A 144,179-nucleotide genomic window follows, 5' to 3' on the forward strand; every position below is an offset into this window, starting at 1 on the left:
CTATTTCACAATGAATGACAGATTTACTGAGACGTTCAGTGGGAATTGGCCTGTATCCAAGATGGTTATTTTAAGCAGGCTAAAGGCTTTAGCTAATGTGGTGGCATTGCTTCAACATGCATCTTTATATCATGTAATATATGATAAACTTAATGCATGCAGTGCTTTATAAACAACAAGAGACATAGAGAATGTAACTTCCTGTAGTGTGTTTTATAGGCTTTGTGCATGTAAAAGTTCTGCAAAGGCTAAAATCCCAAAGTTTACACCAGAGGGAGTTTTTCTCCCACACACTCCCCCCTGCCTGAAACGCCTCGAATGTAGTCCTTTGTTTACTTCTGTAACATAGTGATTTCACACTCGCTGTTCTATTGGCTAGCGCTCCAACATATTATACGAGATAGGCTAAGGGGCAGGACATCTCTAAGCACTTGACCAATGACAACAGAGTAGGCCAGCTAATCAATCAGAGCAGACTGGGCTCTGGTTTCGGAAAGAGGGTGGAAAAAGGTGCTGCACAGGCAGGAGGAGAAAAACAAAGCATATTTTAACATTAAAGCATGTAAACATGGCACAGAAGAGGCACAACATACAAATATGAACCTGGAAATAAGCATAGTAGGGCCCCTTTAATTGAAAAGTTGTAGAAATAGAGATTGGAAATGCAGAAAACTAATAAAAGGAGGATAAACATACTGCCTGTCTTTATGTTGTGGTCTTAAAGTTGGACTTTGCAGTGGTCTGAAGGACCCTGCCCAGCCTTCGATTGATCAGTAGAATCAGTTAAAACTAACATCCTGCCTTGCTCTGTAATGCCTGTTCAAACAAGGAGCCTCCTACACATACATGAAAAAACACTACGCAAATGCATGGTGCATCGTTTTAAACAATGGGAGCACACATGTACTCAAAGAAACAAGCCAGACAGAAAAGTACAGAACATGCAGTTTCTTAGACCTCATCACCCTTCTCATATTACAGTGGCTGCGTTCCCTTTGAGACTCATGCCCCCTAGCGACTGTAGGATGAAAGTGTTTTCAGCCAAATAAATTTCACAGGAGTGGCATGATGTGGTCACATGTTGTCATCACTGTATCTCATTGACTATGATCTTATCTGCTGCATGAAACTTGATCCAGTCTATAGGAAGTTGCTTTGTCACCCACACTAGGGGTATGACTCTCCACTTTGGGCTGGCCAGGAAATGAGTTACGAGCATAGTCCCGTGGATGACTACCATTTACTGATTGTGTTGACCGATCATTGTTTCTTGTAGGGACTCCGTGAGATTGACATTTGTGATGAGTGTCATATTTGGACAACTATTAGATGGATTTCTGTAAGTTTGTTACAGTTATTTAAAAAAAAAAAATGAAAAATGTTTTCTTTGGAATTTAATTCAATATTTTTGCACTTAAGATATGACATTCTGTATGGATCAGACATAGGCTTCATGGAAGATTCAGTCTAATGGGTCATTTATACCCAGTTATTGTTGGGGGGACCAACATGTGATGAAAAGTGAAATATATTCATTTGTAGATACTTCATTATTAATTATATGCCAATAATACATCAATGTAATGCTTTGTAGTCACACAAATTATATTGAATAACAATTAGAAAATACAAAATTTGCTCGATTTTAGAAAACTACCTGAATCAGAAACTGCCCACTTCTGGTTTTTTAATCTAATGACATTTCATAGACATATAGGACAATGACGTCTGTGTACATATTTACTCCTTAGCATCAGCCTGTTAGCTTTGTCATTCCGAGCATGTTAGCATGCCGATGTTACCTCAAAGTAATAAAGTAAATAATTTAACAAACAGTTTTACTTCCTTAGATTAAACTTCTACGGACTGTAATTTGTGCCCATGTGAGAAATGTAGTCAGCTATAGGTGACTTTCCAATGTAGTATTTCTTACTCACTGCACCTTTTAGGCCTTCCTGTGAAATGTCTTTGCGCTAGAAATGGACATGGCATACTATGGAGAAAATGTCTCTTAGTCGACACATTTCACTAATCTCTGATGTGTGACCCCTACACTTTGATGACAATCCTGGCCATAAAACTGCAATAAAGTTATACATTAACAAGATAAACAAACTGCCTATTTGATGCCTATTAAACATGTTGGTGCCAGTCAAGTGAGCGATCAAGATAAAAAGGGGATGATGTAAGAAAGTCTCCGTGCAAGAGTGTGGCACACTCACATGCATGCATCCCTTCCTGCAGCTGTAAGGGTGTCCACAATCATATGCATAAATATGCATATGCATATATGCAAATTTATGTTTTTGACTTTGTATATAAGCATGTTAGAGCTCACATGTTGCACTGCAGTTGTGCCAAAGGAGACCAAAGAAAAAGGGAGGGGAGTAAAGTTAATTTGCGGCTGCTCTAAACTGAGTCGAAATCTGAGAAGTATTGTGAAGCCCATAAACTGAAGTTGTAGTTTCCAGGTTCCTGCTGTGTTACAATGACTCATAGACTCCAACTCTTTTCCGCTGCTCTTTTCCCAACTTATCGGGGAAAGAAGGGTGCAATCCATATCAGATTCTTGCATGTGGAAAATCTATTCTAAGGAATAATTACTCATAAACAAAAAATGATATAAAGAGTTATGTGAAGACTTGGTGTGCACAAGTATTGATCTACTGATATATTGTTTATATATTTTCCAACATGCCTGTTGCATGAATCACAAAGAACTATATTCTTATGTCCTAGCTATGAGGCAGAGCAAACAGCTAAGTCGAAAAAATGTCACTCTCAATCTTCTGGGTGGAGTTTTCTCAGTGAAGATTAGCCCGGTTGTTCTGCTTCCTGGGGATGGCTACTGTAAGCTATTCTGTTGACTTGCCTGTTAGCTCTCCGGAGAAGCACAGATGCTGTGTATGTCAATGACTTTCATTGTGAGGGAGAGAAATGAATGTAATTATGAAGCAGGGCTAACAGTGAAACGCCAGTGGTGTCATTCTAAAGTAATTAAATTGTGCATTCCCATTTACTTCATAATGATGAGATGAAGTATGTGCAGGGAAATGTGCCACACGTATCCAATATACTAGCTAAGTTCATTAAAACTGTCGGTCAAGGTACATCCCTGTTTCTAATTTCTTTTTTTCTGTCCTGGTGGGCAAGGCAACTTCGTTGCCAACACAGATTCAAACAAACAGGACAGCGGCGACACTAGTCATGAGTTATGAGTCATGCTGATTTAATTCATGGTTCCTCTTTATGCCTCTCCCCTGGTCTCAGTTTAGAGTCATTTGACTCCTTTGCTTTTTTGTTGCTTTAACTCCCTATTTGCAGTTTTATTTTTCCTTTTATTGAGTGCTGCTTTAAGAAAAGAACAGTGAGGGGCTGCTGTAAAGTGTGAGAAACACTGAAACTTGATCAACCATGAATGTGAAGTAACACCAGGAAAGAAAAGAACTGGGTTGTATGAGGCTCAGGAGGGTGTTTGAGCCTCTGCAAGTTTCCCCTGGGGTGGTTCGTTGGTTTTGTTATCCATGTTCTCTGGGGCCTAGCGAGAAAATCCTCTCTGACCACAACTTTAGCCCTGGTTAAACTGGCATACACTTTGCCATGGTCCTCCAAGAACATTTTTTATTACAGCTTTGTTTTTTAGGAAAATCATCCAGTTTCTTTCCTTCTTTTTTGTTGAATAGTGTTTTGCAGTTTCCTGCCTATTGTATTCTAGTTCCCCTATGGGGACCCCTAGTGCCTAGGCACTATGGCATTTAGTCACTAAAATGCACAATAAAACTCACATAATTGTTATTTATGACAAGTAAAATGAACAGTATCCTGTTTAGAAGAGGAACACAGGCTTTGAGATTTAATTTTTGTTTTCCTGGTGTCAGAAAGGATTAGTGACAAGAGAGAGCTGTTCATACTGAGATATCAAACGTATACAGTTTACACACCTCACCAGATAAGGCTTCAAACTATATTGTTCAAAATCCTCATCAGAGCTGATTTGAACAGATAATCGCCTCTGAAAGATGAATGAGGGCAGCCTTTCTTTCTTTCTTATTGCATTCTGAACAATGTGCTATCGGCTTACTTTCGTTCTTTAGGCTTATCCCCCCCTTCTCAGGTCTTCTGGGTGTGTTTGAAGCTTGTGTGTCCATATGTTTCCTTTTACAGTATGGAATATTCGATGGTAATAATGTCCCCCCTATTGTCTGTTGAAATGTGATTTTAATGTCAATTTACAGATTGGTAAGGGCTTCCTGATTGTTCTAATAAACAATTAACTTTCATGCATGAATTATGAAAGCCTCAGTCAGGATTTTTTTACCAAGTGTTATTATTGCTCTTGGTGCATGAAAAACAAGATTTGAACTTTTTTTTTTTTAATCTAGTTTTTTCAAAGAGATTTGTATATGTCCACTCAGGTGAACAGTATGCGTTCAGGGTTTGAACTGAAGAGATGTACATTTTGAAAAAATGATAAATAAAGATGTGCAAACTTAAAATTACATTATAATAACACAAGTATATTGATTTACGGCCCAAAAAGATATTGCAGATGAAGTATTTTCAAGAATAACCAGGGCCAGGGGCCAATTTGAGGCCCCATGCACAGTTATTTGATGAGTGCTAGTGGAGCCTCGCAGCGGCGAAACCGTGCCACCCTAATTGCGCCACATAAGCGCATAGGTGCGCCTCAGATGAGGCCCCCCTCCGCAAGGTGTGGCCCCACACAGTCTGCATGATCTGCCTGTAGGGAGGGACGACCCTGGGAACAACAGCAGCAGTACCAGCGGGGCCGTATCCAGGATTTCCGAAATACCGAGGTCCAAACATGTTAGGGGGGTTCGGGGGACACCTCCCTGAGATTTTTGGGATTTTCATGATCTAGTTAGGTGCTTTTGAAGTCCTGTGGGGGGTCACATATTGGATAATATATTGATTTCAAACCATGTCAGTGGGCTGACAATGTCAGCATCAATTATTTATGAAAGTGTAATACATAAGAATCAGTTGATTATTACTATTAATGATCTGGACATGCAGAAGAGGCTAACATGATCACAACACATTGTCAACATTTATTTTCCATGTCTCTCTCCTTTCCATAACCTGCAGCCTCTCTTCCATCTTCTTTAGTCTCTCTGTCCTCTACTCTTTCTCTTTGTTCAATCTCTCCCTCGTTGTTCACTGTTTGCTCCTCCTCACTTGTCGCTCCTGCCAGTGAATTAAAAGCAATTCAGCAGTTTAGTTCCATTTCAACTTGTTTTGCATTCTTTTTTTTAATTTACATCTGTTTGTTTTGATTCTCAAAAGAGAACAAAGATGTAAGCAAATTGTGTTTTATACAATTGTATGTTACTATGACATCAATAACTGCAATAGATGTATATGTTTGTTTACAATTATGCCTATTTGGCTATAAATGAAGACTATTGTTATAGATAATATAGATAGATAAATAGATGGGCCTACAACTGTACACTGACAGTTGATCAATGAACTAATAGCGGAGAGAGCGAGAGAGGCAGAGAGAAGGAGAGAGGAGAGAGGAGAGAGAGGGAGAGAGAGAGAGGAGAGGGAGAGAGAAGAGAGAGGAGAGATGAGATAGCGACGATGAGCGAGATAGAGAGTATGCGAGATAATATAGATAACTCGTCTCTATATCTCTCTAATTGCTCTACGTTCTCGACTCTCTATCTCTCGTCTCTCTCTCTCTCTCTCTCTCTCTCTCTCTCTCTCTCTCTCTCTCTCTCTCTCTCTCTCTCTCTCTCTAAGCTGAGCATCGGCTGACGTAGTCTTTTCATTATATCTGAGTCAGTGTAAAAAGAAAACAACACAATGTTATATCTTCAATGTTTTACTCAAATTGAAATGAAAGAAAAGCATTACAACGTTTGTTAAAAGGTAATCCTTCTGACATTGGATGAATGTAATTCACGTTTATTCACGGAATTTAAACCAAAGTGTAGCCTATAGCTGCAATATAAGTTAGTGTGCATGTTGTCGGACGTCCACTGACTAAAGGCCCTGACACACCAGGCCGATTTCGGCTGTTTTCGTAAGTCGGGAGACGAAGCGTGTCCTGTCGCCCAAACTCAATTTGGTGTGTCCCGCACCGTCGACCGTGACACGCCTTATTTGGACTGCCTGTCCCGATGCATGGCCGATTCAACATGTTGAATCGGCCATGCATCGGGTCTGGCAGTCGGACCAAACAATCACTCTGATTGGCTGTTCAGCTAGCGAATCAGTGCATGAGAAGCGAAACGGAAGTGAGGGACGTAAACAAACGATTTGAGAAGGCACACACAGACTGATATTCATTTTCATCTCATCATGGCGATCTGGAATGACGAAAACGAAGACCTGCTCATCACATTGATCCAGGAGAGGCCAGCTCTGTACGACATCACAGAGAAAAGGTACTCGAACCGAGTAGTGAAAACAGGACTCTGGCGAGAGATTGACACGCAACTTGGTTTCTCGGGTAAGATTATCTTTTTCATCAATTGAGCTCTTTAGCAGATATTGTTGGCTTTGTATTGTTTGCCAGCGTACAGTGACGTTAACGTGAAATGTACTTTGTTATTTCAATCTTGTGTTTTGTTGTTATCTTGTTGCTAGCTGTGCAGTTTGGCACTGCATATAGATATTAATTGGACATGCCAACTAGCCACAATGGTTACATCGTTTATTTGTGTGCTTCAGAGAAAGAGCTGAGGAAGAAGTGGGATTCTCTGTGAACCCAGTACACCCGGTACAGGAGACTTGCCCCTTCGGGTAGTTGTGGAGCACCAAAGGCGGGCAGACAGCAGTGGATCATAACCAGGCTGCAGTTTGCACACGCTATTTGTTGTTGTTTATATCACGCAGTCTGTTCTTCTTCTCTGTCTTCCGGTTGTTGCCTATTTTTAATGACGAATACACACTACCGCCGCCTGCTGGTAAGGAGAGTTTTTGCCACTCACGCACTGAAGTCTTTGCGGTGTGTTCCCGTGCGACACATGGCCAAGACGCAGGAGAACACCGCGACGCAACAGCCGACGTCGGCGTCGGCGAGTCCTCTGGTGACTGCTTGGTGTGTCAGGGCCTTAACGTAGAGCGTTCACACAGGATCTGCTGGTCATATGATGTCCTGAGGAACAGAAACACAAGAAGCCCGCTGGACTCAGATCTCTAGATACCTCATCACTCCTCCGCTGCTCCGGTACAAGCATGGATTGTAGGGTACAAATCCGAGCTGTGGTGGTTTGTTGATAATTGTCGTCTTCTTCTGTTTGCTTTAACCGAGGCTGCGTAGTTATGCAGCGCCCCCATCGTCAGTAAATGGAAGTACTACAAAGAACCCCGTTTAGTGCAATTATTTCACAAGTTTTGTAAACACAGCTCGACAAATATTACCGAGGTCCGGACCTCGGTGACCTCAATGGTGGATACGGCCATGAGTACCAGTATGAATTGTAGTTGAAATATAGCCAGTGATGCATGACGTCCACTGTAGTGGACAGGTGGTTAATCATGATTTCCTGCAAACATAACATCAATACTTTGATAATTTATTAATTATATGATTCCTTAGTTGTTACTTGATGTCACCACATTTTTTATACCTGCAGGGGACGCTTTCCATAAAAGGATTGGCAGGATATAGATGGGTGACTTGGTCCATGTGGCTTTCTGTCGTCCATCTTGGTTTAGAGACATGTATCATGCACTTACACTGACTTGGCACTGAGTGGCAGTGTATGGGATGATGCAATAGGGTCCTATGTCGTGGCTGATGGTGCAACTATGCAAACAAAAACAATGTATATACAAGAAAACACCTTTTGAATAGCTGTCCACTGTAGTGACCTCTATGCATGAAAGGGTTAAATGCCACTGGATAATCTTGCCCTTTTTCAGTGTATAAAAAAGTAAAGAAATATGACACTATGGATGCTGATGACCTCATAGTAGCTATAATCTCAGATTTCTTTATGTAGTTTTATACATAAAGTTTATACATCCCCCTCCCCATCTTGTTGTAGCTGCAACTAAAAGAAGCAATGCTGCAGCTGCTATCTTACTTTCAGTTTAGTCTAGATAGGAAGGTCGAAATGTGCTTATTTTGTGGCATGGCTGACCTCAAACTTAGAAACCATGCAGAAACTGGTAGGGATTATGCCTTTTATGGGCAAACCAAAGGAATTTGGGGGGGGGTGCTTACAGAGTAGACCTAAAACTTTTATTTTTGATTCTATTCCACTTTACCTTCGACAATATGTCTAGAACAGCTTTCTTTCATTTCTTATGAACTGTTTTATATGTAATCTTGAGAGTTGGGTAAAATACATTTGCTGCTTAAATCTGAATGTGTTTTAAGTGTTTTCACAACAGACAAATTCCTCACACATTTCCTTGGAGACGGAAAACATTGTCGGTTAAAAAAAAGGGAACATGTGGGTGAATGAGAGCACGAGAGAGCAGGGAGGGGGAGCAGGAAGAGAAGACTGGGCCATGTTGAAGTGGGCAGGGTCTGAAAGACCAGCTGTGATTGAAGGAGAGAAGCAGGAGTATAAGTTTCCAACTCTCCGCTGCCAGACTCACTTTCCAAGCCGACCAGCAGCTCCACATCTCATTTTTCACTTCATTGTCTGTGGTGCCTAAACTTCTCAAAATGAGCTACAGAAGATCCAACATGCAGCCGATGTCTTCATCCCACATCTCCATGAGCCGCTCTACACCCCAGTATTCTGCCAGCATTTATGGCGGTGCTGGTGGGAAGGGGGCCCGCATGTCTTCATCCTCCACATCTTCCCTGCGGTCTGGGGCCCCAATGACCTCTTCTTCCTCTGCCTTCAAGCTGAGCAGTGGAATGGGGGGTGGTATGGGCTCAGGTTTTGGTGGTGCCGGTTCTTCCATGGCGTCTGGTGGTGGTGCCGGTAGTTCTGGCATCATGGGCAACGAGAAGGGAGCCATGCAGAACCTCAATGACCGTCTGGCCAACTACCTGGAGACGGTGAGGAACCTGGAACAGGCCAACAAGGAGCTGGAGATGAAGATCATGGAGGCTCTTGAGAAGGGAGGGCCCAGCATGAAAGACTACAGCAAGTATGAACCCATCATTGAAGACCTACGCAGAAAGGTAAGCATAACAATAAATAATGATTATGAAAATTAAAAAAGGGGAAGTTTGGTGTAAAACGTTGAAAACTAGGAAGTTGTCTTTGATACAGCAAGGTGAAACGGACAATGATGGATAAGAGTGTTTAAATACTTAACAAATGCTTTCGCACTCATCGTCACGCACAATATGTAGAAAATGTATCGATCTAACGATCTACCTGTGTCAGTAAGTTTTATCAGTGTATTTCATGCCTCGAGAACACTGGTGCTGAGACGGCCAGCATTTCCTTTGTGGGTTATCACATTTCTGGTTAGAGAATGAAGGGTGTGGTTGCTCAACTCTAACCCTCCCCCGTAAATCTAGTTTATGCCACAAAATGTCCAGAACTTCCCCTGATGAATCATCACCACGCGCTCAGCATCATGAGAGATGGCTTGTAGAGAACAAACTTAAACCAGACAAAAGCATTTCCAAATGGTCCTGCTTGCAAATTGAGATTCTACACCACGCATACTCTGGTATACGAGGGCCTCAATGTGAAACAGATGTGTGGTAATGACACACACACAAAGGATCTGGGGCTGCCAGCGTGAATGAGTGTGTATCTGTGTGTGTGTCCACAGAGATGCGTGTGAGTGCACTGGTTGTATAACAATCAGCTCCAGTCTGCAGAGTCAAATGTCACATTCTTCTACAGTCTACAGATCTTCAATGTGTCACACTGATGGTCCCACTTTGTCTCTCTCAACACATGAAGTCGCAAAGTTTCCCCCCTTTTGACTTTAGGCAGTTTGCCATGGACACATAAGAGTATAAACTCACAAACACACATACGCACCAAAGAATGTTGCAGTCTTTGAATACATAAACACATACAGTTGTATATGCACAGAAAATGACTGACAGAGATAGTGCAGCTGTGTGAGAATTGGAGAGAAAAAAAACTCCCTGTGTGAGTTAGTCAGACAGGAAATCAATTATCCAACAATGCTAAAACAAACCAGATTTAGTTTTGGTACAGGAACATTGTATTTTCCTTTACTTCAGTTTGTGGTTCCTCTTTTTACTGACTGTAACAATGGATTCAATAATGTTGTGGCCCTGGTGTGTAATCTGAATCCGGGGCCTCTTTTGTTAAAGAAGGGAACTAGAGATTCAAATCATATGTTCTCTTCTTAGGCTATGTTATACTTCACTATGTCATAATGATTTGAATATTGAATGAAAAGGCTTCTTGTTAAACAATTGTGTTCGTTCTAGCCAGCTAAAACACTTATTTTGTGTTCAATCGTTTTTTCTTTCCAGATCTTCGAAGAGATTTTGGACAATGCTCGTTATGTACTCCAGATCGACAATGCCCGTCTTGCTGCTGACGACTTCAAAGTGAAGTATGTTGAATACAAAGAAGAAGTTAAATGTATTTGTTTTTTGTACTGTGCATGAGGCTTAAAATCTAAATTATCTTTAGAATATGATTTCAGCAGAGAGCAGATTTGTCTTTGAAACACTTCATCCATATTGAGGTTACGTACCATTATACATCACAGCACTACTTGAATAACAGCTTATCACTTAGTGTTGCTTGGTTTTATCTTTGTAGCATATGAATTTATGCATATGATAGATGCACTGTTCTGAGTGCAAGTAGAAAACGCTCAATTACAACACCAGTCCACAGGATGCTTTTAAAAAGAATAACAGAGTTTGTGTCTTTGCACTCCAACAGGTTTGACAATGAGATGGCAATCCGCCAGTCTGTGGAGGCCGACATCGCTGGGCTGAAGAGAGTCATAGATGACACTAACATGACCAGAATGAACATCGAGAGCGAGATTGAAAATGTTAGGGATGAGCTTGCCTTCCTGAAGAAGAACCATGAGGAGGTGAGTTCACACTTCATCGAGATTAACCATCACAGTTTGGAGGCGTCCCTCACAAGTCTGTAATGCTTTTGTGAAATGTTCTCTTTCTGTCTGTCTAATAGGAGGTGATGGAGATAAGGAATCAGATCTCAAATTCAGCAGTGCAAGTGGATGTTGACGCTCCTAAAGGTCAGGACCTGGCTCAGATAATGCAAGATGTGAGGAGCAATTATGAGAAGCTTGCAGTGAAGAATGCGCAAGACCTCAAACAGTGGCATGAAAATCAGGTAATGTTAAGCAAAAGGGAAATTCGACCGAATATACTTACAGAAACTATCTTGTTAGTTGGCAAACACCTTTTCCCTTTCCCCCTTTCAGATTGCAGATGTGCAGGTGGAGGTATCGCAGAACACAGAAGCTCTCCAGGGAGCCCAAATGGAGAGGGGCGACTTATCCAGACAGATACAGACCCTGGAAATTGAACTTGCATCCCAACAGAGCTTAGTAAGCATGCATGTTTTTATATTCTGTTCTTGTTCATCTTAATTGTATTCACAAGCATAACATAATTAAAACCTCTCATAAAATTATATATTCTTGTTGCAATATTTGAGACTTTTATTTATTTTAAAAACATGATGCATAACATAAGATTTCTATGTTTTGGCTTACCAACATATTTGGCACACTTTTAACTCCTCCTCTTCAAATCCTTCATCAGAGATCATCCCTAGAAGACACATTACGCAACACAGAGCAAAGAAACAATATGGAAATGGAGAAGTACAACAACCTTCTTATCCGTCTGGAGGAGGAGCTGACCCACCTGCGTGCAAACATCCAGAATCAGACCCAAGAGTATGAGACGCTGCTCAGCATGAAGATGAAATTGGAGGCCGAGATTGGCACTTACAGGAGTCTGCTGGATGGTGAAGACTTCAAGTAAGAGAGTTAGGTGGAGGAGAAAAATCAGATCCAAGCAAAGTGTTGATGGTGGTGGAGGTGAATACTAAAAGTACTTATCATGGTTTGCATGGTACTAGTTACTGTAATGAGGCAGGATCCGAGTCAGTTTGAGAAAGCATTACGACATAAATACTTTGAAAGTCAAATGGGTCTTCTGTGTCTTGTACAGGCTCCAGGATGCAATAGATGAGCTGGCGATGCTGAACTAATTTGGAACCAAGAATCCGGGACCAGCCCAACAATTAAAGCAGAACAACCCTCAACTATCAATCATGGGAAAAAACACGCTGGTCCAAACAAACAAAGTCTAATTTGAACACAGACTACATTCCATGTAAACAATAAATGATTTAGGCAATTACCAATGAAGGCATTCAATGTAAGGCGGGGCTTTTTAAAAAACAACTAGTGCCTGACCTAAAGCAAAATGAAAATGAATAAAACCACTTGTTGACCCAGTCATGACTCTTGTGCATGTGTTTTTGTTTGATGATGTAAGATTGTGCTTGTTTTATGTTGTTGTCATATTGATTTATTAAATGCGCTATCAGAACCCTTGTTGATCCAGTCCAACAGAATTCCATAATTGTAATTGAGAAATAACGATGTAATTTAATTTCATTCTACACCTCAAAAAACGAAAGATATATTCTGACTTAATTATGAAAAGCAATGCTAGTTCTGTTTTTTGCTTACTCCTCCATACACCCATTCAGGATGCTTAAAGCTGCTGAAATTGAGGTTTGGCCCCTCGGAAAAATGTAAGACAAGCCAGGAGACAAACCTCATACATCTGTTTGGTTTTAAAGTGCTAGCCAACAGAGTGCAATAATAACTTTCGATTAGAGACAACTCCTTGATTGAATGAAAAATGTAGGCTCAAAAGATCTGACTGGAATTTCAGATCTGGTTTTGCTTCAATCAAGCGGCAACTTCATGCTAAAGCCTTTAGCAAAAAAGATGGCAACAGAAAAAATAGATCTTCTTGAAAATGCCGAACTTGACAAGTAGCCATAACTGCAATGGGTTGGGTTCGGAACAGATTTTATGGGGAACGTCGTGTAGTGAAATGTGTAGTCGGAAAGACTGAATCTTGATCCTCCAGGCTTCAAAATGGAATTCCCCAAACCAATGGGTGACTCCACGGTGACAACATCAACATATATATGGTTTGAATCAAGTCCTTACGTTTGCAGTAGGTTTATAATGTGAAGAATGCATTTCAAAATACAGTGAAAACCTGGATATATTTGATAACTCCACATATAAAAAAAATCTGTTGAAATCAACTTAAGCATTACTCAAATGTTCAGGAACATATACTTGAGTTCATTATTAATGCTTTTTTACACTTCATTTATAGGAAGAATTGTATATGTTTAACTCTTTAATTTGATCCCTTTTACTAGTTTCCAGATATGTTACATTACAAAAAACTGCGCTATTTAATTTATGGAATTGAAATGGAGCAGTGTGGGGGATTATTCCTGGCACTGTTCGAAAAAAAATTCTCTTTCCATATGGACTTTTTATTTGAAATGTGTTGTTGGTTCAAATGCTTTTTTTAAACATAAAATTACACATACTTTCACAAACTAGTTTAGGGAGCCAGTTCTGCCTGTTAGTTATATTTATTTACCTGGTCTTTTTCATTTGCTGTAATGTTTATTTATTTGCAATTAGGCTATACCTACATTGAGAGCTATTAAAACAAGCCGGTTCATTTATTTCCTTGGGCAATACACACTTTTTAAAGCTGCATAGAAATGTTTGGTCGAAGGATTTAGAGAAAATGTAACGTTAGTTCAGTTACAAGGATATTAAGGTCCAATGTACATGAGCAGATGTGGTTAAATAGAAGTACGCCAAGTTCTCTTTCAACATCTTTTAAGTTTGGAGAAGGCAAACAAGGGAGGAGACATGCCCGTGAACGGCGATGCGCGCTCCCGATAATAAACCTCTGACGCCTTCATCCGGGAACTACTACGAACTCGTTCTCCAACATGGCGGCGTCAGGTGAGGTTTATGAGGTTGAACGATCTGGGTCGGTTGGAGGGATTTTAAGCGGTATTTACAGCAAAAATAATTACAAATATTATGTTCTAGTATTGTTAATGTATCGTAATTGATTGGCGTCGTTGTCCCGCGTGTATAAATCGGTTCGTTGGTTGTTTTTGGCCCAGTAAAGACCTTGCTGCTTGAAGAAGGCGAATGAACGAAGCTACGACTTGCACAAGCTGAGCATTTTAACCTACAGGTTACATGCGGTCTTTTCCTATGAAAAACGTTAGAGTGGTGTTAGTGTTTTCAGCTTATCGGGGCTTCACAGTAATACATGCATTAGACTGTGTGGGACATGTTGTGAAATGTTGCTAACTGCGTGCACACAGCTCGCACATTGTATGCCCGTGGCGGAGCTCGCCGTGGCGCTCAGAGCAGATAATCATCGGGCGCAAGCGCGTTTCGGGGAGGAGGGGTTGGGCCGACCAGTCCCGGCTGAGGCGCCCCACGTGTGCAGCCTGGCGCCCGGGTATCGGTGTTTGATGAAACGAGGCAGCTGGGCCTGTTGGGTCGTTTCATAAACACTTCACTTGCAGCTTCATAACTTCGAGCCGTCCCATCCGGTGGGCTTAGTCCTGCTCCGATGATGGCGCACTTGGATTCTGGCGCTGCGACGTGTGCTAGGCCCTAAAACCTAGCCTGCTAAGCAGGGACTCTTCCCCCGTCAGCACTCCTTTGCTGACTAAGCCCGCATAGGCATAAAGACAAAAGCAATCTGCATACTCGCAAACAAACAACCTGTGCAGAAACACTTGGGTTGTGTTTATTTTATTGTAGCTTTAGCTGTACTGCCAAAAGTTAACGTTGCGAAGCTACTAGCTTGCTACATGAGTGCGGTGCGCTAAGAAAGCTATTAGGCAGTCAGAATAATTTGACTGTTTTATAAAGAATAAGGACTCGACGCCCTTAAGGCCTGTTGCTTGTAAACAATGACTTAGCATTGTGCACTGGGAAAGAGTTTACAGTTACAGTCTCTGTTGCTCTGCATGTGTGCAGGTTTTGTAACGATGTATGAAAAGAATGTCCTGACAACTGGGATTTTCACAATTAAGCTCATAGCCTACGTTGTGGCTCCCCTTTTTTTGCCTCGCACCAAAACAGACCAGACCTGCTCTATGAGCTGTGAAGCCCCTATGTGTAACTGGCAATGTTTGCCTTTTTTAAATGTACACTTGCAGGAATGTTTTGCAATGGATATGTGAACCATTCATTCGATCTCCAATGTATGTTCCCTAAATAAAGCAGCAGACATGCAGTCTAGTGGTTTGAACACGTTACATGCATTGCACCTTGCATTGCATTATTGGGGATGAATGCAAAACCTTTTCTGACCTATTGGACTTGCAGACCACTCCCTGTGGTGTTTATTGAAATAATGCCCGGGATCTTTTTGTTATCACTCAGACACTGCAGTCCTATCACTGCAGGCTGGGATGTTGACAACATATCACACTATTATACTGTTTGTCTTCTCGGCAGTGCAGCTGTCCACGAGAGAAAAACACACAAAACCCCAGACTGTTGTTGTGTTGGTGCTTAAAGAATGATTATCTCCGTTGTGCAGCATTTCACTGCTTTACTCACTATATTTTGTAATATTTCCCTGAGTTGTTCAAAAAAAGAATTGTAATCTATTACATGCCGGAAAAGCAATCTGACGTCATTGTTTGAATAATGTAAATATAAAAAAAAGGAAACAATGGGTTGTCTTTTTAACATTTTAAAGCCCATGTGGCTTGCAATGGTAAACATGCATACACCGTAGCAAGGTTGAATGTGTAATCAATCATCCCCAATAGTCTGATATATTTAAATAAGCATGTAACTAATGGGGAACCTTGTTTTATAACATCTTATTTGGCTGATCAAAGGATCTAATTACTGAAGGTCCGCAACATTAGTTAATTTTCGATCACTCAAACATTTTGCCGCCGTAGAATAAATTACAAAATCCATCAAATTGACCCCACTTGATAAAAAAGCTTGACTATTATTAATACTTTGTCTAACATTTAGCATTCGCTTTTCTATGCAAAAGTTTTGATCAGGGAATTGAAGTGATGTATTAAAACGACATAGCTATGCCAATGGCTTCATACTTTTTAGGTATATAACCTATACAATCAGATCCCATATTACACAATTAACAGCCAATTATGTATTAGCCTTCCCAGGGGGCTTTAAAGACATCCATTTGGACAACTAAACGATGTCCTGGCACATCTCTTACTCTGTCCACTGTGTTTATTTCCCCCCTAGCTAAGAAGAAGAATAAGAAGGGGAAGACCCTCACCCTGACTGACTTCCTGGCAGACGACAAGGGAACCAGTAGCAACGCTCCCCCTAGCTACCCAGTAAAGTCCACTAGCTGGGCCGATGAGACCGATGACCTGGACGGTGATGGTGAGTACAATAAGGAAATGCACACATAAAGTATTTAACTTGCCTACCTGTCTTTCAGTTTTCCATTTAATGATAGTGAGATCAATATCAATGCGCTTGTGATCGGGTTGTCCCTTAGTTGAGAGGGTATAAAGGAAAATGCCTTGGCGAATGCAGTCAGTGAATGTTAAATATATATATGTTGTTCCTGAGGGTTAATGGTCTCTTCATTCCAAGTGTTATCAATGTAAGAAAAGATCAGGCCAATTAATAAACCACGTAGATGGTTTGGATTCAGTTTCTGTGTTTTTACTACCTTGAGTATCTGCTGATATGAGGGTGATCCATCCCTTAAAAGGCATAGGATAGCCATCTAACCATGATATAAAAGTAATTAAATAAAGTCATGAAATTCTTCTAGATTAAAACATGACTCGTATTGCAAAACTGCTATTCAATGAAAACCTTGAATCTTCACTTTTCTTTCAGATTAAGTGATGACAGTGAAACTGATCACTGCAATTGTTTTATTGAATGGAGTTTGTATAGTGTGGTTTATATCACACATACATATCGTATAACATATCAAGCTACACATCACAGGATCACATGTTGTTAGGGTCATGTGATGTATAGCAAGTTATTTTACAAAGAACATATCAAAGGTGCAGTACATGTACTTGCTTCACATTTCTGCATAAGCATTTTGATACTAAATGTGTATTTGTTTTGTTATATCTGGAGTTTTTGGCTCGCATAAATTATAATTCAAGACATGGACATTTACTTTTTTGTCTACCTGCCACTGTGGCTAGTGGATTTAAAAATCTTCCTGCCACTCAATAGATTACCATTGTTTTTTTTTAGTCTGGTGACTAAAGCAAATCTACCAAGCACTGTTTTTTCTGCTAGTGGCTGGTAGTATTAAGGGCTTTACATTCAGCTGTATCTATTGTCAAACTGAGTATTTTCTTTTTAAATAAGTTTTGCATTCGCTGTAGTGTCTCTTGAATGTTTGTGTGACTGATACATATACTTTTCAATTAACATTCATTTTTGTTGAGTCCAAGTTGCCAAATGCTTTATTTGCATTTCCAACTGCAGTTCGATAACTGACACTACGTTTTTAGTTTTTAAATGTTCTCTCATCCCATCCTTCCAGTCTCGACCTCTTGGCACGTGGAGGAGGATTATTCCCGGGCATCGAACATTGACCGGTCCGTCCTTCCGACAGCACCTCGCTCAGCGCGTGAACCCGATGTGGACCGCTCCCGATTGCCCCGCAGCCCGCCTTACACGGCCTTCCTGGGCAACCTGCCCTATGATGTCTCTGAGGAATCGATCAAAGACTTCTTTCGTGGCTTGGCCGTAAGTGTAGCAAGCGCGCATGCAGTGTAGGCCATAAAGCACATGGCACTTAGGTGTTACAGCTACTGCTACTCTTTGTTATGTAAGCAAACGCAAACAGTGAAACTCTCCTGAACATCTTGACAAGCTAGTCAGTAGGGATGGGTATCGAGAACTGGTACTAAGTCAGTACCGGTACCTGATTGGACGCTATTGGTATACCGTTAAGCCGCTGGACAAATGGTGCTGCTATCGGTATATGAATTACGCTACTTCCTTAGTTTGAACAATTGTGGTTGGTTGGGAACCCTCATCCCGTGTGACGTATCCAGTTTGAGTACCACTCTGATTGGCCACTGTGAATGCCACTCGTCATCTCTCCTAACAGCGCTCTTATTATTGAGACTCCCGGGGGCAGCCCCAGCATCTTGCTAGAAACAGCGTCTCAAGGCTTCTTAACATTTAATACCCACTTAACGGGAAGAACCTCAGCTAACAGATGATATTAACCATTTTACCTACACGAAACAGAAGTCCAACACCAAGTCTAAATCAACACTTAGCAAAACGGGCTAACGTGGCTAACGGCTACTTTAGCTCATAACTGGCAAAAGCGATCTTTTCTTTTGTTCTTTTCTTTTTACAAGTCTTTTTATTTCATTATAGTGTACAGTAATCGATGCCATTTAATTTATATTGTAATATCACATTACACTCCCCCCTCCCTCCCTCCACCCGCACCCACACAGACGAAACCAAAAAATGCTTATCAATATAACTTAAACAACAGAGCCATGAAAATAAACATAAAACGGAAAAGGAAAAAAACCACATCAAAGTAAAACAAACAAATAATTATACAATACAGCGACAATGTAGACAATGACAACACCACAACGAGTGTTTCCGGCCGTCAGGAAAAATAGCCACAGAATGCACCATTCCATCACTGGTCATATCTCGGATATATTTTCCAAATAAGAAAACAATGGCAACCACAGAGCTTGAAAGATATGTCCACGATTATATTTTTCCAATGTCATTTTCTCCAGAGGTAAAAAATGTGTTCTCTGATCAATGAAAAGTTTAAATGTTGGGGGGCGTTCATTCTTCCAGAGTAAAAGTATACATTTCTTGGCAAAATGTTATTGTGATTAGTATTCTGTAATGTTTGGGATTCAGTTTAAAGTTTGGCATGTCATTTGACAGGAAAAAGCATGGATTTAGGCTCATTTCGATGCCTAAAACGGCTTTTGTGAGAGCATGAATTGAATCCCAGAAATGTTTCAAGAGATCACAGTCCCAAAACAGATGCATAAATGTTCCTTCTTTTATTTTACATCTCGGACTTTTTGGAGAGTTTTCTTTGGAAATTGTATGCATCTTTATGGGTGTGAGGTAACATTTGTTGATACATTTAAAGTTTGCTTCTTTGATTTTATTGCTTGTGAATGGAAAATGTGTTCTTTCACAAATATTCAGCCAAGTAGTTTCATCTATCTGTATCCCTAAGTCCTTTCCCCAGATCTTTTTTAAAGTTAGAAAGGATGACTGAGCTCTTTTAGAAAAAACTGCATTAAATTCACTCATTTTACCTTTGATCGTGCTCGATGACATCAATATCTCCTCTTCTTCTAACAATCCCGATCTCAATTTATTGCTTTTAATAATTGATTGGATCACGTTCCTAATTTGCAGGTATCTGAAAAAATCCTTATTTGAAATGTCATATTCTGCTCTTAAATCATTAAATTATTTCAATGTTATATCTTTGTGAAACAAATATTTCAATTGCTTTATACCTGATTTCGTCCATTTGTTTATATTGATTGACAACAAATATTTGCTAAGATCAGGATTGTTCAAAATAGGAGAAAATTATTGAAATACCAGAGTTAACATGAACTTTTGTTTGTACAGTCCCTCCAGGCTAAAAGTGTATTGACCACTGTAAAACATTTGTCCATATTTTTCACCTTATTTAAATCTTTTAACAAATATAGGAGTTTCCACTGGCAACGGGTCAAAGATATTGGCTTCTATCTGAACCCATAGTGAATCCTTTCTTCCCAGAGACCAAGATAGTACTTTTCTTAATTGAGCTGACCATAGAAAAAGCTGAGAAAAGCGATCTTTTCTAAGTCATTTTATCTGCACAAACAACATATCACATGAAAGCTGAGATTCCACAGATTCCATTGGTATAAGTCTCATCACTGTACGACTAAAACCCACTGAACTAGCAGCCAGGAAAGAGCAAGAAAACAACTTCACTTTACGTAGCCATGATGATAATTATGTCTTACCTTTGCTGTTTTGTGTTCAAGGGCATAAAAACGGTCTCTGTGTAACTTTAAAATGTTTACTGATAATCCATCATTACAATTATAAATAATAAACGGATTATAATGGTTAGCCGACCGGAGCTTCCGGTTTAGGAGGTGCGCACACAGCGTCTCGTTTTAACTGAATAATGGTCATGTTTACATGGATTTATGAACTGCCCCTAATCACCACCCCCCCTTCCAGAGACACACTCATACCTTCTTGGTATGACATTGAAAAAGTTATTAAATAATAAATACAAATAAATTACAATAAAATGACTTTTTAATCTTGTAATCATGTCTATAATTTTGAGCACCAAATTATTGAAAAGTATCGAAAAATACCGGTATCGATAAGCGGTATCGATAAATCCTAACGGTACCCAGCTCTACTAGTCAGTCATCCATATTCAATTAAATCTGTAACTTTATTTTCATCTCTGTAGTATAAGCTCCCAGACACACTGCTCTTGGAACTGCTTTAGTTTTCACACTGCTCTACCAGTCAATTTGTTTATTTATAAAGAACAGGCCAAACAGGCTAGCCTTGTTTGTTCAATAGACACTCAATTCTTCTATATTTGTTTTTTCCAAAATGTGTGTTTGTACGGGTGCACTGGTACATTGCTGGGCCCAGTTTAGTGCATTTGGTTTTATGTTAATCTCTTACTTTATTCCTCCCCAGATCAGTGCAGTGCGTCTGCCCCGGGAGCCCAGTAACCCTGAGAGGCTGAAGGGCTTTGGTTATGCCGAATTTGACGATGTGGACTCCCTTCTGAGGGCCTTGAGTCTCAATGAGGAGGTGAGAGGCTGCAACAAGAACTTGGTTTAACATTTTAATCTGAAACCATGGATCTAAACTAAGTGAACTACATTCCCCGTAGCAGTATTGCACAATTAATCTGAAGTTAAAATGTATTTAATGGCCTCCATGCACAAAATAAAGATTTAAGTTATACAATGAATGAAAGTGGGTTTCTATCTCTGATTTAAAAAAAAAAAAAAAATGTTCACAGAAGAATGACTAACTCTGTTTGTTCAACAGAACCTGGGAAACCGAAGGATCCGTGTAGATATTGCTGACCAGTCTAATGATAAAGGTACAATGCTACCCTTTTTTTTTTTTTTGCTGTTACCATTTCTGGCCTCTTTGACTAGATGTCATTTAGCAAGTGGGAATACGTCCCTAAAACCTAATATCCTATCATTTAAACCTAAAATCTATTTTTCTTTACTCCTCAGAGAGAGACAATGGGTCTATGGGAGGCCGGGACAGGGGCGGCCGGATGTCGGACCTGGGTCCTGACAAGACTGACAGTGACTGGAGGGCTCCTCGCGGCAGCACAGAGGCTGATGATGCACCTCCCAAGAGAGAAGAGGCCTTTGGAGGAAGTGAGTCAGAATTGGCTTCGTTCCTGCTTTGAACAATCATTGTTATTTCACTCTTTAAGCCAGGACAATTGTGATCGAGGATAATTGTCTTAGAAGTTTTGGACAGAAGGGACCGATTTCCTAGCATCAATGATGTCAGTCACAATTTGACTATGATAAAGCTGATGGCACTTTAACAACCTGGCATAATATTAGTTAAAACAATTTGTAAAACTTAACTAACTTTGTTGTCCCTACATTTATTAACATGTTTTCAGGTGTAAAACATGCTTAAGTGCAATTTATATATTTATCCAAAATGTTGACTTTACTGCTAAAAAACAATGCGTGATTATCTCCCAGGCTCTGTTTAATGTTCAATCCAAACCCTAACAGTTCATTAGAAGAGGAATTCCCTATGTTAAACGGCATTTTTGTTTTTGCGTGTGCTGGTACTGATGCTGCAGGATCACGGGACCGCTACGAGCCGGACCGCTTCAGAGACGGGCCGCGGCGGGACAACGACCGCTATGATGGAGGAAGAGACCGCTTCCGCGATCGCTATGATGACCGGGACCGTAGAGACTTCGATAGAGGAGGTGTGTCTTCGTGCTTGTTCAGATCCTCTTGCCTGTATGAGCTTCATGATCATAATCAGGGTTTCCGCTAGGATATTTGTTTTTGCCGGTCAAATGTCCGGAAATAATTAATTTTACCGGACAAATTCGAAACTTACCAGTCATGTTTCAATAATAATAAGAATTGTGTAGCAGAGTTTCTGTTGGCAGGTAATTACCGCACTATGACCGGATATGCTGATGTTTAAAACTCAGTTAACCTGTTAAGCCCCAAAGACCCCGCCGGCGGGGCTTTCTTTTCACGACACTGTCTCAGGGCTTCTTAATATTTAAAAAACTATGAATGGTTCATACCATCCTAACGGGAAGAAACTCAAGCTAACTGATGATACGAAAAATGTTACCGAAACAAAACGCAAGTCTCACAAGAAATGAAATTTACAGTTTTTTAAAATACATTTTACCAGCTAAAAACCGGTAATTACCGGCTAACGGAAACCCTGATCATAATATCCCTCAAATGTTCTTTAACTATCCCATCTCAATCAAGTCGTTGGCAAACACGTCTCCCTGTTCTCCATGCATGCACTAGTTCTTCCATTTTGATATCTCACCTGTTTTCTACCCTGCCATCCTTCCAGGTTTTGACTCTCGTGGTGGTGGAGCAGGAGGAAGTAGTCGTCGTGCCTTTGGCACTGGCTTCCGCCGCGATGATGACTTTCGGGGTAGCAGTGATAGTTACGGTCAACGGGAGCGTTACGGGGGCAGCGAGGACCGGTTCGAGAGGAAGGAGGAGAGGCGTGAAGAGAGAAGTGATGGTGAGAGTTGTTATTGCATCACATTAAATAATATGTATTAACTGATCTCATGAAGTAGGGTTATTTTAGTGTTGCAATTTGTACAAGTGTTATTTGACGAAGACTTTAATCCTCTGCACCCTATAGACTGAAAATAATTGTTAATATAAATGGTACAACAAAATGAAGCCAACCCAACTACATTTAAAAACAAATGTATTCATCATTTTGTATAATCTGTCAAGTTTCAACAGGAGGAATATAATGATTTCTTGTTCTCACAGCCGGTTCCACACAGAGACCCAAGTTGAACCTTAAGCCCCGTAGCATGCCCGCGGAGGAGGGAGGCAGTGCTGGAGGCGGTGGTGGCAGCGGTGGTGGCGGTGGCGGAGGTGGTGGTGGTGGTGGCGGTGGCGGAGGTGGTGGTGGTGGCGGGGGAGGTCCCTCCCCAGCTGTAGCTGCACCTCCGAGCTCCGGCAGCAGGGCTTCCTCCATCTTTGGTTCAGCCAAGCCGGTTGACACAGCAGCTAAGGAGAGGGAGGTGGAGGAGAGGCTGAAGAAACAGGAAGAGAGACTGCAGAGGCAGCTGGAGGAGGACAAAGGACGAGGACCTGACAGAAAGATTCGAGACAGGTCAGGGGTCCACATCTTCATGTCATTGTTTGAACATGCGACAACTCAATTGGTTATTTATGTTATATGGACACTCTATTGGGGGAAGCTCATTGTATCCATCCATACAAATATATTTTAGGAAGATTTAAAAAACGTAACTCTTGTAAATGTATAAACTTATTTTCTTTTTTGTTTTCAGGGACCCAAGCTGGCGCAATGAAGAAAGTCATCCTTCGAGGTCTCGCACAGGAAGTGAGTCTTCACAGCAAGGAAGTACTTCTGGAAGAGGTGAGATATGTCCGTGTTTGATTTTGTTAAGGATTGCCTTCAGGAATCCGGCTGTGTATCTTATTTTTGTGTCTGTTTCTTAACATGGCACTTTCAGCCAACACAGAATAATACAATAATATATATGTCATCAAATCAGCCTAATCTGTTGGACATTCATATAAAGATTTAATTTTGAGAACCTTTTTAAGACTTTTTGTTTAAAAAAAATAAAAATTATTCTGTACTATCAGTAATATACAATGTTGATAACAATATGTGCAATGTACTTTGTATAAAAAAAACAACATAACAAACGCTGTTCTTTTTCATCCTAAAGGCTCCAGGTGTCGAGATGGTGAGCGCTCTGGGGAGAATGAGGTTTTCAGTGCGAGAGATAGTGAGCCCTCCTCCCCTGGGACCTCCCCGCTGCCCCCCTCCACCAACTCCCCCAAGGAGCTGCTGAAGGTGGTGCCAGCGCCTCCTCCCAAGGAGAATGTCTGGGCCAAGAGAAGTGCAGCCAGCACAGGCTCTAGTGAGGGCGACGGACGACCTCCGGTCTCTCCCGTCTCCCCCGGTGGGTCGACTCCTCCCAAGCTCAGGTGAGACATGCTGCATTATGGGAAGCCTTTCCCCAGCACACTGCTCAGAAACTGCCATTTCAAAAAATGTCACTCGTAGAACTAGTTATCAAAAGTTATTGGAAAAGTGAAACTGTCGGTGTTCAAGTGTTTTGTGTACAAACTCCTGACTATTCTTACTTTCTCTTTAGCTCCCCAAATTCTGCGGATGAAAGAGAATCTGAAAAAGGTAAGGCCTGCTGATGTGTGGGGAATGTTTACCCAAACCCCAGTGTAGACCTCGATTACCATAAAACAAATAATTTAAACTAAACAAAATCAACAAGCATGTATTAGACGCCAACTCGCATGATCTGCTACGCGGTCTTGTTATTGTTTTGACCAAGAGCCCGTTAGTGGCAAAAAAATAGATCTTGTAAGATTAACTGTAACTGCAAGGATTTCTCTTAGTTATTTTGCAGACTCGAAAGTCCATAAAGAGGAACATTTGTTTGAAAATGAAAATTAGAATCTGGTGTTTTCAGTTAATTCTGTTAAGTTAGATGTCAACTTTCACTAAGCAGACAGGAAGTACATTTCTTATGTACGTAGTCCGTGTAATAACATAAGTCTGATATGAAGTAAGGCTGCTCAATTAATCGCAATTACGATTTTGGCTTGCAACGATTATGAAAACAACATAATCGAAATAAAACGATTATTTTATTTTTATTTTTATTTTTTATTGGTTTTTCAGTTGAATTATACTTAAAGTTCAGGGTAATCAACTGTTAAAAACATACTGTTCACATTTCTTTCCCCAATAAATGGATGTTTTCAAAGTAAATGGATAATTGTTTATAATAATCGTGATATCAATTATTGACCCAAATAATCAAGATTATTATTTTTGCCATAATCGAGCAGCCCTAATATGACGCTCCAGTATTTTTCATCGAGGCAAGAACAGCTGTTATTCCTTCTTTTCACACTTTGTTTCTGCATCATACTGGAAAGAAAACATCTCTCACTCATCTTTCTGCAGAGACTGAATTCATTACAAGGGGAGCACTGACATGTCTCGATTAGTGTGCCTTGTTGCAGAATAATATGCGCATGCACCACAATTCTGACTTAAATGTTATAAATGTATATTTTAGGTTCAGACTCAGCAAACTGGCCAAATGTGGAAACAGTGCTGTATAAGAATACAACATTAAAGCCAATTTAACATGAAACTAATTGAGTTGCACCGTTTAAGCTCAGCTTGCATGCAGGCAGACGTGAACCCTCATTTGGCCCGGCATCAGCGACTAACACTTTTCGAATCCAACCCAGAGGCTTTTCATGCTGCAATGTGTTGTGAGTGTAGTCTCCTTTACAAAGTCCAACAACCTCCCTTCCTTCACTCAACTGTCTGGCTTCTTTAAGATGAGAACAAGGCTGACGTTATGCGTCGTGACCGGGGGCCCCCACGAGCACGAGGGGGTTCTGCAGGGCATGGAGCAGGGCGGGGCCGAGGAGAAGGTCCCAACAGAGACCGAAGAAAGGAGGCAGACAGGTCAGCCACCCTAAGCTAGGCTCTGCAGGAGGAGAGTTAGTGGGCATCTGTAAAGAATGGCCTTTGCTCAGTTACACAGCTCATGATGCATTTAATGCTCTACCTTTTACTTCTATCAGTTTGAGTGCTAAAACTTCAGTACAACATCAATTGGACATGAAACTCAGAACTGTTCGAACTGTATTGTGAAGCTTTTCTTCTAAATATAAGTAAATATAAACTGAGCACACCAATCAGCTTGTAGATGTACATTTTCAGATAATGAATTTGTGCTCCTTTTTAGTTGTGTGTGTGTGTTTTGAGGATTCACAGCAAGGGTCAACTTTGCAGCACTGAGGTCCACCGATAGATCTTAACCTCAGTGTTCGCTCTGATTGTAGAAAGGATATCAGAAGAGACCGAGACTCCAGACCACCCCCAGAGCCAAAGAAATTCCACGAAATCCCAACCCCTGTAAGTCTTTCACTGCCCAGGATTAGTCCAGTCTGACATCCCCTCAAATAAGTTTCATTAAAGAGTTCCCCTTAAAGCCTTCAGTAGTTGTATCAGTGCTCCCCCGCTCATTATAGGTTTGAAACCTTGTCCCTAATATGTTTTCATCCTCCTTTCTTTTTCTAACATCCAAAGCTTACTGTACTGATCCAGGTTCTTTTTTGTTTTGCCTTTGTAGAAGTTCAGCTCAGCGAGTAAGTACGCCGCTCTGCTAATGGACGGAGACGACGCAGAGGACGTAGAATAGAGAGAAAATAACGAGAAGAGGCCCGACAGCGCAATACGAGGAGAAAAAAGACGACCGCTGAAAAAAATTATCTCACATAGCTTATGAAAAAAACTCCTCACGTGGAAGAGGCTCCCGGGAGGACATCACTCCCTCCTTCCTTTCCTCCTGCAAACCTGTCCTTTACTTTAAAAACACCCCCCCATCCTCCCTCTCCCGCCTTCAGGACTATTCAGCTTCTTAAGAATAGTCGCATACTGGACTTGTTTTAAATGGGAAAAAAGGAGTAGCTGACACATTGAAAAGTGATGGATGACCTTGAATTAATTGTAATAAATAAATGGAAAAAGTGGGGAAAAAATGAATTTGTATATTTGTGGATCTACAGTGGGGGGAGGTTGGATGATATGACCGGAGATACATTTAACCAACCTGATTTTATTCATTCTAATCAACTTTTGACCTATCTATCTTGGTAATGCCCAACATGAATGCAGAACTATTAATTATATGCCCTTTTTATTCCCCTATATTCATAATTAAGTCGGTTATTACAAATCTATTGATTCTTTTTTTTATGAAACTTGATGAAGAATATCCTGTCCTCCAATACTCTGACATGATTGTTGATGCTGGTTACTAGTAATTAAAAAAGAAAAGGCCAGCAACAAAATGTTGAATTGATGCTAAACTGAATGATGGTATTGCAAGATAGTATGATGACTTGTATGTTGAAAGAACATGGCTGAAGAACCAATTAAGTCCTACTGCTATTATCCCCAATCATTGTACTGATGTGTCTCTATTACTACACACCTGATGAAAAAAAACAACATCAGTTAAAGGCTTGTAATGCACGTTCCCAGCAGTCATAAAGATTCTCCACAGCTGTCTCAATCATTCACTCTTCCTGAAGTGAGGAATACAAATATTTGGGCGAAGTCTGGAGTTGCCTTTAGCAGGATGTGAGTACTTCCACAAGATTACATGAACCTGTCATCCAATTTTCAATAAATTGGGGTCATTATGTGCATTCATATAGTATGTGGTCATTTTTTGTATGCATTAGTGGAGGGATTTGAGCTGACTGCTTGTTTCAAGTCATTTAGTGTATTATGCCGCGTTTCCACTGCAGCGGGTAGCTCGCTTTAAGCGTGCCGAGCCGTGCGGGGCCCGTTTTTGGTTGCGCTTCCAATTGGCCTAGTTTTGGCCCGGGGCTACTTTTTCACCTTTTTTCTGGCCCGACTAAATCGTGGTTCTAGGGCCAGGAACAACCAGGCTGAGTCGGGCTGAGTATGCTAAACTAGAGAGAATCGGTGGCCTGGGGGCTACAACTACAACAAGATGAACATATTTGACCGTCATTTAATTGTAATACACGTTTCAAAATGATGCCGAAGCAGGGGCGGCGCCAGGGGGGAGCTAGGGGGTGCTGAAGCACCCCCCAGGATTGCCAAAGCACCCCCTAAGCACCCCCAAGAAATATGTGTTTTTTTTTTCTTTCCGAAAATTATTATTATTTTTATTAAATTAAATTAGAAATATTATTGATTACATCAATGCATATGTGAAACAAACACATTTTTGACCAAAAACATAAAGCCAACACAGGTGATATGATTAGGCCAATGGTCAGCACCCATTCGATTTTTGACCTACCCATAGGCTAAATTACTTTGTGACACTTGATTGACTTCCTGTTAGCTAGAGCGCCAAATGATTTGCTAACAGCAAAGTGAAAAATTGATCGTTTTTTAGTCCTTAAACGACCACGTGTGGACACTCAATCAAAACCAACTGAAAGCGAGAGGGATTCTGCACATAATAGGCCTCGTGAGTACAAGTAGTTTACTTCTGGGTCTCTGTGTTTCATTCAAGCCCTGCTCTCTGTGTGTGTGTGTGTGTGTGTGTGTGTGTGTGTGTGTGTGTGTGTGTGTGTGTGTGTGTGTGTGACGAGCCATTTTGTGCGCGAGCGAGCGAGAGAGCTCGCCTCGCGCACCAGTGGGTATCTACCGGAGATCGTTGTGGTTAGCATCTGGTGCTAGCTAGCCAAGCTAATGGATATAAGGAGCTTTTTCAACAACAAGGTGGAGGGAGAACTCTCTCCTGTCAGACGGAGAGTCTCAGGTAACCTCAACTCAGGTGAAATAAAGGACTCTCTCAGTGTTTAGATAGTTAACTTTAGTCTAGTTATCTCTGGGTCTCAAACGGTTTGTTTTAAAAGGGGAGTGATTTGTAAAATATCTATAAAGAAATAGAAAATCTGTTGACAGTTCTGTTTCGTATGGGTGTTGAGATGTATCCATAGATCTCTTAATGTTGCTCTCAAAGTGCACCAGATTGATGCTTTTAACTTAAATATGTAACAAAAAATCGTCCCGGGGGAGCTATCCCCCGGACCCCCCTAGAGGAGGTGAGGACCCTCCTAGAGGAGGTGAGGTCCGCTCCCCACTTGTAAAAATAGCACTTTACCCCTGCCTATATGCCGTGAGCTGATTATCGAGCCTTCGTTGTAACAGTCGCGGGTGCACTGTATGTGTGTGCGTGGGGGGAACAAATTCAACTGTAGCGCTGGTGCATTAATGGGAAACCCTAAATGTTTGAGCACCCTCTATGAAACGTCAAGCTACCCCACAGCACCCCCTAGAGAAAATCTCTGGCGCCGCCACTGTGCCGAAGTAACAACATACTGATACCGGTTAGTAAAAACCATGAATTAATGCTTTGACAAGTCTGCAGACAGACGGCAGGCGAAAAACCCTTTTTAAAATGCGTGTTTTCTAAAGGGAGCTTGGCTAAGCTAACGTTATGCTCCGACCGTCCACACTCACAGGGTCACAGCAACAGCCTATACAGACATACATAAACCAGCGACTGTATTCGCCATGACACAGGCAATCTGTGGTTTGTACTTGTTTAACTTTTGTCTAGTTTCTGAACAGATATGAAGAGCTCTGAGTGCTAAGAGCTAACGGCTGTGTTGTTTTTTGGGGCGCTCATTGAAGATGACGTCACGGCTCCGCCTACACTGCGTTACTATAGTAACTAGCCCAGTTACTAAACTGTAATGGAAGCGCAGCATTAAAGTGAGCCGGGCCAAATAAGGCCGAACCAAACCGAGCGAGGCCTGCAGTGGAAACGCGCCATGTGTGTAAGGCAGGGGTGCCCAATCTTTTTTTTAACCGAGAGCTACTTTTAAAGTTGCCAGTCTGCCGAGATCTACCAGTCCAAATAGAGAGACGTAGCCATTACTGACAGCCTACTACCAGGTAAATACACACTTCTACTTGTATAAAACTGACCTTTGTACGATTAATACTTCATAAAATACTGCAGATCCTTTATCTTACCTCTTTCTAATCTACACACAGGGCCGCTCCTGGCCAACTTGAGGCCCCAAGCGAGATTGTGTGATGGGGCCCCCCCCCCCCCCAAAAAAAGAATTTTGGGACACCAAGTAGTTTGGATTCAAAAAGATGTTGGGAGACTAAGTAGTTTTCACATTTTTTTTATCATTAACAACACAGTAACATATTCATACAGTCAGGTCAATGTGCATGTATGTCTTTCAGTATGCATTTACAAGTAAACACGTCTGCATTTCCTGGATGCAAAGTCATCAACAAGGTCATCGTATGACAACTGCTATGCCAACTGTGCGTTGATGCTTATGATAGCCAGGCCACCTAAGCGTTCTTGTGCCATTGACGACCGGAGGTATGTCTTCATAAGCTTGAGTTTTGAAAAGCTTCTCTCAGCAGACGCAACTGTAACAGGAAGAGTTACTGCAATGCGGAGGGCAATCCAAAGATTTGGGTACAGTTCCTGTAACTCTTTTTCATGGAGAAATGACAACATCTCCAGAGCAGATTTTGGTAGTGGCAGCTTTGGGAGGTTGATGATCTCCTGGACCATCTCTGCACCATCAATATCAGACTCTCCTGCTGCAGTCAGTGTCTTCTCTACCTTGCTGCAGTGTTTCTGCAAGTCCCCCCTGGGCATTCCTTGAAGCTGGCTGAAATTAAGCAGCACTCCAAATTTCTCCTTGACCTGACTAAGTGTCTCAAATCTCTCTTGCAGTGATTTGAGAGCAGAGTCAACAACAGTGTTAAAAAATGTCACCTCAAGCTTCTTCAGAGCATCACTGAAGGGCTCATCTGCAGTTTCATACCCAAACTGCCTTTTTGTACTCCTAAGCCTCTTCACCTTGAGTTCTGGCTCTATGTTGAGGATCTCACAGATTTCCTTGGCAGTTGACTGAGCATCAGTAAACCCGGACTGTCTGTACGCTGCAAGAGAGGATTTTGCAGTTTCAATGAGTCTGACAGCAATGTCAAGTTGCATTGAACTGGACTGCAGCAGCTTATTCACCTGGTTTATGGTGGTGAGAATGTCAAACCATACCACTGTGCATATCAAAAACCTGTATGAAGCCACTTCTTCTGCCAGAGCCTGAGCTTCTACTTTGGCAATTGGGTCATTCACAGTTTGCCTTGCCTCAATGAGAGCTTCTCTGATTTATTTTGTCTGATGTCTGACAGCGGCAATACTCTGAAGTCTGCTCTCCCATCTCACATCACTCCAGGACTTCAGTGTCACATTGACATGTTTGGTCAAGATGCTCCATCGATGTGTTGCTCCTGAAAAGAAATTGAACAGCTTCTGCACATATCCAAAATAGCCTACAGCATCTTTAGATGACTTGGCTGAATCTGCTATTACAAGATTCATGGTATGGGCTCCACAAGGTATACCAAACAGGGCTCTTGGGTTTTTGTTGAGCAGTCTTGCTTGTACACCTTGGTTCTTCCCTTTCATGTTTGCCCCATTGTCGTAGGCCTGTCCCCTGCAATTGTCAAATGGAATCTGCAGCTCTACAAGTTTGTCCAGTATCACATTTGACAGGTTCAGACCAGTAGTTTCCTCCACAACCACAAATCCAAGGAAATACTCCTTAACCTGTTCCTTGTGACTCACATCTGGGGTGCAGTCGAGGATAATAGAATAATATTTGGCCTCTTGCACACAGGAGACAATAGTTTCCTGGACTCTGTCACCAATGATCTGAATCAGTTCATTTTTTATTCTCTGTCCAAGATAGTGAGTGCGGGTGTTCTCATCTTTTATTTTTGCAAGGTGATTTTCCATGACAGGATCAAACAGGATCAAACACACTTACCTCCTTTTCCCCTCTCTCTCCAAGTGAGGTTCTTACCCTCATTACCTCTGCCCTCCCTACCACCTGTCCTCTGGACCCTATCCCTTCAAACCTCCTTCAGACTATCGCTCCTGATATTCTACCGTTTCTCACCCATTTCATCAACACTTCTCTAACTTCTGGTCACTTTCCAAACAGTCTCAAGGAGGCAAGAGTAAACCCTCTCCTAAAGAAACCCACTCTCAACCCGTCTGATGTTATAAACTACAGGCCTGTCTCTCTCCTCCCATTCCTGTCTAAATCACTTGAACGCGCTGTCTTTAAACAACTCTCCTGTTATCTCAATCAGAACAACCTTCTGGATCCGCACCAGTCTGGTTTCAAGGCAGGTCACTCCACAGAAACTGCTCTCATTGCTGTCACGGAGGAACTGCACACTGCCAAAACTGTATCCCTCTCCTCTGTCATCATCCTATTGGACCTGTCTGCTGCATTTGACACGGTGAATCATCAGATCCTCCTTCGCACTCTCCAAGAACTTGGAGTTTCAGGCTCTGCACTTTCCCTCCTCACCTCATACCTGAAAGACCGTACCTACAGGGTGACTTGGAGAGGGTCTGAGTCCGACCCTTGTCAATTAACTACGGGGGTCCCTCAGGGCTCTGTTCTTGGTCCCCTCCTCTTCTCCCTGTACACAAACTCGCTCGGATCAGTCATTAGCCCGCATGGTTTTTCTTACCACTGCTACGCTGATGACACCCAATTAATTCTGTCCTTTCCCCGCTCAGAGACCCAGGTCGTTGCACGCATCTCTGCTTGTCTAGCTGACATCTCTCAGTGGATGTCTGCTCACCACCTCAAGCTCAACCTTGACAAGACTGAGCTGCTCTTCCTCCCGGGAAAAGATTGTCCCACTCTTGACCTAACAATCAACATCGGCACCTCAGTTGTTTCCCCGACTCAGACTGCAAGGAATCTGGGTGTGACCCTAGATAACAACCTGTCCTTCACTGCAAACATCGCTGCTACAACCCGTTGCTGCAGATACACGCTTTACAACATCAGGAAGATACGTCCCCAGCTGACTCAGAAAGCGACTCAGGTTCTGGTCCAGGCTCTCGTCATCTCACGCCTAGACTACTGCAACTCCCTCCTGGCTGGTCTACCTGCATGTGCCATCCGACCTCTGCAGCTCATCCAGAATGCAGCGGCTCGTCTGGTCTTCAACCTTCCTAAATTCTCCCACACCACTCCGCTCCTCCGCTCCCTTCACTGGCTTCCGGTAACTGCTAGAATCCACTTCAAGACACTGGTACTTGCTTACCATGCTGCGAATGGATCTGGCCCTTCCTACATCCAGGACATGGTTAAACCGTACACCCCAGCGCGTGCACTACGCTCTGCATCAGCCAAACGACTCGTTGCGCCCTCGCTGCGAGGGGGACCCAAGTTCCAATCGGCGAAAACACGTGGGTTTGCTGTCCTGGCTCCAAGATGGTGGAATGAGCTCCCCATTGACATCAGGACGGCAGATAGCTTGCACATCTTCCGGCACAAACTGAAAACTCATCTCTTTCGACTCCACTTCGAGCGTTAGAACTATTAACGAAGCACTTTTACACTAATAAAGGACTGGCTTACCTAAAGCCAGTTCAGTAGCACTTGAAATGTTTGGCTCTATGAAACCTGATGTACTTATATGATTCTGTTTTCTTCAAGGTTGTGTCTTCCTGGTCGAATGTACTTATTGTAAGTCGCTTTGGATAAAAGCGTCAGCTAAATGCAATGTAATGTAATGTAATGTAATTTTCCATGACAGGATCAAACATAGCCAGCAGCTCAACTTCCTTCAAAAAGTTGCCGTTATCTAGCTCGTAAAGCTGTTGTGAAGAGCCCCTGAAAGCCAGATTTCTGGAGGCAAATGACAGTGTGATGCCAATGAGACGTGTGAGGACGTTTCGCCATCTTCTCCTCTCTCTCTCTAGCAGAGTCAGCTCCTGCTGGTCAATTGTCTTGCTCTTTCTGAGACGTGTCTCAAGTTCCCTCCATTTTAGCATTGACTTTGTGTGATGTGGGTTGTTGTCATGACTCTTGAGAGCAGAGCTAATATTTGACCAATCACCAAAGCCCTCTGTAGTCAGCTTTACGTCTTTACCACTAAAAAGCTTGCAAGCAAAACAAAACACAGAGTTGTTCTGCTTTGAATAAACAAGCCAACTTCTTGTCACCTTCTCTCCATTGGCAAGTGAACGATAGGACAGACCATGGTGAAAGCCTCTTCCATCGTTTTTAGGGTAAATGAAATTTGACCCAACTTTAAAAGGCCCACGGCGCACAAATTCTATCCGTTCAGTGTCTGAGAAGTGTGCTGGCCAAAGAGCAGGATCAACTGGTTGTGCACTAGTGACGGTGCTTGATACCTCACTGATTGATGGATCTTGTAATGTACTGGGTGCTGCTGCGTATGCAACTGTTGAGCCGCTGGTTGACGGGCCTGGTAGAGTATTGGTGGGTGCTACTGGGTCTGTACCTGAGCCGCTGGTTGACGGGCCTGGCGGAGTGTTGGTGGGTGCTACTGGGTCTGTACCTGAGCCGCTGGTTGACGGGCCTGGAGGAGTGTTGGTTGCTGCTGGGTCTGTACCTGAGCCGCTGGTTGACGGGCCTGGCGGAGTGTTGGTTGCTGCTGGGTCTGAGGTGATGCTGGTTGATGGTGGGGTACTGGGTGCTTCCTTTGTGCCTCCCTTTTTCATACATTTCAGCAATGACCCTGGAAATGCAGACAATAAATCCATCATTCAAGCAGACTTAAGATATGTTTTGATCTTAATAGTGCACTACAGAATGAATATAGTGAAAATACTAGCCTCAAAAAGATTAAAATATAATTAATGCAAATAAACTACTTCTACTACTAATAATAATAATCCTAATCCTAATCAATTCAATCATGTAAATACTATATTATTATAATATCGTTTTAATATAGTCAAGACAAAACATGCTTATTACATGCTCAAAAACTGATATTTCTTAAATCTGTATTCAAATGTAGCAATGTATCAACAACTACACAGATACAAACACATTTATATCAGTGTTTCTCTGTGTTTTGGTTGACATGATGATGACTGTTAGGAGTTAAGGGGAGAGGCTGAGCATCACCATGAAATGTGCAAATTGACATAAAAATAAAATAAAAGGGGGAAAATGCTCCATGTTTTTTAGGCTGTAAACTTTAACTGTTATGTAAGCCAACTAGACAGACAGTTTATCACTCTTCCTCCTCCACATTAGCATCACATACTTGAATGAATGGTAAATAAAGAATGCTGGAAATAACTGCATCTCCATTAGCCTATTATGCTCTGCAGAGACTGCCTTCTTCATGTCGTGAATTGTAGCTGATGTGTTTAATATGACAAAAGTTTGAAATTTGACTCATAATACAACATTAGCAAGTTTGGAAATAACCCACCTTCGAGTGATGCTCTAGTTTCTTCATGTTTAGTCTTTTTTTTTCTTTTGTTTGCGCCGGAATCATACTGTCTTTTTGCCGACATCTCTTCACCTGCTGCAATGATGATGGCGATTAATTGCAACGGTGTCGGGTTACAGACAGGCTCCCCTGTCACCCACGCGTCCGCGCGTAAACTGGGGTGGTGCGCGCAGTTGCCGACTTGCTCGTGGAGCCGCGGGGCCGCGGGGCCGCGGGACCGCGGAGCGGCTGAACTGTGCGGAAATCTCGGAGAGAGAGGCGAAGTCCCTCCCCTTCCGAAAGCCTCCATGGGACCCCGGAAGCGGAAAATTATACATTGAAGTCAATGGAGAGAGAAAGGTTATCTTTTGATCCCGTTTGAATTGTGCCACGAATGACACATATGATGTTTGTCAATTTAAAAGAACATTTTGCAAGTCAAAAAATAAAAATGTGTCGTAAAACTGTGAAGTTACACATTTTTTCGTGTGAAACCGCTCAGTGAACTACAGGTCTCTCGTCTCGCACAATACGCGTCACCAACATAAAGATGGCCGTCACGTTAGCACATTTCACCACATTCTTTCAGAATGAGAATAAAAGTATTTTACGAGGTGAAAATCACTACAAGTCTGGGCACGTTGAGAGCTGTACCTATATGAAAGGGGAGTTAGTCGGTTCTGTAAGAGCAGCGGGACCGGCTTTACAAGGTTTCGGTGAGTAATATGAGTGCAATGTGTAACGTTAATGTCAGCTAGCTAACATTAGCTAACAAGGTACACTAACGTGTTTTGTTTTAGTAACTAGTTTTCTCCTTAAGAAATTCGTGGTCTCTGTGTATGCTGTGGATAACATTAGTGTTCACAAGAACAAGGTACACTCCCGTGTTTTGTTTTAGTTGCTCTTCAGATTGAAGCGGACAGTTTTATATCGACTATACTATATGTGTGATCTCCTTTTTCTCGTTGTGTCATTTGAGTTTATTTGCTGTGTGTAGATTCAAGGATTTTGGTTATCTAGGCACAGCTGTGTGTGACTCCCTCTGGTACACTAGTATGTGTTTTCCTAATGTAGAGAGCATTGATTAATTAATAAACTACACACTGAGTCTAGATCCTGACCAAATCCTTTTTTATTGTTGATCAAATGTTTTTCAAAAATGTATTCATACACATTTAGAAAAATACAATGTACAATCACAACCAATACAACACAAATTACAAAAAATACAGAAAAAACAAACAATAACAATAATCAGACAAGAGGACAAAACTATGGGAAAATAAACCCTCCCACCCCCAGATCCGGACCATACTTGTATTATTGCTCATTCAATCTATTATAGCATGCTAACAAATGGTACTTACTTTATTTTTACAGATCTGCATGGGAGACGATGGCGCGATGCAGAGCGCTGTCTGTGATTGTGCACAGGAGATGTACAAATGCAGCCACGCTGCAGCATTGGCAATATTTGCCATGTGGCAGATCAGCTCCACAGATGTGAGTGCCAGTGGAGGAAGCCTGGCACTTAAAAAGTAGTCCAGTCGGTGTCTCAACTTTACCAACAGCGAGAGGAGACATACAACCCACTGGCCAGAGACATCGCCAACTGTCAACTGGGGGGTTGTAAACGAAGCCGAAGGGGTGAAGGCTTAGAATCGAGTCTGGTCTCTTTGTGAGTGAGTCGGGTGTTTTGGGAGCATCACCCGATGGACTTGTGCAGCCATCTGCCCTGCTGGAGGTGAAGTGTCCACACAGCCAGAGGAACATGACCATCGCGGAGGCAGTCCAGTTACCATCCTTCTGTCTTCGTGAGGAGGGTGGGTCATATATTCTCAAGGAGAATCACCCATACTGGCACCAGTCAGCAGGCACCAGGCAGCTGCATATCACAGACCGGAGTCTCTGCTACTTTGTTGTGTGGACCACGAAGGAGGTGATCATCATCCCCATCCCCAAAGACCCTGCATGGCATGGAAATCTCCTCCTCCTGGAAAAATTCTACACCCAGCATATGCTCCCTGTGTTGGCCAGTAGAGGTAGATGGTGGTGGAGACGCTGAGCAGTTATTTAATTGTTGCATGTAATTATTATTATTCTGCGTGCTTCTTAGTTATTCCATCTTTTGCTGTAACATGGATCTGTATGTAACTCTATTTTTACTTGTTATCTACCACACTTCCTTCTACATCATACACCATCATTATACATGATGGTGTATATAGGATATATATATTTGTATACATATCTGTAAATTGTATAATTTTATTTAAACATCTTTTTGATCTCTCAAACTGAGTAAAATTGACAATAAAGTTGACTTTGAAAAATATATATATTCTTTATGAAAATAGTTGACTGTTGTCAAATGAATCCAAATGAAACGTTGGACTGAACTACAACTACGCCTTTAAATCTCTACGGACTGTTTTTCAGTGGGATGGCAAGTTCCTATCTTTAAACATTTATTAGTTTTTTCTCAGAACAGATTTGATTTTCTGAAGTTAATTTAACTTTGCCGACCATGTAAGGTCATCATTAAAAGGTACAATCAATTTGTTTAGGGTTGACTAAAATAATGAAAAACATTTAATTTGGATAATTTACTGACAGAATAAGAAACTCAATGATGCTCTACTCACCTGTTCCTTTTTTATAAAGTGAAACAGTTGAAACGATAGATTTTAGTAAACTTAAAAACAACCTTCTCCAAAAGCTATCAAGGAATATACCGAATACTTACAATACAATACCTGTTACTCATATATTAATGTCTTTGTAACTTCAGTAAAACCACTACCTCACTCATTTCTTTCATTCATCACGGTTCAGTAAACTAAGTGATACATGAACCAGTTTAATCATTATAATAACGTAGGATGGCAACTCTTTGAAACTGTAGGTGGCTCTTAAAAGAGCCGTTGTGTTTGGGTGTGCTGGTCTCAGGTCAGTCTAAGCCCTCTCTCCACGGATGCGGCGGGCCAGCTGGATGTCCTTGGGCATGATGGTGACCCTCTTTGCTTGGTTCATCTTGGGGGGCAGCTACATGGATGTCGGTGCAGTCCACAATCATTGTGCAGTTGAAGGCAGAATTAATTTATTATTGACTCCGAATGAAGCACAACTTCATGTCATACAATACAATGACTTTATTTGTAATTGTGTAAAAAAAGATGAGCATTGATTAGCAAGCAGGACCTGCAGGAACAGAGAACGGTGATGGATGGAGCTGGGAAGAGAGAAGAATAAAGAAAACAGATCAACTTTATTATCGGATATTAAAAATTCAATTTCAAAACAAGTTGCCGCTCCTACAGTTTTCTAGTATATAAAGATGATTTCACATGACCTATGCAAAATATCACACTCAATACATGTGTGTCTCTGGGGGGTGCATTGTGCCTTTGATGTATATAAATAATATACCATAACCAAATACTATTACGTACAGTGGAAATCAGGTTGCCAGAGCAGGTCAGTGTGCATGTTCCTCAACGTCTCAGCAGTTACAGGTGAGGTAAAGAAAATAAAAGAGAAAAAGGTCAGTAATAACACTTAGTTTAAAGTAACAACACTTTGAATAATTATCTCTTCTAACAATTTTCTCTCAATAAGCACACAACGACTGTCTTTCCAACAAACAGATTGTCATCACAATGAAACACGTCCAGAAGAATGACATGCAAAGCTCCATGCCTGCCTTCGACTCTCCCTGAACTGCTTCCTTAGCACCCGGTGGAGGGCGCAGTAGGCTACTCTTCAAATGTTTCACGAAATACTTACCATCATGTTTGGTTACTGTTTAACATTTTGGTTTACTTCATGTAATAAAATAATAACTTCATGGTAAGGCTACTAAAAATGACAAGGCTAAGTAATGTAATGCTAACTAACGTGCTCGCTACTCGTCGCTACTAGCTAGGTAGCTAACTTGACTATGCACATGAACATGCACAACATGTATATTTACCTATGATATTACCTGATATGTCTGATCCAGCGACTCCTGGTCCTTTCATCAGACGGGAATCGATAGAAGGAGCAAGTGGTATGATCACTTTTATGACTACAACCTGGTACAAAGCACACAGGCATCTTGTAAAAGTGAATTTATTTTTAGCGATCTATAATTTATTGGAGGGAATAAATCAGTTATGAGATCTTTTTCTTCTTCGCTTTAATTACGAGTCTTATTATAAATCACCGAGCATGCATGTGACATCACTTACGCGACCCAGAATGGGATTTGTAGTCTTTGTAGTAGCGTATTTTTCATAGTCTTATATTTCAGCAGTTTTACGACAAAATGTGACTTTTTTTACCTGGAAATGATTGTTTAAGATTGACAAACATCATATGTGTAGTTCGTGGCACAATTCAAACGGGATCAAAAGATACGTGTTCTCTCTCCATTGAATTCAATGTAAATTTGTCGCTTCCGGGGTCCCATGGTCCGGAAGTAGATGGGCGTGACTTCGCCTCTCCATACAAGTATTTAACTGAAGTTACACAACAGTGTTGTTGATACAGAGTTGGAGTTTATTCACACGTCACATACTACAGTGGGTAATGTTTTCAAGAAACATTGAACAGTGCTGCCACATATGATACAGGAAAAAAAGAAAAGACGCTGAACCCTTTCTTTGCCATTATATAAAAATAGTGTTGCTACAAAAATATAAATTAGGCTTACTAATAAGACAACTCAGATCTGAAGCTACACAGGAATCTGCTGCCAAAGTGCAATAAATAAGACAACATTAATAGAATCAAACCCTTTTTTGTTGCATTTTAGTAGAGTATAAAAAGAAATGGCTTTAAAATAGGATGCAAGCAACAGTTTCTTAACCTGAATTGATAATAGACTATAATCAATTTAAGTTTGCATTCTTATACCATTTTGTACAATAATTATAATGAATAAGTTCAAACTAAAACTTACAGCTGATTAATAACGGTATCTAACTTGAGTTTGTATTATATCAAAAACCTGTTGAAATGCTACTGTTATTTTTACTGTCCCCCAAAAGCGCGTCGGCAGCCTCCAGGAATGCTTCTTTCACAACTTCGCCGACTTTGAAAGACTTCATGTGTTTCGCAAGAACGTGACTGACACGATAAGATGCTATGGTAGCAGCCTTGCTCTTGTTGTTGGGCCTGGGTTGCATTCCAATAGTCCATTTAGCTTAGGAACCTTCCTAACGGAGTGAAATGACCCGGAAGTACGTCACTGGCAGCCATGATAAGCGCCGTTCCAATTCTCCAAATGAAAGGAAAGGAGGTTTCAAACTTCCTTTATAAGCTCCTTTAGCTTAGGAACCACTGGACCTCCCTAACCGAAAAGAGAGGAGAACATGCTGCCCCACAATGCATTGCAGCCGCAGCATTTGCCGTCACTCAACAGTCGGCCGTTCACGGAAACAACCGATTATGACCGAGAAATGATATCATGAAAGTTACGGTGCTTATTAAAGGAATGCTCCACTCATTAGATAATTAATCAAAACTTCAGTATTTAGTGAAACATTATGTTTAAACCATACCCTGAAGAAATCAGCGATATTCCCCGGTAAATAATGATTTTATAGCTCTTTTTTATCAAAACCTGTATATTCCGTCAGGCCGCTGCCATTTTGCCCATTTTCAGTAGTCACGTGATGGTCGTGACGTCATCCATGCGTTCACTTTGTAAACACACGAAAACATGGCGGAGTATTTGAGTTCGGACTCGTCAGCCGAGGAAGAAGTTTTGAGCAATATGAAGAGATTGGATGGGGGAATTCAGCCATACAGGTTCGAGCCTACTTAGTACTACTTAGTAGATACAATGATTTTGATTACTAGATATGTATGCATGTAGTACCACCCTTGCTAGCGATTCCCTCTCTAGTTTAGCATACTCAGCCTCGTTGTCCCTGGCCCTAGAACCACGATTTTATGGGGCCGGAAAAACTGGGGGGAAATACCCACTAGCCGGTACTACGCTATATGGAAAGGCCACCAAAAACTGGCCTGGCCTGGACGATAAAGGACGTTTAAACGGGGCTACCCGCTGCAATGGAAATGCGCCATAACATACCTTATTCTTACTCCGAGCACTACTTCTGGTCCTCCGTCGCTTCACACTTGCAGAGGACGATTTCTCAACTGGCCGAACTGGTGTCCTGGTCGGTGATGACACCAGAAAGACCGATGGTACTGCATCTCCATTAAGTAATGGTTGTTCAATAAATCCCATGTTATGTTTTATCATACTCTCAGAGTAGTCGTCCGGAAACTTGAAATGTTCGCTGCATACATGCGCCTGTGGATTTTTCGGTTCGGGCCGGCCACATTTCGCTAGCCACTGCCTGATTGATTGATTGATTGAAAAGTTTATTAACAGCTTGTATATTGGGTACAGTACAGTAAAGCTCAAAACATACAATTGTTAAGGGGATGCAGACCAGAGAAATACTTTCGTCTTGTTTACATCAGGGTCCCCCATTTCCAATTCATCATGTCATTTAAGACATATAAGACATATTTGACATACAGATGGCTTATTTACAATTTACATACAGGTGTTTTTTTCCATACAGATTGCTTATTTACAATTTTCATTTTAGATTTCGTTCTAATACATCCTAACCGGACATTTAAGACATACCAAGTCTACAGATATACAGTTAGTAACAGAGTCTAAAATACGAGTATATACATAGATGGGGGGGGGGGGGGAAGCTGTCCATTGAACGACAGGTTGAGATTTGTACCATTACCGGGGCCAGTTTTGCAATGCTCTCCCCCGAAGGTGCTCTTTAAGAGAGGTTTTGAAGGTAAGTATAGTTTTACTTTCCTTTACAGTTGTGGGAAGAGCGTTCCACCTTGATGTGGCATAATTGCGAAACGTGTATTCCCCCTTTTTTGTGCCAAATCTGCGTTTCACATGATTTGTGGAGCTCCCTCTGGTGTTATGATCATGGTATTCCTTGACCTTTGGGAATAATTTTGACATGTACACGGGTACCATAGAGGTGTAGTGGATCTTCTAGACCAGGCCCATTGCAAGTAGCTGTACTCTGTCGTCTACTCTAAGCCATCCTAGGTTGTCAAAGTGGGCAGAGGTGAGGTGGGTTCTAGATGAAAGGTCAAGCAGTAGTCTGACCAGTTTATTTTGCGATGTTTGAAGTTTTATTTCTCCGAACGTACTTCCTACGCTTACCTTTTGGCAACAGAGATGGAATCGAGCATTCCGTGGATTGTTCCTATCAGAATTGTGGCAATGTTTCGCGATACAATGAGGCATATTTGAAGAGAGTAACTACAGTAAATAACATGAACATCAACGTGTCCTCGAAACCAAACGCATGGTTTACGTCACGTCCGGTAAAATGGCGCCGCCCATAGTGTTGATGTTATTTCGGTAATTAATCAGTTTAAAATCACTGATAATGTCATCGGATTAAAAAAATAAAAAAAAACACTGGCAGAGACTGGTCTGTTTTATGATAATTATTTAAAAATGAGTGTCATGAGCATACCATTCCTTTAAGCATTTTAAAACGTAGGCTATGTGGTAAGTTGCCAAAGTGCTTTTTTCTGAACGTTCATCAGTATTATAATCAAAAAGAGAAATATGAACGTTAGTTTTTACTGAAATGATCAAATAAAGTCAACATTTCACAGTCTTTACTGAGCTGTGTGGAGTTTGTTCAACTTTTAAAAGATGTTTGAATGGTGATATACACAGTGATAGATGTTAAGGACTAACGTTTATAATAAATACATTTGTATTGATTTTAAGATATTTTCATAGTTCATACAATCATACGTATTGGGATCATTTGTATTAATGTGGACCGGAGGGAGAGGGTGACGAGCATAAGTTTCACTTTCCTTTTTTATTTCATGAAGAATATGTTTCTCTGTTGTCCACGTTAAGCAAGCAAGCATAAAGCAACAGCATCAGAGCACGGTGCAGAGTCTCTAGATGAGTTTACAGTAGTCCCTCGTTCTTATTAAACATCCATGTTGTCATCCGCTGTATAATAATAATAATAATAATTTCAATTTATATAGCGCCTTTCACGAAACCCAAGGACGCTTTACAATGGGAAGTAACAAAACAAAAAGTAATAATAAAGATACATAGAAAAATAGAAAACTGTAGTTTCCATAGTTTCCCCACAGCAGCAGACGCACATTCATGACGTCCGCTGGCGCATCATAAACACGTCGGATAGTGAAAGTGCATTCGGATTCTCTAAAGTACCGCGGTCTCTTCTCCTAAGTCCTTTTGAATTCTCCTATCCACTATCCCTTAACCCCGTGACGTTTCACTCAGAGGTCAAGGAATAGGAGATAGGGTTAGAATTTAGGAGCTGATTTTTGGATTATCGGAACGCAACCCTGGTGAAAATGGACTGCTGTGCATTTAGCTGTCCTTTCAGGCCCCTCCCCTTTTGGGAGCGTAGGGCAGAATTTGGAGGGAATTCCGTCTCGTAGCGTTTGTGCACTGTTTTGAAATGCCGCTCCTAAATTACCCTTCTTCGATAAAGCCACGCTCGCATTGCAGATGAGACAGATGGACTTTGAATTGGAATAGATCAAAATAATCATCCTCCCACTCGGAGTGAAAATGATATATTTTGGGCTCTTTTGCTTCTGCCATAATTGCGGTCTTGTGTGTGTGCCGACAGTTACTCCTGTTGACACCATGGATGTATAATAAGAACTGGATACAGCGTGGGAGGCGGGGCCTCATTCATTCCTATGAGAGTTGCTCAATGGCGCATGATGACAAAATGGCCCAACTTTTGAGAGAGCGAAATGTATGGAGTCAGATTTGGGTCAATATTCTAGCGCGTAAAACAAGCTACTCACGAGCGGAAAATGTGCTTTTACACGCGCATAAAATGACCCTCGCGCGCAGATTAAACCCCCGCGAGCGGCTCTGCGAGCGCAGAGCCGCTCGCGGGCGCAGAGCCGCTCGGACAGCCCTCTTGCTCGGAGAGAGACAGCCCTCTTGCTCGCTCGCGGGAGTATCAGCCTCGCGGAGTCTGTCTACGCGCGCGTGAAAAGTTTCTGGCACTTTGGGGCGGAGCCACTGGACTTTGATTGACAGCTGCCAGGAAACCCGGAGTTGCCAGGTTTGATAAATGCCTGAACTACCAAGAGCCGAGGAGTGACGGCAGCAAAATTAGTTGGACGAGATTGAATGGTAAAGTTGTCCATAAAAAACTATTATATTCGTAAAGTGTACAGCTAATATATATATATATATAAATTAATTTTATATAAAACAATATATTTTTGAGTGGGCTGTATCTGTCGAAAATTGCATATATATATATATATATATATATAAAAAATAATTTTTATATAAAACAATATATTTTTTGAGTGGGCTGTATCTGTCGAAAATTGCTAGCTACTGTCTGCTATACACTCTTAGAAGGGATGTGTCAAAAATGACACAACATGTGTTGAATTTCAACACACCTACAGAGTGTGCTCAGGGACAACACGTGTTGTGTTTATTTATGTGTAAATCATTTTTACACACAAAATGTGTTACATGCCCCTAACACACAATGTGCACATTTTACACATTGTGTGTCATAAATGTGTAACCAAGATGAACACACTCATTTGTTATTTCTGCACATTTTGTGTTATATTTCTTTAACCAGAATTAACATTTGATTGTGTTATATCTGCACATTGTGTGTCAATGACGATTACTGGAAGTACCAGGTGGTGGATATGGTTTTTATTCAAAAAAATCGAATGCAAGAATACATTCATTGGACATTTATTTACAAGGATTTCATTAGCACAATATGTCATTAAGAAAATAATTGTTAACATTTAAAAATATTAATATTTTTCTAATTCATCAAATGTTGACAGAATAGATCATTCATAAAATCACACCTAAAAAAACCTTATACCTTGGTTAAAACAAACTTAATCTTCAGCAAACTATTGTTGTAAATGACTTTCAGCTGAGGGAATATAGATTCTTCACAAGGACCACCTTTTCAGTGTTGGATGGATAATTAAGGATACAAATGAATGACAAGTGAGCTATTTATTTTTTATTTTTCAAAAAGAATACAACAGTTACATACAAATATTACAAATGCGTGATAATAAAGCAATTGGTTATAAAGAATGTCCTTTTGTATCAAGCAAATAAAAAAACAATTTTTACAACCATATATATTTATATATATATATGCAATTTTCGACAGATACAGCCCACTCAAAAATATATTGTTTTATATAAAATTAATTTATATATATATATATATATATATATATATAAGCTGTACACTTTACGAATATAATAGTTTTTTATGGACAACTTTACCATTCAATCTCGTCCAACTGATTTTGCTGCCGTCACTCCTCGGCTCTTGGTAGTTCAGGCATTTATCAAACCTGGCAACTCCGGGTTTCCTGGCAGCTGTCAATCAAAGTCCAGTGGCTCCGCCCCAAAGTGCCAGAAACTTTTGATACTCCTGCGAGCCGCTCGCGGGCGCAGAGCCGGGTTTAATCTGCGCGCGAGGGTCATTTTATGCGCGTGTAAAAGCACATTTTCCGCTCGTGAGTAGCTTGTTTTACGCGCTAGAATATTGACCCAAATCTGACTCCATAGAAACGTCACAGATTACCCGGCATGCCTGAGAAGTACCCGTATGTGCACTCATAGAGCATGCGCAACTTTAACCACGCCGCCCAAAAGGCTCGTTCACATTAAGCACGTGAATTTGTGTACACGTTACACGTAACAGCACCGCGCGTTCATGACAGCATGGTACTGGATTTATATTAACGAGGCGGCAGTTAGCAGCTAGCGGCTAGCTAGTAAATTATGCTAAGTTACACATCAATCGTTATGTACTTTTATATTACGCTGACATCAGGATCTAGTGATATCCAAGCAACAGAGCTTCATTTAGCATGATACTTGTGTGGGTTGTACATGAAACCACTTGGTAATATATAAAAATGTATATGTTGAACTTGAAGCCTGTTATGATCAATTGTGAGTTAAAACTTCATCTAAAAAGTAAAGCTGATGATGGATTACTGTGGTGGAGTTAAAATAACAATAGCCTATTTCTTTTTTAAATGTGATGGAGTAAAAGGATAGTAACTGTGATTATTCATGTTAAGTAGCCCACAAGTAACTAAAACAATTGCAAGTGCAATAAGAAGCTACAGGAACGTTAATCTACGTCGGTAATATTAACTTTATTTAATACAACATTTACGGTACAAGATTTACATCATACAGCCCATGTAGTATAATATTTTACAAATGATGAATTACAGCAAACATGTGCAATGTGCAATATATCCATTATTACTCCGTGGGCTGGCAGTAAGGCGATATGGTCCGTTGTTATTGTGCATCCATGGGTAAAGAGAAACTCATGTAGTGCTGAACACGTAACATGAACGTGCCGGGCGGCGCGGTCCCGTGGGTTAGATGCGCGTTCATAATGCAGAGGGAAATAACTCTCAGAATAACGTTATTAGCACATTTTTACAACTTGAGGAACGAATGTTTTTAATAAGGGCTATACAAGTGTTCATACTGGGTAGTTTATTTAGTTTAAAAAAAAGTATCCAACGAGTTACAGACCACTCTTTCCCCATGTAAGTCAATGGGAAAAAGTGTTTCCGGGCCCAGCAACCTAAAGGAAGTGTAGTACCGCCGTTTGACCAGCACGAATATTCTCATCAGACTCCGGCGCACTTCCTGGGGGCTTGGTTGACACGGACAACGGCAGCGAAATAGTGCCCACTGCCCACAAGCCACGCCCCGACACATGGGGTCACGCCGGCCAATCACAAAGCTTTGATGCGTTCAAGTGCATTATTCTGGCACAGGAAGATTATGTTATAGGCAGGGGTGCACATAACTTTTTTGCCCTGGTTCTCAAAGGAGCACCTAGAGATGTTGCTTGGTGCTCATCCTTAAAATGAAATAAACCGTAACCTTTGAGGGGGTCTTGACTTTATTTGCCAGACACATGGCACTGAACACACATGCAGAGGTGAACACAGAACACACATGCAGAGGTGAACACAGAACACACATGCAGAGGTGAACACAAGACAACATTAGCACGACCAGTAAACAAGCTGTCATCACTACCCTCCTGACTGTTCTCCTCACTGTCTTCCTCTCTGTCAGACATGGTAGCTGATGATGTAGGCCTACTTCTTTCTCTCTGGTTGAGTCTGTGATTAGCTGCTTGCATCCACAAGTCAACAGCTGGTTTTGGGTCGAAAGTCTCTGTTGTCATCTTAGACAAGTGGATGTAATCAAATAAGTATGTGAACATAACCAATAACCTACCATAGCCAATAACAAATGAATGTAACTTATTTTATTTGTGTTGTTCATTCATATCTTATTTTACCTTAACATTTATTTATTTATGCATTTTTTTTTATCTCTCCAGTTTTAAAGGATATTTTTGGTTACTGTCCTATAGTATACATTGGAATGATTTCAAACCTGTTCATCCCAATAATTATAAAGGAGTGCCTTGGAAATATGTGTTTACATACATTGTGACCAAACCGATTGAACTTAGACTAAGAGTCCTTTACCTCACTGAGCTGTAGTTATCAGTCTGACTGGAGAGGACTCTCCCTCCACATTATTGTAGAAACATCTTCTTCTTATATCCGTTAGAGCAGCTAGCACCAGATTCTAATAACAACAGCGCCGGTACCGGGCGGTGCGCCCTTCTCTCTCTCCCTCACTCGCATTTTGGCTGTGAGCTGCGGGCGCCAGATAAGCCAACATCCCCCATTTTCCTCACTTACAGTGCCCATCGTACAGGGCAAATGAAACGTGTAACCGGGGTGAAAAGGGTGTTACATTGACTTAATTATGAATATTGTTACATCAAGACCGAAAATTAGGATGAGCCCCAACGGTCAAAAATGTTTTTTTCCCTCCCAGAACTGCCAGCGCAGCGCCTCCACAGATATGGCGCCCTAGGCGAACATCTAGCCAGTGCTACGGGCCGGCCCTGAGTTCATATGCAACTCGCAAATATCTCTCTCTCCCTCTCTCAATGTTGGTACGCAAATGCGCCTTTTTTCAAATGACCCGGTGCTCTTTTTTTGGCGGAGGTGCGCATGCGCACCTGCGCACCAGTTATGTGCAGCCCTGGTTACAGGACATTAACGATAAAACAGAATATTGTTGTTCTATTTTTAGACACATCTCGCGATCGACTGGTTGGGCACCCCTGGTGTAAGGCCACACACACTATAGTGACAGTCATTCAAATCAAAACTAACCATGAAGTGTTGTCAGTCACAGAATGGCGAATTGCATCATCAAACAAATCTTTGTATGAGCAACAAAGTGTTTTCCCCATTGCTTACTGTTCTCCCGGTGTGGTCTGTGACTGTGAGACACAACAGTTCCACAGTATTTCTTCAGTCCCGACCCCCTGCTGAGGGCCGGTCTCCTGGTGGCAGCTGGTCAGGATCCTGCTGAGCTGCATGGACACACTGAAGGAGTTTGTGTCTGCTGAAGCTCACCAATGGCCTACCAGAGAGCTCTGCTTCTTTTTTCACAGTTTCTAACAAAATAGTGTCTGTTTATTGTCACTCATTTATAGGGCATGAAGTGTGTGGGTGTGAGAGAAAGATGCTGGACAATTGTCTTAAGGCTTCTGCTTATTTCGTATCTGAATCTCGCTTAGATCGATGTCAAGTTAGGGAATTGTCCCATTTATTTAGTAAATTCAGTGACAATGTCTATTTTTTAAATGATGCTCCCCTTCTGTGTAGGTAATGCTGTAACGGTAACATTTGACATTGAAGTTCTCATCTATCTTACATAATAATGCATCGATGTGTTGCTACACCACCAATGAATAGGTTAAAACTACTAATAAATATCACTATGAAACCTGTGCAGTTGATTACTTTAGGACAATTGTTTCAGTTTTCTGAAATGTGCCAATCTACCATTATCTAAAGCGATTTTTGGGTGAAAATTTGATAAATATACAAACCCTATAGAGAAAGTTATTTTTTTTAAAAAACCACCTGCATTTGTCTTTTGGAAGGTATCCAAAATTAAAATTGACAAGTGAAGGAAAAACAATGTTTCTGCCTGTAGTGTTGTGTCTCACTTTAATAGAGACCTCAATACTTCTTAATCTTAGAGTTTAAACTAGCGTGTTTGTGCACCCTAGTCACTCCCCACCACCATAACCCCCCCCCCCACCACCATAACCCCCCCCCCCTGTTGCCATGTGAATTAACAGCTGGTCCACACAGGAGGGTCCTTCCCTCAACTTCAAGCCACAACATGACTCGTGTTTGCGTCATTCAGGTCCCCAGATGATGTATCAAGTGCAATTTCTCCCCATATTTTTGGTGGTCAACTATGCTGCTGGGTCCACCCATGTGGAACTGCAATACAGATGGATCTGTGCATGGACTTGTGCAGTTGATGGTTTTGTCTCCTAATTTAGCTCACAGCCACAGATTTGTCTCGCTTTAAACTAAGGGCCGCTTTGTATGGTCTAACTGGAGGCCAACATCATGGTTTTAGAAAGAGCTTATTGTTGGAGATTTTCCCCTCGCAACCCTAAAGCCCCTGCTTGAAGGAGCATTTTGTCTAGAGAATGTTGCTTGGGGAAATATAGCTATGTGTGTGTTACAGAGAGCTGAAGGAATTTAACGACTTCAGAAGCAGATCTCAGAGTTAAGCACAGAGCCTATCATTGTTTTTTAATTCAGCGGAGAGCCACTGAGAGAATAAAAGAGGACATTACTGTAATATTTGTGTCCTGTCAAACTGCAAGATCACAACCGAGGGAGCTGCAAAGATGCTGTTCTTACTTAAAACCCAGGCCAGCAGTCAAAAGTCTTCACTTCCTCACATCAGGCTGACAGGAAGTAGAAGTGAGATCAACTCACTACATTATGTTCTCATGTGCAAAGTTACAGAGTCTAGGGATGACGTGTGTGAAAGAAGTTCTATCTAATCACTCCCCCATGAGGAAGAGGAGAGTGAGAGGGGCTGAAGTCAAGCCAAAGGAAAGGGGAAGGGCCTGACATCAACAAGCCAAAACAGCTGCCCCCTTCTCCCCCATGGAGAAACAGCAAGAGAAGCCTGCAAGAGAGAGAGAGAGAGAGAGAGAGAGAGGGGAAGACTTGAGGGTCTGTAAGTGTGGAGCAGGAGAGCCTTGTGTGAAACATTTGAGGGTCTGTACAGGAGAAGAGACGGAGGTTTTGGCAAGTGGAAAGGGGGAAGGGAAGAGAGAGGGGGAGAGTGTGTGCTTGCATGCTTTTCATAGTGAGGATAGCCAGGGAGCAAGGGACAGGGAAGACTGTAAGAGGAGAGGTGTGGGGAAAGAGTGTAGGGTCTGTGCATGGTGACACTTTTTGGAAGGGTGAAAGAGGGGTTGTAAGAAGAGAGGGGGAAAAGGAGAAGGGAAAAAAGTCGTCTGGAGTGGATTTCAAGGCAGGACAAGCTGTCAGAGAGAAGGGCTGAGGTGTGAGGAGTCGCTAGGGAAAAATAAGCATGTTGGGAGAGAAAGACCTTAGCTGTCGCAGAAACATAAGGACGCCCGTCTAAAATATGAAGCACTGAGAATAGGAGAAGAAAAAAGGGGACCTTCTGGAGCAAAGCACTAGAGGAAGAACGTTTAGGAGACTTAAAAAAATAAAAAGGAGCTAAACAAGGTATCTGCTGGAAATATGGGGTGCATTCATAGCACAGGAGCGGGCAGGATGAAGAACAGTGGACCGAGTACTGACACAGGAGGAATCCCCATAAAGGCAGACCCTGAGGTGCATCCTGAAATCTTCCAGCTTGCTGAGGTAAGTGAATAATTGCTCATTAGGGAACTGTACACATTCTGGTGTACCTTGCTTATGATCATACAGGATGTTGGGTTCATTAGTAGCTAAAGGGAAAGGGTAAACCTGAGTTTGACTAAACAGATTCAAAGATTAATAGGACTAACTCATGATGGTAATGCAGATGTTTTAATAGCCTAAATGCTGCTTATGGTTTGTCATTTAACTATGTCTGTTGGTATACTCCACATATACAACATACTAGTCATCAAACAGCAACCATAGAAATCCAATTACCACTACGTTTCAAAATGAGATCCAAAGCAATGAAAGAGAAGCATCTTGTGCCGCAGATGCTCGCATACCAAAATATAAACATGTGTTTTGCAGGTCTCCTTAAAGCCGGCATCAGATGCATGAATGGCACGCACTAGTAAAGTTAATCACATTGGTGAAAAGTTAGATTTGAATTACCTCGTACATTTGTCACAATGGGATCAGTGGCAATGAACCTGAAATAAAAAAAGTAATTTACAGCCACTCATGGACCATCCAATTGATCCCTGTTAATCATGGCCTCGGGGGGGCAGGGTTCAAGAGGAAGTGGGTTAGGTTACTGTCCGGTTCTGACCCGCCGTCTGCCTGGCGGCTGGCTCTATTTAGGAACATGTATGGATTTAGGAGCAAGCCACGTAAAGCCTCTGGAGGACTTTTATGGAGACTTAAAATAAAAAGTCTCGGTTGGTTAAGCGCCAAGGCTACACATCAGAATGTGTGCATTCTCACATGTCAGAGTAAACCATACGCTGGCATGCTAGAGCAGGTTAGAGCAACAAAGAGCTAAAACTAATATATAGTCATGTCACTTCATTCACACGGTGCCGCACAGTGAACTTCTGGATCGTGCTGGAATAAAAAACATTTCTACAATCACATGTATCTTCAAATCCCCTAAAGCCCTGATTTGTGTGTGTGTGTCTGTTTGTGTGTGTATGACCATGCCAAATTATGATACCATCGTCCCTACTGAATGGGTGGACTCTGCAGTGAGAGGAGTGAAATATGTCATACATGCAAACAGTCCAGGAGTTCTTATGGTTGATTGTAGTGTCTGTTTTTTCTCCTCCGTCTCTTTCTCACACACACAAAAAAACACACTAATTCCCGCACCTATTTTCAGCCTTTTCATGGCTGCTTAGAGGTGACACCCCTACTCATGCAGGTTATAAATACCCTGCCAGGACTAGAGCATACCCATGGCTCGGCACCTGCTCCCGTCCCTTCCTGAGTCAACAGTGTGTGTGTGTGTGTGTGTGTGTGCGTGTGTGTGTGTGTTACCCAAAACAAGAAGTTGTGTTTCCTGCTCTCTAGCATGTCACCAGTAGTGAGGTGTCACCGGAAAAAACTCCCACACCGCATTAAGTGGAGAGGGGGTGTGTAACTGCATGCTGTATCAATTTACAGTATGTGTGTGCGTGTATGTTTGGGTTTTGCAGCTGTTTATTTTAACTATTTGAATTAATTTGATAAGATGTACATTTGTTTGTATTTCAGACACATGGCAGAGAGTTAATGGGACAACCTTAAATAATTGACCAGGTTATTTTTTAGTTAATCCCTTAAAGCAGGGGTGTCAAACTCAAATACACAGTGGGCCAAAATTTAAAAAAAGGGTACTAGTCGAGGGCCGGACTGGTTCAATGTTTATTGCAGAACTTATTGAAATCAACTTATTGCACATATTAAACCTGGAACTAACAAAGCTTAAATGATTAAAAAAAACATGAATCATTAAATAATCAGTTGCATTCATTTCTTATGGCTCTATCTGCAGCTTTTCCAGAGTCATTTCTTATGATTACATTTTTCCACAGGCCAACAACAGCTTCAAAAAATCAATTTCCCTCAAAGAAAAAACCAACCATGCCCTGTTGTCTCAAGAATAAAAGTGCAGAAGGAAACATCCATTGAAACTCAATTTGCTGCTCTGTGATGTAGTTCAAGCCAGATACTTGGCATCTCATCTTGGGTGCAAGTTCATCAATGTTTGGGGTCAGGCTCTGAGCTGAGGAAACCCTCAGGATTGAGTGAAGGTGTGCGTGCAATATACCGGCGGGCCAGATCTAATAGTAATTAGAAATTATCCTGCGTGCCGAAATTAAGCCTTGAGTTTGACACATGTGACTTAAAGGGACAGTTCACGCCAAAATCGTGAAAAAAAGATATATATTTATATATATATATGTATGCTCTTACCTGTAGTGATAATTATCAATCTTGATTGTTTTAGTGTAAGTTTCCGAGAGTTGGAGATATCAGCACTTTCAGGAATGAGTATCTCTTGCGGGGCTACTGTAGGAAGAAAATAGTTTCTTTATAAAACTGCTCAGACCAAGATCTGGATTATCTAAATAAACAGGGTCATGATTCCTGGATAGAAACATAGCTGTGTGTTGAGGGCTATCTATCACCAGTAGGCCTATAACAGAGAAGGCCGTCGTCTCAACAGGCAATATCTCGTTCATCTGGCAACTGACACTAAAACCATTTGGATTGATAAATAGCACAAATAGGTAAGAGAAAAACATGTATTTTTGGGTGAACTGTCTCTTTAAAAGGTTACGGCTGCCTGCTGCCCTCACAGTAATAAAAAGCGCATGCAGCCACAGTCATAAAGAAATCCATTATGCTTCTGTTGGTGCCTGACCCTCTCTCCTCTTCGCCATGTTAGAAGTGGAAGTGCTCCAGGCTCTCTGCAGCGGTCAGAGATGCTTGTAGAATGACATCGGCTTTGGCTGCGAAACTCCAAATGGGGTGGGGTTCTTTAATACTGCAATACTGCTGACAGTCACGGGAGCCTCTGGAGACTGTTAGTCCGTGCAAACGAAGTAGTTTGAGAGCTTATAATGATAAACAATATAGCACACTAAACAAATTCAATCTTTGTGATTGGACTGTTTTCAGTGTGGTGTGTCCACAATTACTGCTTCCTATTGTTCGCCATTCTGATGGAGAGAGATGGAGAGAAATAATAACGAATGGAAGAAAAGTCGGTACGTTAGAAGACACCCACAATGCCCTGAAATCCATGAGTCATTTCATGTTTTTGGTTTTTAGAAAGCTCTTTGATTCCATTTGTCATTATTTGACTGATAACCACATTGTTTTTCTTCAACCTTAGTGCAAGTTGTTTGCTGGGTGGTTTGTCAACTTTTCATTACCGTTTGATCTTAGCACAAGAAATAGAGTCTCTCACGTACTTGAAAACCGATTAACCGTCTGTATTTGCCTTGAGGTAATACATGCATAGAATGATACATGTTAACGTGGATAAGTTCATTTAAATATGTAATGTCGTTAGTGTATTATTCAGGTATTTACCTACTTCATTTCAGTTATATAATCAAGCAGTCCGTCCCCTAAACTTCCAAAGAAATAGATATTGAATTAAAGGATTTAAACATATGCGTGTGTTTTTTTGGACTAAGATATAACTCACTTAATTTAAGGTAAATGTGTCGTCTTGTGATCTTGTAACAGCAGTTGCAGCACTCAGCACAGATAATGCCACACCACTATGTCTGCTGTTGTACTATCAGCAAGATAAAGTTATTCTACTATTTGTCCACCAGGCGGTGCCCTTGGCTCGTCCTGCGTTTTAGGTTATTGTGGAGAGGTTTCAACCTGTGTATCTGGTTAAATAGTGAAATGTAGTCAACTGAGGTGCTTGTCTCTTGAAATAATGTACAGACCCTAAAGAAGGGGAAGACCTTATACTAGTCATTAACCTGGTCAGTACCATTTTCAGTGGATCTCATTCTGCAATACATAATATGTAGCCTAATTGGCTGATATTTGACTTCTAGAGAGGTATGCAACTGTTCTACACCTTGGCTCAGATGATGAGCCAAAAAAACCTCAAATACAAGTGCAATGTTGGAAACATATGTAATTGTGTTGCCCCAAAGCAAAGGGCTACTTTTTACAATGCAATCTCAGGTCAGATTTCTGAAGTAACAGCAACTCAGTGGGGTATGACATAAATCAAATCAACTCAAGCTCCAAAATCCATCAGTTATATAATAACATTTTAAATGTAAATGGCTGGAAGGGAGGATGATCCTCTTCTACCCTCACATACCCTATTGTCCGGTTCACTTCCTAAATCCCGCCACCCCTGACACACACACACACACACACACACACACACACACACACACACACACACACACACACACACACACACACACACACACACACACACACACACACACACACACACACACACACACACACACACACACACACACACACACACACACACACACACACACACACACACAACACACACACACACACACAGCTAGCACAGACAGACCCATATTGAGCACATTCAGTGGATTCCATGGTTTATAGCAGCTTCACAGCAGCAGAGGACATGTCAATAGTCCAATGTTTCTCTGCTGCTGTGATTACAAGATCAATACATGCAGCATAATGTAATTTTTCCCAGCAATGCCTGTGACAGTTTGTTAAGTACAGGTCAGTGATCAAAATAAGTTTTTTTTTTGGAAGATGGAGTAACTACATAATTAAAAAATAACATAATTGAAATGATTTTGTAACTGATGGCTTATATTTGGCCCAGCACACCCTCCAACAGTTTTAAACACCCTGTGTGACCCCTGTGTGACCACTCTGTATCTGATGGGGTGACATCAGACCCTCCAATAACAACATGCTTTCTTAATGACTGTAGAGTTATGGTGTATGCTTGTACGGCATTGTTCATCAAATCTTCATAGCTCTTTCAGCAGTGGCTAACAGAATCTAACAGTTTGAGAAATCCATATTATTTATTTGTTTGGTCAATGCTGGAATTCCCTGATTAGTTAACTCTTTAGGGATTTTGGGAAGTATACTTATTTTCTTTCTTGTTGAGTGTTAGATGAGAAGATTTTTCCTGTCTGTACATTTTAGCTTAGCTTAGCTCAAAGACTGGAAACAGGCAGCTCTGTCCAAAGATAGCAAAATGCTTAACAGCACCTCACATAACTACTTAAAGTGGTTACAAATAATATTTTCATATTGACAATCTATTAAATAAGCATGTGAAGATAGTAGGTAATGTGAGAGGGCTTTCTTATATTGATAAACCTGCAGAGAATGATCAACTGGCTTATAGCAAATTTCAGCTCATTGTTTAGCTGTCCATCCACAACTTTACCCAATTTAAGCATCTGTTATCAAAGACAGAACTCTCAAAGCCTCCTTTAGGATAGACTACTTGTTCAGCCCAAAACAGCAGATGGACACAGGTAGCAGGTATCTGGTTAACAGAGAAGTTGGCTGATATGTCACTTTCAGTTGCCACTAATATAGTGCCTACAAATATCAATTAATGCAGGTTTAGGAACAACACATTAAATCTTTCTTGTGTTTTTATGAATATATGGGAGGCTGTGGCCTGTGTTCGGATCAGGGGAACACAGGTTCAAACCCCACTGCAGTCAGCATGTCGTTGTGTCCCTGGGCCAGACACTTCATCCCAAATTGCTCTTGTGGGGATTGTCCACAGTATTGAGTATGTCAATATTCTAGCTGAACGAGTCAGTCTGGCTCTCCCTCTTTTCCTAGTCTTGATAATATAGCCTCCATCATTTATGTTTACCATCTCCAGGCTTAAGCTTCATGTTTAGCGCGATTGTATGCATCAAATGACTAGGGATGCACGATATTGGTTTTTTGAAACCGATACCGATACCTTCCTGCTTCTCAAGACCGATACCGATAATAATATTATATATATATTAAATGTACCTGTAGTTTTTGCACACCTGGTGGTAAAACAAAGACTAGTAGTGAGCAAATGACATGAGCATTACTACTATGAACAAAACTAACCCTGGGGTCGTCTCTGGCAAACTTCTTGCCTTTTTCAAAAGCCTCGTTGATAGGTAAAAGCCCCGGTGCCTTTGCAGCTGGCTTTGGATTCGCCGCTAGTTTAGCAGCGCAGGCGTCTTCGTACGCTTTTAACACACCATCGTAGCGATGGCGATGTTTCAGGTGACTAATCAGGTTGGAAGTATTATAGCTCGTTGCCTTTTTCCCTCCTCGTGGAACTTCTGCATTGCATTTGTTAATACAAATAGCAAGCGAACTATCTAACTCTGAAACTTTGAAATAGTCCCATACTACCGACGACATGTTTGTTTACTGTCCTGGCTTCACGGCTGCACACCATTTACGTCACAGTCAGGCATGAGTTAGGGAGCGCTGGATTTGTGAAAAACTCCCCTCTTCCTAAACCACTAATACCACAGTACTGGCAAAACGGGAGGAGCCGAGAGAAAACAAGCGCCCCTCATCCCAATCCACCCACACCGCAGTATGTTTTTCTTTTTTTTACCCAAAAAATAAATTGTATATTATCGGGGCTATTAATACTTTTATCGGGTTTATCGGGATAATTATCGGGCTGATAATTATCGTGCACCACTACAAATGACTTATCTTACCTTCAACAAGAAATTGCATAACCCAAACTTTTTTCAACTCTGCTATTTAATTTAAAGGAGACCTATCATGCTATATTTTAATAATATATTGTAGGGCCATACCTGGGCCTATATAAGGTATATTTATACGTTGTCTTTTTCAAAATACCAAACAGATCATGCATTTTAGCCATGCCTCATTACGCTCTATTTTGCTCTCCTCCACCCCTGTCTTTGCATGCGCTGCAGCTGACCACGCCCTCCTGCAAAGGAGGGGGCCGAGTTACGAGTCATGTTACCATGCTGTTACCATGCCACGGCAACCTCTCATTCCCCTGATTGGTGGAGAGTTGGCCATATAGGCGGAGCTCCTCGTCACTGACATCAGACTATTTTCAAATCTGTATCAGTCTGTATCAGATCCGTTAAAGCCCCGTTTTTAGAGATTTTGGGTATGGAGGAAAAGAGAGAGGGTTGTGTTTTCTGACACTTGGTGAGTTCCCTGACACACCGGGGACACATATTCATGTATAAAAGACGTACAAAGGTGCATTTTGCATGATAGGTCCCCTTTAAATTCTGACATTTCAATTTTAGCCTGTTGTGATTCTTAATGTAGGTCTCATTAAAAACATAACCCTGAAATAACTCAAATCAGTTGCATTTACGTTCACATTATGTAAGCAGACAAAGCTCAGGGGCTACATAAAACATTAATTATACATTTCCAGTCATAATGGATTTAGGCTGCGTTCTCTCTCTTGAGAGCCATGGCTGTTTTATAATACAGTGTGGTTAATAGAATGAGTTTCCATTCTCCTCTTTATTCTGGATGGTAGGAGAACCAAAATGTGTTTGGGAAAGTTTTAGTGTGCATGCACCGTCACCTCCAGAGTATAATTAAATGCCCCTTCTGTGTGGAAAAACCCAGACATCGGAAAAAGTAAAAAATGCCTGAGCTTATGTTTTTTGAAGACCAGAGAAATGCATCCAGTCATTCAACTTGAAATGAAACAGTGTGTTCAGGTACGCTGTTTGTGACCCTCTCTCATTGCCTCAGCAGAAACACACACACATACTGTACCCTACAGTACAAACACCATCTACCTCCTGATGTTTCCAGGCCCCTCCTTCTGCTCCATTCATGGAAACATGTAATGGCTTAATGTGCTTCACATGCTGTTAGAAGGCATCGCTTTAGGAGGGCATTACCATAGCTTTATATAAACGTTGTTGGTTTGCTGGGAAGGTTGAGTATTGCTTTAAAAAAAGAAAAATCCATGGATAATAAATCATTGCACTGCATTCAGTCTGTGTGTGTGTGTGTACAATGCTTTTTATGTGTTTTCCTCCAGGGTTAAAGCTCACATCTTGACCATTGACAAATGGATACTGTTAGCAAATTCATTTGATTTAGAGTATTTTTCTATATCAAACCTTTCAACTTAGTATAGTATTAAGAGTTTTGGGTCTAACATTTTGAGAACTGCAAACTGATACTTACCTTTGTCTCTTTCTGTGCTTAACCCAAACAAGCCCATTTCATCTAATCTGTTTACGCAGCTGCCATGGTGGTCCAATGTGGCCAGTGCGGTACCACCTTGCATTGTCGAAAGGATATTTTTAATATGTCCATCATGAAAAAGGAGAGACCACAGATTCTTCACCCAGACATTAAACACATCAACAATTAATAAATGTTAAATAGTAGACGGTCACTGAATTCCTAATAGTTTTGGTAACCAACCTGTTATATTACTATTATAAGAGGGGCTTTCTTTAATGAAGCAGCATATGCTATATAAAGAGATAATAGAGAAATGTACCTGAGCCGAGCATGAATTAGCTCTCCCTCTGTGTGTTGTTATCTGAGCTTCTCTGTGTATTGTTGACTTAGCCGGCCTCCAGTGCGTGCTTGTGAGTCCACTGCTAATGGCCACTACTAGAAAGTGCGATTTAGATGCTATTCTAGGTTTATACTGTATTTACACACAGCAAAGCTTTGAGCTAAATGCTATATGGCAGTGGCGTGCGGTGAGGTTCATGGCTGGTGAGGCACTGACTCTTTCAGAGTCAGATTTACAAATATCATATTTTGACCATAATCGAAATATTCGGTTATTTTCAAAAGCTTTTTTAGTCTGATGCTTCGATTCATTTTAAACAGACCGTTCAACAAAAGGATACCCACAATCTAAATATTGGATTGTTCTTTCTTAGTAAGATCCCATTTTCATTACAATTGGGGTCTTACCTTGACTTGAAGATGAAGTCCATGCTATCCTTCTGGACAACAATCTATTACTTTTTTGTAAAAGTCCTCCTTATCTTCCTCTAGTTTCAAAAGTCTAGTTTGTTGTTTGCGTCTACCATCCTGCTACCGTCTCTACGTAGAATAACAGTAGCAACAAGAACCTGTGGGCTCACTTGCGCCCCCTTCCGTGCGGCAGAGGTTATGGCTGCCTCCCCTGGTGCTTTTTTCATTGCCGTTGTATGATGAGACCAGAGCCATGAGACCAGCGAGCCTAAATATCATATATGAAATAAGTTATTTAGAGACTATGGATGGCGAGGATAAATGTAATAAAGGGATCTACAAACATTACATTGGTGACATACGATGTCAGATGGTGCAGGCATGTGCTTAGGGCCCGCTTTCCAGGGGGTGACGCATTCTGAGGTGAGGCAGAGCTCATCTGTGCCTCACCTTACCTCACAGTAACTGGCTTGAGCGCGCTCACAAAATAAGTACCCGCGCTAAATTAGTGCCCGCGCTCCAGCCAGTTACGGCCCGTCCACACAGCGGCGTGCGTTGAAGCTTCCAACGCTTCTGCCAATTCACTTTGAATGGGGTGACGTCACTTTTAGCCGAACTGCATTTTGGGAAGCGACGTGGAGCGTTGCTGGCGTAGCTGGCGTCAAAAGTTGAGCAATGTTCAACTTTTGACGCCTCGACGGAGGCGTCAGCCAATGAAATCCCGTTTATGCAAATCTGCCAGTACAAGCACTAGCCAATCAAACTGCGTGTATGCTGGGAGAGACTACGCAGGTCATTTCCTCATATTCAAAAAAATGGAGGGAAAATTCATTATAGCGGTAGTGAATCACCCGGTGCTGTATGATCAGTCTCTGTTGATCTACCGGATACAAACCGGAGGAGCGAGGCATGGAGGGAGGTGGCAGAAACAGTGGGTGAATCTGGTAGGTTTTCGCCTGTTTGGGGATTTTATATCCAGTTTACTTCGTTTTAACATTGCTATTGCTTTGTATGTCGGGGGCAGGAGATTCATGTGATTGGTTGTTGGTCGCGTTGCTCGCAAAAAATCCCCAAGCTTCAGATACGCCCACCTCCAAGCGTCAACGCACGCTGCTGTGTGGACGCTCCGTTACGGCCCGTCTACACTACAGGCGTCGAAAAAGCTTGAAGCTGGGCGTGTCTGAGGCTTGGCGATTTTTTGCGAGCAACGCGACCAACAACCAATCACATGAATCTCCCGCCCCCGACATACAAAGCAATAGCAATGTTAAAACGAAGTAAACTGGATATAAACTCCCCAAACAGGCGAAAACCTACCAGTTTCACCCACTGTCTCTGCCACCTCCCTCCATGCCTGGTTCCTCCGGTTTGTATCCCGGTAAATAGTTCTGGTCGGAAAGAACCGGGTGATTTGCTACCGTAATTTCTCGTTTGGAATATGAGGAAATGAACTGCGGTCTGGCTCTCCCAGCTTGCACGCGGTTTGATTGGCTAGCGCTTGTACTGGCGGGAATTGCAAAAACGGGATTTGATTGGCTGACGCCAGCTTCGAGCAAGCATCGAGCCTCAAAAGTTGAACATTGTTCAACTTTTGACGCCGATAGACGCTGGCGATGCTTGCAACGCCTTGCCATGCTACCCACAATGCAGTTCGGCGAAGTTTGAAAATATCCTACGTCACCCCATTCAAATGAATGGGCGAAGCGTTGAAAGCATTTTTTGACGCCTGTAGTGTAGACGGGCCGTAACTGTGGTGGGTTTACGAGAGGCAGAGCTCGTCCCTGCCTCACTCCTCATCGCTACCCGTAGTTGGAGCGGAGCTCGTCAAATTTGCTGATTTTGACTATAAAAAGCGATTGGAATCATACATAAATCACATTTACAACACAGATCAGTGGAGACATTTTATTATTATTTAGTTTTTCTTTAGTTAAAGAGATAAAGCCAGAAATCTAGGTGTAGTCATGGACTCTGACTTGAGTTTCAACAGTCACATTAAAACTGTTACTAAATCAGCCTACTATCACCTAAAGAATATATCTAGGATTAAAAGACTAATGTCACAGCAGGATTTGGAAAAACTTGTCCATGCTTTTATCTTCAGTAGACTCGACTACTGCAATGGTGTCTTCACAGGTCTCACTAAAAAATCTATTAGGAAGCTGCAGCTGATTCAGAACGCTGCTGCTCGATTCCTCACTAACACTAAGAAGGTGGATCACATCACTCCAGTTCTGAAGTCTTTACACTGGCTTCCTGTGTGTCAAAGAATATATTTCAAAATACTGCTGCTGGTTTATAAAGCACTGAATGGTTTAGGCCCAAAATACATTTCTGACCTCCTGCTAAATTATGAACCATCCAGATCTCTCAGGTCTTCAGGGACTGGTCAGCTTTCTGTCCCCAGAGTCAGAACTAAACATGGTAAAGCAGCGTTCAGTTATTATGCTCCAAATATCTGGAACAAACTCCCAGAAACCTGCAGGTCCGCTACAACTCTGACTACTTTTAAATCCAGGCTGAAGACTTTTCTTTTTGTCGCTGCTTTTAATTGAACTATTCATATCTTAGACTGCACTGTAACTTTTATCCATGTACTTTTTTTTTTTAATGTTTAATTGACTGCCATGTATTTTTTTCTTTTAATGTTTATTTTATTAGCTTTTCTTTTTAATGACTGATTTTAAATGCCATTTTCTTAATCTCTTTCATTTTTTGTAAAGCACTTTGAATTGCCTTGTGTTGAAAAGTGCTATATAAATAAACTTGCCTTGCCTTGCCTTGCCTTGCCTTGCCTTGCCTTTAGTTGTTTTTCCGTTACATTGGAGTATGACAGGTGAGGCTCTGCCTCCACTGCCTCCCCTGACTGCACGTCGCTGCTATATGGTGATACGTAAGCATTCACAATAACAATGCTAACATGCTAATGTTTACACAATGTTTATAAATGTTGTGTTCACGGTCTTAATCGTGAGTGTTACCATGCCAACATTTGCTAATTAGCATTAAATAAAAAATACTACACTAAGGATGGATTTAGTCATAAACAGAGGTTGGCTTTTTGACATTATGACTTGGACCTGATGTTTGCAAAACAGAAAAGGGGCTCACAAACATGTTTCAATCGATCCCATTTGCAACATGAATGTTTGTAGTTGACCAAATATCATGAAAAACAATGAACAATGAACATCATGTATAATATGTATTCAATTACATTTAGCTGACTTGTGACAATGCAGTACATTTAGTGAAGGCGGCAGCACAGCAAGCTGCTTCTTTTTCATTATCTCAGCTGCCCTGCAGTCTGAGACATAATGAGGACAAGTTAAAAGACGAGACAACAGGATGCCTTAAAACACAGCGTGGTATGACAGGAAGGAGTTTTCAGTAGAGAATGCTGAGTGTACGGCAGTGCTCCTGCATGGTGTGTCACTGAACCAGCAAATATCTGTCATGACAGCCGCCAGACAGGGGACAGCGACCATCCAATGTTCTGATAAAATGCTTTGAGACACATGTGAAAACTGCTACTTGAACATATCACCGCATTAAAAACGTTTCAGTTCTTTGAAATGATTAAGTGAATGCCGTTCTTGGAGTTGTATCATTTATTGTTTTAACCTCTTGACTAATTGTATTTGTTTGTGGTCCTGCAGCTCGCCAAAGCAGGGAGCCACGTCTTCACAGAGAAGAGCTTTAAGAGGAAACGGGTGTGTGATGTGTGCAAGCAAAACATCGACAAACCTGGGGCTTTCTGCAAGGGTGAGTGCATGTCTCACAGATCATACAGAGACACAAGTTTACCTTTACCTGACACAAGCTTAGCCTGACTGTCCTCTCTCTTTTTACCTTTAAACCCCCTTACAGAGTAAAATATGTCCTTTCCCTTTTTTGTGCAGATTGCAAGGTTGCAGTTCACAAGACATGTGAAGCCAAGGTAAGCCGTCTGTTTCCTCCCTTTACCTACCTCCTGTCTTGAGCAAATAGTGCTCCTGTGATAGAAGTTCAGATGGTAATACAGTTTGAGTCTTAAATGGAGTAAGTCATGTGCACTGACCTAGATGTCTGGTTAAAGAAGGCCACCCTCCATGACCTGCAACCAGCCAGGTTGTTATGAGTAATTCAGTCATGTGTTAACATGGCAACACAGGAGCTCCTGAGAGTCCTCGACCACCAGGAAAGTCTCAGTGACTGTGTAATGCAGCTTGATATGAGGAATTTCTGCATTTTACATAATAATCAAATTCCCATTAGTGTTAGTCTGTGAGAAGTCCCTTTAGGCCGATCAGAAGGGGGCAGTAGTAAGCTTTAAGCGTTCTCTGTTAGGGTCAGAGGAGGGGGAAGCACAAGAAGTAGCATAGCTCAGGGAGATGGCACCTTGCAGAGGAAACTGTGTGCTGTCTGTTTTACTGTAGAGGAGTTTCTGTGACCTTTTCCACTAAAATGAGATGTGAGAATGTGAAAATGATATTACTGTATCTGTTGTTCATCACATTGTGTGATCAATAATGTACACATTTGCTTATAGAATATATAGGAAAAGCACTTTGCTGCTACAATAAAGAATTCAGAACACGTTATTGGTAAATATGAGATGTGGTTTATGACTCAAAATAAAAGAGTTGTCACTTTTTGTGTGTGTCGTTAAAGGTGGGGTATGTAATTTTGGAGAAACCAGCTCGAGTGCGCTAGAATTTGAAAATACACAGCCGGAAAAAATCTGCCACTTCCTTACAGAGCCCCTCCAACACACACGAACGCGCACATGACCAATGAGGGCACGAGATAAATGTGTGCACAGATGGAAGACTGACAGGCAGGTAGGCCATCCAGTTATTTTAGCCGGGCCGGCTAAAATGATTGGTCGTGCTTTTTACAGTAATACGGCTTCCACTTTTTGTCAAAGCACTTAAGATATTTATTGCTATCAAAAAGTGTATCTCGACCTGGATTCTCAAACTTACCTACCCCACCTTTAAACAATGGCACAAGGAAACATTCCTCATAGAGCAGGTGGGTACAACATTTTCCCCAAAGACAGCGACTTTAATAGTTAATGTTTGAGTAATCTTTGTTGCTTTTGAGAGAAATACTTCATCAAAAGATGAATTTTATGCAAGAGAGAAGTTCTCTCTTGCAGATCTTCTGTGACTGAGCTCACAGCAGCTCAGTGTCACACACCACTGAGTAGACTCACGACCTTGCTGTAACATTGCTGTTTTGCCTTACTGTCCAACAGCAAAAACACACAGAAAAAAAACCCAGCCCAAAGCACATTGCCTTTAATTCTCAGATCTTCAGGTCAGCTCAAGGCCTGCAGGATTTATAACAGGGGGGGAAAGTCCTCCTTCTCCACACACACTCTGTCTACAACTGGACTCTACCAGCTGTTGTATTAAAAGAGGATTATTATTTTGGTCTTACTCGTCTCCCTGGTCACTACGGCAATAGCCAAAAACAACTCTTGGTGGCTGCAAGAGAGGCAGGCGCCGTGGACGAGAGTGGTCATCGTCACACGGGATGATGATCAATCTGAGGCTTCGAGGTTAAATATAGAAAATAACAAGAGTGCCGTAGATGCCTGCCCCAGTGAGTGATCATGCAGGGGAGAGAGGGGGGGTGACGCAAATAAGTGAAAGGCAGCTGGGGAGGCATACTGTGTGTGTGTGTGTGTGTGTGTGTGTGTGTGTGTGTGTGTGTGTGTGTGTGTGTGTGTGTGTGTGTGTGTGTGTGTGTGTGTGTGGTCCCATTTGAGGGTATTCATAAATAAAGGGAAACATTAGGTCAAGGCTGCAAATTGCTGTCTGCTTCATGTCACGCAATGCCTTCACTGTATGCTCCTACGTGCTGCTCATATGTCAACATATTCTATTTATACTTCCTTCATCTCTTGCTTCTGTCTGCCATCATCTTCTTTTTTTTACCTTCATTCTTTGTTACTTTTATGATGTTTTATAGTCACACTTCTCCCGCCTTCTCTGTACCATTTTTTGCAGTTTTAAATGCTTTCATCTGTCTGTTATGCCAACCAAGTACCATCTCCATAACAGTCACTACTATTTCTTCTTTTTTTGCATCCTTTAGCCAGCGCATGCAACTCTGCCTCTTTGTCCTGCTGCCACTTGTCATCTCTCTCTCAGCCTCAGGCCACTGGAGAGGTCACTGGACAGCAGCCCTCTGCAGGGCAGCACAGTGTCTGCATGTGGTGTGTGTGTGTGTGTGTGTGTGTGTGTGTGTGTGTGTGTGTGTGTGTGTGTGTGTGTGTGTGTGTGTGTGTGTGTGTGTGTGTGTGTGTGTGTGTGTGTGTGTGTGTGTGTGTGTGTGTGTGTGTGTGCGCGCAAGGGGAAAGCACTTGCGCAGTTGACGTGCTTCCCGACCTCTGTGCGTATGACACAAGCAGAGAGAGAGGGAAAGGCTATGTTGTATATGCTGCTGGCACAGAGGAAGTGTGTGTTATCGTGAGAGAGGGAGGGAGGGAGGGAGGCAAAGGGAGTTGGTGAGAGAAGAGTGAGCAGAGAGCTTGTATGAGAGGGAGAGAGGGAGGTGGTGTATCCCACTCTACAGACAGGACTGCTCAGAGGCAGAGGGAGAGACTGAAGCTGCTTGTTGAGAGGTAAAAACATGCTCTGTGTCTGATTTGAGTTTTGTTTATTCATATATATGTATTCAGCACGTCAGCCAATACTTTCATGTACTTTGTGTGTTTTTTCTTTGCTACTGAGTTGCAGTCTAACATCCTTTAAGCCCCTTTACAGAGTTTGCTCTGATAATGCGGCATGTGAGTGTGCATATTATTTCATTAAAGCTGTAGCCGGAGAGCTCTCGCTTTGCCCAGAAAGAGGATTTCATTTACTGTGATTAAGGCAAGTGCAGAAGATGAAGCAGAGACTCCTGCTGTGACCTACTAAAAAATACACAGATTTTAATTTGTAATGCTAGTGACTGAATATTTACTTTTTAATGAGATAGTTCAGTTTATGTGCAGGTTAGTTAAATACGGAAACTGTACCTAAAGCCTTTTGATATAGGCCTGTAGACGTAACATTTTGGAAAACTGCTGAAGCTGAAGCAAACTGATGTGTGTCTGCTTCTGTGTGCAGTTGCAAGTGCCTGGATACCAGCAGGCATCTATCTGTATGAAGAACTTGTTCTTACTTTTAACTGTATTAACACTAAACTATCTTCTCTGTGTAACGTGTATACTGTAAGAATGCCATTTCGCTATCTACAGTATCTATCCACTTCAACACTGTCTCTGGGTAGTTAATTGTGTACGGACAATCCTCTATGACCAAAGGGCACCTAACAGGGACAAATGTTTGTATCCCAGACACAGTCAGCTGTCCTAACATCATCTGATGTGATGGATCCTAATGTTGCTTAGTGAAATACAGACGGCTGCCGTGTCTGCTCACACACACCAGCTGTTCTGCTAATGTGTCATGCTGATTTATAAATTGATATAGCAATTTTGCTGCTTTATGGAATATATGCTTGTGTAATCTGCAAGCTGAAACAGATCCTGAAAAATCTCTTATAGGGATTTCTTGATACTTATCGGACATCATTTATGTTAATAATGAAATATCTGCAGTATGCTTATACCGTTGATCGGTCTAGCGCTTGATGTTGGGAATTTCTCTGGCTTCTCGTCTATGAGGTATCTTGAGCAGCATGGAACAAATGTCTTCTGTTCGGTTCTTCTCTCACCACGGGAGACCGGGGGGACATGCAGTCCTGCAGTAGCTCCACGTGTCGTGGCACATCAACAGGGAGTTAGAAACAGCTTTAAGTCGATAGAGATGGAGAACTCAGTAGGATGGTGGTTGAAGTGGATAGAAAATCCCACCAGGTGGTCACAGCATCTGTGTAACTTCATTAAGCTGGTCACATCGTGTTCGCTTTATAATCTTCACCCGCATGGTGCACTGTGGACAAATGTTTATCGTGGCTGATTTAATTTGGCTGCATCACTCTTCTTATCAATAATTAGGGAAACACACACACACACACTCACACGGATGCAAGCTCAATGTTTACATTTACTCATTGCTTCTCATTTCCTGAGAGGTTAAGCAAAGAGATACATACACAGCAAGCCTTGTTAATTATTTCAGGAACGATACAGCTCCTATGCCTCTATTTTTGACGTGTTTTAAAAACAATACAGTTTGATTGAGCATAATTCATAATGCATCTCTTTTTAAAGTTATGTGTCAAATGTCAGTATAAAAGTACAGCTATAGTTTCTTGGCAGGTAAAAAAATGCTAAATTACAACTAACAATATACAAATATACACATGTTTGAGATGTGTCTTAAAAGTAAACAATACAGTTTATAGGGTGCTTTACTGGATGAAGACAGTATACTTTAATAAAAGTGTGTTATTCTTCAATTATTGCAAAGTGGGACGATTTTGTAAAGATCCATTGGCAGATTTCTTCAAAATGTCACTGCTGCTGCTGCGCCTGCAAGTGAATGTGTGAGATCACTGATGGCGAAATAGACAAAATGAGCCTTCAAGTGTTCTGAGCGACGTATAGTCTAAAATAAGTAGCTCTATCAAAATAGCTCAGTGAAATCTCTCTGCTGTGTGTCAGTGTTCAGCTGTTGACATCTCTCTTCCCATCCAGCACTCACTCTTGATTTCTGTTTGTCTCTCCTCCTCTTTCATCCTTCCTCTCTTCCCGATGTCTTGTCCTCACTCTCATATCTCTATCCACATCTCCACTCCCTGGCCCATTTCTGCTTTGAACCCTCAATCTGGCTTCTTCATGTTTCCCTCATCTATTCTTTATGACATAGTGACCTGCCCTGGGTATGCGTGATGCTCATCGAGGTGTCATCTGATGTTGTTTATTCAGGAGGAGCACATACTTGTATCTCACGGCAGGGATGATTGTGGTCATCCTGTCCTCGGGCACTGGAAGATGAGAGAGGACAGTGTGGGTTAGCAGGAGAGGGGTTAACCAGAGGGGAGTGACAGAATGCAGCAATGAGAGATCAAAGAGAGAAAACTGAAGAAAGGCAGAGCGATAATGAGAGAAAAAGGAGAGGGGATGCCATACTTTCATGTGAAGCCTCCTAAATCACAGCCACTCCTAAATGTGTCCTCTGGTACCCTGGGTGAAACAGTAAGAGTCAGTGGGAAAAAAACTAAAAGCCTCACTTTTATTTAGCTTGGCCTTCACTGTCTTTTTGTGAGACTATGGAGCTTGGAATAAGCCATGGGTATTTTTTCTTTTCCACTTTCAAACGGGAAGTCTTACTCACTTCTCCCTCTCCTGAGTGTGTGTCAGCTCTGAGTCGACTGTCAGAGTGAAACTTGCTCCTCCTGGACGACATACCAACACCCCCGTCTCAAACACTCACATTTATCTCCCGCTTCCCCGTAAACTGACTCAGCTGCTTCGACAGATTTGTTGGATTTCCTCTCCATGGAACAGGAGTGGGGATTCAAGATGGAGCAGTGACAACTTTTAAAGAAGTCACTCTGTTCTGAAGCAGCCAGGAAACTTCTCACCATGACCCACTGTTACATTCTTAAGATTAAAGCTGTTCAGTCAAGCAATCTAAATTGTAGTTGATTAAATAAAGGTTGTAAATCCATGTAATGAAAAACATTCCAAAGCCTGAGATAATGCCCTAACAATAGTTAGACGTTTGTGGAAATGCACGTGTTTGCTTTTGTTCCCGGAGTTGGTTGAGGGAATCGATAACACTCTCATCTCTCTCGGTTCAATATGAAGCTTGAGCTGGTTAGTAGTTAGCTTAGCTTAGCCTAACAGGAGTACTGGAAAAGGGCAAAACTACTTGCCTGGCTCTGACCAAATGTATCTATCAGAATCTCTAAAAGCTAAAATGTTTAACAAATGACTTTAGAGGTGCTTTACTTTAACTCCTGTGTCTAAAATGTATAAAACATACATGGAGTGTATTAGAATCGACTTATAGCACTTTATAATTATGGTTAAAGAGATTCAAATATTATCTGTATATACCTCTAAAAAATGCTAAGCTACGACTGTGGCTGCCAGCAGTGGCTTTATATCCATCCCACCTCTGGCAGGTTTGTTATTTTTTCTTAAACACAAAAATAAAATGTTTTACTTGATGAACAAGGCAATCTGAAACTACTAAACAGTCAGTGAGGGAGTCTCTGAGGACGGGATGGATTGCTGTCATTGGCACCTCAGTAAATGCTGCTGATGAGCAGGACAAACTGAACCAGATGGCTTTGCTCACAGTGGCTCCAGCGTACAGTCCACATGCATTAATGAAGACCTTGAGGCTGGCAGAGCCACCGCAGACACATGTAAACACTGTATGTGTATGTGTATGTGTGTGTGTGTGTGTGTGTGTGTGTGTGTGTGTGTGTGTGTGTGTGTGTGTGTGTGTTTATCTGTGCATGTGTGAACCTAGGTCAATCTCCACTGACATCCTGTTGCAAATTGCTTCCTGTTGACTCCGGTGTCTTCCTCCTCTGTCTTTATGCTGAATGTCAGTTCATTCCTCGTCTTTTTCTGTGTGCATGTTTGTATGTGTGTGTCAGGGTTTCCGTTAGCCGGTAATTACCGGTTTTTAGCTGGTACAATTTAATAAAAACCGGTAAATTCAAAACCTGCCGGTCAAAATGTCCGATGCTCCGATCGATCGGCCGTCGATCATTATCGTCCGATATTCACTCTTAATAGTTTGATCTGTGCTCTCTATAAAGGCCGATCAGGAGAGCTGGATCTGATCGATATGGACATAAACGCGAGTGAAGTGTAACCGGACGGAAGAGAGAGATCAGATCAGCTGCTCCATAATCACCTGAAGCTCCGCCCACTGTTTAGTGAGCTGCATGAGAAACTGACGGGCTGTCAGGAGAGAGGAAAAGAGAGGATCCGTTTCTCCCGTGTTATTATTCAAAGTTAATTTACATTTTTGAATAATGTACTTCATCTACTACAAGTAGTTTATTTGAATGTAATAATTATGGTGTTTGTTGTTTGCGGAATCATTTATTGAAAAATTAATCTGAATTTTTCCGATCTGTTACGATTATAAACTGAAGCAATATAAAAACGATCCCCATTAACTGAGTTTTAAACATCAGCATATCCGGTCCTAATCCGTAATTACCTGCTAACGGAAACTCTGCTACACAATTCTTATTATTATTATTGAAACATGAACGGTAAGTTTCAAATTTGTCCGGTAAAATTAATTCTGTCCGGACATTTGACCGGCGAGAAAAAATCCTAGCGGAAACCCTGGTGTGTGTGTGTGTGTATGTGTATTTACACATGGGCACATTGTGTCTGTCTCCTTCTGTTCCTTCCAGCAGCCAGCCACTTTATTCACTTAACTACCATTATTAAGCCTATTAAGAGAAGAGTTCTCCCCTATGGCTGAATCTCCGTGTTCTTTAATTTCCTACTGTAGGTTTTATAACGTGTTTGTGAACTGTCGCTGTGCATTACTGGAACGTACAGATTATTATTATGCTGTGGTGGATTGTGAAAATAACTGATCAACTATAAAAACTCATTGATTTAAACAAATATGAATTAAATACATCGTCTGTCAGTGTGAAAGAGATCTGCATAAAGATATTCACTTACTGGCATCATCTTGTCAGTTCAGCAGTCGCACATTTTGTTGAATGTTCCCTACCACACTGTAACCAATTACAGCATGCCCTTTTCCCCTTCACTCCTCATTTTACTCATTCCTCTCTGGATCACATGTCTGTTTATGTTTCCCTCTTCCCCATCACGCTCTCCTAATCTCTCTGTCAGTATTTCTCTGTGCCCCCTCTGTAATGTTGTTTGCCATCTCCTGTCTGTGTGAGTGCCATTAAGTAAGAAAGCTGTTATTTGGGTTTATGTCATGTCATTGAAAACCCATCTTCTATGTAATGTTCCAAGGTGCCATTGTTCCCATCTTGGAAATATAGAACATTACAATAAATTGAAATGAACTAAAGATACATGATTAGTTGTATTACTCTAGAGAATGCAGCACATTAGTTGTTCTACAATATTTAGGATATTAGCAGCAAATCAAATGGATTTCCAGTGTTAAAGTTGAACTTTCAATACAGACATTAGTCTCTGACTTTATTTAGGATGTTAGGGAAAAATACCCAGACATTGTGATCTTTAAATCTAGTCACAATAAAATGTCCTCAATATATTTGATAGGAAAACATTTTTCACACTACATACGAAGGCATATCTTTGACATTTAACTTGGTACTTGTGAATACATATATACCAAGTACTTGAATGTGCTCTTTTCTGAGATACAGCCATTTTCTCATTTCATGGTTCGCTCTGTTTCTATTATGTGTCATGTTTGTGTTGCCGACACTATATGACTACAAGACATGCAGATATTCTGATCTATTGTAAAAAGACAAAAACAAATTAACCTTATCTCTCAGGAACTGAAATCTAATTTCCCTTTCAATAAAATGTATCTGGAGCTCAGTTGACAATCAGTGATCATTAGGTGCCTTTATTTTTGTCAAAGTGAGAGCAGGAAGGGTTTACAGAAAAGTCTGTAAACCAACATCTACCTGGAAGTTACAACATTGATCTAAAAGAAACGTACATTTAAAATGTAGTATTGAAATATAATCCAGTATTGATCCTTCCTTAACTGTACTGCCTACAAATATTGAGAGTATATTTGTAGGCAGTATATATATATATATATATACTGTTGTTTTCCAGAGTTGTAGATCATTATGATTGCAGGCATTTGACTTTGCAACCTGTTGCCCGACATCTGTCATCACTGGCCACAGAGGGGCGGCTCAGCTGTCAATCAATCTCATGGAGCAGTTCAGAGGTCAAAAGTTGACAGGGTGTCACCTCTTAAGGCCCTGTCACACTGTCCCGAAATTGACACCCGATGGACACACGATAAAGGAAATGTTCAAATTCGGCTGTGATCGTAGCAACATCGGGCCATTCGTAAGGGCATCTTAAGCCATCGTATGACCGCCGGTGGAGTTTCTCAGGCTCCGGCAGCAACTTCGTGAGCGGCAACTTCGTAAGGCACTCGTGAGGGCATCTTGTCAAATCGTGTCATCTTCGTGTTATCATCGGTGCATTCACCCTCACTCTGATCGGGGCGAATGCCCGAGGGCACCGATGATAACAAGATGCCCTCACGATGGCCTTACGAAGGGCACAATTGACACACGAATTCAACACGAAAATGAACCTTCGCAAGGTCCTTCTGCAAGTTTTTGGCATGCCAAAGATTTTGCCACCGCTCACGAAGTTGCTGCCGGAGCCTGAGAAACTCCACCGGCGGTCATACGATGGCTTAAGATGCCCTCACGAATGGCCCGATGTTGCGACGATCACAGACGAATTTGAACATTTCCTTTATCGTGTGTCCATCGGGTTGTTTTATTGCACAACAAAATCATGTAAATATATTATGTAAATAACCCAATTTGTGTTCTGTGAAACTAAAAAGGATATAATATATTATTTTGAAGGACAGTCGACAGGAAGTTGTTGTTGTTATGGAAACAACATTACGGAGAAAACGTAATATTTTCTATAACGACGGATAAAGTAAAGAACAAAGTCTGAAGATATCAGTACAGTATTATAGTACTGTAACATAATTGTTTTTGGTACTTTCATTGCAGTTGTATGTCTTAAATGTAATGTAAATGTTGCCTTCATGTGTGGTTCGGGGCCATCTTCGTGCGAAATTCACAATTCCATATTCGTGTGTCCATCGGGTGTCAATTTCGGGACAGTGTGACAGGGGCTTTACGGTGTACATTCAGAGCCTGTAGTTGTGTGGAACGTTTGTTCCGCCTCTCGGCTCATTTAGTTAATTTCCGTATGTTCCATTCATTGTTGTTTTTAATCATTTGATGTGATTGCATGGTAAATTACTTTATCAAATGAGTCGGAAAAGTAGCACATGCACTGACACACCAGTTTCTACTAGCATGTTACTTCAGGGTCAACTGCTGTCCTCATGATAAACAATCCTGAAGAAGTGGCTGTAGCCTTTTGAAATGACCTCAGCTCCCTCCTCTTCCTCTTTCTCTCTGTGTATATGCGTGTTTGTGGTTTTGGCAAATTAACTGTTGGCTCACCAGCGGACTACAAGGACTGCACGCCACATGTAAATCTTAATCCCTCTCACTCCATTCCTTCTTTACGATGCAAAAGAACACAAAATCATTCTCAATAATTTGTATTATATTCAGCACAATAAACATAGTCAGTTTGCACATGACTTATACAAATATACAATATCCTTAAGTTCTTTACATTTCTGCTGGCGCTTGTTTTGACTTTATAAGTGTGTGTGTGTGTGTGTGTGTGTGTGTGTGTGTGTGTGTGTGTGGTGTCTAGCATTACTATACTTGTGGGGACCTAAATCTGTTTACATAGTCACGTGTGGGGACTGGCTTCCCTTATGGGGACAAATTGGAGGTCCCCATGAGGGGAATCATTAATTTTAGGGTGAAGACTTGGTTAGGTTTAGGATTAGGGTTAGGGTTAGGGTTAGGCATGTGTTGGTTATGGTTAAGGTTAGGATAAGTCTCCAGGAAATGCATGTAAGTCAATGTAATGTCCCCTGAAGTACATGGTATGTGTGTGTGTGTGTTTGTGTGTGTGTGTGGGTCTGACATCATGCGTCACTAACCCATCATGTGGAACAGCAGGATCTGTGCTGACAGCCACTTCTTCAAACGAGCTGCAGCAGATGACAGAAGGAAAGTGAGAATGAATCTTACCATCCTCCTCTGTCAGCTCTTCCTCCTCCTCCCTCCACCCTTCCATCCCTTCATCAGCGCTGCTGTACCAAGAGCGTTAAACCAAACACATGACTTGGCATGTGCTGGTTCATTCCCAGTGTGTGCGTGTGTGTCACATGTGGTTCTGCTGCAAAAACTAACCTTGTGTTCATTTCCTTTCAGGTGACTCCCACCTGCATCTCAACACCAGACTTGGTAAGCGTTTACATGTACGTTTATATGATGTCATCACCCAATGAACGGCAGTAGAGTTACTCTTTTCTTGTTTTTACAGTACGGCTCCACTAAATCTACATCACTAAAGAAGAGAGGCTCACTACCGAGGTACAGAATAGCCTGAGTCACACATGAAAATAGATACACAGAAATAAAATGCTCATGAAATAAGACCGCTCTCATGGCTGTATTTTCTGCACTAAAACAATAAACTCTCACAATTTCCAGGAGTAAGAGTTTGGAACAAGTGATGGAGCATGTGATGGAGCGCCACTATGACTTTGACCTCACATACATCACGGAGAGGATCATCTCTGTCTTCTTCCTGCCGGAGCTGGAGGAGCAGCGGTACCGCAGAAACCTACAGGAAGTGGCCTCCATGCTGAAATCCAAGCACCAAGACAAGTTCTTGGTTAGTCATAACACTGCACACATGAGGAATAAAAACTTCACATCATTGTAAAGGAAAACATAATTATCTCTGAGGCTGTTAATTAGGTTGTATTCAAATAAATGAAACACGTTTAATTTTGCATTGTTGTGTCACTTTCCAGGACGGTTATTTTGGGTCTGACAGGGTGGTATAATCACCACCCTTCCTTTCTTCAAATGTATTATTTTTTTTATTTTCTTTTGATATGTAAAAATAGATTTCTGATATATTTTTATGTGCCTTTTCCAGCTACTGAATTTATCAGAGAAGAGACATGACATCACCAGACTTAACCCAAAGGTAAAAGTATTTACACCTGAAAAGTTGACGGATCACCATCGTAATATCGTTGTATTTTTTGAGTCAATGGACAGGGTCTGACTCTTTTGAACCAAACATAATTAAAAACATCTTTCCTCCTTTGCGCTTCAGGTGCAGGACTACGGCTGGCCTGATGTTCATGCCCCACCCCTGGACAGGATTTGTGCTGTTTGTAAAGCCATGGAGACCTGGCTGACCTCTGACCCCAACAACGTGGTGGTCCTCCACTGCAAGGTCAGCACCACCTGAATCCACATCTGCTCGCTTAGCTGTGAAAATGTAAAACTGTGACGAAAGATATTTCATCGTCACTTTGATCTGTGTTCTGACAGGGAAACAAAGGGAAGACTGGGGTCATCGTGGCAGCCTACATGCACTACAGCAAGATATCAGCGGGGTAAGCTGCATCATTATACATCTAACAAGGCACTTGTTATACCAGCTTGTGTACAATTTAATTATATGCTTTTAATTTACACCTGCCATTAAACAATCAAGGAAAAATGTGATACCTGCCTCTAAAATTGCCAACATACCTTACCTTATTAATATATCTTGTGCTGTGATCAAGTCAAACATACAACTACATGTCTTTATTCATAGTTACATTTTGTTGTCATCGAGGCCAACACTCTTTTGATCATCTACAATACAATACAATACAGCTTTATTTATAAAGCACTTTAAACCTCCAGACCAAAGTGCTGTACAGGCAAATAGATAAAACAAAGCATACAAATAAGTAACACAGCTCAGCTCACACACCATAAAACAAGTACAAGTAAAACAAAAAACAATTTAAAAGCAAAAAAGCAACACTCTGAAAGATGTTGAAACGCCTAATGTTAAAACGCTAAGGAGAAGAGGTGGGTTTTAAGAAGCGATTTAAAAGCAGGCAGTGTGGAGGCCTGTCTGATCTCCAGGGGCAGAGCGTTCCACAGTTTGGGAGCCGCTACAGAGAAGCAACGGTCCCCTCTGAGCTTTGACCTGGTTTTACTACAGTCATAGTTTAGTTAATTTAATCACTGCAGGGAAGCAACTCATTATTTGTGATAGTCTGTGTAATGTCTGGAGCCTAAATCGACATACTTAAATAGCTAGTTTTGTCCAAAAAACAGTCCAAAACTGTAAACAATTACTTATTATTAACAATAGATTTTTGTATTGATCAATTGCTTCATCATTTTAGCTGAGATATATCTCCTTTGTATTTTCACATCTTAATTGTTGTTGGCAAGATCTGATCTGAAGAAAAATAAATGTCCAGGACTATTTTGAATAGATTAAATTGATTGCAAAATGACCAACATCAGCCTAGATTGACTCTAATCTTCACCTCACTACAACTATAATCTGTACTAAAGTATTAATATCCCTCCACAGAGCGGATCAGGCTCTCACCACTCTAGCAATGAGGAAGTTTTGTGAGGACAAAGTCTCCTCTTCCCTCCAGCCCTCTCAGAACAGGTGAGACATTTCTTAGTGTTTCCTCCTCTGCCACATATAACTTGGTGCAGCTGTCATTTGCCTCAGTGACTGCATTTCCTCACCTCTCTCCTTCAGGTACATCTTCTACTTCGGCGGTTTGCTGTCAGGTACCATCAAAATGAACAGCAGTCCTCTGTTCCTCCAACAGATCCTCATTCCATCACTACCAAACTTTCAGACGGGAGGAGGTCAGTTTTATAGAAACTGATGTTGTATTAATTCATAGCTTTGAAAAGTCAACAGAAAGTGTTTTACATTGTTCGAGCGAAACACATATGAAACGTTTTTTTGCAAACTTAACAGTTTTTCTCCTCATCTTCTTTCTGTATCTGCAGGTTTCTATCCATTCCTGAAAATCTACCAATCTCTACAGCTCGTCTACACTTCAGGCGTCTAGTAAGTACATGTCCACTTTGTTTTCAGCTCACCTCCCCTGAGGCAGTCTTTTCCTTCTGCTGTCTAACTGACACATGTTGTCTATACAGGCGGCTGTCTGTGTTTAGGTGTAGGCTGCTCTGTGCTTACGTTGAGGTTAATGTGTTTACCACTGTTTAACCCAGCAGACACATGTTTTGACTGGTTAAACGTGTGTTTTGAGCTGCTGTGGCCGTTGTTTTACTCTGTGTATGTGTGTGTGTATTAAGTGATCCCCAGAGCTCCAGGGCAAGGAAGCTGTGTGTGACTATGGAGCCAGCACTTTTATTAAAGGGGGATATTATGGTGAGAATGAGACTTTCATTTGAATCCTACCAACACATTGGACTTCACTTCAATCCTTCAATTGTTTATACAAAAAAGAAACTAAATCTTTCCTGACTGTGATGTAACTTTTCCTTTCAAAAGTTCCTGATTAGATTCCCAATAGATCCTCTAAAGACCATAAAAATGCATGCTCAATTGTTTTCTTAAGTTGTCGTGCATGTCTTTGCGAGGGTAAAAACCTTCAGAGCCCTTAGCACTCTAGGGAGACATCTAAGCACTTTATTTGTCTCGGACGGTAATCAATTTACACGGCAGCAACACGCACCAAAGACATATGATCCGACTTAAAAGAACACTTTCATGAAGCAAATACAAAATGTATTTATTGATTGTATCTACATACATCCGAGTCCATGTAAAATAGCCTATGTTTGAGAATCGGTGTCTTACCTCCATCTTTCTGCAGGTGAAGTGCTACCACAGGCGGAGTCGAGCAGCAGAGAGGGAGGTGGTGTTCAGGGTCCAGTTCCACACCTGCACTGTCCACGGAGCCCAGCTGTGGTTTGGCAAGACTGAACTGGACCTGGCCTGCATAGGTAAAAAAGCATATTTTGTTTTACAGTCAAAACGCTAAAGTCTTCCACTGTTTTCCTTTAAAATGTTCCTTTTGTGTCCCGTAAAAGTACCAGTGAGAGGGTCTGCTCTTATTATGCTCCTAACTGTGGAACTCACTACCTCGCTCAGTATTTCTTACAGGATATTTAAGATTTATGCTTTAATCTGACTTGTAAAATGTTGTAATAATACAGCCTTCGTTTTAAAGCAATTATGTTTATTTGTTTTTTATTTATCCTTGGCGTTTTCATTTAAATGAAGCAATTTCTGCTGCGTGTTTCTATGAAATCGCCTTGTATTAAAATGTGCTTACTAAATAAACGTACGTGCCTTGAGAAGTGTTTAGACTACTGCTTTACTAAAATGGACACATCAGTATATATTGAATATATATTCAATAGATTGCAAAAATAGTGCTGATCAAATGGAAAACTCATGTATATTTCTATTGCTTCCTTGAAATGGTTCACACAGCTGTATAATTCAAGAGCCACTTATTATAGAGCCGCAGTCCATTGTGGGGATGTGTGTATTCTGAGACAAATATCAAATGACAGTGTCAGTTGAGATGAAGGGGAAATGCTTGTACATGGTAAGCAGCAGTCTCATGGCAGTTGCCCTTAGTGCTACATGCTGACGTATGCATGCAATGTACAGATAACATTACACTCATGCATGAAGCTAAAAAGAAACTCTTTGAATGTCTCTGTTTCCATTATGATGAGTGAAAGCAAGTCTCTTTATTTATTACCTTTGGTGTTTCCACTTCACAGAATGCACTTTCTTGTTTTTATCAGCATCTGGATATTTTAGACATTGCCTTTATGTTCTTATTTCTGTAGATGACAGGTTCTCTCCAGATGCTACAGTTGAGTTTATCTTCTCCAACGGGCCTGAAAAAATGAAAGGTAATTATTTTCAACTGTCTGTGTGTCCCTGCCACTGTTTCTATTTTTGTATATTATCATAAACTTTGTATCAAAATGTCCGGTTTCCAAGGTCGAGAATACAGCAAGAATGACGCCTCCATCAAAGTGGACATCAACACGTCGGACCCTGTGGTGAGATGGGATTCTTATGAGAACTTCAACCTGCACCACCAAGACAGCATTGAAAGTAAAAAACATGCGCACACACAAGTTTAAGTGTATCCACGATTCCACGTTACAAGAATAACACATTAATCTCTTCTTGTATTTTACAGATATTCCTCATACGAGGGGTCCTCTGGACGGCAGTCTGTATGCCCAGGTGAGGAAACGTCGTGGGCCGGGCTTGACGGCCTCAACAGCTTCACCCAACGGATGCCTCACCAGCAGCCCAACAGTTAAGCCTCCAACTCCCAGCCACACCCAGCCTCTCACCTACACCTCTGACTCCAGCCGCTCGTCAGTTCCCTCTGATCACCTGGAAGACGCATCTCCACCCATAATCCGCTCATCAAGAGAAAACCCTGACTGTCCCTTGAGGAGAGGAGACGGGGTCGATGGCACAAAAGAGAAAAGAAAAGGGAAAGAGAAGGATAGAGAGACTGCGATTTTAGATGATGGAGACCCATCAAATCTTGGAGGTTTGAGGCGAGAGATCTCGAGTTGTGGACGTTCGACTACAAAGTGTGGCGATGGCAGATGGGAGAGGGAACGGGAACCATGCCATTCTGAAGGTCATTGTCACGGCCATTGCAACAGCGTTAAAAAGAACCCGAAAAGCCAAACTCTGCCGGCCTTACCAACCAAATCTGTGTCCCCACCTCCTCATTCAACTCATATGGAACTCTGCCATCGACATAGTGGGCATCCTTTACCAGAGTTACCATGGGAACGTCCAACCCCAGCCCCTCCCCTGCCCTGTCTGCACAGGCCTTGCTACCCTTATACGAGCCCTGAACACACCCACCCACACAGCCACACCCTCCCAGCCTTAAACAGACTTTGCACTGGGGAGGAGTGTCACCTGCTCCATTATTCCGGCCACAACCCCTCCTCTCATCACTCCCATCCATCACTTCCCTCCAGCCCTTACAGGGAAATGTTCTTTGGCTCTCCAACGTCGTCCTCTGGCTGCGCTTGTCGGGACTGCTCCAACAGACGAGAGCACCAATCAGTTAGAGCGTTCCACCCTTTGCACCCCGACCAATCAGAAAATCCACACTGGTCCCAAGGAGTACAACGAACAAGGGAGGCGCCTCCGCTATGGGAAAGTGAAAATCCATGGGAGGTGGCGAGAGAGGCAGAGTTCTGGCAGTGCAAACCAGCCATGCCCGCATTTCGCGTCTGCCACTCCACCTTGGATCAGAATCCAAACCCGGATCATAGATATGTCATTGGACCTCATCAAGGCTACCCCAGCCCCCAGTCTCTGATGGATGTGCGGGATGGAGCCAGCAGTGGGTATCACACTCCTCCACAGCCCCGCCACTCCTGTCCATGCTCTCCTTATCAGTCGTCTCCAGCCGAGAGCCATGAGAGCCGGGGTTACGTCTCAGGGTATCACTCTGGATCAGCGTCACCTCTGCCTACCAGTAGCCCCTCTCCTGGGAGGGGCAGGCTGCCCGAGACCCCCTCTAGAGACCAGCAGCACGCTGAGCAACCCAAAGGTGACTTGATAGGGGTAACGGGTTAAAAAATAAAAATAATGGGTATGAGCTCAACAAAAATTATATATTTAGCTTAAAACAGGTAAAAAAAGAGCACTTTAAAGTGAGTGACTATATAGCAGCCTGTGTGTTTGATTATTCATGTTGCAGGATTTATATTAAAGGGTCAATTCTGGTACTGAGTTTGCGGGTGCTTGTGGGTGCTGGTTTGCAAATAAGACCCAATCAGGACTCTGGGTTGATATATACAATGGGGATTTTTACTTTAAATGTTTAAAATATTATTTATTTTTGTATTTCTTGTTATACCATCATCTGATCTTTTTGTATCTTACTTCTTGAAGTGGAACAGGCAAAGGCTAACGTGGAAGATGAAATATCCCAGGGTTCAGAGGGTAAATCAGACTCTAATGGACAATCGAGCACTCCTGGACTGGACTCTGATAATGACTACACAATCATTGGTAGCAGCAGCCCCACACACACAGAGGACAGGTGGGAGAAACTTTTCTTTTGAAAATAAAATGACATTAATCCTGATTTCTAGATAATTAACTTGTTTCACTATACTTTGTCTTTCTCTTAGTGTAACTGCCGATAGCCCTCCTCAAAGCCAGGAAGCCTCGACACATCTGGAGTCCAGCACAACCACCAGCATCACACCAGTAACGAGTGAAACACAAACCCAAAGTTCTAACATATCCATAAACTCCACACAAGCCTCAAGTGAGCAGAGTTTGAGCTCTGATGGTAAACTTGTCGTCGCCCAGATCACAGGAAGTGCAGACGGATCTAACATAGCATCAAAGACTTCAACTTACGCTACCGTCCACATCACTCCAGTGCAAGTCCAACTAAATGGCTCCGCCCTTCCTAGTGATACACCCTCTGAGGGCAGCAGAGGCGTATCCATGAACCTTTCTACCAGCCTCAGCTCCAGCCCTTCCAACACTTCCCCTAACTCTCCTATTGGTTCCCCAGACCTTTATTGTTCCCCACAGCGCTCTTCACCATCTACAGACGCAGTAGGACAGAGGCTGACTCCAGAGAGAGACGGCTCAACAGACACCAAACCTCCATCACCCGTGCCCGACGGATACCAAACACCCACCTTTCCCATAGCGCCATATTACTACCCATTACTAAACGTCCCTCATGTACCATACACTGGGTACACTGCAGTCACCATCCCCGCCATCCAGCCCCCGCTACCCGAGAAGAAGCGGCTTTCTGCCCCACAAGGACCCCTTAACGGACACAACTCTCTACTCCGGATGACCTCAGCTCCTGCCCCCGCGCACCACGTTACCTTCTCCCCCTCTGTGGGAGAGCAGAGACGGGGGTCTTCACAACACAGCTGCAGGGAGGAGGCCGAAATAAAGGTCAATGCTAAGTTTGTTCAGGACAGCTCCAAGTACTGGTACAAGCCAGGCATCTCCAGAGACCAAGGTGAGGATGATGCTATGTTCGAAATCATCATTACCAAACAATGTTATCCTATTTGACCATCAATGATGTAGTCATTCAATTAAATACCTCATACTAGAAGCAGCACGGGACATGAAACCCAAATGTTGTCTTTTTGCATCTGTTATTTAACACTTTACACCCAAACTGTAATGTGTCTTCTCTACTGTAGCCATAGCTGTGTTGAAGGACAAGGGACCAGGAACCTTCCTCATCAGAGACAGTAACTCCTTCCAGGGGGCGTACGGCCTGGCCCTCAAAGTGGCCACCCCTCCTCCTAACGCTAACATCACTGGCTGCAAAGGTATGATCCTATAGGTCTTGCTCACTGTCACACTGCAAAGCCTCACATTTGACACTTGAATACAAAAGACTGATTCATGTTATGAGCATCAATTGTGCTTTTCCTACTATGGCAAGTCAAGATAACTGCTGTCCAAAAGAGAAAGTTAAATTAATACTATACTATGCTATTAAAGTCAATAGAATGTATTTCGAAATGTAACCTTCACAATCAGAAATCATCACATATTAATCAAATATAAATATTCTATAAAACAGCATTATATTTCAGTCTAGCCCCAGATCTGAATAAAACAGACACCTGACACCATCCTAGTGGATATAAGTTGATGCCAGTATGGTATACTTGAATATGATTAATAACCATTTTTATCAAGCGCTAATTATTATTCCTGTATCTTTTTTCTCCCAGTGATGTTGTGACATTATGGCTTTGCTATGTCTATAAGCATCAGCATCTTGATATTGTATGTTCTCCAGCATGACAATCTGCCTACTTTCCCTCCTCTCCTCTCTCCCAGGGGACCCTCTGGAACAGCTGGTGAGACACTTCCTCATCGAGACGGGGCCACGGGGAGTCAAGATCAAGGGCTGTCAGAACGAGTCCTACTTCGGTCAGTTATGTGGGAGACACCTGCCGCAATGCGTTTCACATATTTAGTTTTGTGCGAGATACTGAAACGGATCGTTTTTAAGCTGTAAACCTAAAGGCGTTTTGTTGTTATTTACTTTCTTGTTGTCTTCCTTTTAATGCCTTCTTATCTGTAATAATTATAATCTGTGTCACCTATTTTCTCTCTCTGTTTTTGATTCAGGAAGTTTATCTGCCCTGGTGTACCAGCACTCAATAACTCCCATCTCTCTGCCCTGTGCCCTACGCATCCCAGAAAAAGGTAAACTCAGAATAATAACATTTAGATGTCATGATCTTCATCCAGAAAACTAAATATCAATTGTTTTCATGTAAGAAATATGTAATATCAGAGTACAATTGAAGGTTTTAACGATTTAAAACAGCTATATACTGGACTCTCAATAATCTATAAAGCATTGTTTTGTAAATACAGGCTTTGATGTTTCAGATCTGGTGGGGGAGCTTCAGGAGATGCAGAGCGCAACAAACACCAGCACAGCGGCTGACCTCCTCAAACAAGGAGCAGGTAGTACATGTTGTGTTTTTGGTGAATCCGTTTAACTTCCTTAAGAGGATAACATGCAGCAACATAGTTGCAGTTATCACGTTTGACCAGCAGAGACTGCTCAAACCTCATACGTTCATATTTCCCCTTCTTTCTCATAAACAAGCTTGCAACGTGCTGTACCTGAACTCTGTGGAAACCGAGTCGTTGACAGGCCCCGAGGCCATCTCAAAGGCTACCAAGTGTACTTTGGCCCTGAATCCACGTCCAGTGGCAACAGTGGTCCACTTCAAAGTGTCTGCTCAGGGCATCACTCTGACCGACAGCAAAAGAAGGTATATCTTATACAAAACAATTGACTTGCAGCATCGATGACATTTTCAATTCAATGGATGTAACAGGTGCATTTGATTTGTATAACTCAGATTGGATACTTAAAGCTGATTGCAAATACAAATTAATACTGTTTGTATGTACACAGATTATTTTTCAGGAGACATTACCCGATCAACAGTGTAACTTTCAGCAGTATCAACCCCCGAGACCAGAGGTGAGTCACTGAGATTTTGGAGAGACAGGCCTTGACAGTATGATTTAATGAATGTGCTCGTATATTTTGGCTGATTATCTAAAAAAGGCAGTTTGCTGCTGCTGGACAAATACTCCCTGTATTGACTTATATTTTATAAATATAAGTGTTCTGTTATTTGTCTGATGTTTCACTTTGAGAGGACTTGAATGAATGAATGTAATGTGCCTACTCTAGTCTTTTTAAACAGTCTCAATGTCTGATATTCATGTTTTCCGACGTTTTGTCTCTGCGTCTCTATTTGTGTGCCCGTGCTTCAGGTGGACTAATTCTGATAGCACGTCAAGCAAGTAAGTGCTTGCTTCACTGTGCTTCTCTTGGCAAAACATATTACTCACTGGTACAATGTGCTTTTTGCATGGCAGCTAATCACAACCAGATGTGTTTTTTTGCCCTTTTCCAAACAGTAAAATGTAATGCCTTCATTTTTGGTGCAGGATGTTTGGCTTTGTGGCGAGGCGGACCGGCAGCGCCACAGAGAACGTGTGTCACCTGTTTGCAGAGATGGACCCAGAGCAGCCAGCAGTGGCCATTGTCAACTTTATCAACAAAGTCATGCTGGGACCTCAGCTACGCAGATGAGCGAGCAGGCGACATTTGAACATTTCGGACCATTGGGGATTTTGGGGGATGAGATTTTTAATGAAGTGTGTTTGTGACTACATTTGTTGGCACAACTCTGACTGTTTTAAAAACAGAATCCAGTTCTGACAGATCCACACTCTGTAAGGTAAAGTATTGTTTTATACGTCAGGTTACGGAGCAAAATCTTCAATAGGATTAGTGAACAAACCAAAAATTGAGCTTACTTTGTTTACTTTTGCCAAATGTTTTTTTTTATTTTGCTGTGAATAAATCAATTTTATTTCTATCCATCTGTTTCAAATAGTTCACATAATGTACAAAAAATGCACAAGCTGCATAAGGGACAATCCATGTATTACACTGTTATTTGTGTTAAAGTGTCTTTACATTATACTTATAGCTAAAGGAAACATGTTTTTTAAATGTATGAGTCATGTTTATAAGTATAAAGGGGCACTATTGCAATTTGTGTCCTTATGCAATGTATACAAAAAGAGTAAAGGAAGTAATTGAATATATTGTGTATTCATTATCTGAGGAGACATTTAAAGTCAATTAACACACATATTTGTCACAATCAACATTGGATTCTTGATGCAACTATAATATTAAAAAGTGTATTTTGTCCACAGATGTATAAATGTATAATGCTTAACCTCCTTCCTACAATTTAAAACACAGACAGATGTCTAAACAACATGTGTATGGCTACATAAGAAAGTCAATGGGGAGTCAGCCTTAAATCAGTTTTTAAATGAAGGAATGTAATTTAAAGGTGGTGGACCGGATTATTGAAATATTATTTCTAGAGCTAGAAATAAAATATAGCCTTACTTTGTAGTTAGAGTAAAGGGACAGTCTCATTGAGATAATATAAAAATATCTGCAGTGTTGTGGAAGTAATTTAAAAAAGAAAAGGTACCCGAAAACTCCCTCCATATCACATATTAGTCACAGCCGTATTTAAATAACCTTAAGGCAAGACATAATAAGTATGTTATGTCTTACAGGGGAGTTTCACTTTAAGCCAAAGACTTAATTTTTGTGTAAAGACATTTTGAAATTCAGTTTTTTTATCAATACATTTTGTTGTTTGGTACTTGTGTGTTTTCTATTTCTGATGCGGTATTATGTCTCCAGCGCAGTTATTATTTTTTAATAATGGATTTGTATGTAAAAGAAGTAATATATTTTAAGCCTCTGAGAAGAATGGTGTATGTCATATTTCACAGGACATTTTAAGTAATAAAAATCCTTCAAATACAGTGTGTATGCGTCAAGCTTCATGTGATGTCCATTATATTATAAGATGTTTTACTTGTTTGCATACCAAATAGGCCTACATGTCAAATCTGTGCATATATAAAAAATGTATACTAAAATATACAACATCAATGTAAAGAATGTTAATGCCGTAAACGGGATTCATGCTTGTGTTTAAAATCGAGGAATAGTGTTAATAGCAATATATTTTTGACAGTATTGCATTTTAGAAAAAAAAAAGAAAAAAATGGTTGTTCGAATAGGTGTTGTTACTAGGAAAGTGCGGTAAGTCTGGTTCAAGTTTTTTTCACCACGTATTCTCAGTGTCTACATTTACCTACCACCTTTAAACCGCACAAATCAAAAGCAGCATTAACAACATTTGACAGTAACTCGATGAAAAGGGTGAGGTCCCACCGAGATTTGAACTCGGATCGCTGGATTCAAAGTCCAGAGTGCTAACCATTACACCATGGGACCAGCCACGCCATTATCCTATATAGAATTGTTATTATATTTGTGTATATTTTGTTCGCTAGAACACTAATATACGTTTCTCGAACAGTACGCTATCGATGCGGTTCAACCATAGACTGTATGGGTTCAACTCTTAATCAGAGTGCCAGATACACCGTAGTCTAGTATTACTCATTAGCTAACGAAAGCTCACCAAGCGAACTGGTAAGCTAGCGAAACTCGCTGTGTGATGAGAGAGGAGCAACGGAGTGTGAATTAGACGTAGCTTGTAGCTTTTAAATAACATGCACATCTATCTAACGCTGCAGACAGTCGACCACGTTATTTTCTAACCGAGCCTAATGTTGTGTGTTATCAAATAATGTACTATAGATGTTAAGGTCACGTCAAATACTTTCAATATCGTCTGCTAGCTAGCTACTCCTTATCCGATTTCGGCTCCTCAAAATAAAAGCCCTGTTTTCAAAATAAAATATTGTATTATTTAATTGCCGAAAGGTGTCTTATCAGAGAGAGTATCTTTGGTCAAACAATTTCGTGTTTTTGGCAGATTATTCATTTTGGAGGTTTTACTGATTGCATGGATACATATAAGTAACGCCTTTGGTAATTCCTTCTTTTTTTTTTAAAGTAAAGAAACGATAGGTTATCTGCTTAGGAAAGAAAATTAGAAAGTCAACAAACACTGCTTAAGTGTTTTACTGGAACTATAGCCAGCCCAAGTTTGAAATATGGTGTGTGCTGCTGTGAATGGGAATGTTAGTTGCACAATATAGGATAGGCAAACCACAGCGATCTGTTTTGCAGGTTTTCAATCCAATTCAAGTCTCATCAGTTGTCAGATATGTTGAGTATAGGAAAACCACTTGTGTAATGGTGTAATATCTATGGTGTAATATAATTTCATGTTTAGGCTTATTGTTTTGTCTTGTTTTTGTCACAATAAGAGCTCCACTTTTTGCTTGGAACAATCTCAACCGGTTGCATAGCAGCACATTTTGTTGGCAGGTACATTTCCTCTGTGCCATTTTGGAAACATTGAAACAATTAGACTTATAATGTGTGATAGTACAATATTAAAATGGGTGGCTATTTTGTTCCTCAACCTCCCAGAAGAGGGAACCAGAGGTACTTAAATAGACCTTGTGTAGTCAGATCTCCATATTACAGCTCCCAGCCAGCCTCTGGAGAAAAACACTAACCACAGTATATATAGGTTTAAGATGCTTCTGTCTGTGAATGAATGATCAAAGCCAATCTAACGGCATCCCTAAATTAACTTTATCACGTAGAAGTTGCAGTACCTGTTTTCAAAGTTGTTTAGTGCCTTAAGAAGTCTAAGAACTGAGTCCAGGAAAAATGTCCACTTACTCTTGGCTATCTTCTAAGAAATTATTTAATAGAAAAATTACCTCAGGTGCCATTAGTAAAATGTTATGAAGAAGGAATGACCTCTAACAACGGAACATATTTGCCTCAATAACAAACTTGTTGACTCAAAAGACACATGTTTGTTTAAGTAAACACTCATGAGAACATGCAGTCCTTATTCTAATCTAAACCATGAGTCACACTTCTGTTCTGCTATCATTGTTAGAATAGTAAGGATATCCACATTTCTTTCCAAATAACTATCGGTTTATGGATAATGCTTTGAAAAAAAAGTGTATTAAGAGACACTTCATTACTTTACTGTTTATTTGATTGATTATTAAGCTTCAAATCAAGGGCAAAAAGTGCATTTACTGTAGTACTTTAGTTGGATACTTGCACTATTTCACCCTACATTTCAAGTGGTCATAAACTTGATTACTTTGAACTGTTACAGACAATTCATTATTAAAATTACATAAATAACACACTGAGACATATTAAATACATGTTTCAAAACAGAGCAATGGAGGCAGTGAAGGCAGGATGTAAGTGAGTGATATTTGGTAATACATTTAAATTAAGCTCAGCGCAGGTTCTTTCAGGAAGACTGGGTATATATACATTCACTCCACAGCTGCTTATAATCAGCTCATCAACGGGCGTTGTCTATAACCTATTACATTCACCTCATTCTCCAGCAGCCAATCACTGTGCTGCAGCCAAACTTTAAAATGGTTCTCCTCTCTCCTGCAGTCAGCTGTGATTTCAGGTGTTCATGCTGCCGCCCGCCTCCTCCCCATCCACCTCCTTTCATCATATCCAGTGCCAGGAGAGTTAATCCAAAGACCTCATCACACGTCCTCTTCATCCCATCTCCTCATCAAATCCAGATCTTCAGCATCATCACCAGTGTCTAGACCCCGGGGGGTTCCCTATATGCTCACGGCTGTATTTCCCCCTTTAGATATACGATTTCAGGATCGGGGTCTAATCGCCAAAGACTTAACATTTATCATATGACATGTGTCATAAATGTTCTTTAAACAAAATGAAGTATCTCCTGATTGAACTGTCTAATGATACTGAGGAGGACGCTGTCCTGAACTTGCTGGCTCTGGAAATAATGTCCTGGTAATGTTTTCCAGAAGGTAAAATACTTTGGGATGAGTGTGGTCTTGTAAGATTCTGTGGGCCTCCTTCAAGCGTCTCCTGTGGTAAATGTCCTTGAGGGTTGGTCCTTTTTTGCCTGTGAGAAACTGTAAAATGTTGTTTACATCACCTGCTCTACAGCTTTACAGTCCAGGGTGGTGCAGCTCGGACAACACACAGTGATGCAGCTGCTACAGATACTCTCAATGTAGCACATGTAGAAGGTAGTGAGGATCTACGGAGACAAGCTGGATTTAAAAGTCAACATCACGCAACATTGCTGATCTAAAGGAACCTGAAACTGCTGACTGTCTCCACTTAGGGAATATTGATGAGAATGGGGGGGGTTCCTCCTCACCTTTGCTGCTATCTGACATCCACGATGATCTCCTTCACATTGTTTCACTGACATCATTTTTGATAGTCTCACCTCTACCTCATATGCAGTCGTGTCACTGTCAGACGTGTGTATGTGCACACAAAACCAGGGTATAAAAATCACAAGAACAACAAAAAATGGCTTTGCTTCAATTCATACTCTTCTCAAAGTAGCACATTTATTCTGAATGTTATGTTATATAAGAAACAAGTTATTTATTTATTATACATGGGTCTGCATTTTACAAATAACCTCCTGCTTAGTAGATGATGTTTCAGAAACCAGGCTGGAAGGCAGGCATGTTTGTTCTTTCTTCTTTTATGAAAACTCAGTAAGCTGATGTCTGTGATGTCATTTTTAGACTGATGAAAGCAGGACTCTGCGGTGTCGTGCCTCAGTTATGTGTGATCAGGGAGTAATGGCATGAGCTTAGCACGCAGTCTTGGGTGTCCACATTGCTGAGAATGGAGTGGAGGAAGTGCCAATCTCCTTCTGCCTTTCATCAGGTCTGAGATTCAGTTGCACATAGTGGTGCACAGCCGTAGTCCATGAGGATGAAGAGAATTATATTGAAGGCTGGGCCATAATCAGTATTCTCAGATATGTGCTCTTCATGTCCAAGTGTGACAGAGGAGAAGCAGTTCATCTGTTTGCTCTTTGGTCAAGAGACTGTATAGATTGCCCAAGGGAAGTAACTAGGCAATGTGGGATTTGACCAGCAGCCCTAGGCATCCCATGATGACAGACGCAAGTGCCACAGGGGGGTAGTCCCCTCAGGCAGGATATCCTAGGTTTCATAGGTCTGACATGAATGCATTTTGTATTGCAAAGGTACTAACTGGAGCAAAGGGCAAAGATCGAGTGTATTCACATGGACATCGGCCAGCTGATAAACACATGCTTTTAGAATCTGGCCGGAGATAACTTCAGGTGCTTTAAGGGGACTGGTGCACCTGAGGGCTCGGATAACATTCGCTGTGGACACAGTTGTTACTCACAAAACACTCCCTTATTTGGAAGGGAAGAAAAACATGATTTGTGACATAGATTATATTCCTTTTGTGGCTCTGTTTGTCTTCAGTAATTAATAGGTTTGATAAGGTCAAGAAATAATTTAGACACATGATGTTTAATCACATGTTTATGTATTTATTGGAGATGAAAATATTTGGAGTTCTATTTCTTATCTTACCTGATATGCTCTGACCTGATTGTTCTGCTGTATACAGTAGAGGGTTGTAAATCTGTAAATCACTTTTAAACCCACTTTTTAAATTGTAATTTCAGTTTTTTTATTTACGTTTCATGACTTGTCTCAGCTTTTACAACACCATAATTCAAATTACGGTACATTGCTTTCGTGCAACATTATGTTGACATGCAGTTGAGGGCAATTTGACTCGGCACAGTAATCCACTTAAGTAAATGATTGTCTTTATCTGAAATGTTTTATTTTTCTGTTATTGTGGTGGTAATAACAACATATTAATCTAACCAATTAAAATCAAATGCATCTCCTATAAATCTCCAGCCACATGCTTGTTTATGTTTATGTTTATTAAGGATCCCCATTAGCTTTTGCTCTTGACAAAAGCTACTCTCCCTGGGGTCCGACACTTAAAACAATACAACAATAATACAACAATAATACAACAACACTCAAGACATAATTCCTGTCATCATTAACAACATCACCAATATCATCAACAATTTCCAACATCATCAACAATCTCATCCACTTTCAATATCAATCTCAGCCAAGGATGAGTGCACTAGACACCCACCAGTACAAAGCATGAGATCAAATTAAATGAGGGTTCACACCTTACAAGGGTACATGGTCATTAGTAGATGGCCCTTCAATCTTTTCTTGAAAGAGGCTCTGGACTCTATTTCAGCAAGGTAGTTTGGCAATGAGTTCCATTCCTTTATAGCTCTATAAGACACAGAAGATTTCAGAAGATTTGTCCTGGGTTTAGGTGCCAGTAGATGGCCTGATGTAGCTTGTCTAGTCTTATGGCCATGCTCATCTCTTGTGTAAACTATTTGATCATAAAAATACAGTGGTCTTTTGCTAAATTGGACATTTTTTAGAAAAGTGATAACACGAGATTGCAGGCGTTTCTCAACCGGAAGCCATGATAGGTTTCTATGCATAACTCCAATATGAGTGCGCTTCGAACAGTGGAGAGCTAGTCTGGCAGCCTTGTTTTGAGCTATTTGTAATTTCTGTATATGTGTTCTTGCTGCTGATGACCATATGACCGGACAGTACTCAAGATGTGACAAAACCAGAGACTGAATGACTTATTTCAAAGTGGTTGGTGTTACATACTTTGTACATTTTCTCGTCACAGCTATGCTCCTTCCCATTTAGTTACAATACTGTCTATTTGCTTTGTCCACTGTAAACCAGAATCAAGAACAATGCCAAGCACCTTAGTCTCGTTTACCTGTTCCACCGGCTGACCAGCCAGTGTCAGGCTTAATTGAGGATTGCTGCTTAACATATGTCTGGATCCGAACACCATAGCTTTTGTTTTTGCAATGTTGAGTACCAGTTTGTTATTGTTGACCCAGTCTGCTATGGCTTTAATCTCTATTTAAGTAGATAGTTTAACTCACTGCATGTTGATGCTGTACTGTACATTGTGGAATCATCAGCATACATTATTACACTGGACTTATTTAATACGTAAGGAAGGTCATTTGTGAATATAGAATACAACAAAGGCCCAAGCGAACTCCCCTGTGGGACCCCACACTGCGACACCTTACTTTCAGAAAAGCTCCCATTGAAAAATAATCGCTGCCTTCTCCTAGTCAGGAAGCTCTCCATCCAACACATAGCCACAGAACCAAAGCCATAGCATTTGAGTTTGCTCAGCAGCAGACTGAGATCGATTACATCGAAAGCTGCACTAAAGTCTAACATGACAGCTCCTACAAGCCTCCTATCATCCATGCTCTTTAACCAGTCGTCGGTCATTTGTGCAAGTGCTGTACTTGTAGAGTGACCATCTCTATAGGCATGTTGGTAGTTCGTTGTCAGATTGTTACTTGAAAAGTAGTATTGAATTTGGGTGTATACTATTTTTTTTATTAATTTACTTAACACTGGGAGGAGACTTCTATATATATATATATATATATATATATAATATATGCTTGGATGTGCACATCCTAATATGTGTGTAATCTGATGTCCTTATCTGTCCTTTTACACCATAGAAAAGCATATAAAGTCAACTCATTCTGTTCTTAAGGCATGTGTTACTATGCAAGTTATTTATTTTCCTGCACCAGTGTCACAAAACTGATTTGTGGCACTGGTGCTAACTTTTAGTGTGTCAAGTGTTTCTGATTTACAATTTCCAGTCTTCTGGTTTCCAAACAGTGGGCCACCTCACTGTGAAGGGCCGAAGCATGTGAGAACACAAAATGGCTGGGCCACGATACATGTCTGACATGGGTGTTGTGGAGCCAAACAAATCCCTGTTAGTGGAGCAGCTTGATCCAATGCTGGTGCCAGACTTGGAAACCGCCCAAGCCGCAGGACAAGGATCAACTCTCCATGTGCATGAACCTAACACCCACACACTTTACTACCAGTCACTGGACATGAATCAACAGTCAACAAGCTTATGACACATGTCTAAGGTGCTTGAGGGCTCAGGTTATGCTAATTTACTTAAGACAGAAAAGAAGAAGATGTTTTTTGTTGACATTGAACTTTGCCCGTGCAAGCTTTGGCTTTTTGATGTGGCCGTAATTGTTAAGTGGTCTGTACTCTTTACCCAAACAGCGGGTACAACATATTTAGATGTCTAATGTGGAGTGGACAGGAATGTTTAGGGAATGTCATCACATTTCTGGTTGTTTGGGAAGCAATGCAATGCAGGAATGTGATTTAGAAAGCAGAAAAGCAGTGAACAACACACTGCAACTAGAGCACATGTTACTGTTAGACTAGTGCAGGTGATACATGTGTAAAAAACCTGACACACATCTGATAAAAACAACAGAGGGAAGGTAGTAGTTTGTTTGTACATGTTGTAAGTAGGTGGCTAGTATCAGCCTACATGTTTTTGTTACTGATATTATCTGCAATCGACTCATCTGTTTACGAACTCGGGTGCATTGATGTTTTGTAAATGTACTTGCTGTAACAAATGTAAATGTCCCCTCTGTGGGACGAATAAAGGTATTATGATTATGATTCAGAATTGTATTATGTTTTATGGCCAAAATAAAGATTATTTCAAAATAGTACAATATACAGAATGGGATCGAAATAGTACCGTAATAAAAGTCCTTGAAATTGTATTATTTGGTTAAGCTTTTATTTAATACAAAAATAAACAAAACATAATATATTCACTGACCTCGTAAAATGTCATGAAATAATGTCTACTGCTTGAAAGACAACTCCCTTAACATCATTGGAAATACTAAATAATCTGAAAGCCGAGCACAGTGTTCTCTTTACAATCTGCACAGATCTATCTCCTGTTTTCAGGCTGCAGCAGGAGTAAAAGGAGTTGTATGGAACCGGATGAGGCCCTCCTCTCTCTTTTTCCTCTCCCCTTCGTATCTGTCGCCTTTACTGTGTTTACATTATAGACACACCCCTGACCTTCACCCAGGCCCCCTCCGCTGGCCCCATCGTACATACACACACGCACACACCATTAACACCACATAGCTCACATGTGCACACAACCATGAATGAACAAATGTAGCCTAATAAATGCGTAGTTGCTAAAACAAAACAAAAGGAGATTTACCTTGGTATAGGCTCAACAATTCAGCAAGGTTTGCCCAGTGTGATCGTGGAATGGATTGTTTAATCGTCTATGTTTAGCATACTGGGCCATTTCTCATGCATTGCAAATGTATGGCAAGATCGCCATGCAGCATCGGCATCGCTTCCCAGCCTACCACTGTACTGCAGAGTAGACACACCCCTCCGACACACGCCTCGGTGCACACATTTGCAAACTGTCAAAGAAATGATGAAGCAAAAATGCGCACAGCGGCAGTTTAAGGACCAGTTATATCTGGTTTTATTATTTCAACTGCGTAGTATCGATGGTGGTGGTGTTGTGTATTCAAATTCCAAATATATGGCTCAAAGTCTGAAGCAGCAAAACAAAGACACCGTGGCGCAATAGAAGAAAAAAAAAATACCTCAACGGGACCTTTTCCACATTATTGAGAAATCACACTGTATTATGTAGGTGCGGTGATCCCCCACACCGGGGTGTCCATTGATTCGGGGATTAGAGGCGAAACGATGTTGCTTTAAACCTCACGCGGTCAAAGTTGTTTACCTCTCCGTTACCTCTGACGTCACGACACACCCCTGTTTGAGGGGGCGGCTCTCCGCTTATGGGCCCCGGAGCCGACCAAAGAAAAGCGGGCTCGGCCGAAATGTCACCAATCACAGCAAGGGATACACGTCGAGCCCACCGGTGATTGGTTACTAGAGGGGCTGGGGGGGAAATCCCTTTTTTCCCGTAGAGGTCCTGAAGAGGGGGCGGTGCATAACAAAAAGTAATGGCCATCTATTTGGGTCCTGAAGAAGGAGGTATTTCACGTCGAACTACCGTAGGTGTGATTGAGTTTTCTCCATGTTAGTGCGTACGTTTGCCCGTCTTTTAAATACATCTGCGTCTCGACTGTTTTCCCGCTGGATGTTCGTCGGCCGCGGTCGCAGAGCGGTTAGTAAGCTGGTTGGACTTCGTGCCTCGTTTTAGGGTTAATGCAGCCAGCTAGCCACGCTAACGCTAGCTACTACCAGCGCTGCTGTGTGTGTGTGTGTGTGTGTGTGTGTGTGTGTGTGTGTGTGCCGACGTCTAGAAGGGCGTACGAGTTTGACGTTTTCTCCCCAAGTCGCCTCACATTTTTGAGTTTAGTACAGCGCGGTCCTCTCTCTGCTCGAAGCTAACCCACCCAGCAGGCAACATGGAGGGGACTCACTTTGCAAGAGCATGACTGAACACGACGACCAACGGAGAGACTAAAGAGGATTAAACGCAACTCGGGTCTTCATGGGGAAAAGTTGAGCCGAGGTATGAAACTTGCATGCACAGGAGGAATGCTAAAGTTGAGTAACTGTAATTTATGTTGCTCAAATCCTCGTAGGAAACAGGTTTGACACAGTTTTAATCTGTTATTGTGTGTGTGTATGTGTGTGTGTGTGTGTGCGCGTGTGTGCGCACTTACGCTACTGCCTTCATGTTGATCACAATTGAGTGCGTATGTTGCTGTTGAAAGTAATTCACTGTTATATAAACAGAGGGACGGCTGGTCAGGTACGAGGCCCACTCACTGACTTGCGACATGCCATTTTGCTTTTCTATTGAACAGGATTAACAACTTGGGAAAAACTGAGGCAAGGTTTCAACACTTACCTATTGTACAAGGGAATGCTAAAACCTCAGGTGAGATATTGTTTTGTTGCTTTGAAGACATGCCTCCTGCACGTGTATATTTGTGGCTTGCTGTATTTTGAACATCTCCTCTGAAATAGTCTATTATTAACATGTGATCAACTCCTAACATATGTGGCTTTGATGTTACGCATTTCCGCAATCGTATCTCCTGGAATTGTTTCAGTCGCGTGATTTAACAACTATGATTCTTTGAACAAGTACACATGTATTAAGATGTAATGCATTAACTATTATCAATATTTCCATGAATGTAACATCACAATATGAAATAAGTTAAATGTCAGTACTTTGTGACCTACATGAGTGACCCCTTTTTAAATTAAAGGCCTGACTTATATGGATGTGTGGACTTTGTGGAATTTCCCCCATAATTTATTTAATTAATTATGAGCTAGTTCGCTCACTTTTTAATATCACAATAACCCTTGATAAAACATAGATACGCTGCAGGGGTCAGTGGAGAATTCAGCCCGCTTTTCATGTAACATACAGTTAGACCATGTCCAAAAATATGTCTAAGCATTAGGAACATAAACAAACACACACAGCGTGGCAGGATTATTTCTAAATCTACACCTATTTGTACTCCTTAACCACTGACAGCATAGTCATGTAGAACTGAGCCCCTGCCTGATAATGACATCATTTATTACTACGAGCGTCTTGTCTTACTTGATTCGGAAATTCAAAAAGCCTCTAGCGCTTCTCTCTGCTGCTCATCCCTTCAAAGTACATACGAAGGGGACCAAATTACAGGAGGTAAATACACATTTGAATATTGAGATGGACATTTGTAACGCAGTAGGGAAGATGGTGTTTTTATGTCTGCTTCTTCATTGCTTGTTTTAGAAAAGTGAATTTGTCGTTGTTCCTCAACAACTTGGCACTCTTGAGATCAACGGCCACACATGTTCTGAATTTATATGTTGTGGAAATGTACGACTCAACCCAAATGAGGACCATTCATCCTTCAACTTCTGAATGCATTTTCAGTGTATTTCTGTGTGTGAAGATACAAAATGGGCTCCATTGGTGTCTGTATTGACTTTATCTGTAGCAGGTTGTAATGGACCTGTGTGCTGTGGAGATGGTACAGTCCATTAGGTCTTCTGTACATTGAAATACCTGCCCCACCCCCCTTTCGTGACTACAGTAATTGGTCCCTTCCTCTCACATGTAACCCTATAGAAAGAAGGAGGCTGCTGTACTTGTAAAGACCCACTTGTGTGTACGTCTGTACATGCGTGCTGTTTCCCACATATGTTGAGTTGCATATGAGACTAATGAAGTGTTAAGTTCCCCCTAATGTCTTTTGGTCCTCAATTATGTGGTTAATGGTTTGTAGGCCAAACACATCATCACACAGGTAGAATTTTTTTGTATATGGAGCACAGGTCTTGCAGAAAGATATCGTCCAGAATAAAATAATATAATTAATTGTTTGATAAATAGGGCATTGAAGGATATCTAGATTTATTTATTTTCAACCGAATTATGGATGTAACGTATACATTTTTTTCTTCCATCTTTCAAAAGTGTTTTGTTGTTTCTCATCTACAGTATTTACGTATTTCCCGAGAGGGGCGATACCATTTATTTGAGATTATATAACTTCAATTTGTGGGCTTTCGCATTTGCACCCACCTCACCCAGATTTCTGTTGCCTGTCCGGTTTTGTCCAGTTGGCTCTCTGCGTGCTCAACTCTCTGTGCTTGAGAATGGGCATTCTCTGTCAAATTCGGCATAGACATAAACAGGACTTTCGGTGTGTGTTTGAGTGGGCCTCTCCCTGCCTCGTCTCTTTTCCCTCTCCAGAGTCCAGCAAGGGGCCCAGCATAAGGGGGCAGGCTGCCGTCACTGCCTCTCTCTCGCCTTGCAGGCCAGCGCTGGGGCCTGGGCAGGGGGGGAGAGTGGTGCACAGACCATAGGGTTGGACACAGGACATGTGACCCCCCCCCACCCCACCCCAGTTTAGCCCATCCTGTGTGGGGCACAGGTCCCCTTGTCATGTGCTGTTACGGCTGCTGCAACATGCTCCCTGTGATCGCAGGAAAAGAGCATGAGATAGACCCGTGGAGGCTGCGGGAGGGGGAACGAGGGAGAGAGAGAAGGAAGCAAAGGGACAGGACTGGACTAGTCTGCTCAGCCAGTTGTTTAGCTGCATTCACTCAGTTTGTCGACTTGTTGTTATGTCCACATTGTCTCTTTTTGTCCATTGTTCTCTTTTCCCGATCTGTTTATCCCATATTGTTTCTCTAAGGCAATTTCTAAACTCACATCATATTTGAATTAAGGTGTGTGTACTTTAATGTGTGGGTCATAGGTCCATGTGTTTATAACCCTGATCTGCAGGCCGGGTCATTCCAGATATGATGTCTCTTCTGTACTCGTATGACCTTGCCCGAGGTATGCAGTAAAACACATCGCCTTGTGTTTTCTCCCTCCAACCCTTTCCACAACTTCTCCCTGTTCTCTCTCGCTCTCTCTCTGTCTTTCCCTTTAAGAGAAACTTTTGGCAGCATGGAACAATTTCAAAACCATTTCTGGGATTGCGTCATGTGATGTTGACGGAGGATGCTCATTGGACTGTCAGACAGGTCCTCCTTCTCCCTGTCAGGCGTTCCACAGCAATCCCTCTCTTTCCTCCTCGGCTCTTATAGGTCTGGATGTGATTCCGACTCTGACTCTTATGTGTTGGGATGTGGTCTGTAAGCTCATTGCTGACATTCTTGAGACGTGATGCCAGAGTTTTTATTTTTTATTTCCCGCTCTTCTGCGCGTCTGTGTGCAGTTAAAATGATCCCTCCTTGAAACGCTGTCTGGATCCTCCTCTTTACCCACTTTGGTATATCTTGTCCACGATCACGTTTCATTTCAACTCCCGGCAATAATGGCCCCACTTAATTAGTTTTATTAGATGGTGGGCGTTGGTGGAGGGTGGGGTTTATAATCACTTAATATTGACTTTGATGAAAGTTAATCTAACATCTGGGCTGCGCTCCAGATCTTTTTTGCAGCTAAGCTCTCACTTATGTCTTTTTCGTATTAGCTGGGCACCTGACAAAGAAAACAATGGCGCAGCATGACATGAAGTAGCAAGTAGAACAGAAGGAAATAAGCTACCTTTTATGAGTGGTTTTGGATTCCTGCCATGGTTCTCCTTGGCACTTATCCCTGGATGAATATTTTACATCAGCTCAAAATGCAGCAGTAATACAAATATTCAGGAATTACCATTTTCGAAGTACTGCACTCATTGTGCAATATTATCGGTGTAGAGTGTTACTATATCTCATATTAGCACTTAACAAGTCTCGACTCTGTCCCTAAGGTTCTCACCATCTGTAGTCGAGATTTAATCTAGCACTGATCTAATGTCAGCTAATTAGAAGGTGCGAGTTAGCCGTATACATTTGGGATGCAGATGGTGCAAACAATTTACGCTGATAAATGAGACGCAGGTTATATCATTTTATGCACACTTGGGTAGAATATTCCTTCAACTCCACTAAAAAAAAAATTGGCCAGTAGTTCATATTTAATCGTTGGACTTGTAATGTGGTGTCGGTTAGACCAACGTTTTATAGATATTATTTTATATGACAAAACATGTTGTTCTTAATTAAGCCCAGACCCCCAACAGCACAAGACGATTCATCTTTAGATTCAACAATTTATCAAATGTTGACATTAAGGCTTCTGCAGACAGTCACGTCTTTAAATCTAACCTGGGACTGGTTGTCACGTCAGTCCCTAGGTTAAGGGACACATGTGTGCCATCTCAGACATGATGTAAATAAATCAAAGGAGGAAAAGACGAGTCACTGCTCCACTGCATGCCAAGAAGCACTTTGTTTAATTTGTTGGGGTAAAAAGAAAAGGAAACTCCCTAGCCTCTTCCCTAGCTACGCCACCAAAATTAGGGTAATGTCTTTATTTTGCAGCTTTCACCACCCATTTAAAATGACATGCCTGAGTCAGTTTGCGGTACAGCGCGTAATTACAGCAGGCCTCATCTCCTGCTCATTGACCACTGATGCTGTTTCACTGAGACTCCCAAACCCCAGGCTTCCAGTTCACATTTTCCATCTTTTTATCCCCTTATTCATCAGATTGAGTTTATTTCACCTCTTTCTTTAGGATTAATCAGTTTCGGATCCTAAAGGGATTATTTTGCGCTACGTGATCAATTCCTCTCTCTTCGTTTGTCAACAATTGTGAATACTTTAACTAAAGCTGAAATTATGAATTTGTCAATGCCAAACTTCTCCATCTTCCAGCTGCTTACTGGTATATCTTTGGGCTTGGTCTGTTGGTTGGACAAAACAAGACATTTTTGCTTCAGAAAAAGTCATTTATCCCTATTTTCTGCCATTTCAAGGTTCATCTGAGGAAGCAATCATCAGATTTAGTCTATGTCCTTTGTTAAACCCCAAAAACGGAACTGTGCCAGTCTTCAATATCTTTTTTTCTCATTGGCTGAGCAGGGGGGTGTGTTGGTTGTCACATGGGTTGTTATCCAATCCATTCCGTGCTTTAGTCTTTTAGGCCAAGAAGGGATTTGCATTAGGGATAAACATCTCGATTAAATAAAGGGAGTAAAAGCAACACCAACTGAGATAAATCATACAAAACATTTAAATCCTATAGCAATAATATTTTCCCGGATACTCTCAAGAGGAGAGGCTGTCAGAGATGAGACGTTTATTTATTTTTAGCTAGTAATTGAAGTGGCTTGTGACAGTATATTTTTAGCCTTCTTTTAAGATAACAAAATGAGGCTGTTTGTGTTTTCTTCTCTCTGGGCCACTGTCGAGTGCTCGCATACTATTCCCCTCTCACATCCGCCTTGTGACACAGAAAGTAATTGTGACAAAGAGGTCACCCCTCCCCTACTCGCTGTATCTATGTTTATATCCTATCTGTTTATACCCCCCCCCCCCCCCCCCCCCCCCCCCCCCCCCCCGCGCCCTTTGGCCTGCTTCTCCAGTGCATCCCTCTCTCTTCTACACTACTGTCTCTGCCCCCTCGTGTGCGCTGGCACTTCCTCTCGGACTCTAACAGCGGAGGGCAATACATGCAAGCTCATCTGAACTACACGTGTATTGACGTGTAATTGGTGCATATGCAGAGTCAAATGATGCCTAACATGTGACACAGGAATTTATGCTGCTGCAAAAAAACATGGTGCTTAACCAGCATTTCTTGTAACTTACTACTGGGCATGTGGTTGTTTTTAAATAAGTACAAAGTGACGCAGGTTCTGGTCCAGGCTCTCGTCATCTCACGCCTAGACTACTGCAACTCCCTCCTGGCTGGTCTACCTGCATGTGCCATCCGACCTCTGCAGCTCATCCAGAATGCAGCGGCTCGTCTGGTCTTCAACCTTCCTACATTTTCCCACACCACGCCGCTCCTCCGCTCAATTCACTGGCTTCCGGTAACTGCTAGAATCCACTTCAAGACAATGGTACTTGCTTACCATGCTGTGAATGGATCTGGCCCTTCCTACATCCAGGACATGGTTAAACTGTACACCCCAGCGCGTGCACTACGCTCTGTCTGCATCAGCCAAACGACTCGCTGCACCCTCGCTGCGAGGGGGACCCAAGTTCCCATCAGCAAAAACACGTGGGTTTGCTGTCCTGGCTCCAAAATGGTGGAATGAGCTCCCCATTGACATCAGGATAGCAGATAGCTTGCACATCTTCCGGCGCAAACTGAAAACTCATCTCTTTCGACTCCACTTCGAGCGATAGAATTACTAACAAAGCACTTATATACTAATAAAGGACTGGCTTATCTAAAGCCAGTTGAGGAGCACTTGAAATGTTTTTGCTCTATGAAACCTGATGTACTTATATGATTCTGTTTTCTTCAAGTTTGTATCTTGTTGGTCGAACGCACTTATTGTAAGTCGCTTTGGATAAAAGCATCAGCTAAATGTAATGTAATGTCTTTGTTAATGATTGGCTTGCTGCCTAAGATTGTTAATTAGATGTTGGAACAGAAACATGCACATGTAGAAAAAGAGTAGTGCTTAAAATAAAAAGGGCTTTCCTTTTTTTGGTAACTTGCCAACCTTTGACAAGTTGTCCTGACTTGAACATAACAAGCAGAGGACACACTCTAATTAATGCTCACTGTGTTCTTGACATCTTATTCCAGTCTAAAATATGCTGCTTCTTTTTGCAGGAAGCAAATCGTCTTCAGCTCCGACACATTGGAGTTTAACAGTTGCTTTGAAAAGTTGCTGGACTCCAAGTTGTTTAAACTAATATTGTTAGTGGCAAGACCCAATTCAAAACGAATGACAGTGATTCTCAAATTGGTCAAGTAGTTAAGCTACAATCTTTAAGCACACTAGTTATAGTCAAAGAGCAGGACTCAGCCCTGTGAGCTAATCGGAAACCTCATTGATAAACTTCATCCTTGGGCTTTAACGCATGAGTAATATCTCACACTATTACTGCAATGGCAGATTTGATTTATGCTGCCGAATGTCGTACACATAATATCATTCAAGAGTGAGACATCCAGTAGAAGCCTGAAGCTCAACCTGTTCTCTCGCTGAGCGTGCCCGGGACAGGAATGAGTACAGATCTGGTCTAATAACCTCATGCATTATTTAACGCTCTCTCAATACTACTGTGCATTTAGTGTAATGGCCTGTCATGGCTGAATGCAATCACAGAGGAGTGACTTCACTGATCAGTTGATGATATCCAATTATGGATTATATCCAATGGGTGTTTTCCCTCTCGGTTCACAGTGAGTGATGAGTGAATGCTTGTTGGGATTAGTTTGCTGACATGCAGCAGAACAGATTTCATGTTCTATAAAGCACCCTGCCATTTATTCTGGTTAGTGTTGTGTAATATCATATGATGGCAGTTTTTTTAGCCAAAAGACTTATATATTCAAAGAAGCAGAAGATGCTGCCATTTTTCAGTTTGCTCATCGATATACTTTGTATGTTGATAATGTAACCTCTTCAATAGGGCTGCACCGTATGAGAACATATGTTTAATGATAAGTTGCAATAAATTAACTAGGGGTTATCTAAGTCAGTCATGGCTATCTGTTCTTCTCGGTAAATTGCTGAAATAAAACAAATTCCTTGTTGATAAAAAAAAAAAGGACATTATTTCCAACATTCTTTTATTGAAAAACAACATTTACACCAAACACAAAAGGAACCAATTGAAAAGAGTCATAGTAACACATTTCTCTACAAAAACTCTCAACTAGCTAAAATAAATAAATCCCTGAGTGCAATCAGGTGCAATTTAAGTAAAGAGGGATATCTTCAAAGTCAGCAGGAGTCTAGAAAGTAGTGTTCATAACCTGACCAAGCTTTCTGTTTATTTGCTGACTTTAAAGCCACCAAAATAATCATTATCTAACAGATATCCTCGAAGCGTTGGGGGGGGGTTCAGGCTGCAATAACTCGATGTACTGGCTCGTTCAGAACTATTTGCCTGTATACAAACTCCAAGTAGCCTCAGACTCTTGGCCAGCATGTCACTCACATTATGTAGCTGCATGGAGTGAGTGCTTGAAATGTAAAACCTGTGCCCATTCATATTACATCACCTTGGTGACTAATGTTATCGTATAGTAAATAGCTTGGAGGCCTTATCTTGATGTGGCCATGAATAAACCCTATTTGTAAAGTGTCCGTGAAGACATTAAATGTGTAGAATACAATAGCATCGTAGCCTGGTATGAAGGACCTACGTGTGTACCTTGCCTCTGCCTCTGTTCTGTCCTTAGAAGCATGTTGGTTATTGCAACAAAACAAATAGTGTTATGCAGAGGGACAGTAAATGTTCCAATAAGAGTAAATGAAATGTTGTGTTTGTCAGGTTACGGATAAGATACCCACATGTTTTCTCCCTTCTCTACAATGTGAGAAATTACTGCTAAGCTTTGAATCCAGAGCTCACTGTTTCAAGAGTTCAGTGATAAGAATAGACAAAGTTGTCTAAATCTACTTTTCTTTTTCACACATGTGATAAAGATGTCCTATTGTTTGTATTCGTGTCACAAATCACATGGAATCTGAACTTTTTTTCTCCAGATTTGGGCCACATTCAGCTGTTTCTAAATCAGATGCAGGTCTGTTCTTCTTTTGCAACTATCATAACTGATTTGGCCGCTTTAGAAAGATATTGTCAACAGCCAAACAGAAACAAGGGCTCTGATCAATTAGCCTGAGTTGAGCACTAATGGCGCGTTTCCACTGCTCGCTTTAAGCGTGCCGAGCCGTGCAGGGCCCGTTTTTGGTTGCGTTTCCACTTGGCCTAGTACCGGCTAGAGGGTCCTAATTCACAGTTTTTCTGGCCCGATAAAATCGTGGTTCTTGGGCCAGGAGCAACCAGGCTGAGTCGGGCTGAGTATGCTAAACTAGAGAGAGAATTGCTGGCAAGGGGGCTACAACTACAACAAGATGAACATATTTGACCGTGATTTAATTGCAGTGTGCGAAAAAGTACACGTCCCACCGTCTGGGACGTGTTATTTACAATATCGGACAAGTAGATCTGTCAATTGACTTGTCCGGCGGACAAGTGACGTTTATTGACAAATTATTGATACATTCAGTTTACAAAAGGCAGAACTCATTGGCAAATTGTACGTGTCCGCCATTGTTCGTTTAGAAATGTTAATTTCGGTTCTGCTTGTCGATTCCTAAGGAAATGCATCTCGCCGCTTTCTGTACAGTTAGACGGGGGCGGGGCGGGAAGTGTAGCACAGTGGCAGGGTTGGGAAGCAAAACTCGGTTCCGAGTAGGAACAAATAACAATTGTCCGGTACCGCTATTAATAAGAGTTGTGAGGACAGGAGGCGAGGCCGAGCCCCGCGGACTGCAGCTCTCTCATATGCTCCGTATCAGCTGCACGGTGCAGCTCAGCGTCTCTCTCTCTCTTTCTACACACAGCGGATCCGCTGCCCGTTTAACAGCCTCATCTTTGTCAAACTTTCTTATGTTCTTTCTCTAACACGTAATGAAGGTTATTAAGCGTTTTAGCTCATGTGTTGTTAATATTGACCGCCATTTCCTTTATGAAGTAAAGCAGCCTCCCTGTCTGTGTCCTCGCGCTGTCCTCACATCCCCGGACCCCCAGACTCGGAGGAGCACAGGGATGTCAGTATTGTTTATGAAGCAGGGTATAGAAAGTAGCTACATTATTGAAATGAAAATACTATTTGTTTACTTTTATAAACAGTGAGCAGCTGGGCAGCTGCAGCATATGTATTGCAGGACATGTGTAAGCGTGCAAGCGTCTTTGAGTTGTAGAAAAGCGCTAGGCCTATAGGCTATAAATATAATGTATTATTATTATTATTAGGTTATGTCCTATGTGTTGGACATGTGTGGTTGGACTCTGTCTCACAGGCAGGTTACAGTGTAACATCAGAGGAGACGAATCGAAGAACCGGAATCGAGAACCGAAAATAACCGGAATCGAAAAGCAGAACCGGAATCGTTAAAATCCAAACGATATCCAACCCTATGTGTGATGCAGTAAAATCTCACCGCTCACTTACGTTAGCGGTGTCGTAAAAACCGTGGGAAAATGTAAAATACGATGACGAAGAAGAAGATTCCAGTGGCCCCAATTTTTGTCCATTCTGGACAAGTGAAAAATGTATTCGGACAAGTAAATTGCCAAACTCACTTGTCTATGGACAAGTACTCTCTAAAAACTTTTTCTCACACTGAATTGTAATACACGTTTTTAAAATGATGCCGAAGTAACAACATACTGATACCGGTTAGTAAAAACCATGAATTAATGCTTCGACAAGTCTGCAGACAGATGGCAGGCGAAAAACCCTTTTTAAAATGCGTGTTTTCTAAATGGAGCTTGGCTAAGCTAACGTTATGCTCCGACCGTCCACACTCACAGGGTCACAGCAACAGCCTATACAGACATAAATAAACCAGCGACTGTATTCGCCATGACACAGGCAGTCTGTGGTTTGTACTTGTTTAACTTTTGTCTAGTTTCTGAACAGATATGAAGAGCTGTGAGCTCTGAGTGCTAAGAGCTAACGGCTGTGTTGTTTTTCTGGGGCTCTCATTGAAGATGACGTCACGGCTCCGCCTACACTGCGTTACTATAGTAACTACCCCAGTTCCTAAACTGTAATGGAAACGCAGCATTAAAGTGAGCCGGGCCTAATAAGGCCTAACCAAACCGAGCGAGGCCGACCGAGGCCGACCGAGGCCTGCAGTGGAAACGCGCCATAAGGCTCTGTGACGGTAGCCCATCCTAAGTTTCCCAGGTTGATGGGATTACCATTAACCTGATGAGTTTCTCTGTGGTCTATTGTTTATCAGTTCGCTGAAATCCCCCCACCAAAATATGCTGTCAGCTGCTTCTCCTTCCAGTCGTGTGCATGTTTACCGTTGCACTGTACCGTAACAACCGTGTCAGATGTTCCTATGTGAAGCATGTGGTGCTAAGATACAAGACGTCCACGTACAGTAGCTCGGCTTGCCTGCAGCATTAAGGAGTTGAAAAGCTCCTCCGTTTCCTTTCTGATTTTGACCTTTTGTTTTATGTCTTGTTCATAAAATTGGCCATGGAAAGAGTTTGGTTTAAAGGCATACTGTACATAATATGTTCAAAGTTGCACTGAAGTAGAAAAACAACATGACAAAGAAAACCGTTGTTGCATTTAAAAGAGTATGTGAGAACTTCAGCAGGACCATTGGTTTTTAATTGGACATGAGTGATGGATTGATCAGTCAAAAACATTCAAAATTATTGATCCAGGCCCATTCCTCTCTGTGTGCTGATTTGTGAGTTTGTGGATGATCGTATCGGTTTAGTTACCCTCCCCTCTCTTGGCCCTCCATACCCACCCATCATTTGCTTTGCTCTCACTCCGCAGTGGAAGCAAAGAGGAGAATAAGAAAGGAGCTTTGTGAAAAGGGACAGTGATTATTTGTTTATGAGGATGCTAGCCTTGCGGTGACATGCCATTTTTTCCTCTCCTTCTCACGAGGCAGTTAAGTGAAATAGATACTCGGAGCCGTATGTAATCAAATGTAACCCAGATTCAGCATTTTGGAGTGGAACAAGAGTTTTTCCACTTGATTCATACGGCTCCAGTTCCTCACCCCGGGACAAAAACACTGGAGTTGAATTCTACTCCGAAGGGGAAACCTCAGGACTTCAAACGTCCTGAAGGAAGGGACAAAGTTAGTAGAATTTGAAAAGAGACAACATTTTATATGTAATCACAAAAAGCAGATGGGGCTTGAAAAATATAATCTTAATCAGAAAATTATGGTAGGTCATATGAAATATATTATTTTGTTCTCGCATATCTTGTGCAACACTAATCAGATTATAATTTTATGAAAATATTTTTAAATTCACTTCAGATGCCACAAGTTGGCAACCCATCTCATGTTTTTCCCTTATTGAGTTATTGAGCAAGTGAACCGTTTGTATAACCTGGAGCTTATTTGTTTGTCTTTCTCCATTTGCCCTCTCTTTATCTAGTGATGGAAACCACAGTTGTGAGTACGTCCACTCTGGCCCCCGATGAGTTCGATAGGAACGTGCCGCGGATCTGCGGCGTGTGTGGCGACAAAGCCTCCGGATTCCACTTCAACGCCATGACCTGTGAGGGCTGCAAGGGGTTTTTCAGGTACACAAATGCTTATATTGACATATTCAATGTACACACACACGCGCACTAAGTATGCCTCGTGTAGCAGCGCAATTACTTATATCACCCTGATGAAAATATAGTGATGCATGACGACTGGCAAGTTATTTACACATGAAAACATTAGCATACAAACGCCGGTCTTAACATGCATTTATAATCACACACACACACACACACACACACACACACACACACACACACACACACACACACACACACACACACAATATAATTACCACCCACAGTTGCATTAGAAACACACTCAAAAGCACTGACAACATCCACGTTCACAGCAGTTAGAGAATACAAATGAGCTCGCTCCTACGGGTAACGCCTTGATCATTGATACACACATGAGTTTCTAATTTAAGAAATATCTATAGCAAGTAAAGATTGTTTGAGCTTGTGTGTATTTGATGTATCCGCCCGTTTACGTCCGTTCCTCCCGGCGGGTGGTGTTGAGACTTTAAGGGGGAGGATGAAAAAGAAAGGATGTTTAATAATGTCCTTCCTAGTCGCTCAGCTGGCCCTCGTTTGAACTCTCACCACGCATGCATCCGTGTGTTTTTCATCAAATCTGTGAATAAATGATGGTACATGCAGTCCGTTGATGACTGACTCACTACGCTTTGCGTCACACTTTCGAAGCACTCGTCTTTAGATTTCCCAGTACTCATCCATATTTATGCCATTTCACTTAAAATTATTTATCCACTTATTCAATTCAAAGTCAATCCAGTGAGTTGCTATAATGTTCATACACAAAAATAGAGCTTTAACTAGATTCTTGTCAGTGAATCGTACTATTGTGTGTCCATGAACTGATATATGTGTGTGTATTTTAACAGACTGTAAAATGTATACATTCTATTTAGGCGCAGCATGAAGCGCAAGGCGGCCTTCACTTGTCCCTTTAACGGCAGTTGCACCATCACCAAGGACAACCGGCGCCACTGCCAGGCATGCCGGCTCAAACGCTGTGTGGACATTGGCATGATGAAAGAGTGTAAGTATGACACAAGACCCATATGCTTTAGGGCAATATCACATTGTGTGATGCACGACATGTATTCGAATAGGGATAACCCCTTTGTGGGGTTAAATAGTGGTTATGAATATATTCATAGGTATAATATTTTAACAGAGTTATGTGCTCATTAATAGCAGCTATTTGCAGAGAAATTAGACATTAATAACAGTATACTCTTCTTATTTCTTTTTTTGGATGAAACGCAAACATTACACAACTCTGTGTTTGCAGTATTGGGGGCCTACTGTCCCTCTTGTACATATATTATGTAACATTTGGACAGGGGTCAAGTATCTCTGGGTCTTCGCCCCCATTACAGTGTTGACATGTTCTGTTTGTACAATGTGGGGAGGCTCCACTAGTTCAGAGTGACTTTACTCCATCTGAAGTTCAAACACCTGCTGTTATGTACAAACTAGCGAGGCCTCTTCTTTTCTCACAGCCTTGTTTATTTTCATGGTCTGTAAATAGCAGGTACGTTTTTCCCCTTGTTTTCTCCTCGTGTATCCGGATATTGTCCCTGGGCCTCTTTTAAGCAAAGGCCTCTAACTTCCAGCTGAACGTTCTTTCCTCCCCAGTGTTTCTGGGAAGAACTGTTAAATATAGGGACGGTACTACTACTTTGATCGATGCCGCTTATCGATCCGGTCCTTTAACGGTATTCTTATCGGTTCTTTTGGAGAAAAAAATAAGGTAAATGAATTAAACAAATTGTGAACAAAGTTAACATTGCTTTTTATTTAAATTAAATAAATAATATTTCACATCAAAAGAAACAACGTTTTAACAAATCGTATTAAATAATCTGATGACAGAACTGTAAACAGAATAGCTGAAACTTTAACAAAGTAAATAACTCAGTTACTTTTAATCATTAACCCATGTTTGTATCATTGAGTTTACTCCGTGTGTTGCTGCTAGCATACATAACACCTGCCGTGGAAAAGTTACTACTACTACTAGAGCTACTAGAAAGACAGTCGAAAACGGTGCATTTCTCCGTCTGAATGTGGAGCACTTTTGCTAAATGTTTAGACAAATTGCTCGTGTTACCGCCCTTACATGCTAAACATTTATTGCACTTTTGGCAACGAGTATTGTCCACATCGAGACGGGTAAAGTTTAACCACACCTTGTAGCGCGTTAACTCCGCCATCTCATCCGTGTGTGTGTGTGTGTGTTGCATGCAGGTAGCAGCCGTGTGTGTGTAAACTGCCCCGCCCCCTCGAACACAGACAGGGGGGAGAGAAATATCTCGTCTGGATTGGAAAGATCGAAAATACTAAAAATAATCATGGACGCATTTTGTAGTCTTTTTGCTTAACGGTACCACGGTCTTTAATAATTCAGCCCCGGGGCCCGTTTAATACCGGGGCTCGGTACCCATCCCTAGTTATATACTGTACTGTTAAGAGGAGCCAGTGGCATTGCCGTTTTAAAACAGCAGCATGTTGTTGAGACTCGGCTGTCTCTGTAAGCTAATTCAGTGGTTAGAACAACAGGGAGCAAACAGAGACAATGCGTTCACTTGTTCATTGCAGCAGGGGTCTCCATATGGACCCATCCCCTCCCATTCGCTTCTTTCAGAGAATAACAACCCCTGCCCTGACAACCTAACGTCACATTGACATAGCTGTCGTAAAAAATCAAATGAAAATGAAAAGCTTTAAAAGTGGTGTACCGCAACCAATTTATTATGTCCTAAAGTATTTTTCCCCACTAGTCGCCCTGCTTTTACCCCGCTTGAGGTTTAGTTTTACTCTAACACTCTCTGTCTCTCTTTGTCCCTTTTATATTGGCCCCCTCAGTCATTCTGACAGACGAGGAAGTGCAGAGGAAGAAGGACCTGATTCAGCGGAGGAAGGATGAGGAAGCGATGCGCGAAGCGGAGAAGGAGGCGCGGCGGCCCCGGCTGAGCGATGAACAGAGCCATGTCATCGCCACGCTGGTGGAGGCGCACCACAAAACATACGACGACTCCTACACTGACTTCTGCCGCTTCAGGGTTTGTGGATTATTCAGATATACTCATCATGATATTAACATTTTGTAGACACGTTTATTTCAGCTTCTAAGGGTTTATATTGACAGACAGAGATAAACGATTATGCAATTATGCTTGTCATTTCAACAGAGTGGTTGAAAGCATGCTAATGTTGTTGAAAGCATACTCGTGTTGTTGTTTGCTCACATCAGAAATGTTTCTGCTTTGGCTTAACTCCACGGCCTGTCAACAAGGGTCATGTTTTGTATTGTAAACACACACATCTCACACGGTCCAGTTAACCTTTGGAAACTGTTAAATCACCCTCAAACACCTCAGACCTTTCTAACCTGTAATTCTAGTGCATCAGAATTCATCCTTGTGTTTTATTTTTTCAACAGATATTCAACAAAACTCTACTTCATATTATATATAATGGGAATCAAAATCACAAATTGGTGGGCTGTATTTGAAGATTGTGAATGAAGATGCACTTTTTTCTTACAGCATAATTGTGAAATATTCCAAGATTATTATTATTATTATTATTTCATTTTGTTGGTGACTAGACTAATTAATAATCCTCGTATCTCTCCGTCCACTTTTCTGCTGTTTAGCCCCCTGTGCGTGAGGGTCCGGTGACGCGTAGTGCCAGCAGAGCGGCCTCCCTCCACTCTCTGTCTGATGCCTCCTCCGACTCCTTCAGTCACTCTCCAGGTAAGAGTCACACACCGTGGAGGCTTCAGTCTGAATCAAGTGCAAACTGTGACTGTCCAGGGTCACAATCAAACTAGTTCCAGCAAATCTTATATTAAAAATAGCAAAAATAAGCTGTCACTTAACTGAAATAGTAACTGAGGTATTAAACACAAATAATGACTTTAAATACAAGGTGATCTGTCCCACAATTGTCAGGCCAGTTTTGAGAAAATCAGTTAATACTTAATTTAACACGGCAGTGTTTTCCAGTTCAGGTGTTAGCAAATTGGCATATATAATCTGTTGTGCTGCTTTACTGAGAATCCAGAGGAAATTGTGTGAACAATCCCATCCCCGACACCTGACTCCTACTTGTAAACATGAGTTCATTAATGCACCCGTCACTAATGTAGTGCACACAGCGAGGAACACAGTCCCGTGGCCTACCGCCAACACTCAGTGGAGACAAATGACTGAAAACAACCCCAGCAAGCTTTGCATGCTTCACATGTTGTCATAGCTGTCACCTCAGTTTCATCCCACTCCTACTGACCTCGTGTATTTTCAGATGATCCTTTTCCATCACCAGGCCCTCTCGGTTCCATCATTTCTCTTGTTTTTCTCAGCGCTGAGCGTGTCTTTTCATAAAGAAATAGTGTGACTTCATGGTGCGTTGTGAATGACCTCTGTTTTCTCTTCTGACCTCCTCTCTGCTGTCCTCATCTTGCTCGCTGCAGAGTCAGTAGACACCAAAATGAACTTCAACAACCTGTTGATGATGTACCACGAGCAGGGCAGCAGCCCCGACTCCAGCGAGGAGGAGGGCTCCAGTTTCTCCATGCTGCCCCACCTGGCTGACCTGGTCTCCTACAGCATCCAGAAGGTCATCGGCTTTGCCAAGATGATCCCCGGGTTCAGGTACTAGTGTGGATTTAATGATTGCAATAAAAAAACACTTACCCTAAAGTGATGATGGGAAATTCCTTATAGAGATAATAAACACACATTATTGACTTGAAAAAGCTATACAGACTATGGTAAAACAGTGAAAAATCTGACTTTAAATTAAAACAAACATCCTGTATTCAAGCACTTATTTAAGACTTTTTGTTTTTACTTAAAAGAATGTCCAGTTTGTGCTGCAGTTTAGTAAGTAACATTATAATTGTATGCTTGAGTGCCATTTAAAGAGTTTTTAGCATATTTTGAGGATTATCAGGATTATACCTGTGTTTGTGTCTGACAGACTTTTGACTCTTGTCACTCTGCATTAGTCAGATGTTAGACAGACAGAAACCTGCCTTATCTAGAGACAATTTGACTCGGAGACAGACAACACATTTTTTTCTTTCCAGGTTTACAATGAACTGTAAGATGGCCAGTACACATGTCAGTTAGCTGACATTTCATTTTATTTAATCGTTTATTTAGCAGGGACAATGCACAGTAATGAACACTTAAAACATTAAAATGTGTCAAGCGTAACAGTGCCAGATTTAGCTTTGAGATCATTTCCATCCGCAGTCCCTCACATAAAACATTTAAGAAAATTTAATTTTACAAACATAGCAAAAACAAAATACATGATATGCAAAAAGTGCAAAAGAGCAAGAGCAGCATACACAAGTGTTTATGACATGGTAATACAACATAGCAGCAACGACATATAAAGTGCAAGAGAAAATACAAGAGCTACATAAAGTGCAAGAGGAGATACCCCTGTATTAAAGTGCATTTAGCGGTGATTACACGGCCGTTTGTTTCTCAACCATTCTTTGAGTTGACCTTTACAACTATTGATGATGACATGTGGCCAATTCAGTCTGGGCATACCAATATGACATATTGATAGAGAAGAGGGTACATATTTACTGAGCTTTTGCAGAAGACTTCCCGATTGTCTTAGTTGTTTTTTTAGTTTTGTTTATAGAGTAGAGCAGCTCAACTTAAAGGTGGGGTAGGTAAGTTTGAGGAACCGGCTCGAAATACACTTTTTGTTATATTCCATGGAATGCTCTTAACATCCTGATAGCAATGAATATCTTAAGTGCTTTGACAAAAAATCCATAAAAAAATGTCATCACTGGAAGCCGTAGTGCTGTAAAAAGCACGACCAATCATTTTAGCCGGCCCGGCTAAAATAACTGGATGGCCTACCTGCCTGTCAGCCTTCCATCTGTGCACAAACTTATCTCGTGCCCTCATTGGTCATGTGCGCGTTTGTGTGTGTTGGAGGAGGGGCTCTGTAAGGAAGTGGCAGATTTGTTCCGGCTGTGTATTTTCAAATTCTAGCGCACTCGAGCTGGTTCCTCCATGATTACCTACCCCACCTTTAACCCAGTGGTTCTCAAAGTGGGGGGCGCAGAGGCATGCCAGGGGGGGGCGCGAGAGACCAGGAGGAACAATTGTTATAAAAAAAAAAAATCATAAATTTGAAAATTATTGATTCGAAAATAATATGATGCAGTACAGTACTATTACGTCTGGGTCTCTGTGTTTCATTAAAGCTCGGTTCTGTGTGTGTGTGGAACGAGCCATTTTGTGTGCGTGAGCGAGAGAGAGTGCACCGGTACTGGAGATCGTTGTTGTTAGCTTCTGGTGCTAGCGAGCTACGCTAACGGAGTTTTTTCAACAACAAAGTGGAAGAGAGTCCTCTCCTGTCAGACTGAGAGACTCAGTGAGCTAAAGGACTCTGTATTATCTCAGTGGGTCTCAAATGTTTTGATCACCATTAATGTAAACAATTATTTCCGAGGCACACGTTTATATGATCATTATAGTTATAAAAAAATAAGAGAATAAATGAAAAACAGGTATGAAATACTATATGACAGTAAAACAAGAATAAAGTTTAAAAGGTTGATTTGTAAAATATCCATAAAGAAAAAGTAAATCTGTTTACAGTTCTGTTTCATATGGGTGTTGAGAGATGTATCCATAGCTCTCTTCATTTTGCTCTCAAAGTGCACCAGATTGATGCATTTAACTTCAATATTTAAAAATAAATCTTCCCGGGGGAGCTTGCCCCCGGACCCCCCTATGTGAGGTCCGCACACCACCTATAAAAATAGCACTTTTACCCCTGCTTATATGCCGTGAGCTGATTATCGAGCCTTCATTGTAACAGTCGCGGGTACATTGTGTGTTTGCGTGGGGAGTGTTGCAGTAGAAAATTCGGTACATTAAATGGGGAAACCCTAAATGTTTGAGCACCCTCTATGAAACGTCAAGCTACCCCACAGCACCCCTAAAATAAATCTCTGGCGCCGCCACTGAGCGTGACTATTTGTGTTGGGGGGGCCCGACTTTTTTTTTTCTCCAAAGGGGGGGCCTGACAGAAAAAGTTTGAGAACCACTGACTTAACCAGTGAGGACTTCTTGAAAATATTAGTAATAACAAAAACGCCCAGACAAAATATTCAGAACTACTTGTCTAGATTTTTTTTTAATGTTCATGTCTGCGTGACTCTTTACCTAAAATGTGTGTGGAAGACTTTGTACACCTACTTGTTTTTCTGCCTGATTAGTCGATATTGTGCCACAGTGATGGCTGTGGTCTAAAGGCCAGAGATTACTGATGGACTGTATTTTACAGATAACTGACACATTGTGGGAAATGTTTTTATTTTGTGTTGTTCCTTCAAGGTTGTACATTTGCCAAGGACTTGTTGTCCTGCGTACTGTTCGGCCCTTTTTAGTATGTTAGTAGGTGATTCACTGACCTGCTTTTGGAGGGAGACACACAGTTATCTGATCATCACAACAGGTTTTAAGCACGTAGACAGATCTATTTCTGGGAATTCAAATTTCTTATTTTGAATTGCACAAGGCCAATGAAGAGATATAAAGGTTTGAGTTGCAATATAACCTTGAAAACAGTAAAGGATCATATACCAGTGGCAAACACGACCCTTTTATTGTGACTGTAAAGGCAATATAACAACATTGTTTCCCTGCTCCCCGCCCCCTTCCACACATGGAAGCTGCTATCTTTCAGCGTGTTTGTCTCTCGGTGTGTTGACAGGGACAAGCGCTCAGCGTCTCGGGGGTCACCCCAAAGTCGAGGCTAAAACGAGTCGGGGCCTGTATTTCCTGAAAGTTGTCGTTCCCACTGGCAGTGAGTGATGGATGTACTTGGATTACCTCTGGAATGTTTGTCCACTTATGATCTGCTCCCTAAGCACTGAAAACACCCAGACCTCCCCTGAAGACCTGCAGGCTTCAGCTCATGTCTCTTGCTAGTTCACGACTTTAATTAAAAAAAAAAGAAGAAGAAGAAGAAATTTCCTAATATTACTAGACGCCGGATTTGACCGTGACAGTGAGGACTCTTGAAACAGCGTGATTTATGTTTATCAAATGGGTTTTCCATACACGGGGACCCATCACAGCGGGAGGAAGCAGACAGAAAGAAATATTTTGAATGTTTTTGTCTTCCAGCACAGCTCGTATTTGATAAACATTTAAGACAGCGACTGACCTTGATACTCCAGTTGGTTGATAAGTGAAATCCCTTTGACATGAATCACAGCTAATTACATATTACAGAATCTTCACTTGTTTACCCCGATCTCTTAACCATCAAATGAAACGTGCCCAGTACTGCATGATAAAGGTTATTTAAGGACTATGTATTTAATAATTAACTATATATGGTTCACTAACTTGAGTGATGTCGTTCCCCGCAGGGAGCTGACTGCAGAGGACCAGATCGCCCTGCTCAAGTCCAGCGCTATCGAGGTGATCATGCTGCGCTCTAATCAGAGCTTCAACCTGGAAGACATGTCCTGGAGCTGTGGTGGGCCGGACTTTAAATACCAGGTCAGCGATGTCACCAAAGGTCAGTATTAACTACGCCACGTGTACCGTTCGGCTATGCATACGCACGCTCTCAGGCTCATTCGGCTTGGCTGAAGAAAGGACGCACACGTTACACATTAACACTTCTTTTCAGAGCTTGGAGGAAGTGGCCCCGTGTTAAGATAGTGACCAGATCATTAGTGTGGGAGTACTGGAAAGGTTACTGGCAGTTGCCTGAGCACACACCCACAGGAAAGAGGATGCTAATATACGTTCTTTCTGCGAAACCAGTCCTACATATCCGCAGAGGCCCCTGTGGGCAAGGCTTTCATTTGCCTTTCAAACAAGACCCCTCTCTCTGGGATCAAGCAAAGAATGTCACTCCTGACCTGCGCAACACACAAAACAACCACTGTCTGCAGCCGAGAAGCAGCTCTGTGCTGCTCCTCTTAAAATATCACTGAAGGAACTGACGAGGACATGACAGGAATGTTTAATGCACAATATCTAATCAGAAAATATGAAAGTATTACAAAAAAAGATATAAAAGTATTCAATAAAGTGTTTCTCTCCGACACACAATTACAATTCATTATCTTTTTTCCTGGTTCCAGTTTATTGATTTCAGATTTGTTTTATTCATCATAGTTACTGCTTCGTATCATTACAAATATCAAATACAATAGTAAAACATTATTTCCAGAAAGTAAGATTAGTTTTTTTTTAAACAAAACATTTAAAAAACCAAATATTTTGCATTAGTCTATCGTACAAATACTTTGCCCTAATAAGACACAGTACAAAGCATGTCATAGTTATTGAGTTCATTACAGGCACCATTTAGTCAGGGCTCAGAAAGCATTGATGTTGATCACACAGCAGCAGCCATAACAAGAGGAAAGGAGATTTACCAGTTCTTCAGTGTTTTCATGTATTTATATTTAAAACCTCATACATGGCTTGAACACGGATCCACATTCAAATGAGCTGATTGTAAGGATCTCTCAGGCAGGAGTTCTTTATGAAAACAGCAGAAAAGACGTTTCCCGTCTCAGAAAATTAGAAAGCGGGATGGTTTCCCTGGAGGGCTTTTCTTATGTGATCTCGTATTTCATTTCATTTAATCGTTTATTTAGCAGGGACAATGCACACTAATGAACACTTAATACAAAAGATGCGTCAAGTGTAAATATGCCGGATTTTAGCTTTGAGCTAATTTCCATCCGCAGTCCCTCCAGTCTCCTCTGGTGATTCTATACGCTGCACTCAGTAATGATGTGTTACGTGTTTTCGCAGCGGGACACACTCTGGAGCTGCTGGAGCCGCTGGTGAAGTTCCAGGTGGGCCTGAAGAAGCTCAACCTGCAGGAGGAGGAACATGTGATGCTGATGGCCATCTGCCTGCTCTCTCCTGGTAGGTCTGACTGCAGCGGAGCCAACGTATAGAGGGGTCACGATTAAGTGTTTGAGTGATCTCGTTTGCCTCTTTTCCTCCTATAGAGAATATACTTATTACAGGTTTTTTGTTGAACAAGATTAAATATTTGTAATTAGAGATGATTTCAAGCAGGTTCAGATATCTGTCAGTCATCCTGAATCACGTTGACGTGCAGATCTAAGCGTTCTTTGGGACCTGTGTGTGTGTGTGTGTGTGTGTGTGTGTGTGTGTGTGTGTGTGTGTGTGTGTGTGTGTGTGTGTGTGTGTGTGTGTGTGTGTGTGTGTGTGTGTGTGTGGTGTGTGTGTGTGTGTGTGTGTGTGTGTGTGTGTGTGTGTGTGTGTGTGTGTGTGTGTGTGTGTGTGTGTGTGTGTGTGTGTGTGTGTGTGTGTGTGTGTGTGTGTGTGTGTGTGTGTGTGTGTGTGTGTGTGTGTGTGTGTGTGTTGCCCCTTTCACACCAGCGCGAGCCTGAAAAGCGCCGGGTTTTCCTGTTCACACCGCAGCGGCGCCGGCTCTTAGCTCCGGAATCCGGTTCACTTCCAGCTCCAAAAAAGTGTCGGTCTAGAGGCAAGAGCTTCGGAGCTAAGAGGTGGCGTCGCTTACGTCTCTCTTACGTCGAGGCGTGCAGGAAACTAAACCCTCCTCCCCTGAACATGGGTCGACTGTCATGCCTGCCTACAAGCAGTATTGCTTATAAACACAATTTATAAAGTCAGGCAACACTAACCAGGCTTCGTGTGATTCTGTTTATTTGTACCTTACTTTGACCATCCGTTCATTGTTATTGATCATTGTGGAGAGAGGCAGACGTTTTGTTTTGTATTATAGCAGCTATCGGATGGAATCAATACATGGGCTGCAGAGGTTGTCGTGTCCGACTATCACAAGTAGAATCATAATAAAAATACGCCGGTAAAATGTGCCTGTAGAAAACGGTTTATGCCACAATAGGATAGCAATAGCAAGTAGGCCTAGTCAGTTTGGCTTCGGTTGCTATGCTAACATCACCCATTTTATACCAGAGAAACTTTCATAACAGCGTTGTGATACCAAACAGCGTCAATTCAGACTGACACACATTCACTTAGGCTAAGGGGAACTGGGGATATGTATCAGCTGCTTGTGTGAGTCGGACAGTGAATACTTTAGAGCGGCCGCTGCAGTGTGAGCTAACCGGGAGCTAACGGGAGAATAAACTCCCGTGGAAGAGCAGCCAACACTGCAGCGGTCGGTAAATGCTGCAGAAACACATTAATAAACAATGAACCACGGCACTCTGGAGAAAAGCATAAGGTTGGAGAAGTCGTTATTTAATTTAATCTGGCTTAGTGTGATTAAAAGCAACACGATCATCGACCCGACGCAGTTGTTGTTGTTGTGAGCGCCGTAATGCCGTTGGGGAGCAAATCAGGGATGTAAACGGTGACGTCATGACGCAGCAGCGGCAGCACCCAGTCGGGCTCTGGGCGGTGTGAACAGAGCGGGAGCAGAAAAGGGAAACCGGAGCTGAACCAGAAAAGCTCTAGCTCGGAGCTAGAAAGGGAAAAGCGCTGGTGTGAAAGCCGCATGAGTGGATATTTGAATTGAATATGAGCCACCTCATTATTTATTAGATGTGTTCTCTCTGATCTAAAATTAGCTCGCCACCTGACCAGAACCGAAGGAAAACTGAAAGATCAGGCAATTTGATGTTACTTTACGTTTTGACTTCTAGGATTTCTTTAGTGGCACAAATATTATTACATTCTAAACACAATCTATCAGAATACTTTAGTTATCCCAGGGGAAATGTGGTTTTGTGACCGTTGCTTCACTTTGAAGCGAAGGACAATTAAATATTTATATAAACATACAAATTTATAGGAAGATAATATAGAATTAAGATATTTCACAAAAGAAGTGAACATTTCCAATTTGAAGATAAAATAGAATACAAATATGTATTTAAATTGAAGAAGTTAAAATGGTCACATTGTACTACAATGACAAACACTTAAAGCATTAGTTTTCAAATTAAGTTTTTAATTGTAACAGCTATTTTAGGTGGCTTTTAGCTTGCGTAACAGCCATAAATATCTAAAGACACCCCCCCCCTCCCCTCCTCTCCTGCAGACCGCCCAGGTGTGCAGGATCACGCTCGGATCGAGGCCCTCCAAGACCACCTGTCCGAGACCCTGCAGGCCTACATCCAGCTGCACCACCCAGGAGAACGGCTGCTCTACGCCAGGATGATCCAGAAGCTGGCGGACCTGCGCAGCCTCAACGAGGAGCACTCCAAGCAGTACCGCTCTCTCTCCTTCCAGCCGGAGCACAGCATGCAGCTCACCCCGCTGGTGCTGGAGGTGTTCGGCAGCGAGGTCTCCTAGACCCTCTGAGCCCCCTACGGTGGAGAGGAGACAGGAGACCCTCTTAGGGTAGAAATGGAGAGAGAGAGCGTGCTGGAGCGACTTAATGGAGGTGTGGAGTGTGAAGCTAGTGGAAGAGAGAAAGAGATGTGTGTGTGTTTGGGATGTGTGGTTTCATGTGCGTCTTGTCTAAAGAAGCCTATCTTGGCATGAAGAGCAAGGTTGTATGGAGAGCAAGCAGATGTTAGGGGATGTAGTAAACAAAGGAGACTTCATATAATACACATTTAACTATTCATACAACTTCTGCCTATATGCAGTGTCTTTGTCTGTATTTAAATCAACAAACCGCTGCTTCAAATGCCTGGACTTTGTGTGTGTGTGTACATGGCATGCACACATCAACACAACAAACATACTCAGTTATTCATTTTAGCCATTCAGTTGAGCTACCTCTTTGTTTTACTTGGGTTGTTTTACGCCACCTAAGTGAAACAGTTACTTTGACACAAAGCTAGATACAGGATGCATGACATTTCAGTGCAAACGGTTTTTAATGGTTCAGAACTTTTATTTTTGGTTTTTCATCTACTTCTCTGTAAGGCAGCGGATATATATATATATATGACTGTATACAATTCAAACGCATGCCTTTTGCCTTTCGCCAAAGGTGTAGTCCACTTTCTGAAAAAGCTTCCAGTACCTAAAAATAACCGTTGCTGCTTCATGGCTCGTTTCACGCATGCAGCCACTCGACATGCTAGCCTCACAGCCTATGAAGGAAACTGTCATTCTTTAGGTTTATACTGCAGAGTACAGAACATAGTCTGTCATTTAGTGAGGTTTTGATGGGACATTGGGGTGCCTGGTCTTGAGGTGAGAATTAGCCACTAAATGTTTTAGATATTTTACACTGCTAACTGTCAATCAAACCCAGCCGGCATTATGGCTTCAGACTCTCTTTTTTGAAATTGTTTTTTCTTTCTTCCTCTTTCTGTTTAATTGTTTGTTTCCCTGTAAATAGTTAATTACTACCACACGTATCCTAAGCACTGTTATTCCACCTTTTACGCAAGCCTATGTATTGATTATCTATATTATCACAGATTTTAAAGGGCTAAGATGCCAAATCTAACTGGAATAGTAAATTGAGGCCAAAGCAAGGGGCCTGTCTTGTTAATATATAGCTGCATACCATACTTGGAATTGGCATATATATATACTGATGTAATTGCAATGGATGTTTTTGTTTGTTTTTTTAATGCCATAATCACCTTTAAAAACAATTCCATGAATTGTTCCTTCTAAGTAAACAGTGAGCTCTGTGGGCGGAGAGCTAGGGAAGCTGCTTCAGACCCAGATATCACACCCCTTTCGTTTCTGACAGGGAAATGGATTTTGTAGAATGTCGGAGGGCCTGGCAGCGCAGCTCCACACCCAGGCCCTCCTGTAAGATGATGTATGCTGCGCAGCCCTCTAGTGGCTGCATTCTGTAAATATCAGCTATATCATATGTCTGCCGCTGTACATAGGGCTACATAGATATTTCTCAAGGACAACTTTTTCAGAAATATATATGCAAATACAATATTGACCCATTTTTATTTGATTCACGATCCCTACGTTTCTGAGACACTATGTTCTTTTGATCTTTTGGTAAAAATGAATTAGAAATGGCTTAAACAGGGATTGCTTGTGTATTTGACTCAGTCAAATTATATCTTTTTTAGTGGTGGGTTGATGTGTTTGCCTAATTTCCAAGGTTTCTTTTCAGAAAGAGGACAAGCGTAACATAACGTGCTGCTCTCTAATATAAGCCATATAGATCAATAATACACCTGATCTATTACAGTGAATTGAAATGATGTTTCCAGAGCCTTGGATATCCTCATTATATAATCTTCTTACTCATATGCTATTTATCCGGGGCTCTTGGCAGATAAGCTTGTAAATGAAAGGAACTCGTATGCCTTCTCTCTGCTGTCAAAGTGCTGTCAGTCATCTTTGGCTTATACTTCATCAAACAGCATCTAATGGCTTATAAACCAAACTGCCAGGAGCATTTTAGCGCTTAGGTTTAGGCGCCAGTAATGTACGGCTTGCTGCATGGTGAAATTCTATCAAATACAATGTAATTTTTATTTCAACACAATTCCCCAAAGAAGTTGAATTCTTGCCGTGTTCAGATGATTTCCCGAAGGCATCTTGGCTTAAAAGAAGCCATTTGCACAGAGTTTGCGAGTCTCAAACGTGATTATTTTGTCTTCTTTTTGCTGTGTGACAGAAGACACGTAAACGGTTGCTGTGATTGGCCGGGAGCAGACCAGGGTTAGCGCATGTGTTTGCCGTTGAGCTGGACGTATTCCCACAACTCCGCTTTGGGAGAAGTTGTTGCTTTCAATTAGTTCAGCCTACATGAGTTTTTAAACCTATAGGATTTAATGTCCGTTCTCTGCCACTGTGACTTTTTATTCCAACTCTTCATCAAGTCACTGTGACACTCTGCAAGCTGACCGTCAGCGCTGGACGCGGAGATATTCATTAGTTAAATACAATTCAGTTAATCATAATGAGTTTGGAATATGTGGTGTGTGTGTATTTGTATATGGATATAGATACACACACACAAAGCAAAAGTGTCCCTACAGTGATTGGACGTTGAGAAGTAGAGACTGGAGTGTCTTTAGGCAGTACCACTCGTATGTATAGAATGTCAGTTTGATGAGGGGCATGATGTGCTTGGTTACTGAACTCTGACTTTTGAAGTTTTTGAAAAGTCTCCTTGTAGATTTTCTCTGAATACATACTTCCTGTATGTAGAAATGGATTTGATTATATTGTTTTGTTGAGATAGAGATGCGGTGTTGATTTGTTAACACAGCGGGAGGTTTGGTGAACATTGTAAGTGCCACAGGGAGAGTTCCCTCCATAAAAAAGAACAGGGTAAAAGAGTTGCTGCTCTTTTGGCTTTGAAAACCAAACAGGAAGAGTCTTGTGGATGCATCTAATTGAGGCAAATGTCAGTCAGTAACGCCTCTTTTCTCCCATTTGTACTCAGTAAATATGTGAATACATGTTGTTTATGGGACAAAGTTCCCAAGCTAATCCTCAAACACTACATAGCATGCAAATACAGTTCAAGCTAAACATGGTGCATCCCCAGATTGTCCCTGTTTGGCTTTACCATGGTAGGCAGCATTGAGGTCGTTGAAAATAGATATCTACCACACACTAGATGAGGCCGTCTTTCCTCAAGATTGGCAACAAAATACAGTAACAACAGCTGCAATATACAACTCATGGTACACTATCACCAGCAAGCTTTACAGTTTATCATGTACGTAGACATTTTTGAAGTTTTTTGTATAACTGTTGCCATTACAAATCCTGTCTGTATCAGTCCGGTTCAGATCTCCCACACGAAGGCTCTCAAGTCTTTTTTATTTCCGTTTTTTTTCTCTCCAATTAGGACAGGGATTGTAATGGAATCAACTTAATTTAGTTCTTACAAAAAGGAGTGTCCACAATGGATGTACACCATAATCTACCTAAAAAACCTACCTCTTTTAGCTCAGAATTTTTGCTTTAGCATTAAGCATTTGCCTCTGTTTTTACTTTTGTAATATTTGTATTCATGTTGGTATTTATTGCTGTCTAATGAGTCATACTTCAATGATTACCTCAGAGATATCTCACAGATTTTGGGAGAGTCCAGCTAATGAAGTCATTCATAGTTTGTTTGTTTTTCTTAGATTTTTTTTGTACAGTTTTTTTTCTTCTCGGACATAGCATTGCCTTCTTTCTTTTTTTAACGCACACAATACCAGGAGTGTTTTTAATATAGTGCCTGCACTCTGACTAACGGAGCTCAGACTGGCTGGTGAGGCTGCATCCACTCCAGTAGAAGACACCCTCCTCTGCCTCTGTGTCCTTAAAGGTCACCTATTGTGCAAAATCCACTTTTTCATGTATTTTATACATCAACATGTGTCTCCTCTGTGGAAAGAGATTCTGAACGTTTCAGGAAAAAGGATTCGCTCACTTTTTGTCCTGATCCATTTATATAACAACCTGGCTGAAAATGAGCTGATCAGATTTTGGCCACTTTATGATGTCATAACGACTTTTTGGCTTGTGTAACCATTAGCCAATCACCAACCAAGGCAACCCCCCCCCCCCCCCCCCCCCCCCCACCTTATCACCCGAATCTCCTCCTAGAGCACCATTGTGCTCTCTTAAACCAAATATCTCTCAGAGGGGCGTGGCTCCTTGTTTTCATCTAAAGTAACAGACACAGAATCAGCACTTTTGAAACAGGGCTGAAACAGAGGGGTTTATGGGATGCTGCAATGCATGATCTGTTTGGTATTTGGAGCCAAACACTTCAGAGACATGTTTTGTATATATCTGAGACCTATAATATATTGATGAAAAACAGTATAATAGGGGACCTTTAAGATATCTATCAACATCAGATGCAATAAATCTGGTTGCCATGTTGTTGATATGTACCTCCATGGTTACGGTTCCTAAGGACACAGTGCAGAGGAGCACTTTGTGGAGTGAATGCAGCTGCGAAGAAGGAACAAGCTGAGAGACTTTGTGGCAGTAGGAGAAGAGGGAGGTGTGTTTGCGCTCCACTTGGTACTGTTAGCACGGCCTTTGCTCTGTAGTACGCCATCCTTCCCTTGTCCCTCTAACCCCCCCCGTCATTTCCCCCTATACCCTCTCCTCCTGTCCTAAAGTCTGCTCCCTTCATCATTCCCTGCCGATGTTTGGTCTAACAAGCGGAATCTAGGAGAAATACAAATCCTCAGTATCCATGCAATGCTGCTTTTATCTGGAGCGTCACCAAGTTGCGTGTTGACGCAACTTGATGCAGGCATCGTCCAAAAGTCAGCCCTCAGCGGCGCGACAAGCCTCATCGAAATAGTGTGTCATTGAAACGCAACTTAGTGGTGCTTATTGGGGGAAATACTTTCAGATCGTAGTATCATATTAACGGAGCAACTACTCACTTTGGTGCATTTTTAAACCAAGTTATTTCGTATTCATGTCAAACTGCTTCAGGTAAACACTGAATGAAATAAGTGCATTTTTATTGATCAGTGAATACTGAGGAACAATGTCGCCATGGTCACACCTGCCCCCCCAAGCTGTGTGCCATATTAAAACCCTGTAAATGCAGGGAAGGTGTTAATGAAGCGGGCTTCAGATGTTCCCCAGTGTAATTTGAATGAGAAAGTTGCCAAAGTGTGAGATTGGCTTCTTAAATAGTACTTAGTCAGCCATGTGTAGTGATCTTCTCTAATGAGTCACATTTGAAATTGGCATTGTATTTTCACCCTATATTATGAACCCAAATATTGCCACATTGAATTAAAATGCCTGATCCAACAAAAGCACTTAATGTATGGCTTGTAACACATGCATACTTATGAATCTATTAGCCATTAACTGCCTGTGTAGGTCAGCATGGTATGGCTCCAATTATCGAATAAAAGTTGTCACCTAAATTCTAATGTAATTGCAATTTATCTTTTGCCTCTTTTTTTCAAAGATCTTCTTTTTCTATTATAAATTGGTGTTTATGTAATGTTATTTTTGTCAGATGTTTTGCAAATCAAAAATAAACAGTTGTACATAGCAGTGGGCTTCTGTGTGATTTGTTTTGAATGTATACAGTACATCTTTCATATGTGTCTCTAGATAACCATTAAATACAGCTTGTGGATATTGCTCATCAGCTGCTGCTTACTGTCTCTGAACAGCTCTTTAAGGTACAGTATATTGATGGAAAAAACAAGTGTGCTCAAATATTCAAGTACAGCCCCAAAACGGTAACAAAGGAGTTGTTGTGTGCCACTGAAACACTTTCTGAACACGTTTGACATGTATTGTGAGGAAATGGGAGAAATTGTGTGAATACCTACACCTGAACATGTGCACTATGTTTGCAAAGAAATCCAATTTATGACAAAAGTAGAACTTTATTCATCTCAAAGGTAGCATAATATATTCAAGATGTCTTTTTTTCTGGAAAATATGGCCATTATTTTTCTGTTGTTGAAACTGAATTGTCATTGAGTACAACAAGGTTATAGATATGACATTCTATGGATGAATGATCTTATTTTTGAATTGTATTTTTGCCTTTATTGGATTAACAAAATGTAGCTCAAACACTCAATGAGGAGAGATACACGTAGGTGGGCAATAACACACAACACAGTCCCCAGCCCACACAAACGGGACTCTGCAGTTTAGGTCTGCCAAAATATCCAAAACATGTTGAAACTGAAAATATTGGGTGTTTGTCTTCCTATAAATCAGAAATACACTTCTCTTTTTCTTTTAAATTGTCTCCTTTTTAAAGTGTTATTTGATCAGCTTTAAAATGTGGCCACCAGAGGGCACTGTCTCTTATTAAATGGGCATTGACCCATGACCTCTCTGATTCAAAACTGGCAGCAGTCAGAAACAGTTAATTTCATTTAGGTCACTAAGGAAGGACAACCTCACCACAATGTTGTTGTGCGTGTAACAGTGCTGGTTAACACACACACCACACAAAGCAGCCTTTCTTGAAGATATATCTGTTCAATATGTCGGAAAAGATTGGAGTTCACATCAGCTCACATCTCTGGCTGCCTGTAGTATGAAGCAAGATTGCACCAGTGGTGAAATGCAGGAGGAACAAAGAAAAGGTTATCAGAGATCCAGTCATTGCGCGACAGTTAGTTGTCAGCCCTGGTACGGAGCAGAGGAGCGTCTTTAGCCTGCTGATAAGGGTGCGCTCTGCTGAGCCGTTGCGTCTGTGCACGAGGTTAGATGGAGGAAAGAGGCTCTGGTTGCAGCAAAATCCCTTAGGTGAGGGTTTCTGCCTGCTTTATCTCAAAACAGGACAAGGAGAAACGGAACACCCTGTACGTTTCCACATTGGATGTATCTCTGGCTGTGCATTACCTCCCATAAGCATTACTGACAAGAAGCAGTCTTAGACATCATTCAGGCGTGTAAAGTTGAACATCAAATTCAGCACGTCGTTCATATGTGAAATGGTTCTAGTAATAAAGCAGGCCACATTGTGTTCATGTTATTCAGTTTTTCAATCAAAAGGCACTGATTTGCACACGTTTGCCCTCTATAACCTGTCTGTATAGTATATTCATTTCAATCTCAGTTTTCCTTCTGCTGATTTAAATTAGTTCCTTAACATTTTGGTGTATAGCTGAATAAATCCACATGTCCTTTAAGTATTCAGTTATAAATATTTCAATACAATCAATTGGCCAGGGAACTAATGTGCGATGTGAAAGGGAGTCTTCAGTGCCCCTCAGCACTACAGAGCACTTTAGCCCCTTTCAGCTCATTGTTTTGATTTTAGGCAAATGTACAGTTTTAATCCCATCAGCTTTTCCCCCCAACAACAGCAGGCAGCTGCTTTAGAAGAAAAGGCTCTAAAAACCTTCTGCACACAACATGCAAAGTGCTCAAGAGCAGGTGAATAAAGTGAGGGACTAGCAAAAAAAAAAAAAAAAAAATATCATGATCAAATCATCTTGGCCTTTTAAATTCCAGAATTAAAAAAAGATTTCAGCGACATCACAAAATGCAAGTTTAAATTAATCGTGACTTTAGGAAGCTTTTCAGAAGCTATTTCCATTTCTGAAATATATTGAACTGTTTATTTCTGTGTCTTAGTTTCTCTTATGTACATCGCCTTGTGTTTTTTATGCTGCTGCAATGCAAACATTTCCCAAATTGGGATCAATAAATTATCTATCTAAAAATCCGGATTATTTCCTTCAGGAGTTGCTGTAGTCTAAAAAAGAGCTAAAAGTTGAGTGAATGTTAGACATTGGGCATTCTGTGTGTGGACACAAAACATTGTGAATGTCACTTTGGATTGCCAGAAGTGTTAAAATACAGCTTTTGCCACAACAGCTTTATAAGCTCTATAAGCTTTGTTTACGGCTTGTTTAGACACTCTGTTGCTTTAAAGTTATAAATGGGTACTCAACTTAATGTGATTCCAAAATCCAAACATGTCAAGAGAGTCACAATTACTAGTACATAATGTGACAAAAGACGTGATAAAAAATAATGCACAAAGTCCAAGTTTAATTTGTACTCTGGTTGTTGTGTGTACCAGACTCTGCCCTCAGTGAACAGGGTAACACCGGGACACCTTCTAAGAATGACTTTGTTTTAGGGTGAGGCAGAGACTAGTCTTTGTGAGTACCAGATAAAGATGTCCACACACACACACACACACACATATATATATACACTGCAGTGTACAAGCACAATTGGGTGTACTTCAAATTCATTTATTTCTGTCAATGCGGGTAAAAATACTAACGGGCGGTGTCCTCATATTATCAGATTGATGATACTGCAGCACATGTGTGGACTGATGATAGACAGTGAGTAGGTGGTGGAAGGAGTATTGAAATGTTTCACTAAAGTTACAATCTTAACAATCTTTGTTTTCTTCCTTTTGGCAGCAACCTTTACAAAAAGATATAATTGCAAGTGTGTTTTGGGAACTCTTCTTCCAGAGATTGGGATTTCTCCAGGGAATGCCTCCATTACATTACATTACATTTAGCTGACACTTTTATCCAAAGCGACTTACAATAAGTGCATTTGACCAAGAAGATACACACTTGAAGAAAACAGAATCATATAAGTACATCAGGTTTCATAGAGCCAACACATTTCAAGTGCTACTCAACTAGCTTTAGATAAGCCAGTCCTATAGCCTATAAGTGCTTTGTTAGTAATTGTATCGCTTGAAGTGGAGTCGAAAGAGATGAGTTTTCAGTTTGCGCCGGAAGATGTGCAGGCTTTCTGCTGTCCTGATGTCAATGGGGAGCTCATTCCACCATTTTGGAGCCAGGATAGCAAACCCACGTGTTTTTGCTGATGGGAACCTGGGTCCCCTTCGCAGTGCGGGTGCAGCGAGTCGTTTGGCTGATGCAGAGCGGAGTGCACGTGCTGGGATGTACGGTTTAACCATGTCCTGGATGTAGGAAGGGCCAGATCCATTCACAGCATGGTACCCAAGTACCAGTGTCTTGAAGTGGATTCTAGCCACCAAAACCAATCAGTCAAACCAACGTAGATTTATTTAAATGAAAATCTTCAAGATGAGTGTTACACCAGTTTATAATGTTACAAGTTATAGAGCTGCAATCAAATCTGGATAAAGCACAACAAATGTATCATTCAGAATTCCCCATTTAACAATATATTATATTATCATTATTGATGCAGTAATGAGTATATCATTTTAATGTTGCAGCAGAAAGGTTTGTTTTTTAAACTACTTCTTAATAGGAATGTGAATACGCAAAGTAAAGTTGTGATATACATCACAATATATATATATATATAGTGTAGTAAAAAGTAGAAAATCTGTATCCAAACTGAAGTGGAGTTAAAGTCTAAAGTATTATACAATGGTAAAGTACAATAAACTCAAATAGTACACAAGTGTTACATTCCACTTCTGCGTCAGACTGTGTATGAAATGTAATTGTGTGTGTTTTACTCAGAATGACCCTGGCATAATGAGAGGTGTTTTATTTTTGCGCTCCAGCTTGGGGTAAGTCTGTTCAGTTGGCCCAGAGCCGCCTGCAGAGAGATGTCAGTTGTGACTTTCCAGTTATAACAAGGGCGTGTTGTTTTCTGTGAGCATATCTCGTTCTGTGTGTGAGACAGAGAGAGAGTTTTATTTCAAACTAAACAGTCAGTCACGATGAGAAGACAAAAAACCAGGACAATGCAGTGGGATCCGTAATGTGAACGCCTGTGAGCCTGCAGGGCGAAAGAGAGAAGACCCTTTTCCCCTCTTTTCTATTGATTCTGTGCCCACTTATCTAGATTGGACGTTGGATTCCCTTTTATGCAAGTCATGCAGATGTCATTAGGGTTAAACCCACCATGTGGTTTTCGGTTCAGAATGTGAGGAACACTTGCACGGCCCCTGGATGTTTCTCTGCTCTCAGGTCCTCCATGGGGCAAAAATAACAATCTCTGCTCTCACAGAGCTGAAGGTGGAGACAGAGAGAAAATACATACATACAGAACGTCAATAAACCAGCGTTTAATCAGATGTAACCAGGGGCGCCGTAAGGGGGTGAAAAGTTAGGACGATTCTAAGGGCTCGTGACTGACAGGGGCCCAAACTATTTTAGAACATTAAGAGAAAAATGTTTAAGTAACCAATGTGATATCTTTTCATGAAGCCCAAAATCCCTGGCGGCGCCCCTGGATGTAACACTCAGGAGGTGTTAGTCACTCCTTTACTGTTAACGGTAGCATGCTAAGACTGACTAATAACTGTATTGTATGTTATTACAAAGCTGGGTGATTCATGTGGAACAGGAGGAACATTTTATACATTTTTTAAATACAAATGTTAATTACACATTTCCATTCTCTTTCTCAGCTGGATATTGTTCAAAAGAGGAAAGAAAAACATCTTGGCTTTTCAACTCAGTCTCATGGCATTTCGTGTTCACCAACACGATTTTTAATCTATTGATTCGTGTTCACCAACACGATTTCCCCCTTGTTTTCGTGTTGCACAGCACGATTTTAAAAGCAATGTATTTCTACTGGTAATGTGTTTCGTGCCTGCAGCACGTCTTTTTCTCCGGTCGGGTCGTGGAAGACCGGAAGCTGTGTGGTTCATAAGAACATGTTCTTACTCAATATCAAGCCACAATTATTGCTTTTCTTTTAAATCGTATAATTTCGGACTTTTGTTGCCGTCTGTGAGGAAAATAAATGGGGCTCAGAGCCTCAGAATACTGAAATCTGTATTTTTTTCCTTCTAATTTTTTCTTTTCAAAATAACACACTGTTATTTACTCACCAATAATACACAATTATCCTTGCTTTTATTTATTGGTTTCATTCCATAATCTCGGGCTTTTTTGGCGTCCGTCAGGAACTGAATTTCAAAATAAAAATAACCGGAAACAGACGTAGGCATTTCAAGTGATTACCCAAGATCCTCAGCTATGGTTTAAGCTCGCTGATTGGATGTTTTAGCCGCAATGCATGCTGGGATTTGGTGTTTATATGATATGAAATCCGGAAAACATTTAAAATAATAAAATAATACTTAATTCCGAGTGTTCTTGCTTTTGTCTTTGAAAGTCATCACATAACGGCATTGTAATACACGGTTCGGCTGCATTACATATTACAGATCTGCCGTAGTTCTTTATTTATAGAGCCCTGATGAGAAGACCTTTGGAAAAACTGGAAGAAATGCCGCCGAAACTGAATACTTGACGTGGATCATAAATATATCAACAATTAAACAACATCTTCAATTTCTCTTCACACAATACGTCTCCTTGCAGTATCAACACTAATTCGGCTGACTTTTACATTTGATCTAATTCATAGATAGGTTATATTTACACCATAACGGTGCACAGATGATATAAAAGGACTTGTAGTTTTTAAAGATATTACTGATATTACTGATTCTTTTAAATAAGAAAAAAACTTTGAGGTTATCTATCTACAGATAAATATTAAGCCTGACAAAGTACTTAACGTCTAATATATTGCTTTCCTGCAATGTTAATTATGTTGAAGCACTTATTTTAACTGATATTATACATATGAATTATACTCTTATGTATGTAGATAGTATAAGAAATGTGCAGAATATGACAGTTTAATGGTGGAGGTACACACATATTGATAGATGTCTTGTAATGCGCTGTTGAGGAACCTGTGACCCAAGATTTCCATTCATTGCATAACTACACCGTAGTTGTGTATATGATATGTCATTAAACCTTTGAAAATGTTGAAATCTTGAAAGGGATGTGCAAAATAGCCATTATACAGTCTTTAATTAACTATTAGTAGAGAATAACGAGTAATGAATATACTTTATTACTACTTATTATGGGTAGTGTAGTGTCTTGGGCCATCCTAAACTCCTAGAGGCCTACGTCTGTTTCCGGTTATTTTTATTTTGAAATTCAGTTCCTGACGGACGCCAAAAAAGCCTGAGATTATGGAATGAAACCAATAAATAAAAGCAAGGATAATTGTGTGTTATTGGTGAGTAAATAACAGTGTGTTATTTTGAAAAGAATAACAAATTAGAAGGAACAAAATATAAAAAAAATACAGATTTCAGTATTCTGAGGCTCTGAGCCCCATTTATTTTCCTCACAGACGACAACAAAAGTCCGAAATTATACGATTTAAAATAAAAGCAATAATTGTGGCTTGATATTGAGTAAGAACATGTTTTTATGAACCACACAGCTTCCGGTCTTCCACGACCCGATGCAGGCACGAAACACATTACCAGTAGAAATACATTGCTTTTAAAATCGTGCTGTGCAACACGAAAAAAAGGGGGAAATTGTGTTGGTGAACACGAATCAATAGATTACAAATCGTGAATGCCATGAGACTGCGTTGAGCTTTTATAAGATTTCTGTTATAGTGCCCTCCCGACTTTCCAGGCAAAAGCAAGAGGGCAGAGCTGGAAGAAGCAGAGGAAGTGTTCTTGGAAAAGAATGGCTGTGGAGTCGCATTAACAGCCAAACATTTCCTCCGTCTTTTCCTGTGCCCTATATTTATACTCTGAGTGAAACACACACACACACACACATACCGCTGTGTTGTTTATTCACTCTTCAGCCACTTTAGTCATGTGGTTCCTATAACAGTCCTGATTTCATTATACATGGAGTTTGCTTGAAAGTTGGAAGAAATGACTTTTTTATCGCCTACTTACTTAAATTGCAGTTTACAGTCATTGTTAGTATTAAGTTTAATATACATTTGTGTAAAGTAAAAAATAACTTATAACTTATTAACATTCATCCAAAACACACACTTTGTTTTTGTGTGAGCAATTTGTCTGAACACCATTATTGTTTTATGAAGGGTTTTTTAACTCTTTACTTTGAACCCTATTGTTTTGCATGTTATTTAGAGTTCAAGGAGTCCACGCGGCAACACATATTACGGTATAGTGAGCTGAATAAGGTTGCTTTGCTCTATTGGTTTAAGATATCACATGCTTTTTTGCTTTACTAAACTTTCAAGTCATTTTATTGTGTTTACCAGCTGTGGTGGTCATAAAGTAAACGGTTATTTTGTGGGGTGTTTGTAATTATTGAGTGTTCTTGTATTTTAATGTGTTATTTTATACCTCGGGACTGTGGGAAACAATATTTAGATCTTTCTGTCTGTACACACATATTTTGAGATTGACAATAAAGTTGACTTTGACTTTTGAAAACAAATAATACAACATAAAAGGTCTCTGGTTTCATTCTCTTTTTACTGGGAAATTCTGAAAGTGAACTCCATTCGCTGAGCCCTTGAGGAAGGAATTTAAACAGCATTAGACTGAATGCACCAGACTTGAATGTGTGTATCTGTGAAATCAGAAGTAGAACGTTGCCATAAAAACAACTGATGTGCACAGCAGAACATTTGTGGATAAATAAAGGTCGTGAAAAGGAGGTTATAAAGGCAAAACAGTTTCTGTAAAATCCTGAGTGAGAAAGCTTCTGAATTAAACACTAAAAGGGTTCAGCTGTTTTTCTTACAACATTAACGCTGGTAAAGAAATGGATGAAGAGAATCACCTCATATTCGACGATCATGTCAGCATCTTTTGCTGTTTTGTTATTTAGTGCAGCCTGGTGTCAAATATTCTCCAACATTAGTTTTGACCTAGTCAGAAAACTAGAGCAGGTCTGGCACCTATTAGATGTTTCAAACAGGTGTGATAGTTCTTAATGTTGAATCAAATGAAACTGAGAACACCGGTCAGTAAGAATCTTTTGAGGTTGCTGCAAAGTTCAACAGCTTTTAAATTCACATGGTTACTTTCCACCGCTGATTTACAACATCATGATATTCTACACAGATAAGTGTAGCTGGTCATCTGTCTTCCAACACATCGCTATATCTAACCTGTACACACCTCATGTAATGTGGACGATGAGAATTACTTTAGTTAACGACTAAATTCTTACAAAACTACTGACATTACGGCTAATTAGCTAGATAACATGATAACAGTCTAAACTAAGAGATCATAAAAATCATTTTAGCTACTAAATATTATTGTCTAAGCATGGTTATTGTAAACATGTCAACATGGTGTGTGCGTGTGTGTGTGTGTGTGTGTGTGTGTGTTAGAGAGAGAGAGAGAAGAGAGAGAGAATATGATGTTAAATGTCATTGTGTGGCGCTCGAGCCGAGTGTCTCTGTGGTTTCCTGCACATTTAACATCTCAGGCTTTACACAGACATGTGTGTAGCACAGAAGATATTGCCGTAAAATAAGCCACATGTCATATAATGAACCGCTTTGTGGATGAACCAAAGTGTACGTTTCATATTAAAGTGGGCTACTACTGTAGGCGTGCCGGTGTGTTCAGGTGCTTTTGGGTTTTCTGCAGAGTGACGTTGGCCATAGAAAGCAGGTCATTTTAAAAGTTGTAATGTTGATAAAGTAGTAATGTGTGCCATGTGAGTGTATGTATAATGTGATGTGTGTATGTGTACTGTGATGTGAAACATGGGCTATGCTCTCAGTCACATACAGTTTGAATGTGTTTGTGTGTGTGTGTGTGTGTGTGGCATTTTCTCAGTAAAAACCACAGAGAGTGTTTCTGATCACAGCTGGAGGCAGGGGGACACCTGGCGACCTCCTCGGCAGCCCTGTGGTCAACCTGGCCTACATACAACCGAGACAGACAGTAAACACATCTGACGACGGGGGGGGGGGGGGGGGGGGGGGGGTGAAGAATATTAGCGGCAAAAAGTCAGCATTATGGACAAAATACGAGTGAAACCATTTCTGAATATGACATACATTCTTATCATTAAAGGTCACCTATCATGCTATTTGTAGGCAAAAGCATAGGTCTCAGATATATAAAAATATATAAAAAACATGTCTCTGAAGTGTTTTGCTCAAAATACCAAACAGATCACCCATTCTAGCGATGCCTCATATCCCTCTATTTCACTTCCTGTTTCAAAAGTGCTGATTTTGGGTATAAAGCTTTAAAAAAAATTGATAACAAATAAAAAAGGAGGGGGCTGAGCTCATGCGGGACCCGGCAGCTACTGTCTAAACTAAATACTGCCGTGATGAAACGCCATATCATGGATTATCAAGGATTATTTCAAAGGCTTTCTCTCTTGCGGGTTATACCACAAGGTGAGTTCCTTTTTAGTTCCTACTTCTTCACACACATGCTCTCCAGTACAGGTTAGCTCTGAGTGTTAGCAATGCTAATGTAAACATGCACCGACCATATTACGTCCAAAACAATCGGGCATTGTTTCTGATAGCAACGTTTCTGATAGTGCCGTGGGTCTACATTTCTGATATTACGTCATATCGGACGCAAATCTGGATCAGCTCCGTTGTTCCCAAGTTTTTAGAGATTTGGGTACGGAGGAAAGGAGAGAGGGTTTTATTTTTCTGACGCTGCGTGAGTTCCCTGACACACCGGGGACACATATTTATGTATAAAAGACATAAAAAAGTGCATTTTGCATGATACAGTAGGTCCCCTTTAATTGTTGCAAGCCGCCAATTTTCACATCCAACAAATACACAGAAACATACAGAACAACATTTATTTGCAGCAACTTATGAATGTAAGTCCTACATTTATATTCTTTCAGCCCCGCTTTGTTCTCTATTAACTCCTGAGGAAAATACGTATCTGGCTACATTTAGCTAACTATGCTAATCTGCTGTTTGGCGCTTTGCAGGTAGAGCGCTTTTATCACTGAAAACGTCTGACTACTGTTTAGGCCAAAAACAGCCAAGTAATACTTTGACCATGCACTGTTAACACTGAAGGTATGTTATAATACACCAGTGTAGAAATGATGGAATATTGTATACAACATTTTTGTATTTGTGTACAGAGAAAAACTGATACATATCCGATGATGATGAAGTCGTTTTTCTGAGCTTTTATTTTTACAATTTCTAGTGCATCTATTGTAATATTTAATTTGTCTAACTTTCACACAACATAAAAAAACGAATGAGTGGTGTCAACAATGAAAATGTCAAGTATTAAGGTTAAGAGACAGACATGAGACAGTACAGGCGGCTAACGTGTATTTGTGTGAGTTTGTGCATGTGTGTTGTGGTGACGGTAAAGGGGGGGGGCTGCATTTCCGCCAGCACACAGGTGCAGCGTGATATGTAGACCCTGCACAGGCTTGATCTCACACACACACACACACACACACACACACACACACACACACACACACACACACACACACACACACACACACACACACACACACACACACACACACACACACACACACACACACACACACACACACACACACACACACCAAATAAGTGTCATCTCCGACTCCAACCACGGCGACGGTGGTATTTTCAGTAGAGATACGAAAGTGAGTGAGAGGATTTCACAAGAATTAAAAAAAACTCTCTAAACAGTGTGTTAGAAAGATCCAGCGGTGTATTGATGCCATGTATCCAGGGCCGCCTTAATGCACGGGCTGACCTGGGCTGAAGCCCAGGGGCCTACGGAGATCAGGGGCCTATCATGAGCCAATAAAAAAGTTTTAAAAAAAAAATTAATTAAAAAAAAAAAGCTTTTTTATTTCGGATGTTTTAAAAAAACATTTAAATAAACAAAGTCTTGGCTATCAGAATATGAAACTTTTATTTCCAAAATCACACGATAAATACATTTTTGAAGCTTGTAAAGGGAAGATGACAGCTCTCACTCCCCCTCTCTCCGGCTGACATTATGAATGTAAGGCGTATAGTAATCATAGATAACACGGCAGGGTCCGTTACAATTTGTTTTCATCTGGTTTCAATTAAACAAAGTCTTGGCTTTCAGAATATTAAACATGTTTCGGCAAATTCCGATGATAAATACAACTTTGAAGCTTGTAACGGCATAATTACAAGCGGAGAACGGAGTAACTTGACGTCACAGCAGGCACAACAACAGCCGGTGTTTCTCGTGAGTGTTTTCCCCGGGAAACAAACACAATACACACAAACGCAAAAATACACAAACACACACTCGTGAGCTTTCCCCAGACCAGTAATCCAAACGAAAATATCTTCCCTCCGTAGTATTTTGATCATTTGCTCCGCTAATCAATCAGATCTATGGATTCCAGAGATTTTTCTCAAACATGATGACTCAGTAACAGTCAGTGAGCACCACTTAACAGCCAATCAGAATGAGAATATGTTTCACATGTGACTTATTCAAATTGCGAGTGATTGAGTGACAGATGAAGGTTGTTTAGGAGAAAAAGTTTGATAAGAAAAAGTTTGAGAGTGGCGCTCGGAAAGGAAATTGTTGAGGGAAAAGGAGTTTCGAGACAAGCAGCTATTACAAAAAATGCCGAAGCTTACAGGTTGTTTTAAACCTGCAGGCCAGGATGAGGAGGAAGGACAGATGAGTTCTGTACCGAGCAGTAGCGGTGCCGGCCGCGGGGCCTCGGAGCCAAGTAGGCCGTCTGGTTCTGATAGCGATGGAGTAGCGGGAGAGGAAAAACAGACAGGAGGGATGTTGGAGGAGATGGAGAAGACGACGAGGACTTGCTACGTGGAGGGGAGCCAACGGCAACCGGACAAATACATGAGGGAGGCCCGATACGTCACTCATCTGGAGGAGAGGACCAGGCGCGCGTAGAGCAGAGTGGAGAAGTGCGATCACAGAGCCTGCCGAGGCTGTAAATGACTTTGATTTGTTGTTTAAATAGGGGGCCTACAAAACCTATCAGCCCCAGGGCCTGATGGCAGGTTAAGGCGGGCCTGCATGTATCAACAATTTCTGGAGCAACACAAAGACAGGAAAAATAAATGAAGTCTAAATCTGAGCCAGAGCGTCTGCATATCTGTGTTCTGTGCATGCATGATTGTGCATGTTTGTATCTAGGCTACATTACATGTGTGGCAGTGCGGCTGTATCTCATGATTGCTTGTGGTTTGTGCTGTGCTGTTTTTCCCTCCTTTTGACTCTCCCTTTGCAGTGTGAACGTGGAACCAAAACGTAGCTCGTATTCTCCATAAATGGGAGCGGCACAATGCAGATTCTTTTTTTGGCATTAAAATACAGACTGCGAGTCAGCGACACAAAACATAACTCACAGATGTATATTTTGGCCGGGTCTCCCTTCAAATAGGTGGTTAAGCAGCTCATAAAAGTGTTGAGGTGTAAATTCATGTGGATAAGCATGTAGTTAAGGATCAGACATGTTTCCATGGTCCAGCTTTAACATATGAGGATGTAGCATGGAGCCAAAACAAAGTGCCCAGTACCCTCTTAGCCAGAGTGACTTCATGTTATTTAGCCAGGGTGACTTCATGGTATTTCCACTACCTCCACACACACACACACACACACACACACACACACACACACACACACACACACACACACACACACACACACACACACACACACACACACACACACACACACACACACACACACACACACACACACACACACACACACACACATAGGATTGCAGTCAAAACTGAAATAATCCCTTCACCCTTCACTTTAGAAGTTTTTGAACAAGTGCAGCTTAAGTAATGCCAAGTTTAAAGACATCATTCGTGAATTATTAGGCTTTTCCCTGCATTGCAGCGCTGTTCCCCAAATGGATTTTTAAAAAATGAAAAAACGCCCCACTCGTATTTTATCCATAATGCTGACTTTTTGCCGCTAATATTATTCAACCCCCCCGTCGTCGTCAGATGTGTTTACTGTCTGTCTCGGTTGTATGTAGGCCAGGTTGACCACAGGGCTGCCGAGGAGGTCGCCAGGTGTCCCCCTGCCTCCAGCTGTGATCAGAAATGCCTCGCAGCAGAGGCGTGAATACACAGCTTCAAGATCTGCTCACTTTACACACACACACACCACACACACACACACACACACACACACACACACACACACACACACACACACACACAAACACACACACACACACACACACACACACACACACACACACACACACACACACACACACACACACACACACACACACACAAGGGATCTGCAATTTGTCGTCCTTGCATTGGTCTTTCAGCCTCGAGTTCCCAAGGCCGTTTCTTTACAGAGAGCCCACTTAATCAGAGGCGCATCCACCCAACAGCCGAGTGTTTTCTGCAACAGCTGAGCTAAACATCTGCCGGGACGCTCTGGGTTTGATTTAGACCAATGTTTGACACACACCGATACATTTGTTGATTCCAATTCCAGAAACGTCCACCCTCTCTTCATACTGTAACTGCCAAGTATGTATTTCCCCCCCTTTTTTTTCCTCATCTCGGCTGTACCTCGCCCCTCTTCTGTGAATCAACTACCCCCCCACCCCCTCTATACAGCTGTTCCCCTGCCTCATGTTGCACATTCTTTCATTCTTTAGGGCTCTGGCTGTCAGGGACCCATTACTCTCCTTCCTGCTGTGTGTGTGTGTGTGTGTGTGTGTGTGTGTGTGTGTGTGTGTGTGTGTGTGTGTGTGTGTGTGTTTGTGTGTGTGTGTGTGTGTGTGTGTGTGTGTGTGTGTGTGTGTGTGTGTGTGTGTGTGTGTGTGTGTGTGTGTGTGTGTGAGAGAGAGAGAGAGAGGGAAAGAGGCAATGTAACATTTACAGACGGATCTAGACTCTGAAAGACAGAGCACAGCTGCATAGAACAGAGCCTCCTGACACACACACACACACCCACACACACACACACACCACACACACACACACACACACACACACACACACACACACACACCACACACACACACACACACACACACACACACACACACACATACATACTCCCCCAGCTGTTTGCCTCTCGCCAATTACTGCGTTCTCTGCTTGTCCTGTCCCCCCCGGTCTCATAAGCACCTTCCTACTCCCGCTATTTTTAGCCTGAGAGACGGGGGGCTCCTTCACGGCCTAATCACGGCATCCACCGTGCAACCGCTGCCTTCATATTTTCACCGCTCAACCTCCCCCTCCTTTGTCTCCCACGCTTCAAACTTCCCTCTCCGTCCTCCACATCTCTTGGCCACAGGCTCAGGTAATATACTTGGGAATTCTAAACAAAGGAAAAGTGCAACAGAAAAACAGGCACCAGGCCGACAAACAACAAAGCAATTAGCCAGTGTTTGGTCTGCTGGAACAACCGTGACCTTTCAGGAAACCCCCCCTTCCTGTGAGAGACGGCCGGGCCACAGCACAACAGCCAGCATTCTTGGAAGTGTGTGAGCGCTTTCTTCAGGAGGTCACCACGACTTATCGATGTCGACCTTTTGTGGTCTAGACAGCAACAGTTGCTTTGTTTGTTGTTTTGCTATTGAACACTTTTAAATGTAATATAAAGAGACGGGAAAAAAGGATGACTGTATTTGTAATATTGTTTGTATAAAGGAAAAGTCTGGTGGCATTCTGTTTTTAAAAAAACAAACAAATCCAATGAAAGATGAACTAAAGACGAACAACATTTTGTTCTTTAGTTAAGTCGTGATATAGCATCCTTTAAGCCCCAGAGTCAGACCTACATTGTTTCCCAACACAATTATAAATAAATATAGAAACATAGCAAAAGGTAATTAGTCCCACATAAAAAAATGACAAAGACACTATGGTTGATTTTCCACAAGAAGACCACACGTGTAAATCGTAGCTGAAATAAGTCCTTGTTAAATACAATAATGACTCAGGTTTAAGAAAGATTTTGTAGAAAAAACAGAACAAAACTTTGCCTTTTTTTAAACAATCAAGGTTTTTATCTGTGACCTGACAACGAGCCACAGACAGGGTATTAAGAGAAGGACTGTAGCACAGTAGACGCTGGGCTTTTCGTGTAATTATTTGACTAAACAAAAATATAAAATATCAGAAACCATCTCTTTTGGACAGATGTAACATTTGGAGAAATGTTTTCTATTTTTAGGCCTGGATCTAAAAGGTTTTAGCAATTGAAAAAAACGGTTGTGCAGAAAGGTATGTTTCTATTTCTCTCAAAACTAAATAATATTTTGGTTTTGTCAAACTCAGAAATCCACACTATTTCAAAAACATTCAACACTTCAAATTCTATAAGAAGTAAGGAGACAATATGGTATATCATATTTTCGTATTATATAGTCATCCCTGTTCACTTTTTCTGGCAGATGCCATGATGGGCAATCATAAAGGAGGTTTTCAGTATGTTCTCTTCTTGTGATCCATCACTACTGCTCTGGCAGATAAAGGCTCCCCCTCTCCTACCGCTTCTCCTCACGCTACTCTTTGGGGAGCTTTAACAGCCTGCATGCACCTCACGTTTCCAGATGATGCATTGTATTCCTCAAGGACTCCTAACCTGCTTCTTATCAGATTTCACGTCTTTTTTGTCTCCTTTTCCTCTGTGCTCCAAAAGGAACAGGTTACATATTTGTATCAACCCAGCCCCAGACTTGTGAGTGTTCCAAACTCCCTTTGATTACACCAGATTGTAAAGAATTTGTGTCCACAGGGGTTTCAAAATGAGTTTATCTACTGCAGATTGTTTCTTTTATGCATAATAAAACCCACATGCTCTCAAGTTGACATTCTGGGAAGTTTCTGAAACACATGACGAAAGCTTTTCTTTACACTCAATAAATACTTGTTTGAAGAGGCGGAACATGCTACCACTGAAGTTCTAGAAACAAACGTCAATTTGTTACCTTTAAGTTTTTCTTCACAATCACAATCCTGCTCTCTTCATATAGTTTGTTTGAGGAGAAACCGAGTCACGCTAACCTCGGAATCCCTCTCACTTGCCACAAGGATAAAGGGTCATAACCCCCAAACATGGGTTTCCTTTGGTCAGTATGTTTTCCCAAAGGATGAAGTTACATCTGAACCAGAAAGCTAATCCATAGCGCGGTATCTGAGGCGGCCCAGACCACACAGCAGTTGAGGTCAGGAGGGTTGTCGACCTCTTTAGCTACATTTCTCTCGGACAGACAGAGGGAAGTGCACTCAGGTTAATTTAACTAAACAGGACTAATGTTTGTTGAAGCTGCTGTCTGCTGCCTGCTACTGCCCTGTTATGTCTGTCTGTGGCATGTAATGTCTGCTGAAAGGTTTACGGTGGGTCAGATGAAAGATACGTTGATTTGATAAGAGCAAACATGTTGATGGTATTGATCATTTCATAATAAGAGGACAGGAAACACATTCAATGACATGAATGTATTCCAAAGAGTGTATTCCCATCACCATTTCTTTTTTTTATTGTAAAAAAGTCTGAAACATCACTATTTAAAATTATTGCAATATAGGAATTTGAAAATGTTACTCATTGGATTGAAAGTTAAGCACGTTTACTAAAGCTTCGCCAAGGGAGATATGTATTCAGTGTGTTTGTTTGAAATCACTTGTGTTCTGACTGATGAAGTTGAAAAATCCAATGTCAAAACTGACTTTTCTATCCTGTTCATCACATACTAAAAATGATTTCAGCGAATTTTTTTTTAACCAAAACATCCAACATTCCCTGGTTCCAGCTGCTCGAACATGAGAATCGGATATCCCACCTACTGAAACTATTTACAAAAAGTCTCATAAATTCCCACGCTAATTCAATCCAACTAAATAAGTAAATGATCTATACTTAAAGAAGAAAAAATAATATATGATATAATGGTTTGTTTTGTCTGTCTTCGTGTTAAAAATCTTTAGAGCCATTTTCAACTCACATTCACACATTTCTAGCTACATAGCTGGTGTGAATTGGTGTAACTGCTATGGTGTCAAATCAAAGAAGACAGTGGGGAACACCAACAACAGACATTGCTTTGTAGATCTGTGTTTGCAGTGTTATTGGTCTGCCTTTGACAAACTATATGTGTACCATTATGTATTTTAACACTTGTAATGCTTGATGCAGCTTTCTTTACTTCGGTCCTATGTACTTTATTCATCCTAAGGCAACACTTCCTGCTATTGTGTTTTTAGACACAAGCGACTACACAATCTGTCTTTCTATCAGACACACAAGATACACCCCCCCCCCCTCCCCCCCCTCCATCCCCAGCGCTTCTGGTGCAGGGGCAGCACTGACAAAAAGTAACATGGGGCTGATAGGGCAGAGCAACTGTGTCTCTTCTGAGAGGGAGAATAAGGGGGAGTGATTAAGTGTGTGAGAGAGAGAGTGAAAGAGAGAGAGAGAGAGAAGGCTCACATGAGAGGAAGTGCCAGACACAGTAAAGTCAGAGGGTTGACTGTGACTCCCAGTGTCAGTGCACAGCCGGGCTGCCGCACCACTCCCCTGTCAGAGCAGGATATATCTCACCCCCGAGGACCGCGGCCTCTGTGACGGACTGGCCTGTTGACGGACCCCTCTTTGGATGTCAGCACCCAAAACTGGTAGGCAAATGTTCACATAATATATCAATCTGTGAAAAAGTGCTAAGGTGTGCTGTTATGACTGAATTGGAAGTTTGGCATCTTATTATATTTTAAAGAAAGGATTTTAGAAGTTTAGCTGCTGAGGAAAAAGTGTTGTATCTTTGTGTTGCTTTGGTTCATCCTCACTGTGACTATCGGCAGATGGTCAGTTTTTGTTTTGCTTCATTTAAGATGTGTTTAGGTTTGTTCAAGTGAAGCTGCTACACTTTACATTCCTATATCTGCAAATCACATAAAATGTGCAAGAAGAAACATTGTGGTGAGCAGCAGCGAGAAAAAAGGAAATAACTGTAGCTCATTTTTGGGGGTTTTATTTGTTTGGTTTTCAAAATGTCTTTTCTCAGGACGGGGAAGGGGTGAAAATTGGAAACAGACCCACCCACCCTGGAGAGCTAGTCTGTCCAGAAAAAGTATTAAAGTGCAAAGAATGAGAGAGACGCACAACAACAGTCCCTCACTGCAATACTAAGTTAGACGGATCAAAGAGACGGAAATGAGTATTTGCCCAGAAAAATGTAAAGATGTGTGACACAGTGAGAGTTGATGTCACAACAGCGGCTGTCCTCTGTGCTGATGGACCTTTAGGCAAGCA

General features: G+C 41.4%; 5 protein-coding genes and 1 non-coding gene across 14 annotated transcripts in view; 5 read left to right on the forward strand and 1 right to left on the reverse strand.

Moving 5' to 3' along the window:
* The first annotated feature begins 8,538 nt into the window (after nucleotides 1-8,538).
* Nucleotides 8,539-12,390, forward strand: LOC117557610 (keratin, type I cytoskeletal 18-like). 2 transcript variants are annotated; one of them, XR_004570743.1, is made up of 7 exons: nucleotides 8,539-9,121; nucleotides 10,409-10,491; nucleotides 10,830-10,986; nucleotides 11,088-11,252; nucleotides 11,344-11,469; nucleotides 11,687-11,967; nucleotides 12,101-12,390. XR_004570743.1 is itself a non-coding variant. In XM_034233510.1 (7 exons), the coding sequence occupies exons 1-7, from the start codon at nucleotides 8,654-8,656 to the stop codon at nucleotides 12,138-12,140; spliced, it is 1,260 nt and encodes a 419-aa protein (XP_034089401.1). In that variant the 5' UTR covers nucleotides 8,542-8,653; the 3' UTR covers nucleotides 12,141-12,390. The 2 variants fall into 2 exon arrangements, 1 of the variants encoding a protein (XP_034089401.1); XM_034233510.1 differs by having other exon boundaries at nucleotides 8,542-9,121; nucleotides 11,687-11,907.
* Nucleotides 12,391-13,822: 1,432 nt separating this feature from the next.
* eif4ba (eukaryotic translation initiation factor 4Ba) lies at nucleotides 13,823-27,548 on the forward strand. Of its 4 annotated transcripts, none has more exons than XM_034233483.1 (15): nucleotides 13,823-13,947; nucleotides 16,252-16,395; nucleotides 17,537-17,742; nucleotides 20,734-20,850; nucleotides 21,094-21,148; nucleotides 21,291-21,440; nucleotides 21,872-22,018; nucleotides 22,639-22,815; nucleotides 23,079-23,427; nucleotides 23,609-23,697; nucleotides 24,017-24,278; nucleotides 24,449-24,486; nucleotides 25,668-25,797; nucleotides 26,178-26,250; nucleotides 26,468-27,548. In XM_034233483.1, exons 1-15 carry the CDS (start codon nucleotides 13,935-13,937, stop codon nucleotides 26,534-26,536), a joined length of 2,019 nt encoding a protein of 672 aa, XP_034089374.1. In that variant the 5' UTR covers nucleotides 13,823-13,934; the 3' UTR covers nucleotides 26,537-27,548. The 4 variants fall into 4 exon arrangements, with proteins under 4 accessions (XP_034089374.1, XP_034089373.1, XP_034089375.1 ...); XM_034233482.1 differs by having other exon boundaries at nucleotides 13,902-13,998; XM_034233484.1 differs by lacking the exon at nucleotides 25,668-25,797 and having other exon boundaries at nucleotides 13,902-13,998.
* A 22,767-nt stretch (nucleotides 27,549-50,315) lies between these two features.
* On the forward strand, nucleotides 50,316-86,260 carry LOC117557606 (tensin-2-like). 4 transcript variants are annotated; one of them, XM_034233503.1, is made up of 27 exons: nucleotides 50,318-51,012; nucleotides 63,405-63,510; nucleotides 63,648-63,685; nucleotides 74,704-74,736; nucleotides 74,816-74,865; nucleotides 74,986-75,169; nucleotides 75,440-75,490; nucleotides 75,623-75,745; nucleotides 75,844-75,908; nucleotides 76,895-76,978; nucleotides 77,075-77,187; nucleotides 77,335-77,395; nucleotides 77,644-77,719; nucleotides 78,168-78,297; nucleotides 79,159-79,224; nucleotides 79,316-79,432; nucleotides 79,521-80,912; nucleotides 81,257-81,407; nucleotides 81,499-82,361; nucleotides 82,552-82,683; nucleotides 83,204-83,296; nucleotides 83,498-83,575; nucleotides 83,750-83,842; nucleotides 83,988-84,156; nucleotides 84,303-84,371; nucleotides 84,671-84,700; nucleotides 84,848-86,260. In XM_034233503.1, exons 1-27 carry the CDS (start codon nucleotides 50,890-50,892, stop codon nucleotides 84,990-84,992), a joined length of 4,635 nt encoding a protein of 1,544 aa, XP_034089394.1. In that variant the 5' UTR covers nucleotides 50,318-50,889; the 3' UTR covers nucleotides 84,993-86,260. The 4 variants fall into 4 exon arrangements, with proteins under 4 accessions (XP_034089396.1, XP_034089394.1, XP_034089395.1 ...); XM_034233504.1 differs by having other exon boundaries at nucleotides 83,765-83,842; XM_034233505.1 differs by lacking the exon at nucleotides 84,671-84,700 and having other exon boundaries at nucleotides 50,316-51,012.
* Nucleotides 86,261-86,666: 406 nt separating this feature from the next.
* Nucleotides 86,667-86,738, reverse strand: trnaq-uug. The gene has a single exon. It is a non-coding gene; the product is annotated as a tRNA-Gln (tRNA).
* An 8,429-nt stretch (nucleotides 86,739-95,167) lies between these two features.
* On the forward strand, nucleotides 95,168-121,326 carry LOC117557594 (vitamin D3 receptor B). Its single transcript, XM_034233481.1, has 10 exons — nucleotides 95,168-95,711; nucleotides 96,010-96,083; nucleotides 107,621-107,768; nucleotides 108,668-108,798; nucleotides 110,631-110,827; nucleotides 111,424-111,523; nucleotides 112,243-112,423; nucleotides 116,194-116,345; nucleotides 117,602-117,718; nucleotides 119,853-121,326. Exons 3-10 carry the CDS (start codon nucleotides 107,623-107,625, stop codon nucleotides 120,104-120,106), a joined length of 1,278 nt encoding a protein of 425 aa, XP_034089372.1. The 5' UTR covers nucleotides 95,168-95,711; nucleotides 96,010-96,083; nucleotides 107,621-107,622; the 3' UTR covers nucleotides 120,107-121,326.
* Nucleotides 121,327-143,400: 22,074 nt separating this feature from the next.
* LOC117557598 (histone deacetylase 7-like) overlaps nucleotides 143,401-144,179 on the forward strand; it is a 41,704-nt gene continuing 40,925 nt past the window's right edge. For both annotated transcript variants that reach the window (XM_034233491.1, XM_034233489.1), the window contains exon 1: nucleotides 143,401-143,545. Coding sequence is in view for 1 of the 2 variants with exons in the window: in XM_034233489.1 (XP_034089380.1) it covers nucleotides 143,527-143,545 (19 nt within the window). In the remaining variant the exon portion in view is untranslated. The remainder of the gene's footprint in view (nucleotides 143,546-144,179) is intronic.

This window comes from Gymnodraco acuticeps, unplaced genomic scaffold (assembly GCF_902827175.1).
Source record: "Gymnodraco acuticeps unplaced genomic scaffold, fGymAcu1.1, whole genome shotgun sequence".
Taxonomy (NCBI): domain Eukaryota; kingdom Metazoa; phylum Chordata; class Actinopteri; order Perciformes; family Bathydraconidae; genus Gymnodraco; species Gymnodraco acuticeps.

Coding starts and splice junctions, on each gene's coding strand:
- LOC117557610 (XM_034233510.1), top strand. CDS start 8,654: ATGAGCTACAGAAGATCCAACATGCAGCCGATGTCTTCATCCCACATC. Junction 10,492..10,829: donor GCTGACGACTTCAAAGTGAA/GTATGTTGAATA, acceptor GCACTCCAACAG/GTTTGACAATGAGATGGCAA. Junction 10,987..11,087: donor TGAAGAAGAACCATGAGGAG/GTGAGTTCACAC, acceptor TCTGTCTAATAG/GAGGTGATGGAGATAAGGAA.
- eif4ba (XM_034233482.1), top strand. CDS start 13,935: ATGGCGGCGTCAGGTGAGGTTTATGAGGTTGAACGATCTGGGTCGGTT. Junction 16,396..17,536: donor CGATGACCTGGACGGTGATG/GTGAGTACAATA, acceptor CCATCCTTCCAG/TCTCGACCTCTTGGCACGTG. Junction 20,851..21,093: donor CCTTGAGTCTCAATGAGGAG/GTGAGAGGCTGC, acceptor TTTGTTCAACAG/AACCTGGGAAACCGAAGGAT.
- LOC117557606 (XM_034233503.1), top strand. CDS start 50,890: ATGGGGTGCATTCATAGCACAGGAGCGGGCAGGATGAAGAACAGTGGA. Junction 76,979..77,074: donor CTCCAGCCCTCTCAGAACAG/GTGAGACATTTC, acceptor TCTCTCCTTCAG/GTACATCTTCTACTTCGGCG. Junction 81,408..81,498: donor CCCACACACACAGAGGACAG/GTGGGAGAAACT, acceptor TCTTTCTCTTAG/TGTAACTGCCGATAGCCCTC.
- LOC117557594 (XM_034233481.1), top strand. CDS start 107,623: ATGGAAACCACAGTTGTGAGTACGTCCACTCTGGCCCCCGATGAGTTC. Junction 107,769..108,667: donor GGCTGCAAGGGGTTTTTCAG/GTACACAAATGC, acceptor CATTCTATTTAG/GCGCAGCATGAAGCGCAAGG. Junction 116,346..117,601: donor GGTCAGCGATGTCACCAAAG/GTCAGTATTAAC, acceptor GTGTTTTCGCAG/CGGGACACACTCTGGAGCTG.